Raw genomic sequence first — 144,179 nt, 5'->3', positions numbered from 1 at the left:
AAAAGTTAGCTTAATAATTAAAAAAGAAGCTGTATTTGTGTTGTTATCATCAAATAAAAATGACGTCTGATAATTTAGAATTACCAAAATAAATTAATAACCATTTTTTCTTGTTGCTTTTGTTATTGTTGCAGCATTCCATTTCATATATCCGACAATTTCTGTTATTTGACAAACCCAAAAGAGAATTCTTAATGCAATAATGTGTATATTGAAGGTTTTAGCTCCCAAAATGTCTGCCAAATTTTTTTGTTTACATCTGTGTTTCTCACAGCAGTGACAGGGTAAAATAATCTACTTATTAATTTGTTTTTGACGTTTTCTGTCACTTAATTTATGTCATTTTTCTCTTGCCCTGAGGTCCGATGTTTATTGATATTTTGTAAAGTATAAACATGTCTTCCATTCTTAGCATGTTTTTCCAGCGTGATCGCTGTTCAGGGTTCTGTTAATTCCAATCTGTACAGTTTTATCTAATCATTTGCTTCCAAGTTTCCCCAGACCGGTCAATCTTCCTGCGATTCAAGATATTCATGCTCCTGCAACGGGTTCACATTGCAAATATTAATTCCCCTGACGCTGTTGTCTAGAACAAGTTTTTGGAAACATTCTATATTGAACAATAAAAATTTTAGAAAAAATGAAATCCACTAAAATCATGAGACAAATATTTGCAAAATAAAAATTTAAAAAAAAAATGAAATCCATTAAAATCGAGAAAATAATATTTGCAAAATAAAAATTTAAAAAAAATGAAATCCACTAAAATCATCAAACAATATTTGCAAAATAAAAATTGAAAAAAAATGAAATCCACTAAAATAATGAAACAAATATTTGCAAAATAAAAATCTAAAAAAAAATGAAATCCACTAAAATCATGAGACAAATATTTGCAAAATAAAAATTTAAAAAAAAAATGAAATCCACTAAAATCATGAAACAAATATTTGCAAAATAAAAATTAAAAAAAAATAAAATCCACTAAAATCATGAAACAAATATTTGCAAAATAAAAATTAAAAAAAAATAAAATCCACTAAAATCATCAAACAAATATTTGCAAAATAAAAATTAAAAAAAAATGAAATCCACTAAAATCATGAAACAAATATTTGCAAAATAAAAATTAAAAAAAAATGAAATCCACTAAAATCATGAAACAAATATTTGCAAAAAAAAAATTAAAAAAAAAATGAAATCCACTAAAATCATGAAACAAATATTTGCAAAATAAAAATTTAAAAAAAAAATAAAATCCACTAAAATCATGAAACAAATATTTGCAAAATAAAAGTTAAAAAAAAATAAAATCCACTAAAATCATGAAACAAATATTTGCAAAATAAAAATTAAAAAAAAATGAAATCCACTAAAATCATGAAACAAATATTTGCAAAATAAAATTTAAAAAAAAAATGAAATCCACTAAAATCATGAAACAATATTTACAAAATAAAAATTAAAAAAAAAAATAAAATCCAATAAAATCATGAAACAAATATTTGCAAAATAAAAATTAAAAAAAAAAATATCCACTAAAATCATGAAACAAATATTTGCAAAATAAAAATTAAAAAAAAAATGAAATCCACTAAAATCATGAAACAAATATTTGCAAAATAAAAATTAAAAAAAAATAAAATCCACTAAAATCATGAAACAAATATTTGCAAAATAAAAATTAAAAAAAAATGAAATCCACTAAAATCATGAAACAAATATTTGCAAAATAAAAATAAAAAAAATGAAATCCACTAAAATCATCAAACAAATATTTGCAAAATAAAAATTAAAAAAAAATAAAATCCACTAAAATCATGAAACAAATATTTGCAAAATAAAAATTTAAAAAAAATGAAATCCACTAAAATCATGAAACAAATATTTGCAAAATAAAAATTTAAAAAAAAAATGAAATCCACTAAAATCATGAAACAAATATTTGCAAAATAAAAATAAAAAAAATAAAATCCACTAAAATCATGAAACAAATATTTGCAAAATAAAAATTAAAAAAAAATGAAATCCATTAAAATCATGAAAAAAATATTTGCAAAATAAAAATTAAAAAAAAATAAAATCCACTAAAATAATGAAACAAATATTTGCAAAATAAAAATTTAAAAAAAATAAAATCCACTAAAATCATGAAACAAATATTTGCAAAATAAAAATTAAAAAAAAATAAAATCCACTAAAATCATGAAACAATATTTAGAAAATAAAAATTAAAAAAAAATAAAATCCACTAAAATCATGAAACAATATTTAGAAAATAAAAATTTTAAAAAAATGAAATCCACTAAAATCATGAAACAATATTTGCAAAATAAAAATTAAAAAAAAAATTAAATCCACTAAAATCATGAAACAATATTTACAAAATAAAAATTTAAAAAAAAATCCACTTAAATCATGAAACAAATATTTGCAAAATAAAAATTTAAAAAAAATGAAATCCACTAAAATCAGGAAATAATATTTACAAAATAAAAATTTAAAAAATGAAATCCACTAAAATCATGAAATAAATATTTGCAAAATAAAAATTTAAAAAAAAATGAAATCCACTAAAATCAGGAAACAAATATTTGCAAAATAAAAATTTAAAAAATGAAATCCACTAAAATCATGAAATAAATATTTGCAAAATAAAAATTTAAAAAAAAATGAAATCCACTAAAATCATGAAACAAATATTTGCAAAATAAAAATTTAAAAAAAATGAAATCCACTAAAATCATGAAACAATATTTACAAAATAAAAATTTAAAAAATGAAATCCACTAAAATCATGAAATAAATATTTGCAAAATAAAAATTTTAAAAAAATGAAATCCACTAAAATCATGAAACAATATTTACAAAATAAAAATTTAAAAAATGAAATCCACTAAAATCATGAAATAAATATTTGCAAAATAAAAATTTAAAAAAAAATGAAATCCACTAAAATCAGGAAACAAATATTTGCAAAATAAAAATTTAAAAAAAATGAACTCCACCAAAATCAAAAAGCAAATATCTGCAAAATAAAAATTAAAAAAAAAATGAAATCCACCAAAATCATAAAACAAATATTTACAAAATTAAAATTAAAAAAGAAAAGAAATTCACTAAAATCATAAAAAAAATATTTACAAAATAAAAATTGAAAATAAAATGAAATCCACTAAAATCAAAAAAGCAAATATTTGTAAAATAAAAATTGAAAAAAAAAATGAAAAGAAATTCACTAAAATAAAAAAGGAAATATTTGCAAAATGATTTTTTTTTAAATTGAATCCACTAAAATCAAAAAAGCAAATATTTGCAAAATAAAAATTCAAAAAAAGAAAAGAAATTCACTAAAATAAAAAAGGAAATTATTTGCAAAAAAAATTTAAAAAAAACGAAAGCCATTTACACAAATATTTGCCAAAGAAAATTGAAAAAAATGGAATCCATTAAAATAAAACAAATACTTTCAAAATAAAAAGTAAAAAAAATGAAATCCATTAAAATAAAAACGATTATTTGCAAAATAAAAATTAAAATAAATGAAATCCACTAAAATCAAAAAAGTAAATATTTCCAAAATAAAAATTAAAAAAAAATATTAATCCATTATAATAAAAAACAAATATTTACAAAATAAAAATTGAAAAAAATTAAATCCACTAAAATCAAAAAGGCAAATATTTGCAAAATAAAAAGTTAAAAAAATTAAATCCATTAAAATCAAAAAACAAGTTTTGCAAAATAAAATTTTTTAAGAATATGAAATCTACAAAAATCAGAAAACAAATATTTGCAAAATAATAGTATTGAAAAATGAAAATAAAAAATGAAAATAAAAAATGAAAATAAAAAATGAAAATAAAAATGAAAATAAAAAATGAAAATAAAAAATAAAAATAAAAATGAAAATAAAAAATGAAAATAAAAAATGAAATCTTAAAAAATTTTACCTCAAATTAATATTTACTCTACCAGTGCTCTCTTTAACAGACAAAACTAGTTAATAAATTTGACAACAATTTTGGGAGCTAACTGTTTCTATATGCCTCAATAAATTAAACATAGTTCAGTGTTTCACTATTCATTTGAATAGCACTGTTATCAATATAATCGTTGAAAACAAAAATTCAAAATGTTATTGAAAAAATGTTGACTGATAAATGATGCCTTTGTATTTCATAGTTAAAGTTTGTAATGGGGATGTGGAATCACTGGCTAGCAGGAAGCATCATAGCCGGCAATGCTGTTCACTAATAAATGATGCTTTTGTATTGATCATTTAAATGTTTAATAAATTATTTTACAAACGTCGCTTTTGTTATTCAGAGATTTTTTTATTACTAACAACCATTTACAAGTATTTAAAGTGCAACAGAAGCTGTCTATGCAAACTCTTGTTGGGTTTCAGAGTGATGTATTTAATATGAGTACATCCGGGTTCCTCTTCACAAGAATATGATTGGCTGGTAAATCCATAAATACCAACTGGAAGTGTAGTTTAAGAGAGACTTGAAAGATACGCTGAAAGCTTCACACTTAAGAGTATTACCAGCTCCAAACACAAATACCTGTTCAGTAAGGCGACTTATTAGATTTTTACTTAAATGCTGTAGCTAACACTACTCAGCTACTTCAAACGAATATAGAGTAGAACCCCAGGATACGGGATTAATTCGTTCCAGGGTTGGGATTATAAGGTGAAATCACTGTATGGCAAGGTCTAAGCAGAATTTTATACAGTACATATTAAAAATTAGTAACAAAATACAGTGCAGTATATAATACACATGTATATAATCAAATAACATTATAAATAACACTGGTCCTGGATATGACTTAAACTATATCCAGTGGTGAGGCCCCAGTTTGTGGGCTTTGGGGAGTGTGGAGCCACCTTTTAATTGCCGTTGCTCACAGGTCCTAGGGTCCCAACTATGGGTTAAATAGAAACCGACTTGAAAACAACAAATACATTCTATAAAAAAGTTTTTCTTCAAAATCTTTAGATTCGGTATTAAATAACCTGAACAGGATTGATATGCCGTAAAACAAAAACAACCAACCAACCATAAATAACACCATAAGGCAGGGTAAATATCGTAACCAGAGGCAGAAAAAAAAACATTGTATTCCACGTCATAACCAGAAAAAAATGTACCCTAGGGCCACCGTATCCTGGGGTTCTACTGTGTTCCTTTCATGGGACATATCAGGTAGCTTGAAACCAGGTGTAACAGAGCGCGTATGAGAGCGTGGAAAATATCAGCAGGAGTTGTAAGATAGCTGGATTGCAAAGATATTAGCAGCAGTAGCTGTAAAAAAAAGCAAATATTCAAATTAGGAAATATGCGCAACAAGAAAAAGAAAAAAGGGACACCACGTGGTCGAGAGAAGCAAAGTCCACGCCAGAGAAGATGGACGTGTAAAGTTGAAGACAAGAAATGGCTGGTGTGTAGTGGAATAGAAAGAAAAACATATGCAGGGTGAGATGGACATGTGAGCGTTTGATAGTGGCAAAAGACTTTTAAGCTGGTGTTGACATGGCAGGGTTTTGTTAATCTTATGGGAGATGAAATGAACAGTTAAAAAAACAAGAAGCAGGCATTGTCTGGAAAGTAATCGTAATAAATTCCATTCGTACTTTTAATTGCATTTTTATTTTTTATTTATGTTTTGTCCATTTGTGACAGTAACCACGGCATGTTATGCAGGGACAAGAGAAAGCATCAGAACATTGAAAGAGAGTGACCTTTATCATTATTATTTGCACCTGATTTTTTTTTAAGTTTTAATCTTAATTAAAGATCGTGAAGGCTGTGAGATGAGCTGGAGAATTGTGGTGGAGGTGTGGAAACATTGGTTAGCAGGAAGGATCATTGCCGGAAATGTTGTTCACTAATAAATTATATTTTTTTTATTAATTACTGAAAAGTTTAATAAATTATTTTACAAACTTTGTTTTTCTTATTCCAGAGATTTTTTTTTTATTATTAACAACCATTTAGAAGTATTTAAAATGCAACAGAAATCTACCTGTGCGTACTATTATTTTTTTATCAACAACCATTTAGAAGTATTACCTGTGCATACTATTATTATTTTTATTATTAATTTACTTTCCCATGGCCTTATTACATGATATACAACCATATTAATTAAAACTAATCAATCTGTTTGCATTAATATCAAACTATTAGATTTGTTAAAGCTGTTTTTCTTGATGACCTGATTTAGATAGAGCATCATTATTATATATTTTTGTTTATTAACTGTTCATTCTTAGATAGTTTATGAATTCTTTAAGAAATAGACACGAACAATGGGTTTTTAATAGAAGATGATTAGAATTTTTATCTATTGGTTATTACACTTAGGATTGAGTTATACAAAATTCAATGTTATATCAAAAAAATCAACTACACTATTCTTAGTGTCTATAGATATTTTAAAATTAATTTTCCGAAAAAGTTTGAGACTTGAAGGCCAAGGACGATAGAAAGCGGCAGAATACTAAAAGAGAGGGACGTTCATCATTGTTGATTTAGGATTCAAAAATTCAGAAAGTCTTAATTAAAGCTCAGTGTTCCTTAAATATCGTGAAGGCCATTAGATGCAAGCTGTAGAATTGTGATATTGATGAAGACGCATTGGCTAGTAAGAAGGATTATTGGTTTTGACTGCATCCGTACAAAAAGATTTGTTGAGGAATGGCAACATTCAGACAAGATATTGCTGTCCATCTATATATTAACGCGATAAACTGTCTCTATCTGCCTTTCTCTCTCTCCCCCTCTCTCTCTCTCTCTGTTTGTCTCTCTCCCTCTACCCCCTTTCTTTCTGTCTCTTTCTCTCTATTGCTCACTGGTTGGTGTAATCGGCAAGTTTGTAAGAAAAGAAAATATAGTCTAAGTAAATAAATAAACACATAAATAAATAGAAATATGTAGAAATAACGAAGTGAGTAAGACTAAATGTAGAACATAAGTTTCGTAATGTAATAAATGAATATGTAAAACACATGGTGGCGTGATTATAAGTATTGAGCCGCTCATTTAAAGGTTGAAGAAGCTAATAGCAAAATTAGAGAATGTATGCTACTCAAGAAATCAGCGGGGGTGGATTTTGGGAAGGGAGAAATTATCTATATCTATATATATAAAAGGCAAAATGTGTGTGTGTGTGTGTGTGTGTGTGTGTGTGTGTGTGTGTGTGTGTGTGTGTGTGTGTGTGTGTGTGTGTGTATTTGTATGTCGTGCAAAAACTTTCGCATGGGCCACGGATTTTCGCCGCATAGATTCATTTTAAAACCTTCCCCCGATAAATATCGAAAAATTGGCCAAAACCATTAATTCCTTCGCCCTAAAATCATCAGTTTTTTTACAGGAAGGTTGTAGCAAAAACCGTCCTCTCATGACAAGTTCGCTCCTACGCATGCGCAAATGATGTCGGAACATGATTTAGTTTAAATATTAAAAAAAACAACCCAATTTCGTCAACGTTGTCTTAGCTCACTTGATTAGAGGTCGGCGTCATTATCTAAAGGTTGTAAGTTCGAATCGTGGTTCCTATAACATCTTGGGGGAAAAAAAAAAAAGCGTTCAGCAGTAAATGAAATCCCGCAGTCAAACTTGACCTCATTAACTCATTAAAACGGGCACCTGCTAAATCCAAGTAATTAAATAAATTCAAAGGTGTTTCTGTTAGCATGTCGCAGTGGGGCAATGGTTAACGTCGCACGTTTTTTTTTTTTTTCACACTTTAATTTACAACTTTGCCTCAAGCGTTCGGGTTCGATCCTGATACTTACTTTTTTTTTTTAACCCCCCAACCCCACCCCCGGAGTTTCCACACACACCTCCAAACACCTGGGCAACACCGGGTACCCCTCGCTAGTATATATATAAAAGGCAAAACGGCCGTGAGTGTTTTTTTATGTCTTTTTCCCCCCGGGCTTCTTGACAAGGTTACTATTTTGGAGAAGTTTCTTTACACTTTCTATCTCTTTATTTATTTTGATCAACTTTTAACAAATTCCCTTCGTCCCGTCCTTTCCAGCGTTTGTTTGTCTTTTTCGTGTAAAGCGAAACTGATCAAAGCAAATGCGTTCGCCTAGCCTTCCCAACCGGGACGTTCAGAAAGGCAATTAGCTTTGATCAACATGGGAGAAACCTTTCATATCAGACAATTACACTGCCAGAGCTCCCCCTTCTTTGGGGGAGCTGGTTTTCTCCAACATCGTGGGAAACCAAATACGACAGAAAACTGAAAGCTTAACTGGCCTACAGTCAGACTTAAGTGCGTGATTTCATTTTGCTATCCGCTATAGCGTGATGGTTGACATCGCTAAATTTGAACACTGGTTTTCGTCAACATCGTGGGGAAACAAATAAGGCCAAACGTTCATTTCTGTGCCTGCGTGAACTTATTCACTTCACTATCTATTTCTGCAAGTCAACTTTTTGACATCGCTAAATTTAAACGCTTTTCATTTACTGTTGTGTTATGGCGTAGTGGTAAGATGTCAGGTTTTCTTCCACTTTCTTCTCCGCCTTCTCTGCCTACTAACACTTTTTTTTCACACACCTACAAACACCCAGGCAATGCCAGGCACCCACACTAGTTATCTATAAATAGGAATATGTGAAAGATATGGTAAGTGTATGTAAGCATCTATATATTAATATGATAGCGTGTGCGTTATTTTCTGTGTCACGCTTACATCCAGGTCATTTAATTGTTATGTACTTCCATTTCTTGAAATAAATAATTTCACCAAGAATTCTTCATAAGTTTTGGTTTCGGTTTCGATTATAGCTAACTAGAGGGGGTGCCCGGCGTTTGGAGGTGTGTGTTGAGCAAAAAAAAAAAAAAAGTGGTAGTAGGCAGGCAGGATCGAACCAGTGAATGTGGAGAGAGGTGTTAAAAAAAAAAGTGGATATAAGCAGGCAGGCTCGAACCCATCATGCAAAGGTGGAAAAGAAAGTGAAAGAAAATCTGACGCGTTAGCCGATGTCTCTATGAAGCAACCGGAATTACAATGCGTTGAAATCAACTGAAGTTAATCCAACGGTGGCGATGCCTTGCTAAAATTTCAGCAAAAAAAATCGACCCCCTCCTTGTTCAAAACGGCCGAGTTTAGGGTGAAAGAATTAATGTTTTTAGCCAATTTTTCAAAATTGTCGTCCGAGCCGTTGAGCTTCAAAATGATACCAATCTTGTTAGAATCTGTTGCCGCTTTCGAAAGTTTTTGCAAGACATACAAACATACATACATGCATTTAAACAGACAGATGAGATTTATATTATAGAGTAGCCTTGGTTCCCGACATCGCCCGACTATTTGTAGGTGTGTGTTGAGCAAAAAAAAAAAAAAAGAAAAAAAAAGTTGTAGTAGGCAGGCTCGAACCCGTGACGCAAAGACGGACAAGAAAGTGGAGGTGTGTGTGAGGGTGTTAGTTGAGCAAAGAAAAAGGAAACTTGCAAACGCTAAAAAAAAAAAGTGGCAGTAGACAGGCAGGCTCGAACCCGTACCACGAAGGAGGAAAAGAAAGTGTTGCATTTAATGCCAAACAGGAAGTGATGTTGGTTTAAATTAGGCTAGACATCGAAAACAGGTGATGACTTTCGAAAATATCGGCAAAAAAAGTGACCCCCCCCTACTCTGTAGAAAAGTGCCTGATTGAGGGTGAAGGAATTAATGTTTTTAGCCAATTTTTTGGAAGGTCGAGCTTCAAAATGATACCAATATCGTGAAAATCTGTCACCTATGTCGAAAGTTTTAGACAGACATACATACATACATTTAAACAGACAGATGAGATTTATATTATTGACTAGCAGGGCTACCCGGCGTTGCTCGGGACCGTATAAACAATGAAAAAACAAAAGCAGATATTGAATATATGTTTTATTGTTAGGGGAGAGGAATCTTTCATCTCTATGTATTATTTGTTTTATCTACCCTAGGACTGGTATTGTTCATGTTTTATCCCTAGCGTAGGTAATTTACAGCATGTATATGAAATTGTTTTACCTTAGGGAGAAGAGAACAGGTAATATACAACATAATGTGTCTATATTACATCCCTGGCAACGCCTAGAAACCAGCTAGAACATGTATTTCAGTCAATCTTTATTACATCCTGGGCTATGCCGGGAAACCAGCTAATCTCTATTTAGTGACTTGACCACCAAAATACCTCCCTAAGTGTGTCCTTTCTTTTGAACTTATTAGATATAGGTATCTAGAAATTTGTGTGAAATTTTGTTGAATGCATTGTTCACTATGATTTTCTTATTGTTCTACACAATATCAACTGTAGCGAAATAACACAGTAAACTTAGTGTAATGTTAGAATAAAGAGCAAAGGAAAAAATTAGAATCATATTCTGTAATTGCAAATCTAAATTTGCTAGCGTGTACCAGTATTTGCCAGGTTGTGGAAATTTGGAATTTATAACATACTAGCAGGGCTACCCGGCGTTGCTCGGGACCGTATAAACAATGAAAAAACAAAAGCAGATATTGAATATATGTTTTATTCTTAGGGGAGAGGAATCTTTCATCTCTATGTATTATTTGTTTTATCTACCCTAGGACTGGTATTGTTCATGTTTTATCCCTAGCGTAGGTAATTTACAGCATGTATATGAAATTGTTTTACCTTAGGGAGAAGAGAACAGGTAATATACAACATAATGTGTCTATATTACATCCCTGGCAACGCCTAGAAACCAGCTAGAACATGTATTTCAGTCAATCTTTATTACATCCTGGGCTATGCCGGGAAACCAGCTAATCTCTATTTAGTGACTTGACCACCAAAATACCTCCCTAAGTGTGTCCTTTCTTTTGAACTTATTAGATATAGGTATCTAGAAATGTGTATGAAATTTTGTTGAATGCATTGTTCACTATGATTTTCTTATTGTTCTACACAATATCAACTGTAGCGAAATAAAACAGTAAACTTAGTGTAGTGTTAGAATAAAGAGCAAAGGAAAAAATTAGAATCATATTCTGTAATTGCAAATCTAAATTTGCTAGCGTGTACCAGTATTTGCCAGGTTGTGGAAATTTGGAATTTATAACATATGTAGTGGCCTTTTCCTAGATACCTATTGCTAAAAATTATACTTTCATTTTGTTAGAAACATCTCTCTCCGGATGCCCTGCATCATCCAAAATAAAAACAAATATTTTTATAATTGTTTCAGTACATTGCTACACAATGTGAAATTTGTTGACGTTTGTAAAAAAAAAAATCATGAATGTGCTTATATTCCAAAAAAGAAAATATCAGTGCTCAGTATTGAAAATGTTTGAGATTCAAAAGTCTGTAACATTTCTACTAACTTCATAAGATGTCATGTGAGAAACTGAATTGAATATCAAGACATTATCTGAAGCGTTTTTATTTTGGTGTAACATATGTGTTTACAGTGAACCTTAACTTTTAATAAACAGCTTGGTATGCAATGACATAGGCTAAGAATCTTAGACAAAATATATATAAATTGGAAAAATGTGTGAACAAATGAAAAAAAAAATGATCTGCTCCACTTGATGACATCAAGCACAGTAATATTTTAGCGAAGAAACTATGAAATTGATGTTCAGTGATTAGTTTGGATGAATGAGAAAATGTAATTGTTTGATGCATAAAAAATAACTCATTTGCTGTATTTGATATTAAGCAGCAAAATATAGTGATTTGAATATTTAGGAAAACATCAAACCAGATTATGTAAAAAAAAAAAAAAAAAAGATGAAATTAGAAAATATATATTTTCTGTTTATGAGTTTTGCCAATCAAAATTTTGTGGCAGAAACTGGGTGATTACCATGTAATTTTATTTTTGTTAAAATTCTTAAATTATTTGAATGTTTATTATAATTTCTAATTAGTGACTTGTTATCATCAAAATCCGCCCCAAAGAGTGTCCTTTCTTTTATTAGGTATCAGAATAGGTATTTCTATCTATATTAGCACTTATCAAGGCTAATAGGCAACTCGAGGATGAGAGTTCAAACGCGCACAGTAGTCAAATTTGGGAAAGAGGATAGAACAACTTTCTCTTCTGCCTCTCTCTCACCCTGTTTCTCTTCTCTCTATATTAGCACTTATCAAGTCCATTGAAAACAAATCGTTGGTCAAAGAAATATAATGAAAATTCTCAGAGTGAAAAAAAAAATGGGATTTTTACAAATCTGGTTTCCAAGTAATAGGAAACATGTACAGCTTCATTTTAACGACAAAATGTAAACTGTACTAATTGTAATGAGAATGTTGAAGGAAATTGGCAAAAAATTGTTAGTCAAATGTTGATCAAATATTATAAGTTTGTGTGATATGCATGAAACGTTTAGAATATGATCTGCTCTCATGCTGAAAGCAAGTAGAGAAACATTGTGAAAAAATGATGTAAAGCTAAGCTAAGCAAACGACCAGTGAATGGAAATGTTTATTATAATGTATCAAGATGAACATATTATCATGAAAAAGCAAATCGAAATAGTGATAGTTATTTGGTGCTTATACGAAACAGGTATCAAGTATTGTCACCAGTGATTTTATTGATGTTAACAGTGCATGTCACTAAAAAATAATGATGGTAGCGAAATTAAGTTTTGTTAATTCTACCCAATATAAAATATATACGCAAAACAAAGTAAACAAAGTTACGGGTTAGTTAATGATAAGTTTAGGTTCGAGAAATAAGCAAAGGAAAAGAAAAAAAAAAGGTACATGTGTTTATATTGTGTAAAATGTTAGTCTGTAAATATTTCAAACTATCAACACTGGTATGTGTAAATCCTAGATACCTATTGTCATAAAGTACCACTTCTTGTTTGATATATCACTCTACATGTTCCCTGCAGCATCCCAGAGAGGTAAATGAGTGTCCACAAAATGAAATAAAACATAGTACTGGAAATAAAATAAAATAAGAATATGTCTGAAAAGAAATAAATGCTGTTTACTATATAAAAAGTTGTTTTCAAGTGTCAAATGGAATTGAATCTTATACAATGTTGGTGGATTATGAAATTGCATGAATGAAATAACATTGGAGAAATAAGAAAAAAGTTTATATATACAATATTTACAAATGTAAGATAAAAGGTGAAGAAGGGCCAAATCCGAGATCTATAAATCGTAAATTTTCAAAGTGAAAACAGTTATTTTTTTTTTTTTTTAGATCTGCTTTCCAAGTAATAGTAACCATGTACAGCTTCATTTTAAATGAAAACTGTACTAATGATAATGTTCATGGTGAAAGGAAATTGGAAAAAAATTAAAAATGTCAGAGGTAAAATGTTTGTGTGGTATGCATGAAACACGTGTAGAAAATGATCTCATGCTGAAAGTAAGAGAAACATAGCTAAAAATTATGTAAACGCAATAGTAAAATCCTCATTTTTAGGAACATAGTGTGGGGTATGTTGTTTGTTTCAATTGAGAAAGGAAAGTTTAATTTTTAGAATTGGATGTTATAGATCACAAGTTTTATTACAATAAACATTGTGTTCTCTAATTATCAACCAAGTATATTTATTGATAAAAAAAAGAAAAGTAATGGACATGTTTATTATAATTTATCAATATTAAATTGTTATCATGAAAAACCAATGGAAAGCGTGTTGGTTATTTCGTGTTCATAAGAAAAAACATCATGGGTTGTCACCAGTGATTTTATGTATGCTAACATTTCGCTGCAAATGTGGTAGCTAAATGTCTTTTTGGTTATTCTACACAAAATAAAATATATACACAAAACAAAGTAAAAGAAATGTCAGGGTTAGTTAATGATAAGCTTAGTACCAAGAAATAAGCACAGAATAAGGAAAAGAAAGATACATTTGTTGATATTGTGTCGATTGGTGAATTTGTTGGTTCATTTTGTTTTATGACATATCAACACTATATCAGGTTATTTCATGCCCAATCTAGTGACATTTTTTTTTCCTAGAATATATTTGTTTATTTAATGTTGGTTTCTATTTAACTCATAATTGGGACCCTAACAGGTACTACTACTCCAGATCAGAGTGGACCTGGTAGCAATAGCAATTAAATGGTGGCTTCACACTTCACAAAGCCCCACGTTTGGATACAGTTTATGGTCATATCTAGGACCTGGTGAATTTGTAAATAATTGAAACGATCAACACTGGCGAGTTAGAATTCTACATACCTATTGTTATATAGTACCAATTTATGTTTTACATATCACTCCACAACGTTGCTGCAGAATCCAGACAGGTGAAAGAGTCTCAAGAAACTGAAAAGCTATTTAGTACTCTTAAATAAAATAACATGCATAAAGAAATCCTAATATAAGACAATAGATGAAAAAGCAATAAAAATTTTGTGTGGAATCAAGTGAAAACAGTTTCTTTGTCAAAGAAATTGCATGAAGATTCTCAGAGACTTTTCCTTCCTCGTTCCCTTCCCTTTTGGTGGAAGGAAACTTTCACAGTGGCTCAGAAGGTGGGCTGAGCACACTTCCTACAAAGGTGGGATGGGTAAATTTCTTTTTCATTTGGTTGCCTGGAGGACAGGCTTAGCCCCCCCCCAAAGAAAAGGTTGGAGCCGGGGAACTTCTCCTCCCCGAAGGGGGAGGGGGCCCGGGAAGGCTTCTCTTCCCATATTTTTTGTTTTGTGTAAGGTTGATCTCTTTCCCAAGGGAGTAAGAGGATATCCCTCTCTTAGGAGGAGAGCAAAGGCTCCCTGGGCCTCCCATCCTCCTTCTGAGAGAAGTTCCCCGGCTTCCACATTCATTGCTCAGCCCGCCGTCCAGGCAATCAGAGTCTGATTGTCTGTCGTATATAAAAAGGCGATTTTAGCTTGTCAGGCGGTATGCTCTGCGTTGACTATTTTTCTTCCACCTGTTGACCTTCCCTCCCTGCTACGCAGATTAGGGAAGGGCTGAAGGGGTGATTTGCTTTTATTTTTTACCCCTCGGTATAGGGAGGTGACTGATCATCCAACCAACTAAGGGGATGGGGCAGGAAGTCTACCCTCTCCTGCCTTAGGGAGGGAGTATTTTTTTTTTTTAAGTTTGCCCGGAGGGGAGATGGGCAACCAACTGGGGGGGGGAGTCAGGACCTTATTCGCACGGAGGAAATGCAGGCCTGAAGTGAAATGCAATCTGAAGGAGGTGAGTGGTATACCCTGCGTTGTAAAGTTAATTTTAAGACTCCCTCGCACATGTATGTAACACAAAGGGTTTTTCCGTGGCGCATTTCGCATTGTTTTCCTTCTGGGAAACGTTTTGTAATCCTGTTGTTTATATACTTTTCCTTCTGGGAAAAGTTTATTCTTATAATCTGTGGAACAAAGAATCAATCAGACTGTCTGTGTGTGTCGGTGTATATAAGAAGGTGATTTTAGATCCCCAGGGGCTATACCATGTGTTGACCATGTATTTTTAAATATTTTTTCTTTCTACTTCCCTTCCCTTCTGGTGGAAGGAACCTTTTGTTTTATGGTGGCTCAGAAGGTGGGCTGAGCACTCTCCCCACAAAGGTGGGATGGGTAAATTTTTTATTTATTTGGTTGACTGGAGTGCAGGCTGCGCACTCCCCAAAAGGTGGGAGCCGGGGAACTTCTCCCAGAAGGGGGCTCTGGAAGGCTTCCCTCTACCCATATTTTTTTTTTTTGTTTTTGTGTAAGGTTGATCTCTTTCCGGAGGGAGTAAGCGGTACCAACAGGGGGGGGGGGGAGACCAACCATACAAAAGGATATCCCTCTTTTAGGGGAAAAAGAAGGTTCCCTGGCCTCCTCTCCCGCTTCTGAGAGGAGAAGTTTCCCCGGCTCCCACTTTGGGGGTGAGGGAGTGCTTAGCCCGCCCCCAAGGCAAATAGTCTTACTGTCTGCCGTATATAAAAATACGATTTTAGCTTGTCAGGCGGTATGCCCTGCGTTGACTATTTTTCCTCCACCTGTTGACCTTCCCTCCCTGAAGGAGGGAGCCGTGCTACTCAGATTAGGGAAGGACTGAAGGGGTGATTTGCTTTTTTTTTTTATCCCTCGCTCTAGGGAGGTGACAGTCATCCGACCAACGAAGGAGATGGGGCAGGGAGCCTTCTCTCTCCTGCCTTAGGGAGGGGGTAGTTTTCTTTTTAAGTGTACCCAGAGGGGAGTTGGGCAACTTTCCTGCACTTGGGGGGGAATCAGGACCTTATTCGCATGGAGGAAATGCAGACCTGAAGTGAATTTCGGTGTAGTGTACACCTGTGTTTATGAGACCAGCTGGCTATAGCTATTGATCTCTTTATCTTTTTAAGTTTCGCTGTGTGTTGATGCGTATAAAAAGACTCTTCTAGCTCCCAAGGGTGTATACCCTTCGTTGACAATTTATGTTTAAGAGTTTTCCTTGCTCCTTCCCTGCCCCAGAATGGTAGGGGAGCTCCTGTCTCCTGTAGGGCGGGGGGGGGGGGCTTTCTTTTTTGGTTATGTGGGGGAGCCTTACCTCTACTCCACTTTAGGTGGTAGTTCTTTTTTGTAAGTTTGACATACTTTCAGATATTTCTTGAGTTTTTAACATTAAATTAATCTTGTCCAATGTATTCATTGCCATGGCATGATGGATACTGTACCAGATTTTTAAACTTTAGTTTGTGGGTTCGATTCATTTTTGTCCAATCCAATCTGAAGGAGGATGGTGGTATACCTTGCTTTGTACAGTTAGCTTTAAGACTCCCTCGCACATGTATGTAACGCAAAGGGTTTTTCCATGGCACATTTCGCATTCTTTTCCTTCTGGGCAAAGTTTCGTAATCATCTTTATATATTTTTCCTTCAGGGAAAAGTTTCGTAATCATGTTGTTTATATATTTTTTGCTTCAGGGAAAAGTTTCGTAATCATGTTTATATATTTATGCTTCATCTTAATGCTTCAGAATATACAATATTTTTGGTTTTTTTATCTGGTGCCAGAATGAAGAGTCCATCAGGGTGTCCAACTCTTGATAGGCCAACATATAGCTGTCCATGAGAAAATACTGGTTTTGACAGGTTGAGCCCAACAACTTTTAGTGACTGTCCTTGTGATTTGTTTATTGTCATTGCAAAACTTAGCTTGACAGGAAATTGCAGCCTTTCAAACTCAAATGGCAATTCTTGTGGTCTCATTGGGATTCTGGGAATGAAGCAGTGTACTCCTGCATACTTACCTGACATAATTGTTGCTTCCAGTACATGAGGCATCATATTCTTTATGGTGAGCCTTGTGCCATTGCAGAGTTTTGGTGGATCAAGATTGCGAAGTAACATTATTGGTGCTCCAAGTTTTAGAAACAGACTATGTGGAGGCGTTCCTGGTGGTTCAAGACTATTAAGAAACTCAGTCGGATAATTTGTTACTTCGTCCTGTGAACAGATTGTATCAACTGAATTGTATAATATGATTTCTCCAGGTAATCTATTCAACAACCTGCTATTTATTTCATTTACAGATTCATTCTTTGCTGCTAAAATTGCACGGCTACTTAGCCAATTGATATCCGTATGCAAATTATGAAGATCTGGAAAAACTCTCATTATAAATTCCTCTTCTGTTTGAATTGTTGTAAAAGGCAACTGAATCTGGTTATAGGAGTCCTTGTCCAGAAGTCCATTACCCACTTGCAAAAGTTTAATGGCAAAGTCACCAACAGCATCATCAGCATGTAAATGTACTCGCATGTTTAGTGTTAAACTCATTGTTTTAATATGATGCCATAAATAGGAGTTTTTGAGACATGCATTCATTTGATCAGCTCTGGTTCCTCGAGGAACAATTGGAAGGGTTTGTCTGAAATCACCAGCAAAAACCAAAGTCACTCCACCCATTATTTGTGTGTTATCTTTTAGGTCCTGTAGTGTAGAATCTACTGCTTCCATAGCTTTTTTGTGACTCATTGTTGCTTCATCCCAGATTATTAATTTACAGTTTTGCAGTAGTTTAGCCTTTGCTGAATCTTTTTTAATATTACACAATGGTTTTTCCTGTCTAGTAAGGTCCAATGGGAGAGAAAACATAGAGTGAGCAGTTCTACCACCATCCAAAAGTGTTGCTGCAATTCCACTGGATGCCACTGCAAGGGCAATATTGTTTGTGAGACGAACTTTTGCAAGGAGCAGATTTAACAGGAAAGTTTTGCCAGTTCCACCTGGGGCATCAATAAAGAATGTCGATCCGTGATCATGATGAACTTCTCCTCCCAGAAAGGCTTTCCTCTCCACATATTTTTTTTTTTTTTGTGTAAGCTTGATCTCTTTCCGAAGGGAGTAAGCGGAACCGACAGAGACGGGGGGGAGGAGATCAACCATACAAAAGGATATCCGTCTCTTAGTTGAAAGAGGGAAGGCTCCCTGGCCTCCCCTCCCGCTTCTGAGAGGAGAAGTTTCCCTGGCTCTCAACTTTGGGGGGGGGGGGAAAGAGGGCTTAGCCCGCCCTCAAGGCAAATAGGACCTTAATCGCACGGAGGAAATAGGGGTCTGAATTTGATATTAAGCAGCAAAATATTTAAAAACATAAAAATGTGAAACAACATGAATACTCTCCATTGTCACTTGAAAACATTGGTCTTGGTAGGAAGTTTATTAGATGCTGAAATAGTGGGCTTGGTATTGTGTGCTTAATATTATTTTATGCAAAATGTAAAAACACAAAAGAGCGTACAATCAATATTGAAAAAGTAACATCTGTCACAGAAAATAGTAATTTGTAAAAATCAAAACATAATATTGTTCTGTACTTAAAATGTTAAACTTACTGTTAACAATACTGTAAAATGGTGATCAGGATGAGTCCAACAACTTAGTTCTTGAGCTTTCTTATTGGTCATAGTAAAAAGAAATTGTAATCTTTCAAGTTTGTTGGTCGCATTGGGATTCTTGGAATGAATCAACAGATTTCTGCATATGAATTTTTGTTAATTCCACACAATACAAAATATATATACAAAACAAAGTAAAGCAAATTATAGGGTTAGTTAAGTCCTCTGATTAGCAACCAACTATATGTATTGCTAAAAAGAGAAAAGCACTGGAAATGTTTCTTATAATGTATCAATATTGAATTGTTCTCATGAAACACAAATCGAAATAGTGATAGTTATTTGGCGCTTATAAGAAACAGGTATCAGGGATTTTGGTGTATCAGATGTTTTTACAGTGAACTTAACTTTCAAGAAACAAATTGGTATGCAATGATATAGGCTAAGAATCTTAGGCAAAATATATTCAAATGAAAAAAAAAATGTTGAACACTTATAACATTGTATGGACTCTCAAAAACATTTGTAAAAAATGTGTAAACAAATGAAAAAAAAAAAAGAAAAAAAAAAAAAGAAAGAAAATGATCCGCTCCACTTGATGACATCAAGCACAGTGATATTTTAATGAAGAAAATATGAAAATAATGATTTTCAGTTAGGATGAATATGAGAAAATGTAATTGTTTAATGCATAAAAAAGAACTCATCTGCTGCATTTGATATTAAGCAGCAAAATACAGTGATTTGAATCTTTAGGAAAACATCAAATCAGATTATGTAAAAAGTAAAAAAGATGAAATTAGAAAATATATATTTTATGTTTATGAGTTTTGCCAATCAGAATTTTGTGGCAGAAATTGGGTGATTACCACGTAATTTTATTTTGGTAAAATTCTTAAATTATTTGAATGTTTATTATAATGTCTAATTAGTGACTTGTTATCATCAAAATCCGCCCCAAAGAGTGTCCTTTCTTTTATTAGGTATCAGAATAGGTATCCAGATTTCTACTTCTTTACAAATGTGTTATTGTAGTACAGTAAATGTCAAATTGTTTTTCAAGTATTAGTTTGTAATGTTTCTACTGACTTCATCAGATGTCATGTAAGGAACTGAATTCTATTTAAGACTTTATCTGAAGTGTTTTTATTTTGGTAGATCATGTGTGATTACACTGTAGTAATTGCGCTGAAAGCATGTTAACTACAAATGACAAAAGTTCAATCAATTTCTGATTCAGCTACACAATATAAACTAAAGGAAATCAAATTTGCAAAATAAAAGAAAAATGTAGTTATGGGTTAGTTTGGAGTTATAATAAAAAGGCAACAAAACCGTTAGTTTGTATTGTGTAGATTGTTCATTTCTGATAGTATTGATAGTGGTCAAAGAAAATCTTAATTTATGACAAAATACTGAACGTTTCTTGGATACCCATTCGTAAAAAGTACCTTTTTTGAAAAAAAAAAAAAAAAAAAAAAAAAAAAAAAAACACTCCCCGGATCACCTTCACCACCTTAAAAATAAAAACAAAAAATAACTTTATTCTTCAAAAAATGTGCACATTGTTAGTGTAAAAACAGATCTGCACCACTTGATGAAATCAAGCACAGTATTATTTTAGTAAAGAAAATATGTAATTGATTTTCAGTAATTAGCTTGAATGAATATCAGAAAATGTAATTGTTTGATGCATAAGAAAGAACTCATCTGCTGAATTTGATATTAAGCAGCAAAATATATCAAAACATAAAAATGTGAAACATAACATGAATACTCTCCATTGTCACTTGAAAACATTGATCTTGGTAGGCAGTTTATTAGATGCTGAAACAGTGGGCTTGGTATGGTGTGCTTAATATTATTTGTATTTATAAAAAGAGAAAAGCAACGGAAATGTTTCTTATAATGTATCAATATTGAATTGTTATCATGAAAAACAATTCGAAATTGTGATAGATATTTGGTGCTTATAAGAAACAGCTATCAATGATTGTAACCAGTGATTTTTGTGTATGCTAACATTGTAAATGTGGTAGTGAAATTGATTTTTGTGTATTCTTCAATATAAAATAGATATATAAAACTAAAACAAAGTTTATGGTTAGTTAATGATATGTTTAGGTTAGAGAAATAAGCAAAGGAAAAGAAAAAAAAAGATACATTTCTTTATATTATGAGATTTTAAGTGTATACATGTTTAAAACTATCCACATTGCTATCTGAAAATGCTAGATACCTATTGTTATAAAGTACCAATTCATGTTTGATATATCACTCTACATGTTCCTTGTAGCACCCCAGAGAGGTAAATGAGTGTCAACAAAATGAAATAAAACATAGTATTTGAAATAAAATAAAAAAATACTTGAAAAGTGAAATATGCTGATGTTTACTATATAAAACATTGTGTTCAATGGAATTGAAACTAATACTATATTGGCGGACTATGAATTAAAGAAATAAAATGTAAGAAATGAGAAAAAATTTGATATATAAAATCTTTGGCATGAAGAAAAAAAATATAAGACAAAAGGGGAAGAAGCAATAACAATCATGTGCTGAAGTCAATTGAAAAAAATAGTTTGTCAAAGAAATAAAAAGAAAATTCTCAGAGTGAAAAAAAAAAAAATGAAATTTTTACAAATCTGATTTTAGTCCTCTAATTATCAACCAAGCATATTTATTGATAAAAAGAGAAAATGAATGGACATGTTTATTATAAATTATAAATATTAAATTGTTATTATGAAAAACCAATGGAAAGCGTGAATGTTATTTGGTGTTTTTGGAAAAATATCAGAGGTAAAATGTTGGTCACATATACGTTTGTGTGTTATGCATGAAACACATGTAGAAAATTATATTTTCTCATGCTGAAAGTAAGAGAAACATAGCTAAAAAATTATGTAAACGCAATAGTAAAATCCTCATTTTTAGGAACATAGTGTGGGGTATGTTGTTTGTTTCAATTGAGAAAGGAAAGTTTAATTGTTAGAATTGGATGTTATAGATCACAAGTTTTATTACAATAAACATTGTGTCCTCTAATTATCAACCAAGTATATTTATTGATAAAAAGAGAAAAGTAATGGAAATGTTTATTATAATTTATCAATATTAAATTGTTATGAAAAACCAATGGAAAGCGTGTTGGTTAATTGGTGTTCATTAGAAAAAACATCATGGGTTGTCACCAGTGATTTTATTTATGCTAACATTTCGCTGCAAATGTGGTAGCGAAATGTAATTTTTTTTTTTTTTTTTTTTTAATTCTACACAAAATAAAATATATACACAAAACAAAGTAAAAGAAATGTCAGGGTTTGTTAATGATAAGCTTAGAACCAAGAAATAAGCATAGAAAAAGGAAAAGAAAGATACATTTGTTGATAATGTGTCGATTGGTGAATTTGTTGGTTCATTTTGTTTTATGACATATCAACACTATATCAGGTTATTTCATGCCAAATCCAGTGACATTTTTTTCCTTGAATATATTTGTTTATTTAATGTTGGTTTCTATTTAACTCATAATTGGGACCCTAACAGGTACTACCACTCTAGATCAGAGTGGACCTGGTAGCAATAGCAATTAAATGGTGGCTTCACACTTCACAAAGCCCCACGTTTGGATACAGTTTATGGTCATATCCAGGACCTGGTGAATTTGTAAATAATCGAAGCGATCAACACTGGCGAGTTAGAATTCTACATACCTATTGTTATAAAGTACCAATTTATGTTTTACATATCACTCCACAACGTTGCTGCAGAATCCAGACAGGTGAAAGAGTCTCAAGAAACTGAAAAGCTATTTAGTACTCTTAAATAAAATAACATGCATACAGAAATCCTTAGTACCAAGAAATAAGCAAAGAAAAGAAAGATACATATATATCCGTCTCTTAGTTGAAAGAGGGAAGGCTCCCTGGCCTCCCCTCCAGCTTCTGAGAGGAGAAGTTTCTCCGGCTCTCAAATTTGGGGGAGGGGCTTAGCCCGCCCTCAAGGCAAATAGAGTCTGACTGTCTGCCGTATATAAAAAGGCGATTTTAGCTTCTCAGGCGGTATGCCCTGCGTTGACTATTTTTCCTCCACCTATTGACCTTCCCTCCCTGAAGGAGGGAGCCGTGCTATGCAGGGAAGGGCTGAAGGGGTGATTTGCTTTTTTTTTTTACCCCTCGCTATGGGGAGGTGGCAGTCATCCAACCAAAGAAGGAGATCAAGCAGTGAGCATTCTCTCTCCTGCATTAGGGAGGGGGTAGTTTTCTTGTTAAGTGTGCCCGGAGTGGAGTCGGGCAAACTCCCCGCACTTGGGGAGGGGTCAGGACCTTATTCGCACGGAGGAAATAGAGGCCTCAACTGAACTTGGATGGAGTGTAAACCTGTGTTCATGAGACCGGCTGGCTATAGCTATTGATCTCTTTATCTTTTTAAGTTTTGCCATCAGATGAGCTGTATAAAAAGGCTCTTTTAGCTTCCCAGGGTGTATACCCTTCGTTGACCATTTATGTTTAAGAGTTTTCCTTACTCCTTCCCTACCCTGGAATGGGAGGGGAGCTCTTTCCCCCTGTAGGGGGGGGGCGGCTTTCTTTTATGGTTATGTGGGGGAGCCTTACCTCTACTCCACTTAAGGTGGTAGTTCTTTTTTGTAAGGTTGACATATTTTCGGATATTGCTTGAGTTTTTAACAGTAATAATAATTAATAGCAATTAAATGGTGGCTTCACACTTCACAAAGCCCCATGTTTGGATACAGTTTATGGTCATATCTAGGACCTGGTGAATTTGTAAATAATTGAAACGATCAACACTGGCGAGTTAGAATTCTACATACCTATTGTTATATAGTACCAATTTATGTTTTACATATCACTCCACAACGTTGCTGCAGAATCCAGACAGTTGAAAGAGTCTCAAGAAACTGAAAAGCTATTTAGTACTCTTAAATAAAATAACATGCTTAAAGAAATCCTAATATAAGACAATAGATGAAAAAGCAATAAAAATTTTGTGTGGAATCAAGTGAAAACAGTTTCTTTGTCAAAGAAATTGCATGAAGATTCTCAGAGACTTTTCCTTCCTCGTTCCCTTCCCTTTTGGTGGAAGGAAACTTTCACAGTGGCTCAGAAGGTGGGCTGAGCACACTTCCTACAAAGGTGGGATGGGTAAATTTCTTTTTCATTTGGTTGCCTGGAGGACAGGCTTAGGCCCCCCCCCCAAAAAAAAAGGTTGGAGCCAGGGAACTTCTCCTCCCAGAAGGGGGAGGGGGGGCCCGGGAAGGCTTCTCTTCCCATATTTTTTGTTTTGTGTAAGGTTGATCTCTTTCCAAAGGGAGTAAGAGGATATCCCTCTCTTAGGAGGAGAGCAAAGGCTCCCTGGGCCTCCCATCCTCCTTCAGAGAGAAGTTCCCCGGCTTCCACATTCATTGCTCAGCCCGCCGTCCAGGCAATCAGAGTCTGATTGTCTGCCGTATATAAAAAGGCGATTTTAGCTTGTCAGGCGGTATGCTCTGCCTAGACCATTTTTCTTCCACCTGTTGACCTTCCCTCCCTGTCATACAATACGCTTAAACAGGATATTTTAATTTATGCAGATTCCATATAGACTTTTAGTTTCCCAGGGTGTATACCCTCCGTTGACCATTTATGTTTAAGAGTTTTCCTTGCCCCTTCTCTGCCCCAGAATGGGAAGGGAGCTCTTTCCCACTGTATGGGGGGGCGGCTTTCTTTTATGGTTATGTGGGGAGCCTTACCTTAACCCCCCTTAAGGTGGTAGGTCTTTTTTGTAAAATTGTTAGTCAAATGTTGATCAAATATTATAAGTTTTTGTGATATGCATGAAACATGTGCAGAATATGATCTGCTCTCATGCTGAAAGCAAGTAGAGAAACATTGTGTAAAAATGATGTAAACCTAAGCTAAGCAAACGACCAGTCAATGGAAATGTTTATTATAATGTATCAACAATAACACATTATCATAGTTATTTGGTGCTTATACGAAACAGGTATCAGGGATTGTCACCATTGATTTTATTTATGTTAACAGTGCATGTCACTACAAATAATGATGGTAGCGAAATTAAGTTTTGTTTATTCTACCTAATATAAAGTATATACACAAAACAAAGTAAACATCTGCTGAATTTGATATTAAGCAGCAAAATATTTCAAAACATAAAAATGTGAAACATAACATGAATACTCTCCATTGTCACTTGAAAACATTGGTCTTGGTAGGCAGTTTATTAGATGCTCAAATAGTGGTCTTGGTATGGTGTGCTTAATATTATTGTATGCAAAATTTAAAAACACAAAAGAGGGTACAATCAATATTGAAAAAGTAACATCTGTCACAGAAAATAGTAATTTATAAATATCAAAAGGAATATTATTCTGTACTTAAAATGTTAAACTTACTGTTAACAATAATTTAAAATGGTGATCAGGATGAGTCCAACAACTTAGTCCTTGAGCTTTCTTATTGGTCATAGTAAAAAGAAATTGTAGTCTTTCAAGTTTGTTGGTCGCATTGGGATTCTTGGAATGTATCAACAGATTCCTGCATATGAATCTTTGTTAATTTCACACAATACAAAATATATATACAAAACAAAGTAAAGCATAGTATAGGGTTAGTTGTGTCCTCTAATTATCAACCAACTATTGCTAAAAAGAGAAAAGCACTGGAAATGTTTCTTATAATGTATCAATATTGAATTGTTCTCATGAAACACAAATCGAAATAGTGATAGTTATTTGGCGCTTATAAGAAACAGGTATCAGGGATTTTGGTGTATCAGATGTTTTTACAGTGAACTTAACTTTCAAGAAACAAATTGGTATGCAATGACATAGGCTAAGAATCTTAGACAAAATATATTCAAATGAAAAAAAATGTTGAACACTTATAACTTTGTATGGACTCTCAAAAACATTTGTAAAAAATGTGTAAACAAATGTAAAAAAAAATGATCCGCTCTACTTGATGACATCAAGCATAGTAATATTTTAGTGAAGAAAATATGAAATTGATGTTCAGTGATTAGTTTGGATGAATGAGAAAATGTAATTGTTTGATGCATAAAAATAACTCATTTGCTGTATTTAATATTAAGCAGCAAAATATAGTGATTTGAATATTTAGGAAAACATCAAACCAGATTATGTAAAAAAAAAAAGATGAAATTAGAAAATATATATTTTATGCTTATGAGTTTTGCCAATTAAAATTTTGTGGCAGAAATTGGGTGATTACCAAGTAATTTTATTTTGGTGACAAAAGATAAATCAATTTCTGATTCAGCTACACAATATAAACTAAAGGAAATAAAATTTGCAAAATAAAAGAAAAATGTAGTTATGGGTTAGTTTGGAGTTAGAATAAAAAGCCAACAAAACAGTTAGTTTATATTGTGTAGACTGTTTAATTAACTTTGTTCATTTCTGATAGTATCGAGAGTGGTCAATGTAAACCTTAATTTCTGACAAAATACTGTAATTTTCTTGGATACCCATTCGTAAAAAGTACCTTTTTTGTGAAAAAAAAAACACTCCCCAGATCACCTTCACCACCTAAAACACAAAAACAAAAATATCTTTATTCTTCAAATATTGTTGTTGACTGGAGGGCGGGCTGAGCACTCCCAAAAAGGTAGGAGCCGGGGAACTTCTCCTCCCAGAAAGGGGGCCCGGGAAGGCTTCCCTGTCCCCATATTTTTTTTTTTTTTATGTAAGGTTGATCTCTTTCTGAATGGAGTAAGCGGAACCGACAGGGGGGGGGGTCAATCAACCATACAAAAGGATATCTATCTCTTAGTTGAAAGAGGGAAGGTCTCCCTGTCCTCCCATACCCCTTCTGAGAGAAGTTTCCCCAGCTCTCAGCTTTGGGGGGGGGTAGGAGGGCTTAGCCCGCCCTCAAGGCAAATAGTCTGACTGTCTGCCTTATATAAAAAGGCGATTTTAGCTGGTCAGGTGGTATGACCTGCATTGACTATTTTTCCTCCACCTGTTGACCTTCCTTAATATTTATTTTTAATAATAAACACATTTTATTTTAATATTAATATTTATTTGTAATAATAAACACATTATATTATTTTAAATATTAATATTTATTTTTAATAATAAACACATATTATTTTAAATATTAATATTTATTTATAATAATAAACACATTTTATTCTACTTTAAATATTAATATTTATTTTTAATAATAAAAACAACTTTATTTGAATATTAATATGTATTTTTAATAATAAACTCATTTTTATTTTAATAATTATTTTTAATACTAACTCATTTTATTATTGTAAATGTTAATATTTATTTTTAATAATTATTGTTATTTAATAATAATATCTTCTATTTTTTTACTGTTTATGTCTAACTTTTATCGACTTTTTCTTTTTTAATAGCATATTCTTTAAATGAATAAAAAAATAATTTCCCAAATTTTAGACCCCGGTTATTTGGCTGATAGTCGATAAAAATGATTAAAAGAGAGATTCATGAACATTAACGTTGTCATATAAAAAGAAAATGCTAATAAGAAGTGTTTTTAATCAATGTAACATATTTATTCAACTCTGTCATATATTTGTTTGATGACAACTTTTTCGAATCTGTGTACAGTAAAAACGATATACTTACATAGGATTTTGAAAGCATTTAAACTGTCGAAGAGTTTTATTATAAATAAAAGAGTTTAGTTTGTTGAACTTAATGGACTTTTTTGTTGTATCTATTAACTGTTTATTCTTTTTATCAAACAAAAAGAGAATTTTTATATTGACATGTGATGGACTGTTTTTCTAACATCGAAATTTTAAAATTAGTTTTATTTAAAAAAAAAAAAAACTCGCCATTAGTGGACGGTCAAAAGACAAATATATAACAAATAAATGTTAGGAAAGGCAAGATAAGTTACTTTTCTATCCAACTGGATATATTTTTTGTGTTTTTATTCAATGTAACATATTTATTCAGCTCGAAAAACATACAGTGTTTACCGATGTATTCGAAAAATGCAACCAGTTGTTTACATAGCCATTTGCCGGAAGTGACGGTTTTTTTTTATATAAGTTTTATTCAAACAGGCTTTAAGTTCAAATTAATGGACTTTTTTTTGTATTTAATAACTGTTTTATTCTTTATGGACTCTTTTTCGAACATCGAAATTTTAAAATTAGTTTTATTTAAAAAAAAAAAAAAAGACGGTGTTGTTTTTTTAATTGAATTCTACACTTTTTCAACAAACTGTTACAGACATAATGGACTGTTTGTCAAACATCGAAATTTTAAAAATAAAGTTTTTAGTTTTATTTAAAAAAAAAAAAAAAGACGGTGTTGTTTTTTTAATTGAATTCTACACTTTTTCAACAAACTGTTACACTGGACTACCCCCCAAAAAAAAACTGCGAATAAAATATATAAAACTCGTAATTTCTGTTTTTAAAGTGGGTTGTTTATTTTCCTTATGAAATATACTTCCAAAATAAACTATTACAGTCGTTTAAAACATAATAGAAGTATTATTTTTTATTTTTTAAAAACAATGTTTACAAAATGTCTAAGCGCGTTTCTTCCGGCCGGCTGCGAATAGCATAAATAAATAACTGTTGCCAGAATTTATCGCATTTTTATTTTTTAATAGCATTTTCTTAAAACGAATAGAAAAAAAAAAGAAAATGCTATTAAATATAATAAAAATTACTGAGATAAAAATATAAAAAATACGTACGTAACATCAAAAACACACCGACTGGTTTTAAAGAGAAAGTGGGTGTAGAGAGAGAGAGAGAGAGAGAGAGAGAGAGAGGGAGGGAAGAGAAAGCGGTGTATAATGAATTTTGTTCCTTTTCGAAGCAGCACAAAAATTAAGTGTTTCCATAGTAACCAAACCGGTGCACACTGAACGTTGACGTCACGTCACGTGACATGACTAAGTGTTTTTAAACGAATAGAAAAATAGAAAGAGGGTGATAGAGAGAGAGAGAGAGAGAGAGAGAGAGAGAGAGAGAGAGTAAGTGTGAGAGAGAGAGTCGGTGTTGGTTTTACTCCCCCCCCCTTCCAGCTTAAGAGGTATGAGGTCACGTGGTAATATACAAAATGGCTAATTATTTTACATTACATAAATAATACGATATTTTTATAATCGTCTAATATTTTGAAAGGTGAATTTTTTTATTCCCGTACATTTTTTCCTGACATTTTTCGTTAAAACTCTTGTATAAAAAATATTTTTAACCAGGTAATAACGATGGAAACATTGGCATAAAGTTAAAAAAAAGATATAACTGAGCCGAAGAGAAAAATGCAAAAGTATCGGAGAAAGATTTGTTTATTAACAATTGTTCGCCATTAGTGGACGTTGACGTCACGTCACGTGACATGACTAAGCTTTTTTTTTTTTACGTATTAATTACATTGGATCATTCAAGAATTACGTAATAAAAAGCATTACAATGACAGTTTTTTTGGGGACCCCCTTGGAGATAACTGATACGTTTACCCCTTTCTCCTCGTCCGTTTGACGTGAAATTTCGATATTTGTCATCCGGGACACGGGGCTTCGATATGATACCAAATTTATCAAGTCTGGTTGTGTCTTTCAAAAGTTTTAGCGTTACATACAAACATACAAACTCACAGACATTTGGGATTTATATATATAGATGACAGGTTTTTTGGGGGCCCCCCTCGAAGATAACTGATCAGTTGACCAACTTCTAGTGGTCCGTTTGACGTGAAATTTCGATATTTGTCATCCGGGTGATGGGGCTTCGATATGATACCAAATTTGTCAAGTTTGGTTCCGTCTTTCAAAAGTTTTAGCGTTACAAACAAACATACATACATACACACAGACGTTTGGCTTTTATATATATAGACTAGCAGGGCTACCCGGCGTTGCTCGGGACCGTATAAACAATGAAAAAACAAAAGCAGATATTGAACATATGTTTGATTCTTAGGGGAGAGGAATCTTTCATCTCTATGTATTATTTGTTTTATCTACCCTAGGACTGATATTGTTCATGTTTTATCCCTAGCATAGGTAATTTACAGCATGTATATGAAATTGTTTTACCTTAGGGAGAAGAGAACAGGTAATATACAACATAATGTGTCTATATTACATCCCTGGCAACGCCTAGAAACCAGCTAGAACATGTATTTCAGTCAATCTTTATTATATCCTGGGCTATGCCGGGAAACCAGCTAATCTCTTTTTAGTGACTTGACCACCAAAATACCTCCCTAAGTGTGTCCTTTCTTTTGAACTTATTAGATATAGGTATCTAGAAATGTGTGTGAAATTTTGTTGAATGCATTGTTCACTATGATTTTCTTATTGTTCTACACAATATCAACTGTAGCGAAATAACACAGTAAACTTAGTGTAGTGTTAGAATAAAGAGCAAAGGAAAAAATTAGAATCATATTTTGTAATTGCAAATCTAAATTTGCTAGCATGTACCAGTATTGGCCAGGTTGTGGAAATTTGGAACTTATAACATATGTAGTGGCCTTTTCCTAGATACCTATTGCTAAAAATTATACTTTCATTTTGTTAGAAAAATCTCTCTTCAGATGCCCTGCATCATTCAAAATAAAAACAAATATTTTTATAATTGTTTCAGTATATTGCTACACAATGTGAAAGTTTTTAACGTTTGTAAAAAAAATCATGAATGTGCTTATATTGCAAAAAAGAAAATATCAGTGCACAGTATTGAAAGTGTTTGAGATTCAAAAGTCTGTAACATTTCTACTAACTTCATAAGATGTCATGTGAGAAACTGAATTGAATATCAAGACATTATCTGAAGCGTTTTTATTTTGGTGTAACATATGTGTTTACAGTGAACCTTAACTTTTAATAAACAGATTGGTATGCAATGACATAGGCTAAGAATCTTTAAAATATATATAAATTGGAAAAATGTGTGAACAAATGAAAAAAAAATGATCCGCTCCACTTGATGACATCAAGCACAGTAATATTTTAGTGAAGAAAATATGAAATTGATGTTCAGTGATTAGTTTGGATGAATGAGAAAATGTAATTGTTTGATGCATAAAAATAACTCAGTTGCTGTATTTGATATTAAGCAGCAAAATATAGTGATTTGAATATTTGGGAAAACATCAAACCAGATTATGTAAAAAGAAAAAAAAAAGATGAAATTAGAAAATATATATTTTATGTTTATGAGTTCTGCCAATCAAAATTTTGTGGCAGAAATTGGGTGATTACCATGCAATTTTATTTTGGTAAAATTCTTAAATTATTAGAATGTTTATTATAATTTCTAATTAGTGACTTGTTATAATCAAAATCCGCCCTAAAGAGTGTCCTTTCTTTTATTAGGTATCAGAGTAGGTATCAAGATTTCTACTTCTATACAAATGTGATATTTCAGATCTGTACATAAAAAATTTGTTGAATATATAGGTTGAGAATTGTTCTGTGTCGCTCTCTCTCACACACACACGCATTCTCACTTTTATAGATATAATAGATAGATTACTCTAGATATATTTCCATATGTCTGAATACCCTATATACAAATTTTCAAATCTGTAGATAAAAAAATTTGTTGAGTATATAGGTTGAAAATTGTTCTCTCTCTCTCTCTCTCACACACACATTCTCAATTTTAGAGATATAATAGATAGATTATGCTAGATATATTTCCATATGTCTGAATACCCTATATACAAATTTTCTAATCTGTAAATCAAATATTTGTTGAATATATAGGTTGAAAATTGTTCTTACTCTCTCTCTCTCTCTCTCTCTGGCTACCTCACACACACATTCTAACTTTTATAGATATAATAGATAGATTATGCTAGATATATTTCCATATGTGTGAATACCCTATATACAAATTTTCTAATTTGTAGATAAAAAATTTGTAGAGTGAATAGGTTGAGAATTGTTCTCTCTATCTCTCACACACACACATTCTAACTTTTAAAGATATAATAGATTATGCTAGATATATTTCGATATTTCTGAATACCCTATATATAAAAATTTGTTGAATGTATAGGTTGAGAACTGTTCTCTCTCTCTCTCTCTCTCTCTCTCTCTCTCTCTCGCTCACACACACACACATTCTCACTTTTATAGATATAATAGAAAGATTATCCTAGATATATTTCTATTTGTATGAATACTCTATATACAAATTTTAAAATCTGTAGATAAAGAATTTGTTGAGTATATGGGTTGAGAATTGTTCTCTCTCTCTCTCTCTCTCTCACACACACACACACATTCTCACTTTTATAGATATAATAGATTATGCTAGATATATTTCCATATGTCTGAATACCCTATATACAAATTTTCAAATCTGTAGATAAAAAATTTGTTGAGTATATAGGTTGAGAATTGTTCTCTCTCTCTCTATCACACACATTCTCACTTTTATAGATATAATAGACAGATTATGCCAGATATATTGAAATATGTCTGAATGCCCAATATACAAATTTTGAAATCTGTAGATAAAAAATTTGTTGTATACATAGGTTGACAATTGTCCTCTCTCTCACACACACACACACATTCTCACTTTTATACATATAATAGATAGATTATGCTAGATATATTTCTATATGTCTGAACACCCTATATACAAATGTTCAAATCTGTGGATAAAAAATTTGTTGAATGTATAGGTTGAGAATTTTTATCTCTCTCTTTTTCTCTCTCTCTCTCTCACTATCTCACACACACGCATTCTCACTTTTATAGATAAAATAGATAGATTATGCTAGATATATTTCCATATGTCTGAATACCCTATATACAAAGTTTCAAATCTGTAGATAAAAAATTTGTTGAATATATAGGTTTAGAATTGTTCTCTCTCTCTCTCTCACACACACATTCTAACTTTTGTAGTTATAATAGATAGATTATGCTAGATATATTTCCATATGTCTGAATACCCTATATACAAATTTTCTAAACTGTAGGTAAAAAATTTGTTGAGTATGTAGGTTAAGAATTGTTCTCTCTCTCTCTCACACACACACACACACACACACACACACAAGTTCTCACTTTTATAGATATAATAGATAGATTATGCTAGATATATTTCTATATGTCTGCCTACCCTATATACAAATTTCCAAATCTGTGCCCAAAAATGTGTGGAATATATAGGTTGAGAATTGTTCTCTCTCTCTCTCTCTCTCTCACACATATTCTCACTTTTATAGGTTATATAGGTTGAGAATTTTTTGCTCTTTCCATCACTCACATTCACACTTTTATAGATATAATACATAGATTATGCCAGATATATTTACATATGTCTGAATACCCAATATACACATTTTCAAATCTGTAGATAAAAAATTAGTTGAATATATAGGTTGAGAATTGTTCTCTCTCTCTCTCTTTCTCTCTCTCTCACACACACATTCTCACTTTTATAGATATAATAGATAGATTATGCTAGATATATTTCCATACGTCTGAATACCCTATATCCAAATTTTCTAATATGTAGATAAAAAATTTGTTGAATATATAGGGTGAGAATTTTCCTTCCTCTCTTTCTCTCTCTCTCTTTCTCACACACACACAAGCTGAAAATTGTTCTCTCTCTCTCTCTGACTCTCTCTCTCTCTCTCACACACACACACATGGTCATTTTATAGATATAATAGATAGGTTATGCTAGATATATGTCTATATGTCTGAATACCCTATATACAAATTTTTAAATCTGTAGATAAAAAATTTGTTGAGTATATAGGTTGAGAATTGTTCTTTCTCTCTCTCTCACACACACATTCTCACTTTTATAGATATAATAGATTATGCTAGATATATTTCCAAATGTCTGAATACCCTATATACAAATTTTCAAATCTGTAAAGATAGAATTTGTTGAATATATAGGTTGAGAATTGTTCTCTCTCTCTCTCTTTAACACACATTCTCACTTTTATAGATATAATAGATAGATTATGCTAGATATATTTCCTTATGTCTGAATACCCTATATACAAATTATCTAATCTGTAGATACAAAATTTGTTGAGTATATAGGTTGAGAATTGTTCTCTCTCTCTCTCTCACTCACTCACTCACTCACTCACTCACACACACACACACACATTCTACCTTTTATAGATATAATAGATTATGCTAGATATATTTCCATATGTCTGAATACCCTGTATACAAATTTTCAGATCTGTACATAAAAATTAGTTGAATATATAGGTTGAGAATTGTTCTCTCTCTCTCTCTTCTCTCTCTCTCTTTCACACACATTCTCACTTTTCTAGATATAATAGATAGATTATGCTAGATATATTTCCATATCTCTGAATACCCTATATACAAATTTTCTAATCGGTAGATAAAAAATATGTTGAATATATAGGGTGAGAATTGTACTTACTCTCTCTCTCTCTCTCTCTCTCTCTCACGCACACATTCTCACTTTTATGGATATAATAGATAGATTATGCTGGATATATTTCCATATGTCTGAATACCCTATATACAAATGGTCAAATCTGTAGATAACAAATTTATTGAATAGATAGGTTGAGAATTGTTCTCTCTCTCTCTCTCTCGCAACCTTACACACACAACCACACGCAAACATTCTGACTTTTATAGATATAATAGATCGATTATGCTAGATATATTTCCATATGTCTGAATACCCAATATACAAATTTTCAAATCTGTAGGTAAAAAATTTGTTGAATATATAGGTTGAGAATTGTTCTCTCTCTCTCACACACTCACATTCTCACTTTTATAGATATAATGTATAGATTATGCTAGATATATTTCTATATGTCTGAATGCCCTATATACAAAGTTTAAAATATGTAGATAAAAATACGTTGAGTATATAGGTTGAGAATTGTTCTCTTTCTCTCTTACGCACACACACACACACACACACATTTTCACTTTTATAGATATAATAGATAGATTATGCTAGATATATTTCCATATGTCTGAATACCCTATATACAAATTTTCAAATCTGTAGATAAAAAATGTATTGAATATATAGGTTGAGAATTGTTGTCTCTCTCTCTCTCTCTCTCTCTCTCTCTCTCTCTCTCTCTCTCTCTCTCTCTCTCTGGCTACCTCACACACACACACATTTTCACTTTTATAGATATAATAGATAGATTATGCTAGATATATTTCCATATGTCTGAATACCCTATATACAAACTTTCAAATCTGTAGATAAAAAATTTGTTGAGTATATAGGTTGAGAATTGTTCTCTCTCTCTCACACGAAACTGTGCGCTCGGCTTCTTCCCCCCCTTCCCACCCCAAATGCTTGGGAAACTGTGCACTGTTTTTGTTGGTTTTCAAGCTGCCTCTTCCCCCCCCCACACACACAGTTTAACAGTAGTAGGAGGTCAAGAGAAAGAGGGTGAGAGAGAGAGAAGAGTAAGTTGGTGAGAGAGAGAGAAAAGAGAAAGAGGGTGTTGGTTTTATATTTTTATTATCGTCTAATATTTTGAAAGCTGAATTTCTAATAAAATGTGCATCTATAGGAGATAATGCCTGGGAATGTGTTCCCCCCCCCCCACAGTTTAACAGTGGTGTGACGTCAAGAGAAAGAGGGTGAGAGAGAGGGAAGAGTAAGTGGGTGAGAGAGAGAAAGAGAGAGTAAAAAAAGAAAGACGGTGTTGGTTTTGTGAAAAAAGTTGTTATTTACAATTGTTCGCATTCTTGGCCTTTTGGTCAAGATCAAAGTGTAGTATCTGTTCTTCAGATGCTGCACTTCTAATTCTTGTTCTCTTTCGGTGGAGGAGAAATCCTCCCCGACTGAGACAATTTTTATTTTTGTACCTTTTCTCCACGTTAAAAAACGACCCTGGTGTCTAACTCTGTCCCGTGGGGAGGCATAGTAAATAGGTACAATTGTTCGCCATTAGTGGATGTTGACGTCACGTCACGTGACATGACTAAGCGTTTTTTTTTTTTAGTATGAATAACATTTTTTGTTTTAATTATAAAGTCTACACTTAATTTTATAGAAAATGCTGTATATATAATAGAAAAAAAAAATTACTGGTTTTGTTGGATTCAAGTGGATCCCCCCCCCTCCAGTTTAAGAGATAGCAGGTCACGTGGTAATATACAAAATGGCTAGCGTAAATATAAAGATCGGTTTTTTTATCGACGAATATTTTGAAAGCTGAATTTTTTTTTATTCCTGTACATTTTTTCCTGATATTTTTCGTTAAAACTCTTGTATAAATACTATTTTTAACCAGTTAAATACGTTGGAGACATTGTCATGGAGTTTAATAATCTCTAGAACAAAGCAGAAGAGAAATTACAAAAGTATCGGTAAAACAAAGTGTTTGTTTACATTTGTTCGCCATTACTGGATGTTGACGTCACGTCACGTGACATGACTAAGCGTTTTTGGATTATGTAATATTAACATTAAAATGACAGGTTTTTTGGGGGGGCCCCCCTAGGAGAGAAATGATCAGTTCACCCCCTTTTAATGGTCCGTTTGGTGTGGAATTTCGATATTTGTCATGCGGGTGATCAAGGTTCAATATGATACATAATTTGTCAACTTTTGTCTGTCAAAAGTTTGAGCTGACGTCACGTCACGTGACACGTATTGAATAACGTTAAAATGACAGGTTTTTTGGGGGGCCCCCCTAGGAGAAAAACGATCAGTTGACCCCTTTCTACTGGTCCGTTTGACGTGAAATTTCGATATTTGTCATCCGGGTGATCAAGGTGCAATATGATACCAAATTTGTCAACTCTGGTTCCGTCTTTCAAAAGTTTTAGCGTTACAAACAAACATACATACATACATACATACATACACACCGATTTTTGCCTTTTATATATATAGAAGAAGATAGAAGAAGAAGAAGATGAATAGGAGATGACAATCCAATAATTTATTTTTTAAAAATAATTTTATCAAGAATTCTTCATAAGTCTTGGTTTTGGTTTCGATTTTAGCTGATGGCACCTTAGTAAACTATTTTTTTATAAATAATTTTATCAAGAATTCTTCATAAGTTTTGGTTTCGGTTATAGCTTAAGGAACTAAAGTTATATATATATATATATATATATATATATATATATATATATATATATATATATATATATATATATATATATATATGTACATTTATATAAGTTTGGGATTCAGTTTCGATTCAAGCTAATGAACTCAATGTTCTATCGATTTTTATATATTATAAAGTTGCGATTTCAAAAATAAAAAATATATCGATATGACTTAACTATAATGATATATATGAAATCCGCAAAAATTAAAATATCATATTTAAGCATACTTTGCCGGGCATCCTGCTAGCTTGGATAAATACTTTTGCTGTTTTAACAAAATAGCTACAATAATATCAGACAGTCTCCATTCACGCTGGATATCTACAGAATGCCAACATGAATATATTACATATGAATCAGTCCCCTGTGGAATTTCCACAGGTCCCGCTAGTTAATAAATAATATCTTTGTATTTATGACTTAAAAAAATATATATACCACACAATTATGCTAACATCCCAATTCCCATTAGATCATCAAAGTTAAGCATCATTGAGCCTGATCAGCACAAAAAACGAAACATGATGTGTGAAAAACGGAATTAGCAGTTACATTTGATAGTCACATTTTATTTTGTTAGGTGTTCTTAAATTACATCAGATCGATAGAATAGAATAGGGAAAAATCGAGAAGTAAAAGCGAACAAAAATACCCCCCTCCCCAAATATTAAATGTGATGCAGAAATTTAATTGTGATATGAATTTAAAATGTTAAAAATGTGAAACAATTTTGTAAGTACTTTTAATAAGAAAAATGTAAGAAAATTTTGCATTTTTTTTGTTTTTTGTAATGGTAAAATGTTATTCCTTCCTATATTCTATCGTTCTAAATGTGTATTTAGAGTTTAAATCTAATGTAGAATATAGACAATTATAAGAAAAATATGAAAAAAAAAAAATTCTATTAAGAACAGTTCTCCGGTGATTCTAGGGGTGGTAGGAGTAGATATTAGCATGAGAAGCAAAATGGTTGCAACTTCTTTACCCCCCCCCCCCCCAAGTAAAACCATTTAAAAGAAAATATAACAAATGTGTATATTCTGAAAATGTGCATCAGAAGTTAGCATCAATGACTTACAGAACAGATTAGTATATAAATCCTTTAGTTATAACCAATGAAATATAGGTCTGCACAGCTAGATTGTCTTCTACTAATCGCTCTTCAGTAAATAAAGTCTCTTCATTACTGTTATATTGTGTATATCATATTCCAAAAATCATATGAATTGATCAAGTAGTTTTATTTTTAAATAAGAAACTCAAACTTTATGAATATCAATAGAATGACTCTATGGGATTTTGTTAATCAGTTTTAGGGAGGTGGTCGTTAGTTTTTAGGAATGTGTTTACGCCGGTTTTGGAGGTTTTACTCTAGGTTGTTTTGTAAGGAGAGAAATATTTTTAGAATGAGCTGGATTCAGAGAAATATTTCCAGTGAAAAAGATTTGCAGGTTTTATAATCAAATGTGAGAAAAACGAGACATTTTCATACGGTAAACAAAATAAAATAATGAGTTAAGAAAGAGATAATTTATATATGTGTAAAATGAAAGTTTACAGCAATAGGTAAAACAGAATGTTCGTGAATATTTTTAAAGTTCTTGTAGGATTCATTAGCTGAGACAATGAGAGGAAGTGTGGATCGATTAATTAAGAGCCATGAGTTCAATTTTTTAAAATTATAATTCATTGAAAGTTGTTTTTAAGAGTCAATGTTCTTTTGTTATTATATTAGTAAAATATTTCAGCAAGATGGATTGGATATATTTCAATGAATTAAGTTTATATGGATTGACAGACGATAATGTGATAAGTTGTGTGTGTCTGTGTGTTCATTAATGTTTGTATGCGTGAGTGAGTGGCAAAGACGTGTGCCCATAATGTTGAGCCAGTGACATCAACCCGCAGATTCGGGTCAACTGGGTTCCACTGGTTTATTGAAGAAAAATCTGGTTTTTAAAGGGTTTGGGTAGTTCCCAGAAAGACTATTTCAAATAAATTCAGAAAGTTTTCTTGTTGGTTCAAACTATAATTATTTGTTTTTATTTAGGATAGTGATGGGGGTAGGCAGACGATATGCATATAGACGCATTTATGCATTTGGATTTGTACGTTGATGTTTACACATCAACGATACACCATTTTGAAAAAAATTCAGGAAACAAGGGAGCTAATTTGCGAGATTTATGTAATTCCTAGTTTTATTTTTATGAAGAAAGACATTTTTAAGCGATTAATGGAAATTCGAATGTAATACAGCATAAATTTTGCCTGTTTCGAATTTTTTTTTTTTTTTTTTTTACTCTTTTTCACAATGGCAGGTGAGACAGTCACTTCTCAGATACTTATACAATTGGATTTTCTTATTTAAAAATAAAACTATTTAATCAGTTTACATGATTTTTGGAATATGATATTTTTGGTATATACATCATACAGGTTTTTCTTTATTTTTGTTTTTTAATATAAGGGGAATTCTGAACAAGAGCCGTGATTAGTTTATTGACACATCGATTTTCGTTAGATCACCAAAGTTAAGCAATGTTGAGTTTAGTCAGTATCAGATGAGCATCCATTTGGGAATACCAGGCGCTGTATGTAGGAGGATGCTGACACGTGACACCTCCCTGAAAGAACTGCAAAAACGTCATCTCCCCTGACGAGGATATACATACGACTGAGAACCGCTTGTGAATTTGATATTATTTTGAAACGTGTTCTTTCGAAGGAGGCTGGTACGACCCGCCTCGCAGGTCCATCAGTATTCCCCTATAGGGGTTCCCCAGATATTTTTATAGTCCACGGTTCGTTTCACATAGTCCGCTGGCTAATCTTTTTACTAACCTTCTGCAATGCAAGGGAAGTAAATCAACAAGTAAGCCACAAAGGGGAGTAACTGCCTACCAACTTCCGTCCGATACATGTGATATTTTTGAAAATCTCGTTCGTTGAATATTTTCGTTTACTCTTATTTCAAGTGAGTATTTTTTTAATATTTAATTCTGTTACGAGGATTTATAACGTTAAGCAAGAATACGAGTATATCTTTTTATTTTTGTTCAGGTTTCTTTAATAATTAATTACCTTTTAAAATTTACAGTAGACCTTTCGTTTCTAATATGTTTTTACGAATGACCTCTAAAACTACTTGGCTTTTTTAGTTTCAGCCTCGTTTTTTAAACAATTTAATGTCTTAATTTTGTTTGTTCGTCATATTTTACTGCTGAATCTTTTAAATATTTTGTGTCGAACTAATAATTCAATTTATTATTTCGTCGGTTCTACCGAATACTCGTGTTCTCACATTTTTAGCGATTGATTTGAAGCACACGTGTCCTTTCCGTTTGTTGTTAATATTATTCTTATTTGTTACATTTTATTTGTTACATTTTATTTTGGAATTTCCTCGTTCTTAGCACAGGGAGGAGAGTGTTTTGTAACTATTCTGTACTTTCACCTAACAATTTAAAAAACAAAAAACAAATGGGTACTAATGCAGAGTAGTGATCCGGGCGTAAATAATAACGTTAATATTTAAAAAGCCATTCTTAACATGGGGAGGGTGTTTTGTGCTTATTCTATACTTCAACCTTACAATTGAATAAAAAAACATATCATAAACTTTTATTAAAGAAATGGAAATACGATTTAAAAAAAATAGCGCGAATAATCACTCTCTGCACTAGCACCAACAAATGTAAAATTTGAATTTAACTTGAAAATACTATTTTTAGTACTTGCTAAGATAGCCGACAGATTTATTTTTTTAACATGTCATTTTGGTTATCTTTCAGATGCAAGGTTCATTGTTTACTTGCGGTTTTAACGATGTAAGATTCCGTTGTACGGAAGACCAAATCGGCCAAAATGTCTATCATGTTTTTATTGGCGCTTTTCTTCGTATTTTTTAATAACATTTTTTTGCACCATTTACAAGTTCTTTGTACAAATAATTTTTTTAATACTGTAATAGTAAAATAAAGATACATTTATTAATTATACGGAAAAAGTATCTCGTAATGTTTTCACACGAGATTTTTTTCCTGTTGATTTCTCTTTTTTTTTTTTAATATTAAAATTGATTTAAAGTGATTTTCAAGCCTTTAACATGACGGAGTTTATAATGAAAACCAAATTACCGTTAAAATTAAAATAATCTTTATTAGAAATTTGTAACAAAATAACAATTATAAAACTATTAGATTAAAATTGAGAACTTTTAATTAAACAACGTGAACATTTTATAATGAGTGTTTTCATGAAATGTATTTTTAATAATAAAAAAGTGAACTTTTTTTTACTTAAACTTCATAAAAAAAACGTATCCAATATAGAATTTTACTAAAATAATTTTACTATTACAGTATTAAAAAAATTATTTGTAAAAAAAAACTTGTAAATGGTGCAAAAAAATGTTATTAAAAAATACGAAGAAAAGCGCCAATAAAAACATCGTAGACGTATATTATCATTTAAACAGTATATCAATTTAAATTCAGTAAATAAATTTAAATATTTAAATTATGGCCGATTTGGTCTTCCGTACAACGGAATCTTACATCGTTACAATCGCAAGTAAACAAGGAACCTTGCATCTGAAAGATAACCGTCATTTTAAACAAAAACAACCAGTACTTACTTAATTGTAATGTCGAAAATAGTCATATATCCAAAAATTACGAAAATTCACCGAATAAAAAATTATTTCTAATTGAAAGTAATTTTTACAAAAACTGCATTTTTCCTAGATGTGAACACATTGAAGATTGCGAATACAGAGAACATAATTATCTCCCTTTTCGCTGCTGTTATGGCCGATGTAATGTTTCGGGTTTGTATTACTGTACACATAGATTCGAAAAAGTGGTCAAAAACTAAAATATACAACAAAGAAATATTAACAGTAGCTATAAAAGTTACTTTGCAACCTACCTGAATCATTTATTAGTGTTTTTAAGTAGTTTTAAATGCTCTTTATTTCATACCAAATATTAACTTTTTACGAGTCGTAAGAATTCAAGATGGCCAAAATTACTACCCCCCTTCTTCTTCTAAGAGAGAAGCCTCTTTTTCAAATTATAGTTCGCGCATATTTTTGGGGGAGGAGCCTCAGCTTGCCTCGTTTTCAGCACGTGGCTCTGCGGACATATGTCTCTGCGGACATTTTGCGTTTACATGTCTCTGCGGACATTTTGCGTTTCCATTTTTTTTTGTTTACATTTTTTAGAAGTTCCGTCCTCATAATGAAAGTATTTGTAAACATTACATTTAATTTAGATATTTATTGCGCACAAATACTTTTTAGTTTTTTTTCTTGGGGGGGGAATAACATATAAAGTGGTCAAAACGGTAAATATTTTTTTAAGTTTACATTTTTAAGAAGTTTTGGTACTAGTGCAGGGAGTGACCTGGACGTAAATAATAACGTTATTATTTAAAAAGCCATTCTTAACATGGGGAGGGAGGGTGTTTTGTACATATTCTATGCTTTAACCTTACAATTGAATAAAAAAAACACACCATAAAACTTTAATTAAACTTGGAAATACGATTTGACACGGTAAGTTTGGGAAAAGGAATTATAAATAAAAAACTAGACAAAATACGGTTAAAAACTCGCTCAATATATGTTTCCGTGACATAGGTTGACACGTATTAAGTGGGTTTTTAACAGTATTTTGCATATTTTTTATTTTCAACTCCTTTTCCCAAACTTACCGTGTTAAAGAGAGAGTCGGTCGCCATTCTTAATTTTCCAATACATCGATAAACATTGTATGTTTTTCGAGCTGAATAAACATGTTACATTAAATAAAAACACTAAAAACATATACAGTTAGGTAGAAAAGTAACTTATCTTGGCTTTGATAACATTTATTTAAAAACAATTTGCGCTTGAGCCATTTTTTTTTTTTTTTCAGAAATTTTCAGCACATCAGGGATTTTCGGGTGTGCTGTAAACGAATATCAAATTTTCACGATATTGCAAACATACTTTTCTGCATGTTTCATCCAGTAATATACACTTTTCGGAAACTTAAATTTTAAATCATACACTTTTCGGAAACATCATTTTAATTTATATCCATCGATTCCTGAAACTGTATTTTTCTGAAACCTAACGACTTCCAATTTCTGAGAAAAAAAAAAAAAAAAAATGGCTCAAGCGCAAATTGTTTTTAAATAAATGTTATCAAAGCCAAGATAAGTTACTTTTCTACCTAACTGGATATGTTTTTAGTGTTTTTATTTAATGTAACATGTTTATTCAGCTCGAAAAACATACAATGTTTATCGATATATTGGAAAATTAAGAATGGCGACCGACTCTCTCTTTAACACGGTAAGTTTGGGAAAAGGAGTTGAAAATAAAAAATATACAAAATACTGTTAAAAACCCACTGAATACATGTCACCCTATGTCACGGAAACATATTGAGCGAGTTTTTAACCGTATTTTGTCTAGTTTTTTATTTATAATTCCTTTTCCCAAACTACCGTGTCAAATCGTATTTCCAAGTTTAATTACAGTTTTATGGTGTGTTTTTTTTATTCAATTGTAAGGTTAAAGCATAGAATAGGTACAAAACACCCTCCCTCCCCATGTTAAGAATGGCTTTTTAAATAATGTTATTATTTACGTCCAGGTCACTCTCTGCACTAGTACCAAAACTTCTTAAAAAAATATTTACCGTTTTGACCACTTTATGTTATTCCCCCCCCCCCCCAAGAAAAAAACTAAAAAGTATTTGTGTGCAATAAATATCTAAATTAAATGTAATATTTACAAATACTTTCATTATGAGGACGGAACTTCTAAAAAATGTAAACAAAAAAAAATGGAAACGCAAAATGTCCGCAGAGACATATGTCCCAGAGACATATGTCCCAGAGACATGTGCTGAAAACGAGGCAAGCTCCTCCCCCAAAAATATGCGCGAACTATAATTTGAAAAAGAGGCTTCTCTCTTAGAAGAAGAAGGGGGGTAGTAATTTTGGCCATCTTGAATTCTTACGACTCGTAAAAAGTTAATATTTGGTATGAAATAAAGAGCATTTAAAACTACTTAAAAACACTAATAAATGATTCAAGTAGGTTGCAAAGTAACTTTTATAGCTACTGTTAATATTTCTTTGTTGTATATTTTAGTTTTTGACCACTTTTTCGAATCTATGTGTACAGTAATACAAACCCTTGATATATTTTTGTAATGTTTTTTGGATATATCGCAAGTACTGTTCCTATTTACAATGCCTCCCCACGGGACAGAGTTAGACACCAAGGTCGTTTTTTAACGTGGAGAAAAGGAACAGAAATAAAAATTGTCTCAGTCGTGAAGGATTTCTCCTCCACTGACAGAGAACAAGAAATTGAAGTGCAGCATCTGAAGAACAGATACTACACTTTGAGGTATTTATTTGCTCCCCCACTGAGCAAATTAGGCACAAGGCCGATTTTTAAAGTGAGGAGTAAAGGGGAAATGGGGACCAACTCCCCGGGGAGTAGGGAAGCTGGATAGTGACAATTGGTATGAAGGGTTGCCCCTACATTGACCAAAGTCTTATATGTGGGGTTTCCCCCACATATGGTCTTTGCTTGCAGTATCTGCCGGAACAGATACTACGCTTTGATTTTGTCCCGAAGGCCAAAACCTGTTCCTATCACAAGTACTGTTGTTTTTTGCTTAAAACTACATATCTAAAAAAAAAATCAATCTGTCGACTCTATTTTTACAAGCACCCTATTTTTAAAACTAGGTATTTGTAACTTGGAAGACCAAATGAAGACTTACAATTAAAAAGTTGATTTTTAGGGTTATTTCGAATCACATTGAAAATTGTCGCCAGCAAGTAGTTGTTATGATATTAAAACCTACATTTTTCAATGTATTCCTTAGAAATTCACTGGTGGCCATTTTGAATATTGTTTACAAGTCAATTCATCCTCGACACAGGTGTGGATAGATTGGTGGGTATTAGAACAGGTAGTCAAATGTCGTTGGAGCTGGAGAGTCACTAGAGCTGCACGAGTAAGCTGGAGTTACTGGAATCACTGCTAGAGTTGTTGGAAGTGAGTTGGGCTGAAACAGGTTTAGTAACTGGAGTAACAGGGTGTGAGGGGGAAACCCAGGAGGTAGACAGCGGTAGAGAATGGAGTGTGTCGTATTCCCTGGTTCTTGTCCCCCATGGCGACAATGCTGACTTGACTCTCATCAAGTCGAGATGAGAGTTCTAGCTCCTGAGCTGAATTGAAGATTTTCTGTGAAAGCCACTAGCTTTATGGAGAGTCGTTCATGATACAGGCTTCATGGCCAGTGATGGTGTCACTAAACAATAAATAACTATAATTAATTTCACACCGTATTACTTACAGTTAAAAATGTCTTCTTTGTTTATTAACTGTATTTATTTTAATCTAGGTTCGAAATGATAGTTCTTTGTTTTTTGTTTAGTTTGTGAAAGATGAAGGTTTTGTGTTTTCTCTTTGTTGTTTGAAAACAGTCATTGCTATTTTTAGCATGCATAGTTGAGGCATATTTCCAGGATTGTCGGGTTTGTTTCATTCTGATCGTAAACAAAGGTGTGGTAACATGAGAACGCAACAGGTTTACTTTCATCATCCACCCGCCTTTCCAGTTCAGGGTAGACCACCCACTAGGACAAAAATATAAGCCGAAAACCCTTTAAATGTCATATTTGGTGTATCCTATTACATTTTACCCAGTCGACGATCTGCACAACAGCCCAGAAATGAGGAACAGCAATCTCCTCGTTGGTCCATGGATCATTATCGCAACCAGTGTGTGTTTCATGTAAATTCGAGTTGGCAGTGCATGCAAGACTTCCTCTCCAGTCATCTCACCTCTGACACGGAATAAGTTTAGCATTTCACATGAATTGCAAAACAGCCCTCTTTTTTTTTTTTTTTGGTGGGGGAGGAGATCATGCCTGGCACAACATGAAGAGATTTTATTGATGCCAGTCAAGGATACGTCCTCGACACAGTCTGACACAATCTTGGTCATTTTTGAGTAGGAAATAACTTTGCATCTGTCAGGCGGAGGTGTGGTTCTGGGTAGTTCTTGGAGGCCCACTCTCCCAGGTTTTTACCTCCCATTTTTCGAGTGGAGTAAGTTTATTGCTTACTACCTGAGGCGCCCTACCAGAGAAATGCCAGCAGGGCTGCCCAGGTACTATTTAAAAGGCTAGAGTGTTCCTTCTCTTAGAGACACTGCCTTGACTTTCCCCCACCTTAATCTTGTATCACATCTTCCTGCGGTGAAAAGGAAGTACATACCTATTTCTTTACCTTCTAACATGGTGTAAATCTGCTTAATTCCAAATTATCACGGCCCTATCAGTGGGGCATTAGAATACACCGACTGCGCCCCTGCAGAGGGTAAAAGTCCCTCAATGCGGGTCCTGGATATGACCTTAAACTATATCCAGTGGTGAGGCCCCAGCTTGTAGGCTTTGGGGAGTGTGGAGCCACCCTTTAATTATCTTTGCTCCCAGGTCCACTCTGACCCGGAGTGGTAGTACCTGTTAGGGTTCCAACTATGGGTTAAATAGAAACCGACTTGAAAACAACAAATATATTCTATTAAAAAATTTTTCTTCCGAATCTTTGGATTCGGCATTAAATAACCTGAAAAGGGTTGATATGCCGTAAAACGAAAACAACCAACCAAATTATCACCTCCCAACCTCCGTTTGCAATCATCCTTCCACCATATAATTACTGGAACCCTAACTACTAACCCTAAGTGCATGTGTCAACAGTCCCCCTCCAAAAAAAATGATGGAAAGAATAATAAATACATGATAATAACAAGGAGTACTAATGCAGAGAAAGTACCGTGGTGAAAAAAAAAAAAATGTTATTATTTAGAAACACATTCTTAATATAGGGAGGGTGTTTAACTATTCTCTATTTTCACCTAATAATTTCATAAACAAAAGATAGCGTAGAACTAGAATCTAACTTGAAAATATTAATTTTAAAAAAATGTAGCACAATACCTTTTTTGCATAAGCACCTTCATAACTAAATATTTCTTCATGAAACTCATTATATGATGAATGTTTTTTTTTATATTAATTTTTAAAGTTTCTTAAAATTTTTATATTTCGTTGCATTTTCTTCATAACAAAATTTTTTTGCTGCATTGAAATCATCATAGAATAATTGTTTTCTTTATATTAGAAGGGGATTAAAGAAGTATATATATATATAGTTTTGTTTTAGTCGGGAGTCACCACTTATCAAGGCCTGAAGACCACTCGAGGATAAGGGTTAATGAATCTAGTAATCGTAATGGTGTAAATTGGGTAGGATTTGATTATTTATGGGGACAGCTCAACAAGAACTTGTTTGCATTGGATTTGAAGGCTACCATGCTGTAATCAACTGGGAAGCAGGACAGCAGAACAGTGTTCCACAGGCGGATAGTTCTGGGAAAGAAGCTTTGTTCATGGAACCTGCATTTAAATTTAGTCACAGATAGAGAGAGGGAAATCTTTTATGGTGATTGTAGCTAGTCGAGTGTTTTTGTTGTGAAAGTTTGGCAAGAGGAGACCATAGATTGGAGCTCAGTCGAGCGCTTGCCATGAAAATAATGATAGATCAGAGACATGCTTGCATCATCTCTTTTGTGGGAAAGAAGTTGCAGGGAAGAGAAAAGGGCATCACTTAGTCGGTTTAGAAACCGGTTTTGAACTTTATCAAAGCTGGATTGGGTTTGCCAAGCAGCTCCTACCCAGATATGGCAACATTACTCCATTTTAGGGCATACCTGACTCTTAACAGGTATGGTGAAACTTAAATATAATACCAATTATAGACAAGAAAAAGTCATATGTTGGTATCCATAGATTTATAGACTAGCACCTGCTCCACCCTGTGCTCCAACAGTATTGCCAAGGTAACAAAATTTCTGAACAGTCTCAATAATTTTGTCATCTAGATCTAAGTTCTCATGGCCTACAACCTTCTTAGAGTTGGTGTCTCAAACAAATTATCGAGTTTTGAAACCTAAATTACTTAAGGAGTAGGTAGGCTCTGCCTATCACCCAGCTTTCATACTCCTTTGTCTATTAGCCAGGCATAAAGGAGCTCATCAGAGAAACCCCATGCTTGGCCTTGTTTCTTGACTAGAACAATGAATGATGTCTCCCATTTCTTTCTTTCATTTTTTTCTTTCTCCCATCTCTCTTAAACTGAGCAACCTAGGAATGCTTGCTTGCCACACTTGCTCACACAACTAATCTGAGCTGTTCTTGTCCGAGAGGTTGATAGGCTTGACTGTTTGTTTGGGGTTTTTTTTCCAGTTGACAGTACAGGAGCCCTAAATCTTAGGTAGCGCTCTATCATCACTTGCATAATATGGAAAGTGACCCAGCACTTGTATTCTGAAGCTACAATACTTTAGTTGAAGACTCGGCTAGTCGTCTATTTATGTGTGTGTGCAAATTTGGCATCAAACTGACCCACTTTGTCCAACTTGCTCTTTGTAACTATGCTAACATGTAAAGTTTAAATGTAACACGAACATACATCTCGCTGCTCAACTCCCAAAATAGTCTCCTGTAGATATGATCCTCATTTGTAGGCCCTCGGATTAACATGGCAATAAACCTTGTTTGAAGTGAAAAGAAGTAAAGAAAAAAAATCTTCACTTTTTGCATGCAAACTTATTTTTATGACATCCCCAAGGACCCGTGGCGCAGTGGTTAGAGTACTTGAAAAAATCTATTGTAAAAGTGATATTCTCCTGAAGGTTGAAGGTTCAATCCTCAGTGTGGGCGACTGAAAAATACATTTGCGAATTACTTAGGACTTCTATCCAGTCATAGCTGACAGAACAAGAACACGCTACCCCTGTGAAGTAAATAAAGGGTTCCGCTCAAAATTCCGTCCAAATTCCCGAGTTCGACAGAAACATTCCCGCGTTCGACAAGATACACCTGAAGAAGGTTGGAGGTTATATCGACTGAAACGTTGTGAAAATCACACTCAAGATGAGAACAATAGTTCAATGAATAATAATACAACTTATTTTTATCGCTCAACCTATGCATAATTCCACTGCACTTCTTGTGAAACCAATGTTTATAAGTATTGCAAAAAATTGAATTGCACACAACTTGATTTCTTGCAAACTGAACCGGAGAATTCTCCTCTTTTTTTTGGGGGGGGGGAGTTTTGGGTTTTTTGTCTTTTTTTTTAAATAAATTTCTTTTAATTATGAAGTTTGTAGTTTGCTTTTTATTTACATACCATTTTTTTTTTTTTTTTTTTTTTGATAAATCTATTTGAAAATGTTATTTTCTTTTTATCTCAATAGGAACGTTGTGCGACAAAATGTCTTCGTTTGACTTCCAGGATGCGAAATTGGATAGTGACAAAGAATTGCAGGCGGCTCTCCAGCAGGAACAAGCCAAAGCCCACTTTCAGAGCCAGATTCATAAACTAACCGACACATGTTGGGACACATGCTTTGATAAACCCCGTGATAAAATGGACAGTCGGACGGAGACGTGCATGTCCAACTGTGTAGATCGTTTCATTGACACTTCTCTGCTGGTTGCAACGCGCTTCCAACAGATTTTACAACGAGCTGCATCGCAGTAATAAGAAAATGACATTTTAAAAAAAATACTCTCCCCCCATGATTAATTTTTATTTTTCTTGCCATATTGTTTCGTGATGAGTTTATTTCTTAGAAGTTTTGCTTTGAGAATTTAATTTAGATAAAGAATTTAAAATATTTACTAAATTTCATTTTTTTTTCTTCATTCTAACATTTTTTCATTTGGCCATCAGATCGGCGCAAAATTCTTTTGCCGGTTTATTTGAGGTGGCATTTAAAACCATTGTAATTTATTTGATGCATGTTATTAAGTTCTTGTCCAGAATTTCCCCTGTATTAAAAAAATACGAAAATAAAAAAAAAAAATTGTATGATGTATGAACCCGTGACAACACAAAAATATCTAGGTGCGGGCAAAAATAGGGGACCTAGTCTTGAAAGCCGATTTATCATAATTTTTTGTAGGTTTCCGACTACTTTTTAATTGTATTTGAAAGATTAGAGATTAAAGTTAATTTCCCAAAGAAATAAAATATTTGTACACGTGAAAAAAAGGTTATGAAAATGTTTTCACGGTGAGCTAACCAATTCAGATAAATTTTGAAGTTTAATAAATTCATTGTAAAAATCCTTTAAAAGATTAATATTAGTTTTCTGTGTCTATTTCAAAGATAATTAGTAAAGTCCTAAGATATTGAATTAAATTTAAAAAAAAAAAAAAACACCTTGTTTAGACAAAATACAGCTTAATTAGCCCTCAAAAAGCAAGTAATTATGCCGTTCGGCAAAATGCAACCGATAAGTTGTAAACACGAATATACGAAAGGCCAAAATTTCAGCGAATCAAAACGCTGTTTCAAAATGAAGTCATGATAATAAAAGGAGGTAGGAGTGTCAGATTTTTTTTTTTTTTTTTTCCCAGACGGTCATCCGTATATTCCTATTCTGAACATTTGTATCAATTTTTATCATTTTTTTAATTTAATTATTTTTTTATGTTCCTGTTTTTAAATTCATTTTTTTTTTTTTTAATTATTGTTCGAGATTATATAAAAAATTATGTTACGTCGAAAGTTTCACGTTCTTGCGAGCAACAAAATTATTTAAATCTTGCATATAAAAATTATGCGATATCTGTAATTTAAAAAACAAGTAGAAATATTTTTGCTATTATAATTTTATTTTGTGTGAAAATGTTAAATAAACAATGCTTAATTCAATGATAATATCGGTAGTTCGAGAAATTCATTTTTCTTCGAGTTATATCGAATTCATTAATACGGACTTTAGGGCTTTTTTCATAATGTTCCTGTAAAAATTATTATTTTTTTATTGCTACAAATTACGATACTTTATTTATATAAAAAAAGCAAAAATAAATTCTTGCATATTTTATTTACTACTGAAAACCATAACTTTAGTAAAGATATTTTTTGTTTAAACAAAATATAATACATTTCCACTCAGATTTAAATAAAAAAAATTAGCTCATTATATTCCGCGATCATTATTTGATAAATACTGAAAATTTCATTAAAATTGGTTAATTCCCTGATTTTTGGTGGATTTTTAAGTAAAGGGAGGAGTCAAAATGTTTATTCATTTTGAGCATTGGCATTCATTTTGCCCGTACCTAAAAATATCATATTCCAAAAATCACAAAATCAAATTTTTTAGACGAGCAGTTTCATGCAAATCAAAATGACTTGAAAGTAGAAAAGCAAACCAATTCCCAGGAAAACTAGCAAGCCGATCTGGCATGTTAAGCCAAATTTGACACGAGAGATGAGGTCAAAAGAGATCAAACTCGACAGATATGAGAGAATATGAAATGATGTCACAGATGTCAAACCAACAAAGAACAAACGATTTATAGTGCGAGCGTATATAATATATTGTACGTGTTGTCATCTCTCGTGTTTGTGATCGTCTATGTGATGTTTGTGTACATGTATAACACACATAATAAGCAGCTCTAGATACGTTCAACCAGAGTTCAACAAATGAGATGAATAACATCTTACAACCAGTTTCTCTGTGGAATGAATAAACATCTTTCTGGGAAATTATATTCAGACCAAAAAAGAGAGGCAGGGGAACATATTTCTTCTGTCAGTGGGTCTTGATTGACAGTTTTGCAAAAAGCTGCAATGAGATTTCCTGAGGAACGACAGTCGACACTGGTTATTATTTGCAACTTTTATTTTTGATGTACTACTCCCCCCCACCCCCCAGTACAAGGAGTTGCATGTCTCTGTTGGTCTTGCATCTTGCGCTGCGTCCGCTCTCCACTCTACCAGCCTCTGACTTCTTTACTCTCTGTATTAGTGATGGGACGATTCCAATATTTTCTCCGAGTCCGTGCTAAATTCCCGATTCCAATACAATTACCGATTCCAATTCCAATTCTTTATAAATCTCTAATTATTTAACTATAAGATTGTTATTTTCCCGATTTTCGTAAAAACACGTGTTAAATATGTAGACATTCTATTTCTTATAACTTTTTATATGCTATTGAAATCATAATATGTAACACTTACGAAACGACGTCGGAAAAGTCTTTTATCTTACAAAATTTGTGCTGTGAATTCATTTTCCTCTGCTACTTCTGCTGCTGCGATGGCGTGATATTTGATCTAGAAAACCACCTGGGTTTTTAAATGTTTATTTTCGACTCTTTCCAAGTTCCCTGGCTTTTTAATCTCATGCTTATGTCATCAAGCTATTAACCTCAAGGTTTCGGGTTCGAGCCTATCTCCCTCCCAAGACTTTTTTTGCTGTTTAGTTTTTTTGTTTTTTTTTTTGTTCTTTTTTTTTAATATTTCAACAGTGTTATTACTTTTAGTTTCACCCCCCCCACACCCCACCCAACACGCACACACCTACAGTTTTAATATTGAAACAGGGTTGTTTCTTTTTATTTTTCAGATTTTTTAAAGAAGTTTTAACACCGCTCGTTTTACATCACGTGTTTTTTTTTTTTTTTTTTCCATCACATTCGCGTTTTTTTTTCTAGTTTGTGTCTTTCAGATTTTAAGAAATGTTAAGATTGTTCATTTGCATCATGTTCGTTTATCGTTTATCGTTTTTTTTTTTTTTTTTATAATATTTACCGGTTGCATCATGGAGTATGAGTAAGACATCAGATTTTCTTTCACTTTCTTTTCTGCCTTGGTGTCACAGGTTCGAGCCTGCCTGCCTACTACCACTTTTTTTATTTTTACACCTCCAAACACCCAGGCAACGCCGAGCACCCAGGCTAGTGTTAAAGAAATGAAGGAGCAAACTTTCAACCATGTAAAATTCTTTTCAAGCATCTGAAAATAAAAATTCCTTGTATCCTGGTACTATGAAAGTTACATCGAGGATTCATGTAGAGTACGATTTATGGTTGCATCTCAGAAAATAGGGGTATATTTTGGGCCAGATAGACAGGATTTACAAAATTGAAAATTGGACTGGTCCCAAAATGCATAAGTTCTGGTTGACTATGGGAATTTCCATCTTTTACAGAAATCCAAAATCTATATGAAAAATTTTCTTTGATTTATTTCTGAGATTAATTCATATCTACTCAATTTTTTTTTTTTTTCTTTGAGGGGAGTAGTAAATACCGGCCATGAATGCTCTTTAGGCATTCAATGGCTATACCCAAGATTAAACTCTCCTTTGGTGAGAAGGAAGGAAAATGCCTATTTTCAATAAAGCTATATTTAAATACCACTATAATACTTAGTTTTGTTCATGAATAGACACCCACTGTATGTTACCATACGCCAGTTACATCTGAATTTATAATTCATGGCTTATGGTAAAGAGATACATCAGATTTGACTGCATAATCAGAAAAAGCACAATTTTACATAAGAGTGCCAAGTTTCATGAGAACAGCTTGAAAAATAAATAAATGGTGGCGAAATTATCAAATTTCTTGAAATGTTGAGGTCTGTAATTTAGCCCACTTTTTCTAAAGAAAAATGTCCACGGAAAAGCCTAAATTTTGGCACTTAAAATTCTCATAACTTTTGAACTACTGATGGTATTTGCATAATTCAAACGGTTGTAAGCATCTTTTGCGTAGCTCTTTTCATGCAAGTTGATAAAATAACAATTATCTAAAAAGAAAAAAATCAACTTGTAATGCTAGTTCAATTACTGGAGGGTCGAAGGTCGTCGTTTTCAGATTGTACACCATAATGAAAACAATAGCAGGTGTTATGACTACAATCCGGGATCCAAATGAAGCACGCTGATATAGGAATACATGTTTACATATATACCAGGAATATTTACACGGAAAGGTTACGAACATTTCAGAGTATTTGTGTGTATATGGAGGAGCATTTATTAATACAGAAATGCTTGTGTGTATATTTCATGTATGTAGTTAGTAGTCCGTTATATGTAAGAGTTCATAGTATGTGTATATGAAGTGGAATGTTCATTGTGTATATATTCGTGTCTGGATTTGTTGAACATTCATCGTGTATCTAAGAGTTGAGGGAAACACATGTATTCATTCTTACATAAAGGTAAACGCCCTGCCGAGGCATGTGTATAATTTTTGTGTCTACTCACATGGAATGTTAGAATTGAAAGAGAAAGAAAAATGGAAGTAGAGAACACCACCTGTTGGCCAAACAAATTACAAGGGCAGGTAACTGGTGTGTATTGAAGGTATGTGTGTGTATGATTTGAGTAAACGCATGTGCCCATAAACTATATTTTGTATACAAATGTCTTTGCATAATAATCACATACATGAAGAAGCACCAAAAACCCATCTTGCTCAGTAGAACAATTCCAGCAAACAGACCAAGTAAGCCTTTTCATAGTTTTTAGGCTGTTAGTCATTAATCTTTTTTTATCTCATGAAATCCTCCATTGTCATATAAGCGTCAAAAATACTAAAGATCATGATAATATACAGCAGTTGAAAACATCAAGAGGGTCAGTGAAATAAAAAGGTTCAGAAGGGACAGCGAGGCAGGAGGAAGAGGGAGACATTAATGCAAGTTATAATTTTAAAATTTTTATCTATCAGAATAGCCAATTTGTTTTTTAAAAATACTTTGTGATTCAATAGTTAGTGGAAATTCTTAGATAATCACCTAAATGGAAAAATCAGTTAAAACATGTAATAATTCTTTTTCTTACAAAAGTTTATCCCACTATCTTATTAAATTACGTTATTGTCATTAAACCAACAAATTTTGCTATTGTTAAGTTTTGAGACATTGTGTTGAACAAAGATGGCGGCGTAGTTCAGATCAGTAACCAAGATGGCGGCCAAGAATTAAATGCGGTCCATGACGTAGTAAATGGCGAACTGATTGAATCCAAAATTCGACAATTTTTATAATAATTTTGGGACGTTTTCATTGGTTGTTTAGCACAGCCGTTGGTTATAAAAATGATTGGCGAATCCATTCGTCTCATACCCCCATTAGGAATCAAAAAAATTTTACACACCCCCTTTTTTGATATGATGGAAAAACCTTTCGGATTCAATTTTGGTTTCACTTGAGAAAAGGAAAGAAAAATAAATAAATAAAAAAAATAAATGAACAAAGAAAAATAAACCAATAAAATAATTTTGTTTTTTGTTTTTTTTCTTCTGGTTTTGGGGGAATTTGTCTTTATTCTCATTGGTCAAAAAGAATTATTAATATATTGGTATAATGTGTGCAAAAAGAAGCCTTTTTTTTATTATTATTATTTTATACATAAAAATAAACACTTTTTCAAATATATATAAGCATGCACAAAAATTCACAAATATACATTTTTTGTTTTGTTTTAACAAATGTTTGCCAAAAAAAAGAGATACGAAAGGAATTATTTAACAAATAGGAAGTTTACAAAAGGGTTTTAACAAGTGGCTTTTTTATTTTTATTTATTTTTTTTTTGTAACAAAAACAGGAAACATTATGTTAGGTATTGGTTAATTTTGTTAGTAAGGTAGAAATGGTCGCGGTTTAACATTGTGCCCGGGACAATTTACAAATTTTTTTTTTTTGTGATTTTGACTGTTCATGCTTCTCCTTTTGGGTTTCTGAAAAGAGATTTATTCATAATTAGATTCCAAAACGTTCTGTTATAAAATGTCTTAATTTTATTCTTTTTATAAGTTTAGTGAAAATATCAGCTATATTATTTTCAGACGTCACATAAGTAAGAGTAATAGATTTTTTTCTTATTTCATCCCTTATAAAATGATATCTGATATCAATATGCTTCGACCTTTGATAAATCATAAAATTATTTGCTAATAAGATACTGCTCTGATTATCACAATGAATTACTATAGGTTTTTTACTTAGATCTGGTTTTAAGATAGATTTTAGAAGGGGTTTCAGAAAAATTGCCTCCTGCGCGGAATGAGTAAGAGCCACATATTCTGCTTCACAAGTAGAAAGGGCAACAATTTGTTGCTTTTTAGTTTTCCAAGAGATCATAGGTCCAGTCTTTGACAGTCTAAAACAATAGCCCGCTATACTCTTTCTATCCTCAGAGTTAGCCCAATCTGAATCCGAAAAGCCTTCTAAATTTAGAGGATATGTAGATTTTTTAAAATCTTAAAGATTGTTCCTTGGTTCCTTTTAGGTAACGAAGGATTTGTTTTGCACGATTAAGGTCTTTAATTGTCGGTTTCGATAAGTTTTGAGATAGCTTTGTTACAGTGTAACATATGTCAGACCTTGTTGCGGTCATCAAGTAGATGAGGCTCCCTACCATTTCCCTGTATATTCGGTTATCTATGAATTTTGTTTCGGTCCCTATATTTTTATTTTTGTCCATTTCGACGGGAGTTGAACGTGGCTTACAATCTTGCTTTCCGAACTTGAGCAGAATTTTTTCAATGTATCGTGATTGGTTCATAATTATAGTTTCATTTTCACAGGTAAATTTTATACCAAGGAACCATGACAGTCGTCCAAGATCGGCCATTTTAAATTTTTTATTTAATTAATTTTTAACATCTTTTAAAGTGTTGTCACAGTTTGAGGCAAGTAATATATCGTCAACCCAAAAAAACAAAATCAACAATATTACCTACATTTTTGGTACACATGCACGCATCTACGGGACATAGTTTGAATTTCTCTTCTATTAAATAATTATTGAGTGTTAAATTCCAATTGTGTGCACTTTGTTTCCACACCCAATTTTTATTTTTCATTTTAAATCCCTCTGGAGGGTAAATGTAGATTTCACAGTCAATCGAAGCATTTAAATAAGCATTTTTTACATCCATTTGATGTATTTTTAAATTGTATTGAGTGGCGAGTTGTAATAAAATTCTAATTGTCATTAAATTTGTCATTGGTGAAAATGTTGCAAAATATTCCACTCTAGAAATTTGTGAAAAACCTTTTGCCACAAATCTTGCTTACAAAGTTTCACTGCCAGAAGCTGTGATTTTTTTGGAAAAAAACCCAGCATGAAGAAATTATATTTTTATCTGTTGGTTTGGCCACTATTTCGTATGTGTTATTTTCAGATAAAGCTTTCAATTCGGATACCATAGCTTGTTCCCATTCTTGGTGATTTTCTGAATTAATTGCCTCATTATAACTTTCCGGTGCGCTGTTCAACGAATAACAGTAATCAACAGCATAATGTTGTATCTTTTCAATTTGTAAGAAGTCTGGCCTTTTTCGCTCCCTTATTGGGTATCGACGTGTCTGGTTACTATTTTCGTCAGAAGTACTGTAATTGTCGTCGTTATTAATATTTTCATTGTGATCGATTAAGATGCTAGGTAATATTTCACGTTTTTCATCCACTGGATTGCCATTTTTTTATTAAAAAATACATTTAATCTAGTTTGGTAAAGGAGACCAATTATAGGTCCCCTTTGTTTGGATTTGAAACCGGTGGTACTGATGTTGTCCTAGTCGTCTGTAATACAGATATAAATAAGTAGTGGGGTAGATTGCTGAAACAATTTTTCACTTGGTAATACAAGCATCAAAATTGAAACTTGTCAGGTTTACTTCTGCAGCCATCTTGAAAAGTGGCAGCCATCTTCAATTTTCTGATGGCTAATGTTCTTTTCTTAAAATGCATGTTCTAAACGTCATTTGTGCCAATTTTGGTGCTTGTATTACTAAGTGAAAGATTCTGATGGAATATTGAGATAACCTACCCCACTAATTTAGTGTACAGTATTGTGTTTATCCCCTGCAAAGTGATTTTATAATTGTCAAACAAATATTTCGCTTCGGAATAAATTCTAAAAACTCTCTAAAATTCCTTGTAATTTTCTCGCTGTACGAAATAAGTTTGATTTATGCATCGAATGAGTACCACCAAACATAAGAATCAATGTGGCCGATGAGAAAAAGGAAACGGAGAAATGAAGGAAAAGGATAATAGGTAAAGGTTCGTATGCACATGACAAAACTATGTGTACCCCTGCTTGGCAAAATCACTGACCCCAACACTATTTCTGTAGTCTTTTTTCTGGCCATGTCGATATCATCTCACAGCGGCGGACATCGAAGGGGCATGCGCTAGCTCACAATGTGTAAAAAACGTAAAATAAAACACTCCAACACTTTCTATGAATATCAGTTGCACTCTGGGTGTGCATTTGTGACAGTATCATAAAAAACTACTCTCTGAGTGCTAACGTCCATATCTTAGTTTTGTTATCAAAACCAAGTTTGTCAGCGTTCTCTTGCTCTTGCTGTAATCTGTCTCCAACTGTCACAAAACCCATCACAACTCCTAAAACCATCTCTGAAATATAGCGACTGATCCCTTGTTCAGTCCTTTGTCTTAAAATAACAGCCACACCTTGCTTAACAATATTATTTCAGCTTCCTTTTGTGTGTATAGATGAACAATTTCATACGCCTTTGTTCTACTGATAAATCTATTTCCTCTTCATTTGCTATATTGTTTCCTCCTTTTTTCTCCCATTTCCCAACATTTTAGGGCGGAGGGAACACACTGATCGCATCATACACACTGATAGCATCATACACATACACAATTATGATGGACATTTATCAGTGATAAACAAAAGAGAAGCACAAAAGAATTATATAATTAATTGAAATTCTTATTGAGATGAGTAATTTGTATTATTTATTCATTTATTGTGCAATAAATTTAGTCCACAATAAATAAATGGATAAATAATACAAAAGAATTAATGTCCATGCAAAGAACTAAAAACAGAATTAAGCGAGTAGTACACATATGGAACTTTTTCAATAAAAACATTATTACAAACTGCAAAAAATAAAAAAAAAATAACAACATTATTACAAACTGCAAAAAATAAAAAATAATAACAACATTATTACAAACTGCAAAAAATAAAAAATAATAACAACATTATTACAAACTGCAAAAAATAAAAAATAATAACAACATTATTACAAACTGCAAAAAATAAAAAATAATAACAACATTATTACAAACTGCAAAAAATAAAAAATAATAACAACATTATTACAAACTGCAAAAAATAAAAAATAATAACAACATTATTACAAACTGCAAAAAATAAAAAATAATAACAACATTATTACAAACTGCAAAAAATAAAAAATAATAACATTATTACAAACTGCAAAAAATAAAAAATAATAAAAACATTATTACAAACTGCAAAAAATAAAAAATAATAACAACATTATTACAAACTGCAAAAAATAAAAAATAATAAAAACATTATTACAAACTGCAAAAAATAAAAAATAATAACAACATTATTACAAACTGCAAAAAATAAAAAATAATAACAACATTATTACAAACTGCAAAAAATAAAAAATAATAACAACATTATTACAAACTGCAAAAAATAAAAAATAATAACAACATTATTACAAACTGCAAAAAATAAAAAATAATAACAACATTATTACAAACTGCAAAAAATAAAAAATAATAACAACATTATTACAAACTGCAAAAAATAAAAAATAATAACAACATTATTACAAACTGCAAAAAATAAAAAATAATAAAAACATTATTACAAACTGCAAAAAATAAAAAATAATAACAACATTATTACAAACTGCAAAAAATAAAAAATAATAAAAACATTATTACAAACTGCAAAAAATAAAAAATAATAACAACATTATTACAAACTGCAAAAAATAAAAAATAATAACAACATTATTACAAACTGCAAAAAATAAAAAATAATAACAACATTATTACAAACTGCAAAAAATAAAAAATAATAACAACATTATTACAAACTGCAAAAAATAAAAAATAATAACAACATTATTACAAACTGCAAAAAATAAAAAATAATAACAACATTATTACAAACTGCAAAAAATAAAAAATAACAACATTATTACAAACTGCAAAAAATAAAAAATAATAACAACATTATTACAAACTGCAAAAAAACAAAATCCGTTTTTATAGTACAACTTGCTTTTCAAAGGCAATTCAACCTTGATCTGCCATCTAAGAACAACTGATAATAGTTTAAAAATAGCAATAGGGTGAACCGGGGTAATTCCACCCCCAACTTGCCAAAGACAAAATAATAGTTTTTACTAAAAGAAAAGTTAACAAAACAGTTTAATATGTAATTATGTAAAAAAAAAAAAAATTGAACTTATGTAACATGTTTTAAATCAATTTCAATATTTACGAAAAAAAAAAAGGGGCAATTCCACCCCCCTCTTCCTTCCATTTCCTTTGCTTTCTTTGAGCATCAAAAATATAAGTAACAATATAATTGCCCTACAGTGTCTTTTCAAAGGCACCTAACACAAACAAAGCCAGCTCTACACCCACACAAGGTAGCCTAGCCTATTGTTTGACTGAAAAGTTTTCAAAGAGGTTTCTTGACCGGGTTGACGGAGTTTGTTCATTATTGTCGTAATCATCACCATGAGGTGACTGGTTTGACCAGCTCTCATCGCTGTCCCCGATTTGTGAATCGTCATCAGAGATGGTAGCATGTTCTTTCTTTCCCTTTCTCTTTACTTTCTGCTTTCTTGCTGAGAAATTTTCATCTTCATCATTGTTGCCAACTCAGGCTGACCATTTTGGCTGCCAATCTTCATGACTTTCATCACAATTGAACTCGAGCTCAGCAAATATTTCCACTCTTGATTTCTTCCCCTTTCCTTTTCACTTCCCTCTTTCCTTTCCCTCCCTCTTTTTAGCTGGCCCGAGTTTTGCTCTTTTAGGCTGCCTTTCTTTCTCTTCTTGTGCCATCCTCTGAATAAATTCAGCAGATGTCAGACTCTCCCCATATATCCTGGCTACTGTTTTTGCTAGCATAATCCTTCAGGACTCCACAGAATGACTATTGGGAAATTCCACCTCACTAGGGGGTGGATTTACCCCAAGAAGCATAGATGATAAAACCCATCTGTTGACTATACTCAGCCCGAAATAGAAAGATCGAGTGTTTCAAAGTGAAAAAAAAAAAAGGATAACAAATTAGTATAAAATGTGTCAGATTAAGAAAGCAACATCTTGACACTATCATCATAAAAACGTGCGAAAGGTGTTCTTTCTTGATGGATGGAGTAGCATGATGTTTTCACGCTTGAAGAAGCCAAATTTCCCACCAAAATGCCTTCTGGAAAGGAAATGCTATTCAAGGGAAGCAACTCTATTAAATGGACGACTCAAGTTAGGGATGAAACAGCACTCCTGACAGCAGTTACTTCCCATTATATGTAAAGGAGGTGGAATCCCCCCCCCCCCCCGGTTCATCCTACATATGAAAAAAATTTAATTGGCTTAAAATATCTCAATAATGGCATACATAGAAAAAGCTTGATGATCCAAGAAAGAATTTTTGTTTTTTTAATTTTAAAACTTATTAAAAATAAAGAAGTTATAACTTTTTTGTGCCTCGCACATTTAGATATTTTCCTCTCTTTATGACCATCTACTTTTTCATATAATTGACAACAAAACCGTTCAACTAAGTAAACTTTTATGAGGAATTCAAGGTTAGCATTAATTTTGCATGTCTTGCCAGAATTTTGATTTATTTGACAAATTGAAAATGTATGAAATCACGATTGTTATGCTTCAAGGTTGGAAACTTGTGATCTTATGTCCAATGGCAGCATTTCCTTGCAAACAACACGGTATGTTTCTCCTACAAAATTAACTCCTTCACACAAGTCATCCTCACAAGATGTCTATGCTGGCTGAGTGATGCCATTTGCCCGTAATTGGAGTAATTGCTTCAGCTATCCTAGAGGGTTGAAAAAAATGATGGAGTAGACAAAAAAATAATCTGTTTTACAACAATTAAATCTGATCTGAAACTCCTATGTGAACCTCTGAATCTAAGGTGTTTGTTGTTGGTGCAGTGAGTGACTGGAGATTACCCAATCGTTGGTTTGGTCAGTCTTCATGAGGGATGCAGTGGCACATATGGATGGAGTTGACTCAATCCATTCTGGAAAAATGCTTATTTATTTTTCTTTTTCATGTTTAAAAATTGTTACAAGAATAAAATAGAAATTGTTTTTTTTTTTAGTTTCGTTTTTTTTTTTTTTTTTTTCCGTTTTTTTTCTATTGATTTAAATGTTTTCTCCTGTATTTTCCTTGAGTAGCACTATTACGCTTGGATAATCGGCAACATTCGGCAAAAGCCGATGGTTGACGTCATATTCCAAGGAAAGCCAAGCTGCCAATTATTAGGTTGGTGCAAAAATAATGTTTTTTGACGTTCAACTTCATATGAAAAAAACAGCATTAATTTTGCACCAACCTAATAATTACATCTGGTGCCAATTCTGCACAAGTACCAAAAAAAGTAATGAACCAGCCTTATTTATGAAGATCAAAAATTTAATAATTAGGAGTTTCATATCTCGAAAAACAAAAAGAAAAACATCTAAATGCACTTTTTTTAATTAGAAATTAATTAATTAGTGTCTTTGAACTGACTGCATTATCAAGTCTGGGCGACTTGGTTTTTAAGTTTGAGATCTGTTTTAATACAACATAGAAACCAGTGGCAAGCAAAAATGGAGTCTCTTAGCTACTAAATGCAGCTAATTATATTGTATCGAGAATTCAATAAGGCAATCTTGTATTGTCCGGTTCCTTCTAAACTCTCTCTTTTTGTTACTTCAGGAGAGATTCTCCTCTCTTAATGTATCAAATTATTAAATCATCTCTCTTGCATTGCAATCTCAGGGGTGGAGGTGGAAGGTAAGATTCTCCTCTGGTACTGAAATGAAATATATTTCAGTTTCCCCAAACTCTGGGTAAAATATCAACCATTGCTGTCTGCTCACCTTAGGTGACCTATGCCAGTTATAAGGTCAGCCAAATTGTTTGTTGACTAAATTTTCTATCCACATGAGGAAAAGTAATTCTTTTTTCTTTCGTACTTCATTAATTATGTAACATTTTTTTCTTTCATACTTCATTAATTGTGTTACATTATTTTTTTCTTTCGTACTTCATTAATTGTGTTACATTTTTTTTTTCTTTCATACTTCATTAATTGTGTTACATTTTTTTTCGTACTTCATTAATTGTGTTACATTTTTTTTTCTTTCGTACTTCATTAATTGTGTTACATTTTTTTTTCTTTCGTACTTCATTAATTGTGTTACATTTTTTTTTCTTTCGTACTTCATTAATTGTGTTACTTTTTTTTTTCTTTCGTACTTCATTAATTGTGTTACTTTTTTTTTTCTTTCGTACTTCATTAATTGTGTTACTTTTTTTTTCTTTCGTACTTCATTAATTGTGTTACTTTTTTTTTTTTCGTACTTCATTAATTGTGTTACATTTTTTTTTCTTCCGTACTTCATTAATTGTGTTACATTTTTTTTTTCTTTCGTACTTCATTAATTGTGTTACATTTTTTTTTTTCTTTCATACTTCATTAATTGTGTTACATTTTTTTTTTCTTTCAGAAAACCAACGTTTTACATCAACTTTTTTTTTATCCAATAATATTGTCAGAATTAAGAACTATTAAAGAATGAAGACCAAAAATTGGACGATTTAAAAAAAAATTCTATACCATTTTTTTTCATGGTGGGGTTATTGTAAAGAAACAACAAATATTTTATTTTAAATATTTATTTTACTAATTTTTTTTTTAAAAATTTACATTACACAGGATGTAAACTGCTTTTTTGTTCATAATTTTTATAAAATTCCAATAAAGAATCTGTAATTCGAGGTTGAACAACTTTGAGCGATTTCTGAAAATGTCTTTGTTGAATTTTATCAATGTTAATGTCTTCTTGCATCGCAAACAAAGCAGCTTCGTGGCAAACAGCGGATATCTGAAAAAGAGAAAAACATTTTTATTCCAATTCATCCCCAGCATTCATCTGCCTTCTTTTTTTTTTTGTCTAAATCGAATCAATTAAATTCAATCTTTCAATGTACTTGAAACTCACCAAGACTAAGCTTATTTCGTTTAATAATTACAAGAAACCATTTCATGGTTTATGATGCACAACCTGAAAGTACTTCTCTCAACTTCCTAGACCCACATGAATTGGAACGAATACATTGAGGTAATTGTCAACGCTGCTGTGAGGAGGGTGGGCTCTCTATACCGTGCTAGAAAGTTACTCACACCCAAGATAATCCTGTATCTCTACAAAGCCACTATTCACCCATGCATGGAATATTGTTGCCACATCTGGGCTGGTGCATCTGCCACTAGTTTCTCACTCCTAAACCATGTTCAAAAGAGTCGCCAACCTAATAGGTCCTGCACTGTCGGCTAAACACCAACCTCTGTCTCATCGCCGAAATGTGCCACCCTCATGCCTGTTTTACAAGTATTTTAGTGGAAAGTGCTCGGATGAACATAAAGAACTAGTACCTTCTCAACATAATTACCCCGACAAACAGCAAAATCCCACCCCTACACAGTAGAGATCCCTAAATGCTGTAAAGACTCCTACTCAAATAGCTTCTTTCCTCATACTGCTAGTCTTTGGAATTCCCTTCCAGGGCCCCTGCTTTCCTGATTGTACTGACATGCAAAAGTTCAAGTATAATGTGAATAGACATCTCGCAGCCCAATCCCTACATAGTATCACTGCCAATCTGGTCTCAAATAGTAACCCCTTATGATTTAGTGCCACTGTGCCTTGTTTAGGGTGAGAAAAAAAACAATAAAAAATTAAATATGCAAGAAATTCAATGGAATTCCTGGTAGGTTGAGAAACGATAACCAATTTGTGGAGTGGAGCAGGTGCAAGTTAGATTGCATGATGATGAATGCATTAAGTTCATGGAACTTCTGCCATTACTAACCAGCAGAGCATAACCATTATTAACCAAGAAAAGAGTCTATCAGTCATGTGAATGCAGTATGATGATTAGGGCTATGACAAGAGAACATTCTTATTGTTTTGACTCTCGAGACACAGTTGATCAATCGAGAACCACATTACTCTATCTAAAAACATATAAGATATCAACGGATATATAATTGAGAATCAAAATAATGAAAATAATATTCTCTCGTCATAGCCCTAGTGATGATGTATGGAAGTGAAATCTGGCCAGTGAGGGTTGAGGATATGCGTTGCATGGGGAGAAATAATAAGGATATATTTGAGAGAAAAAGGGGTCAATAAAGATCTGGCTAGAAACAGGTTAGTTTGAAGTCAATTACTTCAAGATGTCAAACTCATGCTAACATGCATAATGAACCCAATATGCGAATGATGAGATTAAACCATGAATATTGGTGCCTTTTTAATGGACCGTTCCAGAGCTACCAAGATGTGTGTGACACTACAGGCTCTACTCTACGAGAAGAAATTGAAAGCAATGCCTCAATGTGTGATCAAGATGATGTGATTCAAGTCTACAACTAAGCTCCAACCCCTGTCCCACTTTGACAACTAAGCTCCAACCCCTGTCCCACTTTGACAACTAAGCTCCAACCCCTGTCCCACTTTGACAACTAAGCTCCAACCCCTGTCCCACTTTGACAACTAAGCTCCAACCCCTGTCCCACTTTGACAACTAAGCTCCAACCCCTGTCCCACTTTGACAACTAAGCTCCAACCCCTGTCCCACTTTGACAACTAAGCTCCAACCCCTGTCCCACTTTGACAACTAAGCTCCAACCCCTGTCCCACTTTGACAACTAAGCTCCAACCCCTGTCCCACTTTGACAACTAAGCTCCAACCCCTGTCCCACTTTGACAACTAAGCTCCAACCCCTGTCCCACTTTGTCAATTAAGCTCCAACCCCTGTCCCGTCATCGTAATGTTGCATCTCTGTGCTTGTTTTACATATATTTTAATGGAATGTGTTCTGATGAACTCGTTGCACTTGTGCCCCTTCGGCATAAATATCCCCACAAACCCGTTTAGCAATAAAATCTCACCCCTTCACTGTTGAGGTCCTTAAATGCCAGAAAGTTTCTTCCCTCGAACAACTGGACTTTGGAATTCCCTTCCTGTTACCTGCTTCCCTGACTATACTGATATGCAAAAATTAAAATGTAACGTCAACCAACATTATTTTTTCTTTCATAGGCATAGTCCCAAATAGTAGTCCCTTACGTTCAAGTGACGATATGCCTCGTTTGGGGTGAATGTGAGTAAAACAAGATCCTGATGCAAGGTGAAGATTACTACCTCTCACCGCAACCAGAACAAGAGGATACAATCTCAAATTTTCCAAAAACTATAAAAGATTGATCACTAAGAAATTTTCATTGAGGCTACAGATGGTCAATAGGTGAAATGAAATGCCGTAATACCTTGCCACAAAAGTAGAGTTAGACTCAATGTTTGTTTGTAAGGGGAGAGAAAAACCCAGCTCCGAAAAAATGGTATTTTGTATTGGGATAAAATTAATGATTGTTACAATCTAGAATGATTTCTCTTTTACTGACTTGGGACAGAAAAAATGAAGTATAGTATGAGAACTGATACTACACTTTACTCCTAGCGAAAAGCAGAGGATTTTAATGAAAGTTAACAAAAGGAATTTTGGTTATAGTCAGCTAACATACTTCCTAACTTCCAGCGTAACGCTACCGGACAAGACAAATCAGTTCCTTCGCTTTTTTCTCTCACATCGATATTTTCCCTGTGCACATACTCTTTTTTATGTTTTTCTGCGCTTTCTTTTTTTTTTTTTATTAATCATTGAAAAGATTTTTTGGTCCTCTAAAGAATTATTGAAATTAGTTTTATTTTTTTAAAGAATTATTGAAATTAGTTTTATTTTTATTTTTTTAAAGAATTATTGAAAACACTTTTTGTACTTTTTTTATAAGAATTATTGAAAACACTATAAAATCTTTTAAAACTATTTTGGGAATATTATGTATTGGATATGATTTTTTTATGATGTTTTAAATTTTATTATGATTTCAATAATTTTATTTTTATACTTTCATTGACATATATTTATTATATAAATTCTAATAATAAACTTATTTTTAGAATTCAAATAAAAAACTTTAATTTTTATAATTTCATAAACTTTATTTCTTATAAAATTTCAAATAAACTAAAAACTTTTTTTATTTTGTTATTAACAGTGTAAATAAAGACTAATTGTGTTATTTTTATCTTTTTTATAATTTTGTTAATTTTTATTGTATACTTTTCAGCAATGGCCTTTTATTTTATTTCAATAAATCGTTTCACAATAGAAATACTGAAGAACAATAAAAGTAAAGAACTGATTTGCCTTGTCTTCATTTCTGATAGTGCTCCACAGAAAATTAGGAAGTATAGGAAGTATGTTAGCTGATTATAACCGAGATTTTATATAAATATTTTAGTAATATATTTAGATAAGTAGCAAGTGAAAAAATACTGGTAAATCATAATATGCACACCATGTTTATATAATTATTTTTTTACTAAGAGCTCACCATTTATCAAGGCCCAAGGGTTACTTGAGGATAATGAGTGTTGTGTAGACTGGGAATACACTGTGATGATCAGTAGTGGTGGAACTTGAGTAGAATTTGATTATTTAAAAGGATGGCTCAACAAGAACTTATTTACATTAGATTTTAAAACAATCATGTTATAGTCAGCTGGGAAGTAGTCCCACAGTTTTGTGTTCCACAGAAAAAAATTTCTAGGAAAGAAACTTTGCTCATGGAATTTTCGTTTAGGCACAGATAGAAAGTAAAGGAAATAAATGGCAGTTGCTGTAGTTAGATTAGTATTTGTTGTGAATGTTTTGCAGGGGATTGAAGCTCAGTCGAGTACTTGCCATGAAAATAATGATAGAGCAAATATCTCTTCTGTGAGAAAGAGGAAGTAGTGAGGCAAAAAGACATGCAACCCACTAGATTTCGAAGACGGTTTTGTATCGTGTCAAAGCAGGAAAGAGTACTCTGAGCAGCTCCTCCTTATATGTTTTCAACAATTGGTGAAAAGTTTAGGTTTTCAACAATTGGTGAAAAGTTCAAGAGAATCCTCACCTCAGCCCCAGAATATCTTTCTGTCGTCTCAGCCAGATTTTGGATGTCAATATCATCAGCAATTGGCATCTTCTTCAATTTTATATGGAAAATTTCTTCACGGGTCATTCGGTCTGGCAGTGGAACATGCATGATACGATCAATACGACCAGGTCGTAGAAGTGCCTGAAAAAAAAAAAAAAAAATGGTGTGAAAACTCTTCACAAAATAAAACAAGTGAATTAATGTTAAAAATCGGTTTTGTAAAATTTGGTAAATTGAACTTTATGCTTTAAAAAGCTGTGACTAACACCTATTTAAAATTAATTTCACATTAATTTTTACAAATAATTAATTGGAATTCATAGGCATTACAACATACATTTCACAAGTTTGAATCATTGTTGAGTTATCTACCCTTTTTTAGATTGTTTTCAAAATGGCAGACAAGGCAGCCATTCTTCAGTTACTCATAATTGTTTTTTTTAATAAAACTATTTTACCAATGTACATCATTTTTCGAATACAATATTTTTGTTTTGTTATGGGTACAAGCATAATAAAGATTTTTCTTTTTTTTAGTTTTTTAATATATGAGGAATTCTGGACAAGTGTTTTGACCAGACAACATATCAATCAATCTGCGAGCAAGAACAATTGAGTGCAAAAAAAAAAAAAAAAAAAAAAGATCATAATTATAAAATTGCTAAATTTTAAGAAAAACAAAAAAATTGGTCAAGTCTTTCACACAATTGTTATTGCAGCTAACTAAAATGAGATTTAAAAAAATTGAACAAAATTATCGATTTAAAATCTGTAATGTGTTCCACTAAAGCTTACTTTGTCAATCATATCTGGTCTGTTAGTGGCAGCTACGACAGTGACGTCCCGTAGTGACTCGACACCATCCAACTCTGTCAAAAGTTGAGCCAATACTCTATCTTCGACATTGCTGCTTCCCGAAGAACTGGATAGAAAAAAATAATGAAATTAAATAAACATCATTTGAAGATTGGATTTACAAGTTTGCACACATTAACAAATTTAGTTTACAAATTGTACACATTAACAAATTTACTTGCTTTTTATTCATAGATAGTTTAGATCCGTGGTTCCCAACCTATTTTGGGCCATGCCCCACCTAGGCATTTCTAAAATCCTGATGCCTCCCCTTTGTGATATTTAATTTTTGTTATTAAAAATCCCTGTTATTCAATGAAGTAAGCTTAAAAGGCCATTAAGATTCACTATGAAACAATTCACTGTTAATATAATAATAATAATAATAATAATAATAATAGTAGTAGTAATAATAATAATAATAATAATAATAATGAAAAAAATAACTCATTCTCAAATAGCCCTATAGTCTTTGGTATAGTAAGCCCAAGGGTGCACGTCCTGCCCATGCCCCACCAAAATATTGCCGCGCCCCACATTGGGAATGACTGGTTTAGATAAAAGAAAAGAAAAATGGTATAAATTTTATTTCAAGGAAGAAAAAAAAAGATCAAATTGTGATCCTTTTGACCTCTAACTCATATTTTAGGTAAAAAAAATGGTAAAAATTTTAAAAGAGTGTACAGAATAAAAATTGAGTAAAGTTTTAAATTTAGATTATTCCAATTGATTGCACAGGCCATGATAGTCTATCCATTATGCTAGTCTAAAATCATTGCTCAATTTTGACATTAGTCGCAGTTTAAATTGTGTGGTCTCTGTCATTGCTGCAACAGAATGGTTCTCCATCCAAATTACAACTCAAGTTTAAAACAAGGGTTATAATCAACTAACGTGCTTCCTAACTTCTGGTGTGTCTGCTACCGGAAGCAGTGACAAGACAAATTAGTTTTTTTCACTTTTATTGTTCTTCAGTATTTCTATTGTGAAGCAATTTATTGAAATAAAATACAAGAAAACGACATTATTGAAAAGTATACAATCAAAATTAACAAAATTAATCTTTATTTGCGTTTTTAATAACCTAATTAAAAAATAAGTTTTCATTTTATTTGAAATTTTATAAGAAACATGTTTATGAAATTATAAAATGTTATTCTTTTATTTATTTTAAAAATGAAAGTTTTTATTTTAATTTATATAATAAATATATGTTTATGTAAGTAAAAAAATAAAATTATTGAAATCAAAATAGCAAGATTTCAAACATCATAAAAAGAAACGTATCCAATATATAATATTCCCAAAATAGTTTTAAAAGATTTTAAAAGTGTTTTCAATAATTCTCTAAAAAAAAAAAAAATAATTTCAATAATTCTTAATTAAAATAAGATTGAAAAATGTTTTCAATGATTATTAAAAAAAAAAAAAAAAAAAAAAAAAAGGAATGATCGGAAAAACGTAATAAAAAAAGAGTACATGCACAGGGGAGATATAGGCGTAGAAAAAAAGCAAAAGAACTAATTTGCCTCGTTACCACTTCTGGTAGCACTACGCCAAAAGTTAGGAAGTACGTTAGCTGACTATGAAACAAGTAACAAAGTTGTAATTTTGAGGGTTCTTACAATGATACTCGCTTTCTTCTACTGAACAACAACCTTGAATATATTATTTAATTGGAATTCATTATTGAGATAAGTATTTATTAATTTATTTATTGCGGACTATTTTCCTCATCTTTTTTACTTGTTGTTTCACAATGTTTTGGCCAACTATTCCTTTGGCCTTCGTCAGGTGGTAACCGCGACAGGATAGGAACTCCAATCTCCTAATTGCATTCTCAGCAATTACTGCCTTCCGTAGTTATTGTCGTCTCACCACGTTTTGGCCAAGTAAGCCTCTGACCGGCTTTGGGTAGGATTGAAACTGCTATCTTCAGACAATTCACACATGGAACCGTAGAGATTCAACGTCTCTATCCACTGCGCCACGGGCCCTGACGGGCAATCAAGGTTGAATTTTTTGGTCTTATAAATCCACGTTTATTTATTATCTGATCTTCCATGGTTGGGTCCATACCGAATGGTATACATATTAATTAATTGTTTAATATTTTACTTATTTGATAGTAAGGCTATTAGTCATGTACCACTGTTTGGTGAATTTGCAACTTGAAGACAAGGCAGACATTGTTGGTCACAGAAAGTTCTTAGAGATTTAATTTTATTCTTCATCCTTCATACCCAATGTATGAAAATATTTTTGAACTTCCTATCGTTCAATTAAGATCATATATTTTTAGGATACAATAAAAATTTCTTTGAGTTTCAACTGTTAAAATTCTAATTATGTAATTATCGTCAAAATCAATGTGGGAAACAGATTCATCAATCCTTGCAGATTATCTGGATAGTTGTGTAAACATGCACTAGACAGTTATATGTTTACATCTGTTGCATGTTTTTACATCTGTTGCATGTTTACATTTGTTGCATGTTTTTTTGTTTGTTTTTTTTTACACAGTGATCACCACTTATCAAGGCCCGGAAGCCACTCAGGGATAAGGGTTATTGCAAGTACATTACGTTAGTGTGGAGATTTGATGAAGTGTTTACTTAAGGGGGCGGTTCATTAGGAATTTGTTAACGTTGGACTTGAACACATCCAAGTTGTAGTCCGGTGGGAAGCAGGCAGATGGAACAGAGTTCCACAGGCGTGCAGTTCTAAGAAAGAAGCTTTGTTCATGGAATCCGCGTTTTGATTTAGGCACAGATATAGAGTTTTACATCTGTTGCATGTTTTTACATCTGTTGCATTTTTACATTTGTTGCATTTTTACATTTGTTGCATTTTTACATCTGTTGCATGTTTATATACATCTGTTGCATGTTTACATTCATTGCATGTTTTTACATCTGTTCCATGTTTATATACATCTGTTGCATGTTTACATTTGTTGCATGTTTTCAATGGATACAAATAATAGGCTTGTTGTAATTGAAAAATATTTAACTAAGAGAATGGGGAACTACCTCTTTTTTCCGTTTCAGGCAGAGTTACATTCTCCCTTTTACTTTTGCTATATGAATTCTTGTGTGGAGATGCGAGAATCAAACAAGACAGATGCTGGCAGGTGGCAATAGAAGGATGACTCTGAATCCTGGTAAATGACAATAGAGATATGTTACTCTAGTCCATGGTAGATATGACAATAGAGATATGTTACTCTAGTCCATGGTAGATATGACACACGAACTCAAGTAATATCAGACTAAGACTGATAAATGCAATTTGTGTTATTTCCTTGTAAATAAAATCTCAACATCAAGTCATTTCCTCATTTCGTCCACTACTTTTTGTCATTCATGTGCTACACACATACATGCAAATATTTGTCTTCAGCATAATATTCTGCAAAGCATTAATAGTTATAATATGTCAACACCTCCATTCAGTACATTAACAATGTTATAGAGGATAACCATAAATTGTGATTGTCAGTTCATTGTTTATTTTAGTTTTAGCAAAGAGGTGTTTTTGTCCTCCCACATACAGCACCTGGTATTCCGAAATGGTCACCCATCTTGTACTAACCATTTTGGATGGTGCCTAACTTAAGTGATCTAATCAAAACCAGTATGCTAGTGTGATTATGCTGTATATAAGATTTACCTCCTAATGAAAAATTTCAACCTCAATTTAATTTTAACATTACGAAGAAATTTCAGACTATACCACCTAATAATACTGTCAATGTTTTTGATATTTAAAGGGAAATAACTCTTGTACACTACAGTTATTTCCCTTGTCAAGAAACATTTGGAAATCTGTCCATGTTTGGTTTGGATAGTTTGGTTTGGTTTGGTTTCACGGTCTATCAACCCTTGTAGAAGTTTTTTTTTATGTCTTCAGATATTTATTCAAAGTGTTTGGGTTGGTTGTTTTGTTTTACGGCATGTGAACCTTTTTTGGGTTATTAATGCCGAATGCGGACATTTTGAAAAAAGTTTCTATGCTTCAAGTTGTTTATATCTTTAAATATTCATTTTTTTTTTTTTTTTTTTTACATTTTCACCCCAAACAAGGAACATTGCCACTTTGTTGTAGGGGGCTACTATCAGAGGCATAAGCATCAGGGGTACTATGTAGGAAGTTGGGCAGCAAGATGTCGGTCCATGTTGCACTTGAACTTCTGCATGTCAGTACAGTCGGGGAAGCAGGGACCCGGAAGGGAATTCCAAAGTCTAGCTGTTCTGGGGAAGAAACTACTAGAGTAAAAGGCTCTCTTGCATCTAGAGATCTCTATTGTGAAGGGGTGGGATTTAGCTGCTTGTTAGATTTGTCGGGGGTATTTACGTCGAGGGGGCACAAGTGCTTGCAGTTCGTCAGAGCGTTCACCGTTAAAGTACTTGTAGAACAGGCAGAGGGATGCAACATTTCGTCGATAGCACAGAGGCTGAAGTTTAGCTGACAGTTCAGGACCTACCATGGTTTTTGGTTTGGTTGGTTTAAGGTATATCAACCTTTTTGGGGTTATTTAATGGCCCATCTGGTAAATTTGGCTTGTTGTTTTTGATTTTGGCTTTGCAAAAACACAATGTCACTAATGTTTGGTGAATTTTAGGTCAAGAAGCCAGTGTCTTCAGAGAGCCTGATCTGGTTGCACCAGAGTGATCTAATGAAAATCAGTGTATCAATGTGATTATAGAAAATGAAACTCTTCATTGAAAATTCCATTTTCTACTGTATGTGGATATTTCAGATTTGAAGTTTATTTTTTACATGCCAATAAATAATACTAATAATACTTTCAACAGTTTTATATTTAAAGGAAAATAACTCTCGTACACTAAAGTTATTTCTCTTGCCAAAATCATTTGGAAGCATGGGTTATCTATCCTTGGATCTGAAAAAGATTAAAACAAAAATACTTAGCAAACGTCTGCATTTTAATAGTAATTCTCTCAGTTGTAAATTGTTTGATAAATCATTCATTATTGTTGATCTGCAGAGAATCATTTTCATCCATTTTATTTCTACATATTTGTATCTCACTACTGCGAAACAACTACACAACATAGCCATATCTAAATATTGCTTCAACTGAAGATAACTTGAAAAAATATTTTATACACGGGTCTCTTTTATTCTCATTCCGCTTTTATTCTCAGTCTTCTTTTTATGTGGCTTCTGTTTCTTTTCATTGTTGTCATTTTATCTAGTGGTTACTTTTCATGCAGGAAAGACACAAGGAGACGTTTGCTGAGTTTTCTTCAAGATTTTATTTTCAAGAGAATTGACTCAGGAGAGAGAGAGAGAAAAAAAAAACGAATGTTCTCTTAACTAATTATTTTGTTCATTAGTTAACTTATAAACTGAAATGAGTGACATGCAAACATCAATATTGAAGTAACATTTCGTGCTTAACAATTATGAAAGTTTCTTACAGCATTACAGGCAATGTGTCTTTTATCTGCATCCACAGAAAGACTGATTTGAAAATCTTTGCTTTCTTTCAACTCAAAAAATGTGACATCATTCGTCGTGTCAACTCATACCTTTCGTTTGTCGATGCTGTTTGTGCTTTGATCTTACATGTCACCCATCTTTGATTTAGCCCTGGGAATGATTCTGTTTTGCAGATTTGAATTATCATGACATGCACTAAATGTGACTCTTGTCAAAATCTGCATTAGTTAACTTAATTGCTATTAGGGTCCCTGATATGTAAGAGTCATTACAATCTATTTGTATCTCACCTGCCTCTCTCCACAGCCAAAGCATCAATTTCATCAAAGAAAACCACAGAGGGCGCAGCTGCCCTTGCCTTTCGGAAAACTTCACGGACAGCCTTCTCGCTTTCACCAACCCATTTGTTGAATAATTCCGGACCCTGAATAAATATAAAGACAAAATTCAACCAATATTAAAAGAAATGTAATTTAGAAAGTTTTTATTTGAATAAATGCTGAGCACTCAAATCAAATACAATCTACTAATTTTTTTTTTTTTTGTCAGATCATTTTTTAATAGAAATTGCTCCAGACAAGACATGAAGTCACATAGCTGTAAGGAGCCAACGAGAATGAAAGATGATTTTTTGCAATGAAAGGAGATGCCTATTGACTTTAGTCTTGAAAAGACTAAGGTCAATAGGTAAGAGAAAAATAAACAGCAGGAAGAGAATTCTACAAGTCTGCAGTTCTTGGAAAGAAGCTACTGGAATTGGAAGTTATATTACGAGGTATAACGAGGTATTGATGTAGTGAATTGATGTAGAACACAAGTCAAATGAGCTGGAACAAAGAAGCAGATAATAGATTAGACAATTCTGAAGAACACATGACATAATAGTATTTATAGAAAAGACTGAGACTAGCAGTGAGCGAGGTTGCAAAGATGAAAAAAGATTGGACCAATCAAATTACAGATACGTTTCTGCACCTCATCACAAACCCTCAAATAAGATGGAAATTCACCAGTCTAAACATCACATCAGTACTCCATACATTACATTACAGCAATATGCCATACATGGTCTGATAGTAGATTTGTAGAGATAGACAATAGACTCAGGTGTGAGAAAGTGTTTGGAGCAACAAAGAAAACCGATTTTACAAGAAGCAGAAAAAGCAATGAATCTAACGTACGAGGGGTGTGCAATAAGTAATGCCCCTGACCCACTTCCCATAGCAGTAGAGCAACGAAACTTGGCACAGTTATTAGTCTTAGGAACCACCCAGAGTTATGCATTTCTCGCATCATTTGATGCAGCTCTGGAGACCGTTTTTGTAGAACACCCCAGGTTGGTCCTCCAACCATGACGTGACTTCAGAAATCAAGGCTGCATCATCTGGGAAACGCTTTCCTTTCAAAAACAACTTCATGGCTGGGAAGAGGTGAAAGTCAGAGGGTGCAAGGTCATGGACTCCAAGAAAGATTTGATGAGAAAGAAAGACCAAGAAGTTTTAAATTGATTAAAATTTTGTAAAATTGTGAAAAAAAATGATGTATGGCCTTGATTATGTATCAATCTTTTATATTGATTCATTCATCATGTTTTTTTTTGTTTTTTTTGGCAGGCTGGTGACACAATTTTGATACATGCCGTCAAGGGTGGCCATTCGGATGTCATCAAAATCTTACTTTCCAAACATGCTGATGTCGATGTAGCAGGAGCAGTAAGTTTGGAATGTTTTTTCATAAAATAAAAAGTTTTACCATTATAAAAAAAAATTCTTTGATAATTTTATCATTTTAATAAAGTAAAAAAAAAATATTTTAGTGTTTGTTTAAAAATATGTCAATGTTTTACGATTCTTTTTTATTTTTATTTTGCCGTTTTAGCGTTTATTGTTTCAAATCTCTGTTAAATAAAATTTTAAACGATGACACAATCCATAACTACGCTCTCCCTGAAAAATCAAAAATGCAAAAAACAAAACAATACGCCATACATGGTCTGATAGTAAATTTGTAGAGATAGAGAATATGCTCAGGTGTGAGTAAATGTTTAGAGCAACAAAGAAAACCACTTTTTACAAGAAGCAGAAAAAGCAATGAATCTAACGTATAGACTCCAAGAATGATTTGATGAGAAGGAAAGACCAAGAAGTTTTAGATTGATTAAAATTTTGTAAAATTGTGAAAAAAAATGATGTATGGCCTTGATTATGTATCAATCTTTTATATTGATTCATTCATCATGTGTTTTTTTTTGTTTTTTTTGGCAGGCTGGTGACAGAATACACCATACAATAGATTTGTAGAGATAGAAAACAGCCTCATGTGTTAGTAATTGTTTAGAGCGATAAAAAGAACCGACTTTACAAGAATCAGAAAGAGCAAAGGATCAAATGTAGAAAAGATTTGATGAGAACAAAAGACCAAGAAGTTTCCGAGTCAATTTTTCAAGAACAGAGCCATCCATTAGAATCTCAGAACGAAAAGGGACACACCTACAATTGAAAAACATGGGCTGAATCTCAACTGGATTAAACGAAAGAATTTGCAATGTGATGCATCGTATGATGTCACATTTTTGAGAAATGTTTGTGGCCATCATTGATCACCCCAAACTCAGTGTATTTACCAAATATATTTGATGATAGGTTTCTGTTTTGGTTTGGGGTCTATTTAATACTGAAACAACACTCTTTAAAAATGAATTACAGTAAACAATTAGTTGAATACAAGTTGCTATTTTAGAATGGGTAAGTACAATATTTTTAAAAGAGTTAAATTATAATAAATTATTTCCTAAGAAAGTGAATTAAGAAAATGGCTGCTTTTATTTTCATCACTGATGGGACAATTCCAATATTTTACTCCAACTCCAATATTTTACCCCCAACACTAATTCTTTTATAACCTCTAAATATTTAGTTATGGAGTTTATTTTTTTTTTTTTGGCAGATCTGAAGAATCGCCCCCCACTCTATTTTTTTTATTTTTATCTTTCCAATTTTTTTCTGCAGATTTTTGTCAAATAGACACTAGTCGACCAGACTATCCAAAAGAATGAAAAAAAAGTCAATATTTAAATATTTGTACGGGTGCTCAGTTTCTAATGCAACGTTTTTGTAAATCAATCATCCATTTTAGAACCACTTGACGGTTTTAGGCCAAATTTCTAAACATACCTGATTATAACCCAAACAAAGAAAAAAGTTCAATAATTTTTAGCATCACATACTAGGCACAAATTTTTTTGATTCCATGAGATTTTCCAAAAAGTTCTGATTTTCTGCTTCCTGATTTCAATTAATCGTACCAATACTACTTTATATATTAGATTTAGACTGAAAATTTTAAAAAGGCAGATATGTAAAACCACACATTCCCCCACTTGATAACATCACTAACTCCAATGATGTTTCTATCATCTTCTCTTCTTGCCGTGTCGTCATCTTTCATCTTGGCAGGTTCACGAGTATATAAAAAAAAATACACATTCTGGAAATATCAGTTGTGTGCGTATGACACCATCAACCCTCTACATGCTAACGTCCACATCTACGTTCTGCCAAGGCTGTGTTCGTTAGTTGATGTCACCTCTCTCTATCTGGTCCAAGCCACAGCCTGTGTTCGACTGTACCCAACTTGCAACTGTCTTCAACCGTCACAAACCCAAAACTGTCCATAAACTGTCCATAATGGTTGTAAAAACTTTTACAAAATTCATGGCCACACCTAAAACTAAATATATAATGCATCTAAAACATTTACAATACATTGAATACATTTAAAATACAACACATTGAATACATTTAAAATACAACACATTGAATACATTTAAAATATAACACATTGAATACATTTAAAATACAACACATTGAATACATTTAAAATATAACACATTGAATACATTTAAAATATAAATACATTGAATACATTTAAAATATAACACATTGAATACATTTAAAATACAACACATTGAATACATTTAAAATACAACACATTGAATACATTTAAAATATAAATACACCTAAAACTAAATATATAATGCATACAACACATTGAATACATTTAAAATATAACACATTGAATACATTTAAAATACAACACATTGAATACATTTAAAATATAATACATTTAATACATTTAAAATACAACACATTGAATACATTTAAAATATAAATACACCTAAAACTGCTCGTAAACTAAATATATCTACGTTTATGTCCAGTGTTTTGATCGCCACACTTTGACAATTCCATGTCAGCTTTCTTTTGTGTACCTTGGTGAACAACTTTCTCTCCATAAAACTTGTTTCCTATTTTTAGTTATTCCCTAAAACTCAAGGGGGGGGGGCATGTCAATAGTATCCTAGACGAACGATGAACAACTTGAAATCAAAACCTGTTTTTCTTTTTTCATCGTTTACCACAAAGCTACTTTGTTAGCAAATGGTCATCCTGTCTCAATGTGTAATTCCACTATGCTTCAAAAAAAAAATTGAAGCCATAAAACTCACCTTAATTGCAATGAAGTTGAGTCCACTTTCAGTTGCCAACGCCTTAGCAATCATCGTCTTTGAACATCCAGGAGGTCCATAAAGTAAAATCCCTTTCGGAGGTTGGACACCCATTCGGATAAAAACCTCCGGGTGTTTTAACGGCCATTCTATTGCTTGTTTCAGCTTTTGTTTTACTTCCACTTGACCTCCGATATCACACCAGTGGACCTGAAAACATAAAACACGCTTACAAAATCGTATTCATCAGCTTTTCTTCCTAACTAGCATAATTTTATACACTTCTTGAGTTGGGCCTCAAAGTGCATCCAGTATTGACAACTCAAACTTGAAATTTTGGGATTAGGGTTAGAGTAACACCTTAGTTACCATTATAGTGCTTGTACATTATATTAGGTTGGCGCAAAAATAATGTTGTTTTTTGACGTTCAACTTCAAAAGATCATAACTTCTTTTGATGTCTTAGGCAAACCTAAGACAACGTCTGTAGCTTTCTATTTCTCTGGCACATATCCTATCAATTTCTTGTTAGCTATGTCATTTCTTTACCTTAAATATGTTGGTGTCACACACCCTTTGACATATTGTAATAGCCACTGAATTCATTTGAAAAAAATTGTCATGAAAATTATTTTTACACCTAAGGGTATAATCTATCCTTCAACAACTCATGATCGTGTTTTAAATGACCCTTGACATGGCATTTTTAATGACTCTGCAACAATGCAATTATTTCCAAGTGAGATTTAAAAAAAAAAAATTGAAAACATTTTAAAGAAATGTTCACAGCTTAGGAAGCATCACGCATGCGTATGAATATTTTTAAAAGAAATTGAAATTAAACGATGATGAAATTTTAAAAAGAAAAATATTTTATTTTTTTCTTTACTCATTAGGAATCATACAGGCGATCGTCAGAGATTACTTGCTGTTGGATCTAAAGTGGAGTTGGAAGCATGCTGCCAGGTTAGAGGTTAGCCTTTTTCATTGCTGTGCAAACAATCTCATGGTTGTTGGATAGAGAGGGTTGTAAATTGACCATTATTTACTAAACTGTTATAAATTTTTCAGAAATCATGAGTTCCTAGTTTCTTTTGGCTGTGATTATTATATAAAGAATATATTTATAAAGAAATGTTTATGAAGAAATGTTTATGAAGAAATGTTTATGAAGAAATGTTTATGAAGAAATGTTTATGAAGAAATGTTTATAAAGAAACGTTTATAAAGAAACGTTTGTAAAGAAACGTTTGTAAAGAAACGTTTGTAAAGAAACGTTTATAAAGAAACGTTTATAAAGAAATGTTTATAAAGAAATGTTTTTAAAGAAATGTTTATAAAGAAATGTTTATAAAGAAATGTTTATCTTATGAAGTATCATACATGTATGAATATTTAGAAAAGAAATTGAAACCAAAAATGATGCAATTTTAAAATGAATAAAATCATTACTTTATTTTATTTTTATATGCTGAAACAGTACTTGTTCAGAATTTGAACTGTCCGCTTGGCTTTGCTTGGAACATGATGTCATACGCTCAGGTTTGACTGTAATCTGACTTAAGACACCAATCAGCCAATCAATGCATGGCAAAGGATCAAACGATCTTTGGGGAAAATATTGGAAGAAAAAGAAATGAATAAATTAAGTAAACAAAACATCCTCAAGCGGCTGTGCCTTACAACTTTATACAAGATGAATATCTCCACCTTTGATCAATAGTTGCAGGCCCCGGAAGATGTCATTTCATATTGCCAAGCAACCATATTTTTTTGAAATCATTACTATATATTTTTTTAAATCATTACTATATATATATTTTTTAAATCATTACTATATATATATTTTTTAAATCATTACTATATATATATTTTTTTAAATCATTACTATATATATTTTTTTTAAATCATTACTATATATATTTTTTGAAATCATTACTATATATTTTTTTTGAAATCATTACTATATATATTTTTTGAAATCATTACTATATATATTTTTTGAAATCATTACTATATATATTTTTTGAAATCATTACTATATATATTTTTTGAAATCATTACTATATATATTTTTTGAAATCATTACTATATATATTTTTTGAAATCATTACTATATATATTTTTTGAAATCATTACTATATATATTTTTTGAAATCATTACTATATATTTTTTTAAATCATTACTATTTATTTTTTTAAATCATTTCTATATATATATATATATATTTTTTAAATCATTACTATATACATATTTTTAAATCATTACTATATACATATTTTTAAATCATTACTATATATATTTTGAAATCATTACTATATATATTTTGAAATCATTACTATATATTTTTTGAAATCATTACTATATATTTTTTGAAATCATTACTATATATTTTTTGAAATCATTACTATATATTTTTTGAAATCCTTACTATATATTTTTTGAAATCCTTACTATATATATTTTGAAATCCTTACTATATATCTTTTTAAATCATTACTATATATCTTTTTAAATCATTACTATATATTTTTTTAAATCATTACTATATATTTTTTTAAATCATTACTATATATTTTTTTAAATCATTACTATATATTTTTTTAAATCATTACTATATATTTTTTTAAATCATTACTATATATATATTTTGAAATCATTATTATATATATATATTTTGAAATCATTATTATATATATTTTGAAACCATTACTATATATATTTTTTGAAACCATTACTATATATATTTTTTGAAATCATTACTATATATTTTTTGAAATCATTACTATATATTTTTTGAAATCATTACTATATATTTTTAGAAATCATTACTATATATTTTTAGAAATCATTACTATATATTTTTAGAAATCATTACTATATATTTTTAGAAATCATTACTATATATTTTTAGAAATCATTACTATATATTTTTAGAAATCATTACTATATATTTTTAGAAATCATTACTATATATTTTTAGAAATCATTACTATATAATAGATACAATATAATATTTAATAGAGGATTGGCTTTATAATAATTAATATGAAATCTGCATCAATTCAAATATATTTAAGCATATTTTATGATCAGGAAAGACCAGGTGCCTCACGCTAGTAAAAATCAAAATTAAAATGTTAAATGATTTTATTCATGTTAAAATTGTAATATTGCTTGGTTTCAATTTCTATAAAAAATATTGAAAATATTTGGGATTAAAACGGGGATTATGTGAAGTTTACTGAAAATTTTAACTTAAAAAAAGAACGCAGTTGTTGATTTTGATGATATTTGAACTTTGAATTTTACATAAATTTCAATTGGAAAAAATTTTTTTAGTAACAAAACTATATTTTTATGAAATTTTTTATGAAATTATTATGTAAATATGATAATTTATGCTGAAATTATAAAAAAATAACTTAAAAAATATTAAAAATAAAATATGAGTCCTGTATATGATCTTAGAAAAGACACGTAATTGTCAGAGCCTATGTGTGGAATGTTGAGTTGCCCTTTAGTTATCATTGCTCTCAGGTTCACTTGGTTCAAGAGTGGTAATACTTGTTAAAGCATATGCTGCTACCAGATCAGGCTGTCTGAAGATACTAGCTTCCTAACCAAAAATGCATCAAACATTGAGGTTATTGTTTTTTCCTTTCTCTTTGAAAAACTCAATCATTTTCTGCAAAAACAAAAGCTATAATTTTCTGCTTTAAAATTTTTATGAAATCAATACATATATAACAAACTAAAAAAGAATATCATTTGCAATATGATGATCGATGCTCACAGTATTAATGCTGGAGTCCCTCAGGGGTCCATCCTGGGCCCAACTCTCTTCCTGATCTACATTAATGATCCTCCACATCACATCCTTACATCATTTGTAGACATTTATGCTGATGACATTACCATCTATGGTAACACATCTAAGACAGTAAACGACCAAGTTCTCTCCGATTCTCTCTCCTCTGATCTTGAGCACGTGGTACAATGGGGAAAGGAGTGGCTGGTTACTTTTAATGCATCTAAAACCAAGCTTCTCTCTTTACATCATCAACATTCTAATCCACATTTGGCATCAATTGAAATGAATGGCTCTCGTCTTCAGGAGGCCTCAAGTTTTGACAAGCTTCTGGGCTTGACCTTTACTCCTGATCTTAAATGGAACACGTACATCAAATCTGTTGCCAAGGCCGCTGGAAAAATGGTGGGATCTTTCTATCGATCCGGTAAATATCTCACTGCTGATGCTATTCTCTATCTATATAAGAGCCAGGTACGTCCAAGGATGGAATACTGTTGCCACATCTGGGCAGGAGCTGCTAGAAAGGACTTGTCCTGCCTTGATAGAGTTCAAAATAGACTTCGTAGCCTCGTAGGAGATGTCCTTTTCTCTTCCTGCAACCTCTGTCTCACAGAAGAGATGTTACAAGTTTGTCTCTGCTGTATCATTATTTTCATGGAAAGTGTTCAACAGCTTCAGTCTATGGTCCCCCCTCGCCAAACTTTCACAAGAAACACTCCTCTAGCTGAAAACACTATCAATAATTCTCCCCACTCTTTATTTGTGCCTAAACCTAAACGTAGATTCCATGAACAAAACTTCTTTCTTAGAACTGCATGCCTGTGAAACTGTCTACCATTTTCCTGCTTTCCAGCTGTCTACAATATGGTTGTCTTCAAGTCTAACGTAAACAAGTTCTTAATGAGCCATTCCACTTGTTAACAAATTTAACGAATTTCCATTACTAATGATTACTATATTGTTCAACTTCTACTGTACACACTTTAACCCTTATCCTCGAGTGGCCTTTTGGCCTTGATAAGTGGTGATGACCATGTAAAAAAAAAAAAAAAATTAGAAAAAAAATCTTTTTAAAAAAATCTAAAATAAAATAATTTTAAAAATGTGTTCATTAAATTACATTTTTTTATGTTTCTGAATTTTGGAGATGAAAATTGATAATTTATATTATTTGGAATTTTGAACAAAATCCCTGTAGATTAAATAAAGGGTTCTTTTCTTCACAATTTATATCTATTGCCTTTCTAGTCATTGTACACGGTTCCTTCAATAAGTTTCCAGACTTTTTTGTACATTAAAATTCTCGTAGACTTCTGAAAATTCAGTATGTTTTTGCTATACGTTATGAGATAACTGACCAATTTTTATGATTCCTATTCAAATGGACAGCTACAGCAGGAATTGGAATACATCCAACTAAAGCCTGATGGTCACAGCTGGTGAATTTCAAAAATGCAATCTATACGTGAGAGTATTTTGAAAAGGACTAGAGTTTCCTGTGTGAACTTTAGAAGAACACTATGCAATAAAATTCTGTTTTAAACTTGAAAAAAAAATGCTGCAGAAATGTAAAAAAAAATGCTTCAGATTATTTTTGGACCATCTTGCATGAATCAAGTATCAGGTTTTGAGTGGTATAAGAGATTCAAGGAAGGCAGGGAGTCTATGAGGGATGAGAGATGTGGGAGGAGTAAGGAAATCAGAATACCGGAGTTGATTGGTCAAATAAAGAATTTCATGGATAAGGACTGTGGTGTGTCTATAGAGACAATAAATGCACAGTTTGATGTCAGTTTGGGAACTGTACACACAATTATTCCTAAGGAACTGAAGATGCAGAAGATTTATGTGAAGTTGCTCAGAGAACTCCATCCTTGTCACAGACTATTTGACCAAGATGGACATCAAGACAGTTCCTCACTCTCCCTATAGTCCAGACCTTGCTCCTTTGTAACTTTTGGTTATTCCCTAAGCTTAAGGAAAACCTTAGAGGCTGTGACAAGGGTCATTGACACGCTCACGAAAGAGGACTTCCATGGGGCCTTCCAACAAGTGCATTGCAGCTGCAAGACATTACTTCCCATGCAAAAAAAGTCTGCAAACTTACTGAAGGCACCACATATTTATTACTGTCACTTTTTTTCAAACATTTTGCATCTAAGAAACGTACAAATCAGATGTAAATACGATTTCTTACCTTAGGTACTTCAAGCTGAACTTGTCGCATTGCACTCGGTTGAACCATATTTAGGCCGTAAGTTAAATGGCTTGCAGATAATGTAATTTGCGATTTGTCTTTGGTTTTAATTGCTTGCAGATTTGCTGCAGAAAAATAGAATTTTCAGAAAGGAAAACAATAAGTAAAAACACATGCAGGAAATTTTTTGGGCAAGAAGAATGTCCAAAAGTAAATCAATGGCACAACTGAGGACACTGACAAAGCTGCTGCAGAGAAGGTGAACTCTCTTTATCGTGCTAGAAATTACTCACCCCACAGAATATCCTGTATCTCTATAAAGCAACTATTTGCACATGGATATTGTTACAACATCTTGGCTGGTGCATCTGCTCCTAGTCTCTCACTCTTAGATAGGGTCCAAAAAAATCTTAAACCTAATAGATTCTGCACTATCGGTCAACCTCGAACATCTGTCCCATCAACACAGTGTTGCATTCCTGTACCTGTTTTGCAAGTACTTTAATGGAATGTACTCTGAAGAACTCATAGCACTTGCGCCTCCTTGATGTACACACTGCCGACTAATCTAACAACTAGCAAAATCCCACCCCTTTATTGTTAAGGACCCTAGATTCCTGAAAACCTTCTACTCTGAGGTTTCTTCCCTCAGATCGCTAGACTAAACCGAAAACCATTTTTGGAGAGAGGCTTTAAAAAATGTTGCACTCTCTTTTTTATCCATGTTACAAATGTGACGCAGGATGACAACTAAGCTATAATGCGAGGGAGTAGGAGAACCCTTTTCTCATTTTGTTTTTACTTATTTCTTTTTTGATCACTGGACAAGCCTTCTTCAGAACGTCCACGGTTTTAAAAACCTAAACCTGAAACAGTCCAGACAGGATCAACCCCACAACGCCTCCTAACCCGATATGACTCCATTCCTTCCCCTCTCTTTTTTTTTACACCCTTTTTCCTCCTGAAGGTAATGAGAGAGAAAAAGAAAGTAATTCAAGGAATATTTTAGCACAAAAACCAAGTACGTGGTTAAAAGAATATAGGAATAATTCACAGCCTACAGTGAAGATGCAAAGAGGCTGGCATCCCCCACGCCATTGTGCTGTGATCAAACTATGATAAAAACTGCTCATGTACCATGTGTCCAAACCAATCCATAGGACTGGAATAGACAAAGTCAGGTGAATTAAATGCAGACTTGACCACCTTGCACAGTGGTGCAAAGAACTGATAATGTATGACACAAGAATATCAAAAGAGGTGTCACCATGTTGTGTTAAGGATGCAAAAAGAAGGATTATCTTGTACAAGATAAAGGAAGCAATCTCCTGATATTCCATGGATAACTACTTATTGAAGAAGAGTTTGCGGAAATATTTGCTGGAAAAGTAAACAAGTTTAATAAAGAGATGTGAAGTGGGGTTACTGATCTCCCGATCTGCCATGGAGTTACTTGTCGACAAAAGAGAGAGACAATGCTGATATCGCTGAAGAAGACACTGGCAAGACATGTGGATTTATATCCAGACTACATGGTGCCTACTGACTTTTCAAAATCCTTTGAAATTGGATTATTATTTCCTTTGGATGAACTTTCTCTTTAGATATCGCACATATTATTCAACTAAGTATTTTAAAATTTATATCCCCCCTCTCCAAGCCCTCTCTCCATTGGACAGTTCAGATGATTCATATAACCTTCTTGTTATTAATCTTCATGTTCTTTTTAAACTGGATAATCCTTTCTTATAGAGAAGAACAAAAAAAAAAAAAAAGAAAGATATTTCTTTTATTTTATTTACAAATTCTTTTTGGTCGCCACACTCTCTGCTTATTAAGGACTGCATGATGATTTTGTAATGGGGAGATTAAATGTTATTGTGTAATAAAATTATTTTATATCAGTTGTTGTTTTCTTTCATTTTGCCGTCCATATGCTTCACTTGGTTATTTCATGACAATGCTGATCTGAACTAAGACAATGTGTCATATGGTTGACATATATTTCTTTGCTATTTATTGTTTTTTTTTATTAATATGTTACAAGAATGTAGGGAGATACTGTTAGGCTTGTAGAGTCATAAGATTCTGCACAAGGGAACATTTCCGCAGAACAAAAATACCTCACCTTCATATTGTAACACAAAGCAATGCTAAATAATGATAGTGTATCTTCTATTATACAAAGTGTGTGTATGTCCAGCTAAAAGTAAAAAAAAACAACTACAAAACAAATACCCACAAAGCTGAGATATATATATATGAGAGAGAGAGAGAGAGATAGAATTGACAGAAATATGTTACACTTTTGCCCCAGGCCCTGCTAGTTAAGAATAAAGGAAACAATTTCATTTCAAAATAGGTTTAAAAAATAAATTTAGGAATCTTGGATGTCAGAATTCCATCCAATTGAAGTAAACTTTCTCTGAAAAGTGGCAAACGTGTTTATTGCAATGATTTCTTTTTGGACTGATAAAAATTATAACTTACAAAGACATTGTTTATAGTTTGATGATGATGATGACAACGCTTTTAACGCAGATACATTTAAGAAATTTACAATTCTTACCTTCTTTACAGACAGCCAATAAATCAGCGCCAACAAACCCATGAGCAGCATCAGAAATTTCTTTCAATTCTTCAGGCAAAATTGTATTTGGAATTTTCTGCAACATTTTCTGAAGTATCTAAACAGAAAATTAAAAATGATTTCTTTTAATTTCATTGAAATTAAAACATTTTAAAATTTGAGTGTCATTAAATAAAATGTTTTAATTTCATTGAAAATGTTTTTGTTTCTACCATAGCATGTTTGAGGTGATACTAAATCTTTGTAAATGTAAGCCAAAAATATGTGCACACTTGCACGTACAATAATAGCCACCACTTTTAACATAAGGAATTACATTGTTTAATATCTGTAAAACTACTAATTTGCGGGAAATTTAAATGCGATATTCGTTTTTAGCATACTCAATAACCTGCACAAGTTGTCATTTTTAAGGAAAATGTTCAGGTGGAAACCAAGTAAAAATTTACCTTTATTTCTAATTACAAAATGTTTCATTTTAATTATTTTTCATATTAAAAAAATTATATCCGAAAATTTTTATTATTTCTAATTTTCTTTAATATATACAGCAGGGACCAAGAAAATGCAACACTTTTTTGTTTCTTTCGCAAAAAGAGAAAATAAGTAAATAAATTGTAATTTTTTTCTAATGACAAAATATTTTATTTTAATTAAGTATTTTTCTTATTAAAAAAATAAAATTTAGGAATTTTGTTTATTCTTAATTTTCTTTATTAAATACGGAAAAACACGTTCAGCATAAATGAAGTTTTTTGCTTTTTTAAAAAAAAAAAAAATTTTCTTTGGCTAATCGAAAAACAACTCTGCATAATTAGTGGTTTGAAAGATGAATTTTATAATTTATTTTAAAATCTTCCTTTTCAGTGTCCTGACAAAATGAATTTGTCAGTATATATTAGATTTCTATAAAATAATGAAGTTTCTTTGTATCAAATAAAAAAAAAATTGTTCCATTGTTCTGCTGATCATTTCAGCGTCCTAAAGCGGCTCTAAATTATCCGCAACAAAATAACATATAGTAAATGTTAGTTATCTCCCTTAGATAAAGACCTAATCCCAAATAAATGTCGAAATGTTTTTTAAATAATCAAATAAAATATTTTTATAATTGAAATGTTTTTTTTTAAATAATAAAATAAAACATGTATAATTGAAATGTTTGGACGAAGTAACATTATGAAAAGATTGTAGGCTTTTATATTTCAAATTAAAAATCTTAGTTTTTAGTGAATACATAAAAATCATCTAGAGACATTTTTTTTTATTATCTGAAACGAAACAAATTTTATGTAGATTTTTTTTTTATATTAAAGCTATTCACTACTTCACATTTATAACATTAGAATTCATTCCTTTTACGCCTCCATATTTCCAATTAGTTTTTAGTGAATCCATTATAAAATAAAAAAGAAGATTCAAAATTCGGATGTTTTATTGTTTTATTTAGAAATTGCTCCAGTTTGATAACTTTAATTAAATTCTTTGTAAGATAAATCCCTTGAGAAAATTTGAGATTCAATCTTTAAAATGCAATTTTTTAGTTAAATTTTGAAAATATGGTTTGAAATTCAAGACATTTTTGAATAAAAGATTTGAACAAAATAAAATCATAAGTTTTCACAATTTGTTCAAAGAAAACAACTTACATCATATCTGTCTTCAGCGGTTGGTATACCAATTTCTACTTCTCTGTCAAATCGCCCAGGTCGTCGTAGTGCCGAATCAACCATGTCTGGTTTATTGGTTGCTGCCAAAACCAAAGTCATTTTCTCAAACGTTTCCTGTAAAATTAAATTATTATAAACACATATTACACACACAAACTCATGCTTATGATTATAGACTGATTCTTTCTTTGGTCATTGCAATATATATATATATATATATATATATATATATAATTAGTGCTGGGATGCTTAATTGGAATGGAAAAAAAAATCGAAAATTTTCAGAATATCAAAATGAGAAAAAGTTATGCCTATTTCTCGATGCTCAAAACGATTCTTATAATTGTCTTTTTATTTTGATTTTGTTTAAATACAAAGTCTTCTACTGCTAGTGGTAATAATAAAATAATAAATATTTATTGCTTTTAAACTATCAGTAAAACTAAAATCTATAGTGTATTTCTAACTGGATAAAATATCTGCACATTTAACGTGTTTTTACAGTAATCGGAAAAAAATAACTACTCTATAGTTAAATGTTTAGATTGGAATCAGTAATTGTATCAGAGTCAGAAAAATATTGGAATCGTTGACTAATATATAGTCTAATATAATAATTCTCTAAATTCAAAAGATCAATTTTTCTCAATTGGTCATTTATTACTTTTCAAAAGGTAGCCATTACAATACGTCTGCAAATATGTCTTTGCTGTCACATACTTATTAGATATTTAGCTTAAAAAAATTAGAAAAAACACCATTTTGAACAATGTTAATTGCATGAACACGGTTCATGAAAATTGCCATTTTTTCTTGTTTATATATATTATTATTATTATTATTATATATATATATAATTATCAATATGTAAATGTTTATCAATTTACTAGCTGGACACCCAGTGTTGCCCAGTCATGCAATATGATTAAACATGTTTTAATTTATGCAGATTGCATATGTATTATTATTGTAAATTGAACTCATCAATAAGAATAAAATAAAATAAAATGGTGAGGTAGACTCTGCCTTGAACATGGGATCATTCAATCTGCAGTTGAATGCGCTACAACTGAGGTATATCTCCAGATGTAAATAAGAAATCATTAAGATTTTCTCATTTCCCTTGTCGGTCTAACATATAAAAATTCCCCTATAAAAATTATTTGTTATCTATAAGAAAAAAAACTATTTTTAGGATTGGATTTTTTTGATTTTCACTACTTATCAGATGAATTTCTGTATAAAACATATCTAGGAACACTGCCAGACATAAATTACCTGTGTGTGAAATTTGCAAAAGATAAGCTCAGCCGTTTCGGAACGTATAAGGAAGGAATTCACACACCTACAAGGTGGCATACATATATAATAGCAGAAATATGAATAAATGCAAAAGTTTTTCTCACATGTTTTTGTTTTTGAATGAAATGTTTATAATTAAAATATTTTTCAAATGATGAACTTTGCCGAACGATAGTGGAACTGCAAAGTCAACTAGTACAAATGATCATGAAAATGTGTGAGCGTTCAATATCATCTCAACAATAAACATGATTTTTCTTCTAAGCATTACAATTCAAAATCCAATACAAAATTGAAATCAGGGTGCTTGTACACCCTCCCCCCTCCCACCGCTATGAACAAACAAAAATATTGTACACCAAAACTCGTGTAAACATATCAAATAGTTTTATTTTTTAAATAAGAAAATCAAATTCTATGGTTAAACCACAAACAAAACAGTCCAAAGGGATAAGGGAGATAACTCTACATAATTCAAATTTTTGCGAGATTTTAAGAAAGTCAGTCTAAACATATGGAGTGGGGACATATTGGAAAAAAACTCAAATTTGCTTAAAACAAAATAAAATTAATCTCAAGTCCAATTCAATTACCATGAAACTGTTCACGTTTACAATAGCCCCCTCCCCCGTATGCACGTTTGAAACAAAGTCGAACACATATCTGAGGAAGGGAAATGCCTAAAACACCATATAATACAGAACTTTGATCAGGCCATACTAATGTACACGATACAATGTTGAAAGTACAAAAACAAAATGCATCAATAAAAGGTGAATCTGCTCGTTCTATCATCGTACGTCTTAATTTGATTCAGTTTGATAGAATCCATTACACCTCTGCATTCTATCGATCGAGATCGATTTACTAATTGAGCACAACTTATAAATCTTTTAATATTGATTTTTTTATATAATCTGCTGGATTGCTGTCCAAACGATGATACTCTGCTGAAAAATGAAAAAAGAAAAGTTTAAAAAATGGCCAAGCAGCTTAAAATGCCCAAATTCGTGAAATTTGCTCTTCAAATCTTGACTGGTTCCAAAATGGGGGATCGGGTCACTGACAAATCTTTTTATATTGATTTTTTTTTCCTATCTTTTTATATACTGGTAAAGTGGAATCTATTCGACATAAACCGCTCAATAATTTCCCCACTGTGCCTAAACCTAAGCGGAGATTATCTGTGTTTGAACCTAAACGTAGATTCCATAAAGGAAGCTTCTTTTTTTAGAACTGCACACTTGTGGAACTCTCTTCAGTTTGCCTGCTTTCCAGCTGACTACAATTTGGTTGGCTTCAAGTCCAACATAACAAAATTCTTGTTGAACTATCCCGTTAAGTAATCCAATTTACCAAATTTCCATTGCTAACGATTACTACTTTTAACTACTGTACACTCATTAACCCTTATCCTTGAGTGGCCTCCGGGCCTTGATAAGTGGTAACTTCTATGTAAAAAAAAACAAAAAAACTATAAATTAACTTTTTTATACACACCAAATAATGCTTCAAGCCATTCTCAACTTTTTCTTCATCATTGACCTCTTGACTTTATGTATTTCTCCATTTACCCCTACCCCCATACAAAAAATATTCATTGTCATCATAAAGTGACAAAAAAAAAAAAAAAAAAAAAACAAGGTCAAAAAGAACCTTTTTTATTGTTTAGAACTTTAGGTTTTGTATAAAAAATAGTTTTATAGATTTGTATCACAAAAATAAAGAAAATCAAACGTTTTTTCTAAATAGAAAATTACAAAGTTAATTTGTTTCTTAAACATGACACAATCTGAAAAGAAATGCTTATTTTTAAATTGTCAGGTTCTTCAATTATTTACCTCCGACTATATAATTTTTTGCACCCTAAATTTACCTCTGGTTGAGAACATCTGTTTTAAGCAATCTACATTAACCTCTTACAAATGTGTTTGTTTATTTCATGTGAGGGCGGAGGAAGAGGGGGAGTTCTGGACAAACACTGAAATAAGCCTTACATTGTTAAGTCCATCCATGAGAGCCAGCAGTGTTGAAACAACACGTTTCTCCAATTCACTGTTACTGCCCTGCCGTTTAGGGCAGAGCGTGTCGACTTCATCCATAATTATGAGACTGGGAGATCTTAAAAAGAACAGCAAACAACAATTAGCAAATATGACTATTAAGCAAGAAAAGATCAAATCACGTTGAGGCACCCCAAAATGAGCAACAACGGAAGGGAAATATTTTGTCTTAACACTAATTTCGTACTTGTGGTTTTATCATTTATGATAAAGATTTTTATTGAAAAAAATCTTGTTCGTCTTCATTATTGTAGCAAAATTCGAAAATTGAAAAATTAAATTTCAAGTGAAACTAACCATATCTACTGAATTGTCAGGTCACAGTAATGAACATATCCAAAAATTCTTAAAAACGATAAGGTAGAAAATTAATTATTAATGAAAATAGTTTTCAAAAATTATTAGTGAAAATAAATTTTGCAAAAAGAAACCGAAGAGTTTGAATCATAAGAAAAGGGAGGTAATTTTTTTTCGGAAAACTGAAAATTTTGGGCCAATTTAGCAAAATTAAATTCAATATTAAAAAAATATTTTCTTAATACAATTTAATTATTTTTCTCAAATTATGTGAAAAAATCTTGGCACAACATATTTTTATTTTAATGTTTTTTAAATATTTGTCTGCTTTATTTGTTTAAATATTTTGCTTAAAAACAAATTTTGTAAATAAATTATGTATTTTTTTAATTCTTTTATAAATTTTCAAAATTTAAAAATGTTTTGTAAATAAAATTTTGTTTTTGTCCAGAACTCCTCCATATTAAAAATCAAAAAAGAAAATGTACACTGTGAAGAAATGAAAATATCATATTCCAAAAATCACGTAAATTGATCATGTAGTTTTCATTTTTGATCAAATAGTTTTATTTTTATGGAAAATCATTTTTAAGTGATTAATAGGAATTCGTAGGCATTACAACATAAATCTAAGAAGTATAAATTATTGTTGAATTATTTCCCTTTATTTCTTGACATTTATTATAAATAGTGAGATAACCACTTCTTAGATACTTATAAAATTTAATTTTCTTATATAAAAATAAACCTACTTGATAATTTACGTAACTTTTGGAATATGATATCTTTGTTTTGTAATACAGATTTTTCTTTATTTTTGTTTTTTAATATTATGGAGAATTCTGGATGGACAAGAACAGGGATTTTTTTTATAAAGATTAAACTTTTGTAGATCCACTGGATTCAAACTATGCCAATATACATTCACAGGGTTACCTCATGAAGGGTTCGATCTTTGTTTACGCATGGACAGTCGTGCTTGGAGATATGGTGCTGAACATCTATATTATACGAAAGCATTCCAAAAATTAATGCCTCCTATCTTTATTCAGTCTGAATGGATTGTAAATTGCATTGTTATGATGACTGAACTTATGCATTCATGATTTGAAAGCTTCATCTCTCTGCTCCTAATACTGACTGCGTGAGACGCTAAGAAAACAACCCCCGTCATCAAATTCCTGGTTAAAGTGCATAGAAAATGGTAGTGACTATGTAGAAAAAAAATTCAGGAGCACAAAACGTTGCTCATTTTAATGGTATTACTTCCATCTTTGTAACTCTTCACTTTTTGAGTTAAAAAAATAGGAGATTTTACTCTTCGATCAATCCTTGTATTTCTTTGTTCATTCCACTTTTTCTCAGAAACTATTGAAGTGATCTCGCTAAAATTTTGCATGGACCTTTGTTATGATAAGGTGCATCAAACTAAGTATTATGTTATCCATTCTTCAATTATGGATTAATGGGGATTAGTCATCATAATACCACATTTACTCTAGAAGTTTGGCATAAAGCACTTATTCTAAGTCAATGGGTGATAACTTTTGCATATTTCTAACAGGTCAAATATTTAGTGTACAAATATTTCTGTTGTAAACTAAAAAAAATTTTTTAAATATATACCTTTCTTGAGCAGTTTTGAAAATATCCCTGAGACGAGATTCTGTCTCACCATAATATCTAGAATGAAAAAAAATAAATGTTAATTAAAACTTTAGTAAAAAAAAAAAGTCAATTAATGATTCAACAGTTTTGTAGAAGAAAATTGTTGCTTTTATTTTTGATTTTGCAGAACACGATTGAGTTTTGCAAAGGGATAAAAAAAAAAATAACCTCAATGTTTGGTGCAATTTTGGTCAGCAAGCCAGTATTTTCAGACAGCCTTATCTGGAAGTACCAATTGAAGAAGACAGGTGGGAAATAGCTTATAGATACTAGAGTTTGACATAACTGTCGAATTTATCCTCTCTGATATCCTGTCTAGCCAAAGTGAATTTGTGGTGCCACTAACAAGGCAGCCAGAATTCTTGGGCTTACTAATCCGACAATAGCTATGATTTGTATAACCATACCTTTGTGCTGCACATATATCGATAAAAGTTGAAGTTAATGGAAAGGATGAGGGGGACTATGGATCTTGTCCTCCTCTCTTTCATGTGATCGATACTGATCTCTAGATCTTTACTTTTAGGTAGTCTAGTAGATGAAGAACAGCAATCATTTTTACTTGAAAAATATTTTTTACTATGTACGTTATCACCTTCCACCCTTGTTAAAAAAAATGATCATCCAATCATTAAAGATGAAATATGCAAATAAATGACAAGAACAAGTGTTGCTAAGGTTAAAAAATTCTGACTAGTGCTTGTTAAGATAAAGTCAACAAATCGATTTTTTTAAATATGTCATTTTAAGCAAAAACAATATTACGTACTTGTCATGTTGAAAATATTAATATATCCAAAAATTACGAAAATTTGAGTAGAATAACTACTATTGCGTTTTTAGTAAAATAAGTTTATCGCTCTAGGCTACAAATGTCAGAAGTCATTACGGTGTAATCTAAATTTTGGGTTCTAAGTTATGTCCCTTGAGTGTGAACTCATCACCCTCTATAGCATCTAAGAAAAATGCAATTTTACCAAATTTTCTGTAAAAATTACTTTTAACTGTAAATAACTTTCTACTCAATGAATTTTTATAATTTTTGGATATATTACTGCTTTCAATATGACGATTAAGTATGGAAATATTGTTTTTGCTTAAAACGATATTTAAAAAAAAAATCAATCTTTTTACTCCATCTTAACAATTACCTTCCGACTTCAATTTTAAACTGAATTCTTTCAAACCTGAATTCTATCATCTGTTATTTTAAAAACTTATTTTTATTTTAATGTAATTTTAATTCACATCTAATTGCTTTAATTTTAACAGATAATTTGCAAGAGTAACATTAGTTTTATGTACAGTAGAATCCCAGGATACGGCATTAAAAATTAGTAATAAAATACAGTACGGTATATAATACACATGTATATAATCAAATAACATTATAAATAACACCGTAGGGAAGGACAAATACCGTAACAAGAGGCCAGAAAAACATTGTATTATACATCATAATCAGAAAAACCATATCCTAGGGCCACTGTATCCCGGGTTTCTACTGTATTTAAAAAATATTTAGTTGACAATTATTTTTACCTAGAAAAGAAAGACTATTTTAAAAATGATTTAAATTGTTATAATGAATAAATTTAAAGTTGTTGCTTGATTTTGACACTGATTGCAGTGTCAATAGTGTGGTATCAGTTGGTACAGTTTTGGGGAAAAAAAGAGAACAAATGTACAGTCAACCTCTTTTCTCTCTCACCAGCAGATAGGTCAGACAATGAATACACAAACGAAAATAAACCTTACAGATGACATAAAATACACAAAGTTTATTTTAGTAACTCGGAATTCCAAGAAGTCTATCGCTCAACATGATACGTTAGTACCAAACTATTCACTTAAAAAGTCATATTTACGGCATATCAACCTTTTTCGGACTACTGTTTTCATCTTGAATTTTATTTTTATAATATTTCGGTCAATGTACTCTCTGACCTTCAAGTGTTCATTGTTAAACTCTCGAAATCTTTCTGTCAAACTCCAGAGTTTAACAAGATACATTCAAAGAAGGTTGAAAATTACATCAAGCAAAATGCTATAAAAATAACACTGAAGATGAGAACAGTAATCCAAATAATACTAACTAGCAGGACCTGTGAAAATTCCATTCCATTCATATGTAATATATTGATGTTGCCATTCTGTAGATGTTCAGTGTAAATGGAGACGCTCTGATATTATTGTAGCATTTTTTGTTAAAACTGCAAAAGTATTTATCTAAGCTAGCACGAACACCTGACAAAGCCTGGTCCTAAAGTATGCTTAAATATGATATTTTAATTCTTGCAGATTTCGTATATATTATTATAGAGTTAATGTTCTATCGATTTTTATATGTTATAAAGTTCCAATTTCAAAAATAAAAAAATTTATCCGTATGACTTGGGTGCATTAGCTTGAATCGAAACCGAAATAAAAACTTATGAAAAAAATGTATATATATATATATAACTTGAGTTCCTTCAGCCATAATCGAAACCGAAACCAAAACTTATGAAGAATTCTTGTAAAAATTATTTATATAGGTCAGAAATCTATAAGTCAGCTATAGTCGAAACTGAAACCAAAACTTATGAAGAATTCTTGGTAAAATTATTTATAACAAGAAATGGAAGTACATAACAATTAAACGACCCGGATGTAAACATGACACACAAAATAACACATCATATTAATATATAGATAACCAATCCTCATCTAAAAAATTCAGAAACATAACTTACCATCTATCGTACGACTTTTAGCATCAGAAGATTTTACGGTATATCAACTTTTTTAGTGTTATTTAATGCCAAATTTGATCATTTTGGAAATAAATTTTCCTGCATCAAATTCTTTATATCTTCAATTATTTATTCATGATGTTTGGTTTGGCTGTTTTTTCTTTTACGGTTTAATCATTATGGCAAAATTTTCATGTTTCAAATTCTTTACATCTTTAAATATTTATTCATGGTGGTTAGTTTGTTTTGTAGAGGAAAATTGTTTTTTTTTTTTGTTTTTGGCTTTGCAGAATTTGATTGAGTTTTACAAAGAGAATGGAAAAAATAATTACGTTTTTAAATGTTTGAAATAAGGATTGGTTATTCATATTATTTAGATTCTTCAGACTTATATCATCCGAAACGTTTTTTTGTTTCATGGCAGACCAACAGTTCTTAGGTTATTTAATGGCAATAATTTTTGTAAAAATTTTATGCTTTGAATTCTTTAAATCTATATATTAATACGATAGCGTGTGTGTTATTTATTTTGTGTGTCACGCTTACATTCGAGTGACTGTTGTTTAATTGTTATGGACTTCCATTTTTTGTAATAAATATTTCTACCAAGAATTCTTCATAAGTTTTGGTTATAGTTTCAATTATAGCTGATGTCATCTATTTTTTTTATAAGCAATTTTACCAAAAATTCTTTATAAGTTTTGGTTTTGGTTATAGCTGATGGCATGCCAGTAATCTATTTGTTTTATAATCTTATCAAGAATTCTTCAAAGGTTTTGATTATTATTTCATAAGTTTTGGTTTCAATTATTATTTCATAAGTTTTGGTTTCAATTATAGCTGAAGGAACTCAAGTTATATATATTTTTTTCATAAGTTTTGATTTTGGTTTCAATTCAAGCTAATGCACCCAAGTCATATGGATATATTTTTTATTTTTGAAATCACAACTTTATAATATATAAAAATCGATAGAACATTAACTCTATAATATATACAAAATCTGCAAGAATTAAAATATATTTAAGCGTACTTTATGACCAGGCTACACCGGGCATCCCTGCTAGCTTAAATAAATACTTTTGCAGTTTTATCAAAAAAGCTACAATAATATCAGAGCATCTCCGTTTACAATGAACATCTACAGAATGCCAACATCAATATATTACATATGAATGAGTCTCCTGTGGAATTTTCACAGGTCCAGCTAATCTTCAATTATTTATTCATGGTGTTTGCTTTGTTTTTTTTAGGGTTTTTTTTTTTTTTACGGTTCAATCATTATGACAAAAGTTTTCATGCTTCAAATTATTTATATCTTGAAACATTTATTCATGGTGGTTAGTTTGTTTTGTAGAGGGAAATTGTTTTTGTTTTTTGCTTTGCAGAACATTATTGAGTTTTACAAAGTGAAAGGAAAAAAAAACAGTAACATTAATGTTTGGTGTATTGAAGTCAGGAAGCCAATATCTTCACACAGCCTGATTTGTTAGCACCAGAGAAAAAGTTCTAAAATGCATTTTTTTTTTAATGCTAAAAAAAAGTGTAAAAAAAAAAACAAAAAAACTTACTTGCTCCAAATGCTTGGACCCGTAATTTTTGTAACATAGCAACCCATTTGATTGGCGATGGCCTTCATAAGAAAGGTTTTCCCACATCCAGAAGGGCCGTACAATAAGATGCCTTTCGGAAATGTCAGTCCTGTAAAGAATTTGAAGAAAGTTAGCAAAAAAAAAACAGATTCATTCAAACTGTGTATTTAACATAAAAATCTAATCAGTATAATAAAAGTAAACAGATGAGATGGTGGTTCGCTTTGCAGTGTGAATAATCGTGAAGGCTCGTTGGAAAGGTAATGACCTGAATTGTGTAGTGGACTATGTGACATTTGCCCTTAAGGTCACACATTAAGGAGATCATTCATCATCCAAAGCCTATTTTTGGCACTTACAGCCATAAATAATCATGTACGTAAATTTGATTTTATGAGCAAAGATAGGAAGGCTTAATCTAAAAAATAACTGATAATAAAAAAAAACAGGAAATAATAATCAAATTTTTATGAGCAAAGATTACTTGTGTCTTAGAGATTTGTTTGGATTTTTTTAGTTGAATAATTTTATTTCAATGATTTGGAGTTACGGAATAAAAAGTAAATTGCAAAGCAATGGCAAATGGGCGAAGTTTTAAATTAAAATTTTGATGGATTAAAGAAAATTTTACAACTGAAATAATAGAAATTAAAGCAAGTATTATTACTGGTTTTATATTAATGTAAAAAGGGGAAAGAGAGAAAAGGGAAGAAAGAGAGAGAGAGAGAGAAAATATACATATATGTGTGTATGTATATATATATCTATAATATAAAGCTGAACATCTGTGTGTGTGTCTGGTCACAAATAGGCTCCTATATGGTTGACTATTATAGAAAACTGATCACATATAATGATAGAAGATGTATCGAGACACAGGAATGGGTATGTTTGATCCGGCATAATGATGATTCATTAAAATTGTGGGGTCTGCGTATGCACCTGGTCCACAAAGTATGGAAATAAAAAATTTAAAAATTTAAAAAAAAAACGTTTACAAGTGTTTTTGATATAGATGTACATAATAATACTTTGATAAGTATGTTTTAACTAAAATAGGGATGGTATAATAAAATTGTGGGGTCTGTGTTTGCGCCTGGCCTCCATAGAATGGAAATAGGCACAAACTTTAATAAAGACTTTTCATATCTATCTGCGTAAGTATATTTTGATAATTATGTTTCAGTTTGAAGAAATATGGTATAATAAAATTATGGGGTGTTCGTTCGCGCCTGACCTCCATAGAATGGAAATTTAAGGAAGGTTTTTTAATATAGATCCACAGAATATGTTTCAGTGTGAACAGGTATGGTATAATAAATTATGAGGTTTATCCATTTTATTTTTACTTTCATAATATTTTGCTTTGGTTTTGATACCCTCAAATTCGAAGCTATCTCTTTACAACCCTTCCTTTTCATAACCTATCATACTTTCATAAATCAGAGTCCATTTTCTGTAGGCGTCAACGACGGGTACTTTTGCTAGTATATATATATGTGTGTGTGCATATTTAAGGCCAAAGGGGAGACAATCAAGCAAAAAAAACCCAAAGCAAAATTCATCCCAAAGCAGCTGCCCAAAGATGTTGGCCAGCCAGGACACTATATATACAAATGTAAGCAAAATTGGTTTGAAAATATAGATTCTTTTTTACCAATTGTCATAAAATTCTAACCATAGAACCTATAAATTGTGTGTGTGTGTGTGTGTGTGTATTGATATTCATATTAAAAACCCTTTTTTCTATTTATTTAAAAAGAGAATACAACTTTGTTATATATCGGTTGGGGAATTGCATTCATCTGCAAAAGATCTAGCTAAGTTTGCATATTCTTTTAAAAATTCATTTTTAATTAATTCCCTATTATTTTTTTGGTTTTCTTATGGGATGATCATCTTTAGTTAACTATTACGTGTAATTATATTCATGCAGATATTCTACATGATTTATACTTGCATAATATTTGCATGAAAAAGGTTATAGTAAACACAAACCTCTTTCTATATATATTTATGTATGCATATATATATATTTCTTTAAAAAACTATCAGTTTTTGGTCTACAAGCATGAAACTTAATATATAGGATATTCAAACCCATGCGAAATTTTATATTTGAGTTTTAGCCGGGGAAAATTGGTGCAAAAGTGCCAAAATTAAAAAAATCGAATTTACCAGGTGAACGTCGAACGACAGCATTATGAATATGCATGCGTATTGTAATAGCTGTTGGTTCATGTTTTAATTTTCAGCCATGCAGCAAACGTGTCTTCATAGCTCAGGCATTAACATTAAAGGAAAAAGTAAATCGTAAGCTAAACATTTTGGTTTTGATTCTCGGTGGTGGCCCATGAGTCATTTTTTTTTTTTTTTTTAACTTTTTAAATCATTTCTATATATTAGATCAAATATAATCTCCTCTATAATAAAATGGCAGCCGAAATTCCCCTCTGGACCAAAGTATTGTAGGTTTGCAACAGCAGATGCCACATAAAAATTTAATACATCTACCCTGACAGCCACTATCTAATGTAGCTTACAACCACCATTTCTTACAAATTCAGTCGTAATAGAATAATTTTTTGTCTGACACTGTTTGCTGCAGTTTTTCTGAGTCACCAAATTATTTTTTAAATTAAAAATGAAAAATGTCAACTTACCGTAAGAGCTCAAAATTTGAGGAGACATCAAAGGTAACTCGATCATTTCTTTCAGCGTTTCAATCTGTTCTTTCAAGCCACCCACCGATTCCAAGGTCACTGATAAAGAATCCTCACGATTTTTCTTTTCTTTCTTTTCTTTTTCAGAAGAATTCACATCGATTTTTGTATGGGAAGTAATTTTATAAAAATTCCTTCCCGAAAAGGGTACTTGGGATTTGACATCACCTATAGTAGGGGTTTGGAATCCCGGAATGTTTGTTGCTGGCACTTTCACCGGGGTGGACGAATCTAAAGGCAAGTCTTTACTGAAAGAATTATTTGATAAAAAATGTCTGTTTACACGTGTATTTGAATTTGGCGTTGCTGGTAAACAATCTTCCGTCGTTCTTTTAGTGGAAGCGATATCTGAATTTGTTGTTTCTGAAAACGACGTCGTGTTTAAGGATAAAGAAGAATCAGGTTCATCCTTGGCTTTGGGGAGCGATTCAGAAAGAGCGTGTCGCTGGTTTGCTGCTGTGGGTGTTCCGGTGATCTTTATTTTTCCAAACTTTTCTGCTAAGGAATCTTCGGAATTGGAGACATTTGCAATGGACAATTCTATGTGATCAGAAAAACCTTCTATTTTGGTCACATCAAACGAACAAAGTTGACCAAAATAATAAAAAGAAAAAGAATTGTCTTTAGCAAAATAATTTCCATCTGAAATTGAAAAAAAAAAAAAAAAAAATCAATACAAAGATAAAAAAATCTTTTCTTTATGAGGAGGAGTACCACTTATCAAGGCCTAAAGGCTACTAGAGGATAAGGGTTAATGATTGTCAGGTGACTGGTGAGACAACACAATGATGATCAGTAATAGTGGAACTTTGGTAGTGTTTATTTATTTAAGAGGATGGCTCAACAGGAACTTGTTCTCATTAGACTTTAAAATGGCTATGTTATAGTCAGCAGGGAAGCAACCCCGTATATTGTATTCCACAGACAGGCAGTTCTAGGAAAGAAACTGCTTATGGAATTTACATTTAGGCATAAATAGACATGGAAAATTGTTGGTATTTGTTCTAGCTAGAGGAGTGTCTGCTGCAAATGTTCTACCGGATGAGAAGGATCCTAAAGAAAAGCTCATTTGAGCACCTGCCATGAAAATATAGATAGAACAGAGATAGACTCACTATGTCTTCTGTGAGAAAGAGCAAATACTATGGAAAATGAGGCTTCACCCACTAGATTTCAAAACTGGTTTTGTACCCTGCCAAAGCAGAAAACATAATTAGAACTGAAATAAATACATTGAGGACATTGCAAAGGCTGCTGCAAGGAAGGTGGGTTCCCTCTATTGTGCTAGAGAACTGCTCACACCTGAGAGTATCCTGTACCTCTAGAAGGCCACCAATCGCTCATGCATGGAGTATTGTTGCCACATCTGGGCTGATGCATCCAACCCGATGGTCTCTCCCTCTTGGATGGGGTCTAAAAAAGGGTCTTCAATCTAACAGGTCCCACTTTGTCAACTAAGCTCCAACTCCCATCTCATCACTGCAATGTTTCATTCCTGTACCTGTTTTACAAGTGTTTTAATAGAATGTGCTCTGATGAACTCATTGCACGTGTGCCCCCTCGACGTACATATCCCCCGTAAATCTGCTTGGCAACAAAATCACACCCCTTCACTGTTGAGGTCCCTAAATGTTAGAAAGTTTTCTACTAAGTAGCTTCTTCCTTAAAACAGCTTTACTTTGGAATTCTCTTCCTGCTGCTTGTTTCCCAAACTGTACTGATGTGCAGAAGTTCAAATGCAATGTAAACCAGCACTTACTCTTTCTTAGGCAGCGTCTCGATTAGTAGCACCTCCAACGTCCAAGGGGTAATGTGTCTTGTTTGGGGTGAAGTTGAGTTTAAAAAAAAAAAAAAAAGTAAAAAGGAGAAAACTAAATACAGAAGATTTTTGGATGACAATGGTCTCAACCTATATTTTTTGGTGATGATTCAGTCCCCAGGTTTTGACTTCTTTTGTATCAGTATTAATATCAGTATTAATATCAGGTTATTATTATTAAGAACAGTCACTAGTCAAGATCGTCTCACTTGTGCCAGTCAAACGTTTTTTGTTTGATTCAGTGAGTGCAACACCAAAGAATTCTCACCTCAAATGCAATAACGGTATGCAGAGACATAACAATAAGCAACCACGGTTTGCATGTGCCTGTTGTAGGGAAGCAGTGTTGAATGGACCTGGAACCCTTCAGACACAAGAATAATACAAATTGTGCAAATTTAGGCGCTGTTGGGAGTTCAAGGTGGCAGCATAAAAAGTCAGATTTTTTGCTTGACAGAATCTAAACAGTTAGATAATGAGCATGGTTTTTTCTTAGGTTTTGGTTTTAGATATGTGTTGTCTTGATGTTGTACTGGTGTGTGTGAGTTGCATGTCTTGATGTTGTACTGGTGTGTGTGAGTTGCATGTCTTGATGTTGTACTGGTGTGTGTGAGTTGCATGTCTTGATGTTGTACTGGTGTGTGTGAGTTGCATGTCTTGATGTTGTACTGGTGTGTGTGAGTTGCATGTCTTGATGTTGTACTGGTGTGTGTGAGTTGCATGTCTTGATGTTGTACTGGTGTGTGTGAGTTGCATGTCTTGATGATGTACTGGTGTATGTGAGTTGCATGTCTTGATGTTGTACTGGTGTGTGTGAGTTGCATGTCTTGATGTTGTACTGGTGTGTGTGAGTTGCATGTCTTGATGTTGTACTGGTGTGTGTGAGTTGCATGTCTTGATGTTGTACTGGTGTGTGTGAGTTGCATGTCTTGATGTTGTACTGGTGTGTGTGAGTTGCATGTCTTGATGTTGTACTGGTGTGTGTGAGTTGCATGTCTTGATGTTGTACTGGTGTGTGTGAGTTGCATGTCTAGTTGCTTATTATTGAATTATTATTATTATTTATTTGCTTGAAATGACTGTATAATTCCTGCATTGAAAAAGTCTTCAAAAACACCTTTAATCTGTTAAACAATGCTTCAAACAAAAAACGACATACTTCTTATATGAGGCATTACTGTTGGAATGTGCCTCGTAATATATTATTAACTGATTAATATTAACCAATATTAACAATTCCATATAAAACAATAAGACATAATCTTCATGTGATATTTTTAATAAGCTATTAGTTTTACCATTATTTGCTTTTTATTTTTCCTTATTTGTCAACCTGTGAATTTATTGATATCTACCACAAAAGTCAGAGATTCATTCAAAGACACTTACCAAGTTCGTTTTGCAAAAATTCAGAAAATTCTTCATTTGAATAAAAATCTTTCTTATTGCTGAAAAAAAAAAAAATGATTATTTGATAATAAAATCATATGAACATAAATATGGATAGAAAGAAAATATTTTATTAATTTTCCATAAATATTTTATCAATTTTCCATAAATATTTTATTTGAAACTAGCCTGGATGCCCGGCGTTGTCCAGGTGTTTGGAGGTGTGTTGAGCAAAAAAAAAAAAAAAAAAAAAAAAAGTGGTAGTAGGTAGGCAGGCTCGAACCTGCGAGTGAAAGAAGAAAAGAATGTGAAAAAAAAAACCCTGACATCTTTGCTGTTGTCCCCATCGCCAAGCCAGAAGTGACATAGGTTTGAATTAAGGCTACGCAATCGAAAAGAGGGGATGACTTTCAAAAATATTGGCAAAACAAGCGACCTCTACTTGTAGAAAAGTGCTTAGTTTAGGGTGAAGGAATTAATGTGTTTGGCCAATTTTTTAATATTTGTCGTCCGAAGGGTTGAGTTTCAAAATGATATCGATCTCATGAAAATCCATTGCCTCTGTTGAAAGTTTTAGGCAGACATACATACATACATTTAAACAGACAGGTGAGATTTATATTATACATTTTATAGAAATTAATAAATCAAAAGAAAGAATTGAACAGAAATTTCAAAAATATATGCACATATTCCAGTTAAAAGTCAAAAACTACAAAACAAACATCCATATATTCTTGATCAGTTTTGCCCTGGATGAATAATATCTAAAATTAAAAATAATCATTCATTCTTTGGGGTCAATTGGGACATGTTTTGTTAGAGGGGTGGAGTCGGTTTTTCAGCTATAGCCAATGTTATCTTTACTTAAACAAACTTTGTCTATGTGTCTGTGAGTTCGTTCTCTATGGACTCCAAAATGGCTTGGCCAATTTTTATGAAATTTTTCATGAAAGTACTTTATGTGCCTGGCAGTGTTCTTAAATAGGTTTTGTGTCAGAATGCCTTCAATAAGTATCGATAGTCGATAATCAAAATAATCCAATGAAAGAAGGAACAGGTGATTTTGACCAAGGTTAACATCTTACACAGCCTAACATTACAAGTGCATTTAAGTAGTTTTATTACCACAAAAGCCCAAAGCCCATCATTTTAAATCAACAGTAGGTTCTTTGATATGACAGAGGCACATTCAAAATGAATGTTTCTGTTTAAAGCACCATTGAACTACAATACTTAACTTTTTAATTTTAAACTTCAATTCAAGTCATTATCACTGCACAAGCAATAAGGCCAGGCATATAAAAATCAACAGTAGGTTCTTTGATATGACAGAAGTGCATTCGAAATGAATGTTTCTGTTTAGAGTACAATTGAAGCATGTTATTTAACTTTTGCATTTCAAACTTCAAAATTCAAGCCATTATAAAAAATATTTTTATAAAATCAACAGAAGATTCTCGCCAGTGCACAATGTATTGTGAACTAAGCCACAGCAAGAGGTATGTGAGCTTCCTCCTGGTGCACCACGATGGGTCCCCAATTAAAGCGAGCAATCAATCGATTAAAATTGGTCGATTTCACGGATATTGATGACAATAAAAATATGAGAGTGTGAAACATTCGTTGATCATCATTCAATCTCGGGCAACGTCAGGTCACTTTGCTAGTCTATTATATAAAAGAAAGGTGAATGATTTATATTATTATTTTCACTACATTAAAACAATATTTTCACTACATTAAAACAATATTTTCACTACATTAAAACATTATTTTCACTACATTAAAACATTATTTTCACTACATTAAAACAATATTTTCACTACATTAAAACATTATTTTCACTACATTAAAACAATATTTTCACTACATTAAAACAGGAGGAATGCGCAGAGGTGAGAGAGGTAGTGGAAAAACAATGAAGTTGGAAAGAAAGAAAGATGTATGAATTGAAAGAGATACTGAAGTTTCAATATAAAGACTTTTTAACCTCTTCTATTTTTTTATGATCCCCAGGCAATACCGTGTAGTCCTGCTAGTTTATGATATAAAGGAAAGTTGTGTGTGAGTGTGTATGTGCGTGTGTGTGTGTGTGTGCGTGTGTGCCTAGCAAAAAGTAAAAAGTTTACCCAAGATACATCCATAAAAATTATATTTTTTCAGGATTGCCTTAGACAGAATACAGACTTTTTGACATTCCCGCATATTTCTCGAAACATTTCATTGTTGCCTTACTTCCCCTGTTTTCTAGACGGTGATAGATGATTTGGTGTCCCCAACGAAACATCTTACAACAGATATTATGTATTATATAATACATAATATGTAATATTATTTATTATTAGCATTTTATATGAAAATAAGTGGAAAAATGTGAACAATTCTTACTTTTATTTAAAAAATATGTAATATTTCTTTCTTGTAATTAAGTTAACTTTCTTTTTATGTGAAACATTCTTAAAAGTAAAACATTTTTTTCTTACAGAAAAGTATCATTCTTATGCCAAACTACTTCTAATAATACAAATACCACTACTAATAATAACAACAATAACAATAATAATAAGACTAATAATTTGTCTAAGAATGTTATAGATTTCTTCAGTTAAAATATCTGTCGGAAGATGTTTCGTCGGGGACACCAAATCATCTATCACCGTTTAGAAAACAGGGGAAGTAATGAAAAAATGAAAGGTCTTGAAAAACATGCCAGAATGACGACTTTTTTTTGTAATATTCATTCTTTCAGGGTAAACCGTCAACAACAAGAAGAACAGAATTAGTTGCGTGAGGGAGTGGTTGACATTTATTTATCTGTTTTTTATTCTGTTAACCTTTTGATGCGAAATCAAAATATACTTAATTGGCTTTCAAAGTTAGTGCAAAGAATCTCGTTGTGAACCATTAAATATGATTCAAGTGTACAGCAATATCTTTTTGTAGATAAGGATGTGTTAATTGGATGGCATGCTCAAGAATGGGTCATACCAAAGTTACATCTCGGGGGTGGAAAGCATCTCTCTTCAGTAAGGAGAACCCTTTCTAAAAAGAAATTATTTTGGGATCTGAATCCAGCATTATTAGGGAAAACTGCATTTTACCTACATTTAAAAAAAAAACCTATATCTAACTTTGCTCTCGTTGGGAGCTAAATAAAAAGGAACACAGACAACACATTCTTAAGAATATTTACTGAAATCTGGAAAAAGAAGACGTCATACCGAGATTGGATCTGAATAGCAGCCGCTTGACGTTGAGGTTGATCTAAAGGACTGATGCAGACCGGATCCTTTGATTTTTTGCGAAGCTTCTCTTGGATTTCAGCTGAGAGTCCCACCATACTTGGATTGGCTAAGGGGCATGGCCAAACGGTCTGGACATACTCTCTATCTACAACACATGGCTGACCTATGCTTAAATTGCACAGCGCCAAGCAGGAAGGGTGGATGTATACAAGATTTCTTTGTGTGGCGGCTGATAACTTGGAAACAACCTGGTCAACTGGAAAAAGAAAAACAAATAAATGCAATAAAAATGAACAAAAATTTAAAAAAAAAGGTTAAAAGTTGGATGTGTAGCAGTTCAAACTTCCATAGATTTGACAAAATGGAGCTAAAGAAGGTCGGAGAGTACATCTACCAAAACACTGTGCCTAAATCTAAATGCAGATTCCATGAACAAAGTTTCTTTCCTAGAACTTCCCACCTGTGGAACACTATTCCACTGATTTGCTTCTCGGTTGAATACAACATGGTAGCCTTCAAATCCAATGTAAACAAGTTCCTGTTTAGCCATCCCCATAAATAATCAAATTCTACCCAATTTACATAATTAACGATTACTACGCTATGGCCTTACATTCATTAATCTTTATTCTTGAGTCTTTGGCCTAAGTGGTAAAAAAAACCCATCCAAAATGGGAGCAATAATTGAAAAAATACAGACATATTATTTTTAGCAGTAAATTATAGATTGATGTGGAAAGCAATGTGGAATTTGCATGGGATTCCACTAAATGTAAACAGCCAATGGTAAAATCTAAAATCATGATGAACTTTAGGCACTTGTGTATTATTGTTAGTTTGGACAATATTTTTGTTTGCCTTTTGGAAGAATTCCTTACAGGGGGAGATAATTCAAGAAGATCCTATCCAAAAATATTAAAGTTTCATGTAACTTTTAGTTAAAAACAAAAAAACATTAAAGTAATACAATAACACAAAATAAAACATGTATGACTTAAAATTTATAAATAGTTTTGAACAGTCATTATTGAAATGCATGTGATTTTTTTTTATTTTTGTTTTACAAAATTTAAAATATTCCGATAATCAATGTTTTATTTTGTGTTATTTTATTGCCTTGGTGTATTTGTTTTGTTTTTAACTAAAAGTTACGTGAAACTTTGATTTTTTTTCACATAGTCTTCTCGATTTGGATTTGTTTCCCTTTTTAAGGAGTTCTAAATAAAATGAAAACAAAAAAATTTGTCCAAAATAACAGTAACAAGCAAGTGCCAAACTTCTCAATTTAGGGGCTACAGCTCCTACCAATTTTCTAACCTGGAGAGCCAGGGTGTTTACTCATAATTGCTTATTAAAAAAATGTAGAATCTCTGTTTGGGAGAGGGGTGATTTAGCAGAGGGTCTTAATCTCTAATACCTTTTTGCCATACTGAAAATGTCAATTGATATGCTTTAAGGGAGACAAAAATTATTCATTGATAAAACAAAAGTCTTCTCCCTTCTTTGTGGCCATCTTATTGAAGTATGACTAAATTAACATTTTCAGACGGGGAAGAGAAAAAGAAGAAAAGAGAAAAAAAAACAATAAAAGAGACAGAAATAAAATCAAGCCAAATTGGGAAAAATAAGGATATAAAGACATAGCGATTTGACCTTTCCTTAAAGAAAAAAAGCAAGATTCTACTATAAATAAATATTAACATTTTTTTCTTGTTTAAATTTGGTGCTTCAATATTAGAATGAAAGCTGAAAAAATTGAATTTTTATTAAAAACAACTTTTTATGTCAATTTCAACTAAAAGCAATGTTGTCTACTTAATTGTCACAATTAATTAAATACTAGCAGTTCAACCCAGCTTTGCTCGGGCCCTATGTACTGTTCATAACTTGCCCTACATGTGAATACACTTTTTGTAAGATTTCAAATGTTTAGACCAAAATTTGTCTGAGTAATTTCGTAGAGACCACAGAGGTCAATTTTTTTAACTTTGACCCCAATTTTGACTCCTTAACATTTACTATTTTGATCTAAAATCAAAATACAAAGTTTTACCCATGTCCAAGTTACCTACATCTATAATTTCAAGTCTTTAGACCCAAAATTGAAGGAGGAATTTGGTAGAATCTGCAAAGGTCAACTCTTTCAACTTTGACCTTTTGGCAGCCAAATTTTCGCCCAAAACTGATGAAAATGCTTGCCGCATGTCTGAATACTCGTTATGTATAAATTTTGAATGTTTAGACCCAAAATTGGCTGAGTAGTTTGCTAGACACTGCAAAGGTAAAATCTTTTGAACTTTAACCTCTTGGCAGCTCAAATTTTTTATCCAAACTGATTAAAAAGTTTGCCCTATCTTTGAATACCCTTTATGTAAAATTTCAAATGTTTAGACCAAAAATTGGCTGAGTAATTTGGTAGAGCCCACAGAGGTCAATTTTCTTTTTCTTTAACCCCAATTTTGACCCCTTAACATTTATCTTTTTGGGCTTAAATCAAATTATAAAGCTTGATCTATGTCCAAATAACCTACATTAAAAATTTCAAGTGTTTAGATCCAAAATTGGTGGAGTAGTTTGATAAAGTTTTCAAAGGTCAAATCATTTAACTTTGAGCCCTTGACAGCCAAATTTCTGGCCAAAAACCGATTAAAAAGATTTTCCTAAATCTCAATACTCCATATGTCAAATCTTGAGTCTCTAGACCGAAAATTGACAGTTATTTGGTATGGAAATGTACACACACAGACATTTTTACTTTTATAGATATATAGATATATAGATTACTGTAATATTGCATAAACCATGTATTTTCATGATTTCACTATACAAAGTACAGCGATATTTGTTTCCGGCATGCAAGCTAAATGCAAGGGAAATAACACGTCATTTGTATTTCCCGCTCACAGGAACACAATTGAAACATTGAATTTCAATTAAAACCAATGGCATCTACTAAATTGGCATGTCGAAATTAGTAAAATATTAAAAAATTACGAAAAATGATAAGGTAGAAAATTAATAAAACAAGTTTTCAAAGAGTTTTCAGGAATTGAATGTGATTTTTGGATTCAGCGCATCGCATCGTCCTAATATATGCTTTAAAAAAAAAGAAGAAAAAAAAAGAACGCAAACAATAAATTTAGGTACTAGTGCAGAGTGTGATCCGTGCTGAAATAATAACGTTATTATTTAAAAACATGGGGAGGGGAGGGTGTTTTGTATCTATTCTATACTTCAACCTTACAATTGAATAAAAGAAAACATATCATAAAACTTTAATTAAACTTGAAAATACGATTTAAAAAAATAGCGCGGATCACTCTCTGCACTAGCATCCAAATTTGTTGTTGACCAGTGTAATCGCTCCAAATTCGAAAATTAACATCACATTTTCGATATTTGAACTTCACATTTTCGAAATTTGAATATCACATTTTCGCACGATTGGTGACATTTTCCTCCAATATTTTGTTTAATTTTCAATTTTTTCATTTTGATTATCAAAGGTTCTCGTACAAGGGTAGCCATGTTTGTTTGTTTGTTTTTTTTTTGTTTTTTTTTTTCTAATTTTTATTTATTTATTTGCTTCTTTTTTTTTTCTAACTGGACACTAGGTTTGTTTTGAACAAAAAAATTTAAAACACAAATAAACTTATCCAGGTAGGTAGAAGAGTAATTTATCGGGTTTGTATTACTGTACACATAGATTCGAAAACGTTGTCAAAAAACAAATATATAACAAATAAATGTTATCAAAGGCAAGATAAGTTACTTTTCTACCAAACTGGATATAATTTTCGTGTTTTTATTCAATTTAACATGTTTATTCAGCTCGAAAAGCATACAGTGTTTAGCGATATGTATTGGATGGCGGCCGATTCTCTCTTTAACACGGTACGTTTGGAAAAAGGTGTAATAAATAATAAACTAGACAAAACACTGTTAGAAATTCGCTCAATATATGTTACCGTGACATAACTTGACATATGTTCGGTGGTTTTTAATAGTATTTTGTATAGTTTATTATTTATAACACCTTTTCCCGAACTTACCGTGTTAAAGAGCGAATCGGCCGCCATCTTGAATTTTCGAATACATCGGTAAACACTGTATGCTTTTCGAGCTGAATAAACATGTTAAATTGAATAAAAACACGAAAATTATATCCAGTTTGGTAGAAAAGTAACTTATCTTGCCTTTGATAACATCTATTTGTTATATATTTGTTTTTTGACAACTTTTTCGAATGTGTACAGTAATACAAACCCCAATTATTTATTTTCAAAATCTTTATAATGTACGTACTCATCCCCGAACGAAGATGTCATATTCCAAAAATTACGTAAATTGATCAAATAGTTTTATTTAAGAAAATCAAAATTTATGATTTTTAGCGATTTTAATACTAATTTGTATCCATTATATATTATATTTTTGATCTCGGGAGTTCGAAATGAGTTATCTCCCTTTTATTTATTAAACTTTACACTTCACTTCGTCATAAATTAGATTTCCTTAATAATAATAATAATAATAATAATAATAATAATAATACTCGATCAAGTTACGCCATTTTTGGAATACGACATCTTCGTTCCACGCCGAGTACGTACATCATAAAGATTTTTCTGTATCTGAATAAGCAGCTGAGCTGACAATATAAACGAAGAACTGAAATTGTGACAATTATTGAAAACAGCCTTGCAAACCAAAACAATCATTATTAAATGGGGCTGCTGAATTTTAACAAAATCAACACAGACAACAAAGAATTATTTACCTTGAAGTTCTCCATCCGATACACTCGCCACGAATCCGTGCAGGATTCCTCCGTAAATGTAGCCATGTGACAAAACATCGTCTTCAGCTGACAGGGACGCACATTCGGCCTCATGTTTACCCACGTGTCGGGAATTAACAATTTTCTTACAGCGGATACATTCACACCAATCTGACAATGACGACTTTGACTTCATCGACATATTTTATCTTTAGTTTTTATTTACGTAAAGCAAAAAAATAAAAATAAAAATCTCACCATATTTGAATGATTGGGGAGAGGGAGTCTTTCTTGATTGACGACAATAATTCAGATTTACAAATACAAAAAAAATCGAGTTTGAAGTTATTAATTGTTTTTTAAAACTAAATAAAAGACAGAGTTTTTTTTTTTTTTTTTTTAATGAATCGAGAAAAGAATGATGCTAGATGCTTCAGGAATTAAGAAGTTGGTTGTTGTTATTGTTGTTGGTGGTGAGAAAATCAGGAATATAGTTTAAGTTATAAACACGTGCTGGACGCCATGTTGTATCTGCAAAGAGTGTAGTCACGCGAGATTTTTTCAAATCTCGCAAAAATTTAATTTGTAAACAAACAGGCGGCTCCGGGCTCCGCAGCAAACGGTGTGATAAAAAAAAAAATCGCATTTATTCAAAAATGTTCGGCCTACTAAACCGGATTTCCCGTTTTAGTCAAAAAATAAGTAATCAAATTGGCGTAAAAGAAAAATGTAAAAGTTTCGAATTTTTTTTTTTTATATATTTTTTACAAAAATTAAGCTTAGCGAACGTTTAAATTCTACAATTTACACATTTTTTTTTTTCACGTTAATCTCATCGATTACAAACTTACGTTTCAGATTTTTAAAAATATCGTAAAACTTGCGGGGAACGTTCTGTTTTACGGTTGTTTTAAAAAAAAATGGAACAGAAATTTAAATTTCGTTTCAATTTTTTTTTTAATTGCGCATGCACCCCAAAATCGAAAGTAATTGATAAAATAATAAAAATTAAGTTAAAAATTCAAAGCACGGCCATCGATATGTGCACAAGTTGCAAATATAAGAATATCTATGCAATAGTAAAATTTTGGGAACAAGAAGATTTAAGTAGGAAGTTTCTCATTGAACACCTGGAGTATTGCTCAAAACGATCATATATCCGAAGTGCCAAATTCCAAAAGCCGTTATTAACATAGGGAGATTCTAAAGGCGTTCTTAACATGAGGAGGTTATGGTGTTTAATCGTTGTAAGCATGCCCAAAAACCTTTAAGAGCGACATTTCCAATGTAAACGGTGAGTTGGAGTTGGACACTTATGTAAAAAAATTAAAAAAAAAAAAGACTTTTTTCGTTTCAAAATTAAATTATTTCGTTTTTGTTAATAAAAATTTATTTTACAAAAGAACATTTTTTTTTTTTTTTCTGTTTATATATAAAACTATTTTTGGGGTGCATGCGCAATTTAAAAAAAATTAAAGCGGACGAAATTTAAGTTTTCGTTCCATTTTTTAAAACAACTGTAGGCGCTTACGTCAACGCCTCATCAAATCTAAGGGAGATAACTAGCATAGACATAGCAAAAATAAGCATATTTTGCAAGTTATAATTTGTGACGCTGAAATAATCAGTAGAACAATGTAAGAATATTTAATGAAAAAAAAAAAAAAAGAGAAGCAAAATAAGGTTACACGAATACTATACCTGCAAGCGCCGGGTGAAGTTGAACAAAAAGAAAACAAGTTAATCAACGAACTTAAAATATAACAATGTTAAGTAACAAAAGAAACTTATTAATTAATATACACAAAGCATGAATGTTAATTAATCAACAACAAAAATTAAATAAACTTGTTAATTAATGGAAATGAAAATTATATCACATATTGCTCCCTGATGGCAATACGAATGACGAAGTTAGTATCATGGATTATTGTGGCATGTTCATAGATGCCGTTTTCATACTCGCCTAAAGTATCATACGCAGCCCAACTATCAGATATGATACGCATTTTCGGCAAAATCCATGATCGAATTATTGGGAACAATGTTTCTCTATCTTTCCTTTCTACAGTTACATTACATTTATTGTTTTTTCTTTCTACTGCTTCAAAGACCCAGACTCTGTCTCTAAATCTACCTCTGTTGTATTTTCGTTTAAAGAAGGATTCATCAATTTCTACTTCTTTTGGGGTGTTATTCTAAAGTTAACCCTCCCAGCAATATTGGTTTGCTTAAAATATCCTGCTCACAAACTTCTCTAATAAATTGTTTCCAATCTACAATGACATGGGATGCAATGCCGACTTCTTTCTCAATTGCAGTTTGCTTCATATCTATACTCCAACAAAAAATAAGCATAATTATTCGCAGACGGCTTTTTTCAAAAAACGACCCCTTTCGCATGCTAACAACTGACCTACAGCTCCGGCATACCCAATACCATCCGTCTGATAGTTTACTTCTTTTAGTAAACATTCTAGGGATTTCACATGCTAAACAAGGGCTAGAATTCTCTATCAATTCAATGGAAGCTGCAAACTGAATATCATCCTCCTCTGTTATTTTGGGTAAAATTGAACTAAATGTCCAATTTAACTCACTTATTTCTCGTGTAGTGAATGGTCCACTATACGTTCTTTATAAACGCGGGAGCGTCCTAAATTAGACATGCTATCTATTCTAAGAAATCTTTGTAATGATTCTGTAGCCGAAAGCAATTAAAAAAATTAAATTCCTATAGCCAATTAAAAAGTTTTTTTTATTTTTTGTATAGCCAACAATCAAGAAGTTTGGAAAATGCTTCCCTTATTAAAAAAAAAAAAAAAAAAAAAAAACTGAACACTTTACCTTGTGCAGAATTTTTTAACGTTATTTTTTATTTTTTAAATAATGTAAAAAAAAAAAATAAAAAAATAAAAATAAAAAAAAACGGCTGTAATCATAGGCAGAAATGACTGGTTACCTAAGATAAAGAAAAACAAATTTCTTATTTTTTTATTTTCGTTTTAAAAATATTACATTGCCGGTTTAAATACTTCAAACAAACTCCTTCGAAAATGTTTTCTATTTTCGTTGTTTTGTGTACGTTAATTATTATGCGCCCCAAATTATACCTTGCAAAATGAAACTACAAAATAGTAATAAATAAATAAATGAAACTTGAATCATAGCCAGAAATTGAGGGTTTAAATACTTCAAAATCTCCTTCCAAAAATTTTAATCATCCTGACGCTAATTATCTAAAATAAAGAAAAACAAATTCCTTATCTTTATTATTTTTTTATTTTCGTTTTAAAAAAAATTAAAATGACGGTTTTTGTTTTGTGTATGTTAAGTAATAAGTTTCTTTTGTTACTTAACACTGTTATATGTTAAGTACGTTGATTAACTTCGCTAACTTGTTTCCTTTTCGTAAACTGTTTCAGCAATTTCCGGAACTCGGCTACAGTAATCGTGTAATAATTTTTTTTTTGATTTAACATTCTTTCATTGTCCTGCTTTTTCAGCGTCCCAAATTATATCTTGCAAAATATGCTTATTTTTGCTATGTCTATGCTAGTTATCTCCCTTAGATTTGATGAGGCGTTGACATAAGCGCTCAACCATAAAACAGAGCGTTCTCCGCAAGTTTTACCGAACAACTACTTTTTGGCTATCTCTCTCACGTGACCGGTGAATATTCCTGTTAAAAAAAAAAGGGTTAAGGTAAATTTTTATTTTCTCTACCACTCGAATCAATTCAAACAAAAACTTGGTACCCCTTGATGGTGGGTTGTTTTTGTTTTACGGCATATCAACTCTTTTTAGGTCATTTAATACCGAATCCAAAGATTTTGAAGGAAAATCTTTTAATAGAATATTTTTTGTTTTCAAGTCGGTTTCTATTTAACCCATAGTTGGGACTCTAACAGGTACTACCACTCCGGGTCAGAGTGGACCTGGGAGCAATAGCATTTAAAGGGTGGCTCCACACTTCCCAAAGCCTGCAAGCTGGGACCTCATCACTGGATATAGTTTAAGGTCATATCCAGGACCCCTTGGGTGTTGAGTTCCATGGCGGCCAACATATTTATTTAATAGCCGCTCCCTTACAAAGGCTAGCGCATGTGCGGAATAACATTTTTAATTTATTTATTTACTTACATTTTTAATTTAGATGCACGGATAATTTTTTGGTAAATTTTTACAGTAGGTCCACCTCTACAATTATCTTTAAAATGACTACTAATTAGAGGCTTTCAACTATGCTGAATAAGAAAATCTCAGTTAAATTTGGGGCATATATTCCTCTCCGCCTCTGCAAAAAAAAAAAAATGGGGTGCTTATTGCTGTTCTTAACATGGAGAGGTTGAGGTGTCTATTCTGGAAGGGGTCCTTAACATGAGGAGGTTGGGAGGAGGGTGTCTATTTCAAAAGCCGTTCTTCCAGCAGTCTTAGCAACAGATTTGATGTATGTATTCCATTTCAGATCAGGAGTGAAGGTCAATCCCAGAAGCTTATCAAAACATGGTGCTTCCGCAAGGTGAGAGCCATTCATTTCAGTTAATGCCAGACGGGGTCGAAGCAATAATGATGAAAATAGAGAAGCTTGGTTTTAGATATATTAAAATTAATCAGCCACCTTTTTCCCCATTGCACCACATGCTCAAGATCAGAAGAGAGAAAATCAGAAAAATCTTGGTGATTTAAAAAAGTATTGCCAAAGATTGTGGTGTTGTCTACATAAATGTTTACGAATGATCTAAGAATGTTATTTGTGAGATCATTAATAAAGATCAAGAAGAGAGTTGGGCCAAGGATGGAATCTTGAGGGACACCAGCATTAATACTATGAGCTTCTGATTTCTGTTCAAGTTTTTATTTTTTAGATGATGGGGGGAGTCATTTTTATTTCTTGCTTTATTAAGGGGGGGGGGATTTAAATCTCCCTCTTTTTTTTTTCTTTTGGTCTCGTTTATAATCTAATTTGGGGGCAGGAACATGAGGATGGGAAGGGGTAGTGAAATTTTAAAACAAGGCCGGCTAGACTATAAAAAGAAAAAAAGAATGGGAAAACTGCAGCCATCTTGATTGGGCATTTAAAAGCTGTAAAAAGAGTTAATATTTGAGATGAAATAAAAGGCACTTAAAACTACTGTCAAAACACCAAAAAATGACTAAAGTGGATTGCAAAGTAACTTTTATTGGCTATGGTAACATTTAGTTGTTTTTATATTTGATTTGTAGCAGTCAAAACTTGCAACAACAACAGGCAGAGGTGAAATCTCACGGCTTGAGATTTAAATCAATCGTCTCCCTGGCTTATCCAACCAAAGGCCAGCTCTCAATCACGTGACTGAGTACATAAAACGCGATTCAGCAACTCTTCCTCCTCTATCTCCCTGGTTACTGCTGGCAGCAGACATTCGCCTGGACCTTTGGCCCTAGGCTAACGTGAGTATAACAAGCCAACATGGCGACCTTCAAATACCCACTTATTTCCACGTGCAGTACTCACACAAACTTTCTTCATCATGCTGCAGAATTGGTCTTGTCGATACACCGACACACACTCCTAGTACCCATTACAACATCCAAACACATTGAAGACTTTGCTCTTTCTTTCTCCTTTAACCGGCCTTTTTCGTCCTAACGATGGCTATAAACACATGTAAACTGAACTATTCTCTTCTTCAACAAGCCGGCATAATATTAAATCTATCTTTACACATAAGAACATTTCCAGTTACTAACCTGTTTCTCTCTTGTACATGCTATTAACGAGGATGGCAAATAAAGTTGCTTTTGAATATAGAATGAAACTCCATTTCGTTGTAGATTTTTAACCACTTTTTCGAATCGCTGTAGATTGTAAAACATACCGAAAAGTACTTGTTCAATTGGAAAAATTGATTGCTATGTCATTTGATTTGTTTCTTGCAGTTTCATTCACACATATATGCATGCTCATCAAAAATGTATGTGCGCATGCGCGTACAAACATGGCTACTAGTGAAAAACATAAGGGATTACATAGTATAATAAAGATTTTAATATCCGGAAAACTACTTTAAATGTGATATTCGTTCCATTTCAAATCAGGAGTGAAGGTCAATAAATCTATAAAAGTCGTCACTTTAAAGATGGGTGTTAAAGTGGGAAAAAAGTAAAAAATTTACCCACAGAATTTACGAAAACTGATAAAGTGAAAATCAAAAGCAACTATTGTGTATCGTTTTTTTTTTTTTTTTTTTTTTTTTTTTGCAATTAATTTGTTGCGCTCTCGTTCTCATAAATATTTTTTTAAATGACGCGGAAATCATAAGTAGTTTGTTTGTTTGTTTGTTTATTTGTTTGTTTGTTTTTTTACAAGGGAGATAATACGTAGAAAAGTATAGAAAGATTTATCTCCCCTGATTTTTAATTTATTTAATTTTTATTTTTATTCATATCTTTTTTTTTTTTTTTTTTACGATATAAAATGGCCGGTACGAGTACGAGTTTTTTTTTATTTTATTTTTTTATATATATATAAAAATGAAAATTGTGTGAACCTGAAATGAAATACACACTAAAAAAAATGAATGAAACTGAAATGACAAAATGTTTTGTAATTATTAAAAAAAAAAAAAAAAAAAAACTATTTTACTCAAGATTTTTTAAAATTTATTTGATTAAGAAATATTTTTGTAATCATTATTCGAAATTAAAGTCTCAAATTGAAGTATAAAAGTTTTTCGAAAAAGTATGTCAGAAAGTGTTTATGCTAATGTATTAAAGTGGTACCAAGTTGGAAAACGAATTTGGGACTACACAATCAAAAATGGTCTCAAATCCATCATCTGCCTTTGCTTTTTTCGTACTCATTATATATTATTTATTAATTATGAATGCTTCCTATCTTCCAATTGGCCAAGCAATCAAAGACCATATGTGGGGCAACACCACAAATAAGACCATTGCTCTTGTAGCACTCAGTTATTGGTCAATGTAGGGGAAAACCTTACCAATTGTCACTATCCAGCTCCCCTACTCCCCGGGGAGCTGGTGCCCATTTCTCCAATTTCTCCATTTTAAAAAACGGCTTTGTGCCTAATTTTCTCAGTGGGGAAGCAAATAAATACAATCTTCCAATTGTATTCTTAAAAAATAAAAAGCTATTTTGTTTTAGTTTCACTCAGTTTTCATTTTTACATAAAACTTGTTCTCAACCGGCCATTTTATTTCTAGGCCAGGATATGTGAACTTTACCGGTTGGATCAAAGTTAGGATTTCTGGTCAGTCTCTGAAGGCTATCATCCTATAGCGACCGCTATATACGGCTGGAACAAATCTTCGGCAGATGAAGTACGTGCAAGCTTACGTCGTAATTTGCTCATCCACACACATGTGATAAAGGATTTATGTTACGTTTTGCACGCAGTGATACAACAAATAGTTTGGAATGTTCTAAAACACAGGTATATAAGCTTTTAACCGCAAAAATCAAACCAGTTCTTTTCAGATTTCTCCAGCTCGGCTTGCATCTAAGAGACTCCGTCCATGTGGATGTCCAGTTAATTTATAATATGACACTTAAAGCTCAATCCCACCCAAAATAAATCCCTTTTAAAGAAGGTGATAATATATGGGATTGTAGGATATTGGGGTGTGAGTCAGTGTTCATCAATTTGTAGTCGGAATCTGTCGATATTAGAGATCATGGTTGCAAGTTGAAAGTGGTGGAGTATCACTGGGACGTTTAAAGATAAATTTCACGATATCTCCGACATAGAAGGGTCCTATCGATTCACATCTACATCCATATAAATTAAAAAGGTGTGAATAACTTAAGAAAAATAACGACATTTGATAAAGAACTCAAGATCACTGTACTGGGATAAAGTAACAACATTTATTGACATTTTTAAGAAAGAGTAATTACAAATCATTCCAACATTAAGGGTTTTGCAACGACTGTTCATTAGACAGTCTTTGTTAATGTGTCTTGTAGAAAAGGCAAAAGGTTCATGAGTACAGATTTTCATGTCGAAGGAGTACCCACCTGGTTATTTTCTGAGGGGGGAAAGCTTAAGTGACATGCATGTGTGTGTGTGTGTGTGTGTGTGTGTGTGTGTGTGTATTCCATATATATGAAAACAGCATTGCAAATTAACTTGCTGAAAAGAATTAATTCTCGTTTGATATGATACTTTCCATGTTGATAATTTAGGTGTATGACGCATGTAAAGTCATGTTGGTGATTTTACGTGCCACAAGACAGAATTGGCAGCGATTTTGTTACTCCTAAAACTGCATCCCAGACTGTTTTGATTTATGTGTACAAAAGCTTATATAGGCGTGTTCTAGAACATTTCAGACTATTTGTGGTATTACTGCGCACGAAGTGTAACATAGTCTTTTTATCGCATGTGCGCAAATAGGTAAATTACGACGTGTCTTTATGCATTCTTCATACGCGTGCATGTTGAAAATGGTGACTGCTATGAAAATATCTCTGCCGCAGATTTGTTCCAGTCATATATAGCTGTAAAAAGTTTTATAAAAATCTTTCATTATTGACAGTCTGACTTTTCGACAGATCTTGCTTGCTAGGACTTCAGACATGACATGATTTTTCAGTACAAGGACTTGGATCTATATTTACGTAGGTTATGGTTGAACTGGACTCTTCTGAAGAAGGAAGTGACAAGAAAATATTAAGTTCACATGATCCCCAGTTTCACGTATATCCCAGTCAGGGGAGATAACGGTGTTAGGTTTTTGCAGTTATTGCAGGAAGGTGACAACATCCTTCTACATATGGCGCATGATATTTCCAAATGGTCAGTTTTTTAAATAAATAAATTTTAAATTATGTAAACATGTTTAGACAGAGTAGTTTCCCTTGAACTAAGAGAAACTAACTCACATCCGGGTTTTTCTACACATGCAGTGTGAGGACACCATTATTATTAGTAGCATATAGGTGACGACTGAAATGAGGCAAGTTTATAAATTACCTTCCTCTTGTTGGTTCATTACAAATTGGCGATGACGATTCAAATAAAAAACAAATTATGGCTACCTTCAGTCGGTTGCAATCGTTTGATAGTTCAACAGAGCAACATTGAGCGTCTAGAATACTTTTTTGAAGCAAATGATATTCTCTGGGGCACGGCTCACGTAAAGAAGAGGAGGGCTATTTTTTTATAGTTTTACTAGCCTGGGTGCCTGGCGTTGCCCGGGTGTTTGGAGGTGTGTGTTGAGCAAAAAAAAAAAAAAAGTGGTAGTAGGCAGGCTCGAATGCATACCACAAAGGAGGAAAAGAATATGAAAAAAGAACGTGACGTCTTTGCTGTTGCGCCCATCGCCAAACCGTAAGTGACAAATGTTTAAATTAACGCTAGTCAATCAAAAAGAGGGGATGGCTTTCGAAAATATCGGCGAAACAAGCGACTCCTCCCTGTAGATAAGTGCCCAGTTGAGGGTAAAGAAATTAATGTTTTTAGCCAATTTTTCGATATTTGTTGTGCAAACGGTCGAGCTTGAACACAATACCAATCTCATGAAAATCCATTGCCTTTGTCGAAAGTTTTAGGCAGACATACATACATACATACATACATAAATTTAAACAGACAGATGGAAGCAAGGTGTACAAACAAATGTCAAGTTTATTGGCTGCAGAGAAACTGAAAGATAAAGAATTAGATGAACTCGTCAGACCAATGAAAAACTACTTCAGCCCAAAGCTATTATAGGGATGCTTGTTGAATTATTATATTCAGCCTTGCTCACACACAGCACACACACGGACACAATGCACAACACTCTCAAGTTTGAGATTTATACAGTTATCACCCCTTATTTCCAGAGTTGCATGTTTAAACCAATAGGTGGCAATGTCAACTTCCTTTCTCTTTCTTTGTATCACATTCTCTTTTCACCTGGATTGTCATGTGGTATGGGTGTGTGAAGAATTCTCTCCTTCTGATTTTCTTATAAACATATCTTGTATCAGTCGCCCATAATAAATTCACACCGTTTGTAAGTTACAGATTTTGGTGAGCATTGTTTCTTTATTTCTTGTTTATCCATTGATTTTTCCTTTCTCAACGTGGTAGAGAGCATTTAACCAAATCCACTACACCATCTCTAATTGTTCAGAGAACAAAATTTCATACAAAAAAAAACACTAATCAGGTGAGTCAATCACAGACTATGTGGCAAAATTAAGAAACATATGTGAAGAGTGTTGTTTTGGAAGATCTTTAGATAAAATGCTCTAGGATAACACAGTGATAGTCACATGTGATGCTTCTCCATATGGGATGGGAGCTGTACTATCTTACATCATGGAAGATGGATCCGAAAGACCAATAGCTTTTCTTTTTGGCACCAGCAGAAAAGAACTATGCCCAAATTGACAGAGGCATTAGCAGTAATTTTGGGAGTGAAAAAGTTTCATCAATATCTGTATGGAAGGCCATTCACATTATATATTAACTGTAAACCACTCTTGGGATATTTTAAGGAAAATAAGAAAATCCCAAAGATCAGTTCAGCGAGAATTTAATGTTACGTGGTAATCCTATCTGTATATGCATACCAGCTAGAATATTGGGAAGAAAGAAGAACTAGAAATGCAGATAAGTTAAGTAGATTGCCAACGCCTACAAAACTGGAACAGGTTCCCATACCAAAGGAGCACATCATGCTGCTAGAATACCTAGATCAAAATCCTGTTACATACCAAGAAATCACCTAATGGACATAAAAAGGACAAACTCCTAAAACAGGTGCTGAACTACGTAAAAGATGGATGGCCAAACAAGTGTCCTACTACGGAAGATTGGCACCCTTATTTCAATAGAAAACATAAATTGGGAATTGTGGAATATACTCTGGGTATGGTGGGTAGTAGCACTTATACAAAGGTGGAAAGAACTCCTAGAGGCACTAAAGAACATCTAGAAATTGTAAAAATGAACAGGATGAGCAGAATCTATTTTTGGTGGCCAAAATTAGACCAGCAAATATAATTTAAGGTGAAGAATTGCTATAAATATCAATAAAGCAATCAAATGCCACCAACTGCACTTTTACATCCTTGGGAAATTCCTGAAGAGGAGTGGTCCAGACTCCACATAGATTATGCATGGCCTATTTAAAGGTAACGTCTTTTTAGTAATAGTGGATGCTTTCAGCAAATGGCTAATCTATAAACTCAGCCACCATAAACACCACTCTGGAAAACCTAGAAAGATGTTTTGCAACTTGTAGGTTACAAAAAAAATCGTAACCAACAATGCAGCTGTTTTTTTAGGTGAAGAATTCCAAGCATTAATCCAACATATCACAACATTACCAAAACACCCCTCTTGGATTGTTCAAAAGATATGCACACATTTTTAAGGGAGGGATGAATAAAATGAGTCATGAGAAATGCTCCTTAAGTTCAAAACTACGAGGGGGCGTGCTATAAGTAATGCCCCTGACCCACTTCCCATAGCAGTAGAGCAACGAAACTTGGCACAGTTATTAGTCTTTCTCTGCATAGGAACCACCCAGAGTTATGCATTTCTCCCATCGTTTGATACAGCTCTGGAAACCGTTTTTGTAGAACACCCCAGGTTGGTCCTCCAACCACGCCGTGACTTCAGAAATCAAGGCTGCATCATCTGGGAAACACTTTCCTTTCAAAAACAACTTCATGGCTGGGAAGAGGTGAAAGTCAGAGGGTGCAAAGTCAGGAGTGTAGGGAGGATGGGGGAGGATTTCATAACCACATGCCCATGCTTCTGATCTGACGACATGCGAGTTGTGGACCGGAGCGTTGTCTTGCAGGAGGAGAGTACCTTTGGTGATCTTGACCCGCCTCTTGATTTTGATAGCTTCCCTTAATTTCCTCAAAAGTGAAGCATAATAGGCTCCTGTAATTGTGGTAACCTTTGCCAGGAAATCTGTCATCACTATTGCATCCTGGTCCCAGAAGACTGTGAGCATGACCTTGCCAGTGGAGGGCTGCACCCTTGCTTTCTTTGGAGGTGGTGAGTCCAAGTGCTTCCACTGCATTGACTGGGCTTTGATCTCTGGATCATAGTGATGGACTCAGGTTTTATCCTGTGTAATCAGTCTTTTGAAAAACTTTGACTCATCTTTTTGGCACATCCCCAAATTCATCCTCGAGCACTCGACGCGTTCTCGCTTCTGGAATGGTGTGAGCAATCTGGGAATCCATCTGGCAGACACCTTATACATATGCAAATGGTCATGAATGATACTTTCCACAGACCCTGTACTAATCTTGACATCTTGGGCTATTTGACGAATAGTAATGCGCCGATCTTCCAAAATGGCAACCTCAACTTGACAGACAGATGCCTCGTCAGTGGCAGAAGGGGGGGGGGGGGGCGACCAGGTCTGGGAGCTGTTTCCACAGATTTCCGGCCATATTTGAATTCACAATGTCAGCGTTTTACAAGGTCATATGATGGGGCATTATCATCATAAGTTTCTTTCATTTCATCAAAAGTCTCCTGTGGTGTGCGTCCTTTCAAATACAAAAACCGGATCACTGCTCGACATTCAACAGGCTCCATTTCACACCTGACTCAGTTCAAACACCTGTAAAACAGAAACCGCAATTAGTTCAGAGCTGTAATTTGCCACATAACCCGTAGAGATATAAATCATTGCACATGCAAAATTTCAGCTAGATCAGACAACTGGAAGTGGGTCAGGGACATTACTTATTACACGCCCCTCATAAGCCGTTTCTTGTTGTCTTATAATTCCACACCATAAATGGTCATTGGCATATCACCAGCAGAATTATTAATGAACCGGAAAATAAAGACGGTTTTGGATTGGCTCATTCCACAGGAAACTACAGTGAGGGAGAGCATGAGAAAACGCAAAGAAATCCAAAAAGAATATCATGATAACAAAATGACTATACGAAAATTTAGAGAAGGTTAATTGTAACAGAGCCGCTGATGCTGATAGCAGCAGCAGCTTACATATGCAAATGATCAAGCTGGCTGTGTGAAATGACGTCACAGCAGAGATAAAAGTATGCACTTCGATAGAGAAATGTGTTCAGAGTAACATGTGCTCGAGATATGTTCAAAGAAGCAGAAGTATTCGAGACATGTGAGAGGAGGAGAGGTGTTTGAGATGAGTTCGAAAAAGCATGTGTTTGAGACAACCAAGGCAAGAAGTCACACGTTATCAGAGAAAGAATAAAGATCTTTTGTAAAAAAAAAAACTGAAAACAGCGAGTTGAATTGCTTTCCTTTTCCTGTTCTTTGTTTCTTTGATAAAAAAAAAAACAAACATGTGCAAAAGGATGAGTTGGTGCCGTAATGACAAATAGTTCAAAATGAAGAAAAAAAATTTTAAATAAAGGGTCACCATGTAAAGAAAGGAGGAAGCAGTGGGCCAAGCTGAAATGGTAATCTTGGAGAACAAAATGAATTGCACCAGGTTGTTTGTTTATTTTTTGTTTGTTTATTTTTTGTTTGTTTTGTGTTTGTTTATTTTTTGTTTGTTTATTTTTTGTTTGTTTGTTTTTTGTTTGTTTGTTTTTTTTTTCTATTTTTAGCTTCACTTTCAAATTCTTTTTTCAGTCAATTAGTCAAGGATGTTTTGTGGGGACCTTCGGTCACTGTCAATATTATCTTTAATGTTAAAGACGGAAGTTCTAGTATTATGAACTAGTTATATAATATTAAAGAGAAAATATGTTTATGCTCATTTAATGTAGCAAATAGTAAGCAAATAGTAAGCTAGGTTTTAAATAAAAAATTTAGAATCAAATTTAGAATCAAACATTTAGAAACGAACACATTTATATTCTTGTAAATTGATATTAGAGCTGTTCAAGTGATCTTCAAATCTCGACTGAGAATACTAAATATCCCCATTTTCTTTATGGATTATTAAAGTTTAAAAAAAAAAAACTCAAAAAACATATCCAGTTCTTAGCACAGGTTATAATATAAATAGTTTTTTTTTTTTTTTGTATGTTTAAACCGTGTCTAGTGCTTTGATTTTTTGGTATTTTGTCACTTGGATTCATATTAATCTAATAATGAACTCAGAAATATTAATATTTAAAGTTATCTTTAATTTTAAAACAAATGGCAAGCAGAATTGCTTGGTGATTATGTAAGATAGTTGATGTTAATGGAACTTTATTCTTTAGTCCTAAGACCAGATGAGAAAAGGACGCAGTGGTTGCATTGCCACTGTGGTAGAAAGATAAGTATCCACAAAGCATTTAAGGTACTTACAATCTTTGGATACAGAAATTGAGGATTACAATGAATTTGTTTGTAGACAGAACTTTGCCAAAAGAATTCAGACAAACGAATCAGATTTCCTGGGTATGGAACGTAACTTAGCCATCAGAAGTTAGTAACTGGGCTTCTAATGGTTCGGCCTATGAACAAAGTAAGATAGCAGAAATTAGAGAAGTAGTAAGTAAATACACAGATTGTTCGTATTGGATAGGAACACTTGAAGATAAATAATAAAGGTTAACCCCAGTACCACGGAGTTACACTAGAATGTAACAAAAAGGAGAAAAATGCAATAATTGTTGCATTATATAATGATATCTGATTAAATCGGGGGCACAGATCACCAAAGTTAAGCAACGTTGAGCTTGATCATTACTAAAATGGGGGACCAATTTAGGAATTCCAGGGGCTATATGTAGGAGAATGTCAACACCTCCCTGCAAGAGTTGCAAAAACCTAACATCGTCATCTCTCCTAACAGGGATATACATACGACTGGGTACCACTTGGGAATTTCATACCCCCATGGAACTTCCTCCTTTGGAGGAAGCCGGTTAAACCCAAATAGGGTTAGTGCTGTTTCATACACACACATTCACACAGATAATGCTGATGGCCTTTTTAGTTAGGTGTCAACTGTAATTGTCTTGAGTAATCTCGTCGCTGAGCAGTTAAAAGCTAAAAAGGGGCCATACACTAAACAAAAGGTTAGATTAACTAGTATTGTCTCTAATAATCTAATATATAAAAGACTATATGTCTGTCTGTTTGTCTGTCTGTCCTCATATTTACAAACTCTATCTCTTCCGAAACTAAAAGTCACCGAGCACTGCTAGAGGCCTCAAATGATTGGCTTTTTTACGGACCGTCTTTTTATGGGTATTCAGCCGGTTAAAATAATTTTTAAGGGATCAAAAATGGGTCAAAATTGAAAAAATTGTTTTACATTTATTTTTAATTTTTAATTGTTAATCAATTCATATGCATGTCACGTTCGTACAGTGGTAACATCATCAGCTTTGAATGCTACAGTTTCACTTTCTGTTTCAATTATAGCCGATGGCACCCAAATACATTTTCTTTTACTTTTGAAATCACAAGCCTATAATAATATATACGAAATCTAGACAAATTGAAATATCATATTTAAGCATATTTTATGACCGGGTAAAGCCCCCCCCCCCCGCTAGCCTCTTTGTATGGAGCTGAGCAGTTGAGATAAATAAGTCATAGGACTATGCAAGGGGTTATGCTAACTAGTTTGGTCAAGAATTTTGGAGATGAAGTTTAACAAAAAGAAAACTATTTGGGTAGTCGGCATGGAAATCTATCAAGTATGAGGAGAGAAACATTAATGATATATGATAGGTAGAGGAAGAATCAAGAGTTGTGTACGAAAATGAGAAAAGAATGTATTAAAAAATTCACATGATGGAAAACGAATTAAGGAGTACAATTAATAGTATAACATATCGAATCAAGGAGTACAATTAATAGTATTACATATCTGTTATTAAGATTTTCTATAAGCAATAAACTGACTTTATTACTAAAATAAAAAATATCCCGTTTCAGTTTGGGGAATTTACAGATGTAGTACCAGCAAACATCAAAGATTATTCAATGACACTTCGATTTACCTGGTTTGTGACATATTGTTAACATTTAAAACTTTAATTTTGAACGACAAAGCTGAAACATTTGGGCACTCAGTCAGTGAAATTTCTGAAAAAACAAATTAAAAAAAAACAGTAAACAGTTTTTTCCCCATTTCAATGTATTAAAATGTTGTCTTTAAATATTTAGAGAAATACATTGGAATTCCTTTTTTTTTTCCAAATGAAAAAAAAAATAAAGGAATGGATTTGTGACGAGGGAAATAAAAGGTAAAATGAAAAGTTTGAACAAAATATACACTAAAACATTTTATTTGGATTTATGCATTCATGCTTTTGTGTGAACTTTTGAGTTTTCTTTTCCTGTTTTCTTTTATTATCTTGGCACAGGTTTTAATAAAATTCTTGCAATAATTTTTTTTAGCATTTGGAGGAATGTAACAGAGTCACTGAAGCTAATAGCACTAATAGCTAACTTATGCAAATGATCAAGCCGACTGTGCGATGTAACGTCACAGCAGAGACAAAGGACTCACTTGGACAAAGAAGAGGTGTTAAGAGAGGCACATGTTTTAGATGTGTTTGGAGAAGCAGAGGTATTTGAGATGTGTTCAGAGAAAGAGAGATGTTCAAGATAGGTTCAGATAAGCATGTGTTCAAGACATGTGAGTAACGTCACAACTGAAATGAAAAATCACACATGGCTGGAGAAGGAGGAATCAAGGTGTTTTGTGAAAACCTGAAACAGCAAGTTGAATTTCTTTCCTCTTCCTTTGTTCTGTTTCCTTGTGACGACGTCTACATGTTAACATGCAACCTTACAAAATTAGTCTTTGCCAAAGATTTCTTTATAGAACCAAGTGGTCAAGAGATGGACAGATCCAGTATCATATGAAATGTAACTAGAGTCGGGACAGTGATAAAGGCGACATGTGGACTATGTAAGAAAACGGATGGAACCAGGCTAAGATAGAGCTTCTGACATTGAAAGAACAAGCCCACATAAAATAAATGAAAATCTAGACACTGACTGGGTGATCCCACTGACCTCGGATGCAAATAGTCCAGGTAGCTTGATTTCTGATAATTAAAAAAAAAAAAAAAACGACAAATAGAATAGAGGATAGCCAGCATGAAGCCCCAGTAAGAGAAATCATTAGATGCATGGAAAACTAAAAACAAACCAAAACATTTAAAAGACTATGTCACATAAACAAGCAAGAAATTCGGAACTGTAGGTGTAAAGGATGTAAACATGTTTAGACAGAGTAGTTTCCCTTGAACTAAGACAAACTAATTCACATCCGGGTTTTTCTACACATGCAGTGTGCGGATGCCACTATTATTGTAGTAGTAGTAGTAGTATTAGTAGTAGTAAACTGAAATAAAGTAAGTTTACAAATTACCTTCCTCTTGTTTGTTCATTACATAAATGTTTATTTTTCTTTAAAAAAAAATCTGCATTGTATTGCATTCTTAAACTTACAAAAATTCCAATTCAAATTTACACAATGCTTACATTAAGTCACAGGAATCTACTTAAGTCACAGGAATTTAAAAATATTTTTGCAAGTAAATAATTCAAAGTGTAGTATTTGTTCTGTCCTCGGCCAGTAGATGAGAAATCTTTCGAGACTGAAGAATATTTTTATTCACAAACCAAAATGCTCCTTTTTGGGAGCCCCCATTATAGGAAAGATAATAATCAAAGAGCAAAATATGAATGTAGATCCTGGCTAGCTATTCTATATATCCATAACCATTTCTCTCGACCTTGCATGGAAATTTGCCCTTGTGGGAAGACAAGTAAATCGGGACTTCTTCATAGTTGGTAATCAAATGATATTTTTTTAATGATATAGAAGTTTGCGCAGGGTGGGGCGGAGACTACTTTTAGACGATATATCTTTTATTCAAATAATATATAGTAACTTATATTTTTTTTTATGGAAATCGCTCCAGACAAAACATAAAGCCACTTAGCATAAGGAAATAAAAAAACTTCTAGGTCAGAAACTAGCCAACAATGAGTGGTAGATGGATAGATTCCAAGCCAGAAACAGTAATTCTTTCCTCTTTGTCAGAAACATCGTTCATGGAACGTTAGGATTAAGAACAAAAAAGAGAGAGAGAGAGAAACGAGAGTTACAAGATTGCCGAAAGTAAAACCAAGGTCCACTTTCTACTCTCCTTAAAAAGAGGATAGTTAATTGGACTTTTCCCTTGGAGCAAACTGTAAGATATGTTCTCAGGCTACACTTCATCTTTTTTGACTTGCGTCAGTGAAAAAGAAATCCTTCTAGAGTTAAGCAATTTTTATTTTTGTACCAGGGTTTTTCTTTTGGGTGAGCTGAATGTTCACTACAGTAAAAACTGACCTTGTGTCTACCTTTGCCCTCATGGGTACTGGATTTGGACCAAAGTTGAAAGAGTTTTAGGCACAAATCCATCAACTGAATCTCTCTCTCTCTCTCTCTCTCTCTCTCTCTCTCTCTATATATATATATATATATATATATATATATATATATATATATATATATATCTTTGAAGAAATTGTCATTACTGACCAGCCATGGCACTCTTCACAAAGCATTGCCATTGACTCTGGTTCTGCACCATTCAGAGCAACTCAGCCATGCTAGTGTCCGTGGTGTCCTTCACAAAATTTTCAAGACTACATATATATATATAGAGAGAGAGAGCGTATCAATAAAATAAGAAAACGACAATATAAAAATACTTTTAATGCATCTAAAACCAAGCTTCTCTCTTTACATCATCAACATTCTAATCCACATCTGGCATCAATTGAAATGAATGTCTCTCGTCTTCAGGAGGCCTCAAGTTTTGACAAGCTTCTGGACTTGACCATTACTCCTGATCTTAAATCGAACACGTATATCAAATCTGTTGCCAAGGCCGCTGGAAAAATGGTGGGATCTTTCTATCGATCCGGTAGATATCTCACTGCTGATGCTATTCTCTATCTATATAAGAGCCAGGTACGTCCAAGGATGGAATACTGTTGCCACATATGGGCAGGAGCTGCTAGAAAGGACTTGTCCTGCCTTGATAGAGTTCAAAATAGACTTCGTAGCCTCGTAGGAGATGTCCTTTTCTCCTCCTTGCAACCTCTATCTCACAGAAGAGATGTTGCGAGTTTGTCTCTGATGTATCGTTATTTTCATGGAAAGTGTTCGACTGAGCTTCAATCTATGGTCCCCCCTCGCCAAACTTTCACAAGAAACACTCGTCTAGCTGTAAACACTATCAATAATTCCCCCCACTCTTTATCTGTGCCTAAACCTAAACGTAGATTCCATGAACAAAGCTTCTTTCTTAGAACTGCACGCCTGTGGAATTGTCTTCCGTTTTCCTGCTTTCCGGCTGACTACAATAGGGTTGTCTTTAAGTCTAAAGTAAATAAGTTCTTGATGAGCCGTTCCATATAAGTTATCAAATTTACCAAATTTTCATTACTAATGATTACTATATTGTCCAATTTCTACTGTACACTCTTTAACCCTTATCCTTGAGTGGCCTCTGGGCCTTGATAATGTGGTGATGCCTATGTAAAAAAAACAACAAAAAAAACGTACTAATGCATATAGATTTATTTGTTTATTCTATAAGGATGATACATCAATTATCCTACACTCCTAATTGATGTATCATCCTTATTGAATAAGCGAATAAATCTATATACATGAGTATATGTTTTTATATTGTCGTTTTCTTATTTTATTGATACTGTATATAAGCTCCAAACAATTTGTTGAACTTTGCATTATCTCAATAAGTCTCCCCTTAAAGAATCGATCTGATTCTTTTCTTTTAACTCTCTCTCTCTCTCTCTCTCTATCTTTATATATATATATATATATATATATATATATATATATATATATATATATATATATATATATATATATATATATTTACATAGGCATCACCACTAGCGAGATTCAAAATAGATACAGCCACTCTGACGAGTCGTAGACGACGAAATACGTGTCAGTGGATAATTACATTTTAAAAATAATATATATACCGCTCCCCATGTGGGGGTACCAAATTGATTAAAAGGGAAAATTATTCCCAACTCGCATTTAGGTAAAAATGCACTTTCGTAAATAATTGAATTCATTCAAAACATATCGCTAAAACCAAAACAAAAACAACATATATATATATATATATATATATATATATATATATATATATATATATATATATATAGAGAGAGAGAGAGAGAGAGAGAGAGAGAGAGAGAGAGAGAGAAAGAGAGAGAGAGAGAGAGAGTATCAATAAAATAAGAAAACAACAATATAAAAATATATACTAATGTACAGTAGCGTCCAAAAGTTAAGGAACGATCGATCATTTTTTTTTAATGGCTTCTAACTTTATCTATGAAAAAGAAAAAAAAAAAATTCTTTGTGAATTTTCCAATGTTTAATAATGGTAGTTAAAGAAAAAATTTTTTTTTTAATTTTTGATTTTAATACATATTAGTTTTTTTTGCATATAAATAAATTTAATTAAATTACAGGCGTCCAAAAGTTAAGGAACGAGGGAAATTCATTATGAAAAAATAAAGAATCCTTTCAGTATTTAGTGAAAAGCCCCTTGTTTTCAATCACACTATGGCATCTTTTGCTGCAAGACATGTTCACATGTTATAGGTGAGATATTATTCCAGGATGTTTTTATACATTCCCATAAATCATCAAGATTTTTTCGGTTTTTTTCTGTGATCTTATCACCAATAATTTTCCAAACATTTTCAATTGGATTCAGGTCTGGGCTCTGAGCTGGCCAATCCATAACGCAAATATTGGATCTATTTAGCTACAGCCGAGATAATCGAAGTAGCAAAACTGAAGCTGCTTGCCAGGACACTATATACATACAAATGTAGGCAAATTTAGGCATATTTTATTGGTTTGAAAATATAGGGTCTTTTTTACCAATTGTCATAAAATGTTAACCATAGAATAATATTATAATCTTCAAAAAGCCTGCAAAATTTCATGTAGTTTCGTCTTATAGAACCAAAGATATAAGCATTTCAATATTCAATTTTGCTACCAGTATAAAGATAGATAGATAGATAGATAGATAGATAGATAGATAGATATACCACCTTTTTTGACAATTTTATAAGTTTGAAATCTCAGCCACGATTGATCATAATTCAACAAATAAAGGCTCGTTGAAAAGCTAATGACCTGAATTGTGTAGTGTGCTATATGACATCAGCTCTTAAGGTCGCATATTAAGGGTATCATCCATCACGCAAAGCCTATTTTTGGCACTTTTTTCTAGCCATAAAATGTTTCAATCATAGTCATTTGTTTTCCTTGTTTTGCATATGAATTACAAAATATTTGATATTCACCCAAAACCTCCGACCTCGATGGAGGGAAGATTAAAACTTGCTGCTATGGTTTCAAATGATCTGAAATAACAGCAAGAGGAGATTTGATTTTTCATATGTTATATCCTCCCTCATTGGTTTTCATACGAAAAGTAAATTTCACAGTGTATAAGGATTATTTGATACTGGAGATATTCATAATCGTACCCTATTTTCAAAAGAGGGGAGGTATAACATATGAGAAATATTTAGAATCAAGTCTCCTCTTGCTGTTATTTCAGATCATTTGAAACCATAGCAGCAAGTTTTAGTCTCCCCTTCATCAAGGCAAGAGGTTTAGGTGTGTGGGGGGGGGATTTTCTTATTCAATTATATTTCACCTTTAATTTATGAAGCTCGGTGTAAATACTGAGCATATACAAATGATAAAAAGTCTATACTTCATATTTCAAGATGTTGTCCGTCTTACCTTTTTGAATTGAATTAAACATTTAAAGTACTGAAAGATATGATGGACAACATCCTGAAACTTGGAATAGATTTTTTGTCCTTATATATATATATATATATATATATATATATATATATATATACATATTTCTCTTACTAGATTTACATAATGTTTAATTAAGAGCCTGAGTCGTACACTAATCGGAATCACAACATAAACCATTATGTTAATGTAAAAAATCATGTAATATATATATATATATATATATATGTATATATATATATATATATATATATATATATATATATATATATATATATATATATATATATATAGTGTGTGTGTGTGTGTGTGTGTTAGTGTACGACTCAGGCTCTTAATTAAACATTATGTAAATCTAGTCTAGTAAGAGAAAAATTCCATATTTCTTTCAACAACATTTTTTTTACTATTATTTACCAAAACAAGGCAAAATGCCACTTAGACATAAGGGACTAGTTATATCTATGGAAAAGGGAGTTGAGGAATGAGATGTCTGTTCATATTACATTTAAATTTCTGCATGTTAGTGAATTCCAAAGTTTAGTAGTTTGAGGAAAGGAGTTATTAAAGTAGAAAGCCTTACCGATATATATATATATATATATATATATATATATATATATATATATATATATATATATATATATATATATATATATAACTACTTCATTTACTCACATAAACCTAATATACGAAAGTATAGATTTATGCGTAAACTTTAAGTATTTACTTCAAAAGTGCTCAATACGTAGGTAGAGCTAGTTAGTAATTTATAAAAGCTTAATCGCCATATATATTTTATAAATTACTATATATATATACTAGCGGGGGTACCCGGTGTTGCCCGAGTGTTTGTTTCCGGGACGGGGGGGGGGAGTTTTAAAAAATGTTATGGTAGGTAAGTAGGAAGGATCAAACCCGGAGTCATGAGTAAAAGTAGGAAAATAAAGTGCGAAAAAAAAAAAAAAATCTGCAACGTTAACAGTTCGACCACCAAGAAAAGTCCATTCCAGTTGTTTAGGAAAAAAAAACAAAAAAAACGACTACGGTAGGTCGGCGCGAACGTGAAAATATAATGTGAATTGTCCAGCACGCTAACCACTACGCCACAGAGCACTGCAGCTTAGTTTAGTGATTTTAAATAACTTCACATGAAAGAACTACGAAGCCAAACCGGTGTTCTTTTCTCAACTGTTCCTTGTGAACGATCCCCAAACGGTGTTAAGTGGTGGCAGGGGGAGGAGGAATTTATTAGAGAGAAAATATTTTACCACTTCCATTGATCTTAACCGATTTTGGCCGTGACTTCTCAGCAGAAAAAGTATAGAAATCTAAGATTATCGAGGAATTTGAGAAATAATAAGCCTATAACACACCTCAGATATTGTTCTGCCGTTTGTGCATATTATATTTGCATGAAATATCTTGATTTTTAATCCTATTAATGTCAAAATCAGACGGGAAAAAATGAGTTCATTTTATTTATATAGAAGAATAGAAGATAGAAGAAAAGAAAAGATAGATAGAATAGAAGAGAAGAGATAAGATTGTTGAAATTTTATTTATTTTTTATTAGCGATTAATTTCTTTCTTTTTACTTCGCTCCCTGAGCGTTTTATTATAAGAAAGGAGTTATTTGCCCTTTGTTTACATTTTTTCTTCGCCCACATTTTCCGGACGTATTTACTTTTTTATTTTATTTAAATATTAATTATTAATTAATAATTATTATTACATGCATAAAAGTAAGTCATCTATATACATGCATATTTCAGAGTTTATTCATCATCAGTATAGCTAGACTTTTATTGACAAGGATCGATCCTATCACGGCTCGATAAGTAGTGTGGCGTTTTACCGCGGGACCACCGGGTCCTTAACAATTTTATGCACGCTTTTTATCGCTTATAAATGTAAGTTTGTTGAATTTTTATTTATTTTTTATTAGCGATTAATTTCTTTCTTATTACTTCGCTCCCTGAACGTTTATATATATATATATATATATATATATATATATATATATATATATATATATATATATATATATATATATATATATATATATAAACAAACCCTTTCTTTGGGGGGGGGGGGGCAAGGACGAATGACACAAATAAAGCAGACATTTTTTAATAACATTAGTAAGCCTAATTAATCTGAAGCAAAAAATCATGATCCTTGAAATAACATTGTGAATTCATGAAAGCAAATTTATTCAGCAATTACAGGAAATTCATTGGCTTACTGTAAAAATAATTTTCCAACATACAGTGTGGGGTGGAATTTTGCTGCATGGTTTAGTAAAGGTATTTACGTTGAGGGATGCAATATTACAACGATGGGACAGGGGTTGGTGTTTGCTTGACAGTGTGATGTTTATTTTATTGACAGACAATTGTTTCTGCCCATTTCAAGGAAAACTATTTTTCTGGTACAAAGCTATCACTAATATACAGTAAAACGTTTCATCGACGTATAAACACTGGACAGTTAGGTTAGAAACTTAAAATGCATCTAACCTTCGTTTCATTTATACATATTTCTTTTCTATTCAAGAAGACAAAAGACAACCTTAATTAACTTTGTTTTTGTATGTAAACGTCCATGACTTCATTGCAGAAAAGCAGTAAACATGGACAGTGTATTTATTATTTGTCCTGCTATTACGCAGTTTATCGTTCGTTTATAACGTTATCACACCTCATCGTCCTGTCGACCATCAGTGACCAATCTCTGGTCGTGACGTGAGCATATCTCTAAGTCTGATTACAGATGTGTGTGCAATGAGGGGTGAGGGGGGGTAGGCGTTGATTATTTAGTAGTCATGGTTAAGCAAGAGAAACCAGGTTAATGAATTCTGTTGCTTTTTATGATGACGTGTAGCAGGATGGTTTCTGGCAGCATTAAATTTCTACTGGAGGAAACTTGAATGCCTTCTGAAGAAAACTTAATGCCTACTGGAAAAAACTTGAATGTCTACTGGGAAGAACTTGGCTTCCTACTCAAAAAAACTTGGATGCCTACTGGAGAAAACTTGAATGCCTACTGGAGAAAACTTGAATGCCTACTAGAGATGGGCTGTGGGTGGGGCATTAGATATGCCGACTGCCCCCCTGCAGATGGTAAAAGTCCCTCAATGGGGGTCCTGGATATGACCTTAAACTATATCCGATGGTGAGGCCCCAGCTTGCGGGTTGTGGGGAATGTGGAGCTACCCTTTAATTGCCATTGCTCCCAGGTCCACTCTGACCCGGAGTGGTAGTACCTGTTAGGGTCCCAACTATGGGTTAAATAGAAACTGACTTGCAAAAAACAAATATATTCTATTAAAAAAGTTTTCTTCAAAATCACCGGATTCGGCATTAAATAACCTGAAAAGGGTTGATATGCCGTAAAAAAAAAACAACCAACCACTAGAGAAAACTTGAAAATCTACTAGACACTATCCCTGAGTGCCTGAGGTCTTTCTGTACAGGGATTTGCCAGGATAACCTGGCATGAGGATACTTTCCACTACAAGTAAACTTTGACTAAATATTCAAAATTACATGAAGTAATCACAGACTAAATAAGATCTTTGCGGTATGACTACTCTTCACTGGCTTTTACGAGGATTGGTGACCCTTCTCTATGTGAGGTTGCTTATAGTAACAACACTAAGCTGGATACTCTACCAGACTAGACGAATTCTTGTCCTGAAATCCAGTAAGACCAAAAGAAAGATTTACTATAGCGTAGGTCATTAAATGAAAGAAAAATTAATATTACTAATTTTTTTTATTAACTCAACGTTTGAGAGATAAACACAGAACTGTAATAGAATATTCAAATATCTATGCGTCTCATATACATATCAAGTGTTAGCACTAAGAAACGGCCTCCTGATTTTTGAGACTTTCAACTGAAGTAAAATTTAACAAGCCAGAGAATAATACTAAATATATAATATATATATATATATATATATATATATATATATATATATATATATATATATATATATATATATAACTACTAAATGTAAAATACTGAATAAATGCCAGAATGATTACAACCTGAGCCAGGGCCACCAACAAGACACGAACAAAAGAGTCAACCAACTGCTCTTCATGGATGACCTCAAGCTGTATGCCAGCTCAGACACTGATTTAAATCAACTCTTACAAGCCATACATACTTTCGCTAAAGATATTGGAATGAAGTTTAGTCTGGACAAATATTTGAAATGTGCCGTCAAAGTTTGTAAGAAAATCAAAATGGAAAACATACAGCTTGATGAAGATACTGACGTCAAAGACATAGAAGAGCAGGAACAATATAAATATCTTGATATAGAACAGAACGATTCAATTCAGAATGCTAATACGAAAGGAAAAAAATGGTAAAGAATATGTACATTGAGTAAGGAAAATTTGTAAAACAACTTACAAACAAAAACAAGGTAGCTGCCATTAACCAACTAGCCATGTCTGTGATAACATACAGTTTTTGAAATTGTTGAGTGGCCACAAAGGGGCATAAACAGGCTAGACACTAAAACGAGAAAAATATTGACAGTGTACCTAAAAACATACAGAAATTAGTGCCTGGCTAGGCTGTATCAATCCAGAGCAGCAGGAGGTATGGGTCTCTAAGAAATTGGCTATCAACATTGTGCCACTATTGTGAGCACCAGGCAAAATCTGTAATTCAAGTATAATGCTCAACTCCTTACTTAGTATCCCTGCGACTTATGTCCTTGATAGTAGCCCTCTACATCAAAATGGCAACTGTGCCTTGTTTGGAGTGAAAATGTAACAAAAATAAATAAATAAAAAACAGAATCACAAAACAAACATGCCACTGAAATAATACAAAAGAGTCACCAAAAATACACTAAGACCTTTCACTGCAAAAAAGTGGAAGAATGAGCCAACCAACAGCATGCCAAGTATTTTCTGGATGAATTCACCCAGAACCATATAAATAAAGAAGGCTCAATAATTGGCTAAAAAGAGGATAACTCTATTATCATTAGGAGAGGATTATAATGGCTGCCTAAAATGAAGACTTGATGACCGATGATGATGAGTGGTTTCAACAATAACAACAAGTGCAAGTTCTGCCACAGAAGTAGAGAGCGTTAACTGACATCCAACTGTAAAGTTCTGCTGGGAGACGGCTACTATACAATGCGACACAATGTAGTATGTAAATATCTCCACTGGGCCATCTGTAAAATGTTGAATATTGAATGCAGCAGCAAATCCTGGGAACATGTTTACCAGAAAGAACAGTTGGAAATAAGTCATACACCATCCACGATGCCCATATAATCTATGCAGTTATGTACCTAGAAAATGAAACTAATAAACCTGACATATTGATATGAGACAAGAAGGAGAAAGAAGCAACCTTAGTAGAAGTCAGTGTTCCCAATGATGCTGGGTTAAACAGAACTGAGAATGAAAAGGTAACGAAATACCAAGGTTTTATGTATGCCATGAAAGGAAACTGGAATTTTAGGAAGATCGCCATCATTTCAGTAATTATAGGAGCAACTGGACTCAGGAAAAAAGAATTTCGGAAACTACCGGGCAAATATACCTGGTGAACCAAGTGCAAGAGATTCAAACAATTGCACTTGAAGGGACGGTTAGGATCTTTAAAAGATCCCTCGGTTGGAATGTATGAGCATGTAAATGTCTGACATCTGGTAGGATGTCCCCTCTCCAGCTAGAACAAAATAAGAATTTTTTTTTTAAATGACCATGGTAAGTTGAAGGATATATGTTCTCGATTAAAATTAAAAACTATAATAGAAAGTCTAGATGACTTCATAGAAATATTACTAGACGATTGATGTTGAAGGTCAACAGAAATACCTTTTATTTTTGGCTGTGTTGAAAAGGAATGAAAAACAGCTAAGAATCACTCATGGAACAGATGCCACGTGCTTTGGTAGATTTATTATATCGTTGCCGAGTTTTATATTTGTTTTTTGTTTGTGTTTTGTTTTTTTTTGTTTTTTATTTTAGCGGAACGGAATGGTTTAGTACTTTAATAAAATATGTTATAATTACAATATATTTTTTCATTCTTTACTTTGAAATATTTTTAAAAATTTAAACTTCAAAGTAAACACTATTTTTATGTAAATTTTAAAAATATAGTTTTTATTACATAAAACGATTCTAACAAAAGATTTTTCAAAGTAAATACTAAAACGATATTTTTTATTATAACATATCTTATCTAAATTAAAATAATTTCGAAAATAATTATTTTAAAGTAAAGATTAGTGTTTCATGTAGAGTCTTAAAATTAAACTGGAATTGCATAAGATTTAAAACTTCTTTCTTGTGGAACTCTCTTCCATTTGCTTTCTTTCCAGCTGACTACAATTTGGTCAAGATCAAAGTGTAGTATCTGTTCCGGCAGATACTGCAAGCTATGACTAGCTATGACTAGCAAAGAAAAGATGTGGGGGCAACCCCACATGCCTGACCTTTAACCAGCTCCCATTTCCCACCTCTCGGGAGCTGGTCCCCTTTTTCCCTTCCCCCTCCCTTCACTCCTCACATTAAAAATCGGCCTTGTGCCTAATTTGCTCGGTGGGGGAGCAAATAAATACCATCTGTTCCGGCAGATACTGCAAGCAAAGACCATAAGTGGGGGCGACCCCACATATAAGATATTGGTCAATGTAGGAGCAACCCTTCATACCAATTGTCACTATCCAGCTCCCCTACTCCCCGGGGAGTTGGTCCCCATTTCCCCTTCACTCCTCACATTAAAAATCGGCCTTGTGCCTAATTTGCTCGGTGGGGGAGCAAATAAATACCATTTGTTCTTCAGATGCTGCACTTCCATTTCTTGTTCTCTATCGGTGGAGTAGCAGTCCTTCACGACTGAAACAATTTTTTATCTTTGTACCCTTTCTCCACGTTAAAAAACGACCCTGGTGTCTAACTCTGTCCCGTGGGGAGGCATTGTAAATAGGTACAATATGGTCGTCTTCAAGTTCAACGTAAACAAGTTCTTGCTGAGCCGTTCCCCTTAAGTAATCCAATTTACCAAATGATTACTACGCTATTGTACTGTTGACTACTGTACACTCTTTAATCCTTATCCTCGAATGGCCTCTGGGCCTTGATGTGGTGACTTCTATGTAAAAATAAAAACAAAAAAAACGGCTTCAAAACCTGATAGGTCATCCCCTTTTTTCCTCACTGCAATCTTTTTCCCACGGAAGAACTGTTACGAGCCTGTTTCTACTTTATCTTTATTTTCATAACAAGGGCTTGTCTGAGCTTCAATCTATTGTCTCCCTTTGCCAAACTTTCACAAGTAGTACTCGTCTAACTACAAACACTATCTGCAATTTCCGCCACTGTCTATTTGTGCCTAAACCTAAACACAAATTCCATAAACAAAGCTTCTTTTCTTAGAACTGCCCTCCCTGTGAACCTTTGTACTGTTGACCTGCTTTCCAACTGACTACAATATGTTTGTTTTCAAGTCCAATGCAAACAAGTTTTTGTTGAGTCGTCAATTTCCACCACTAACGATCACTATACTGTTGTCTCATTAATCCTTATCCTCGAGTGGCCTTTAGGCTTTGATAAGTGGTGACTCTATTGTAAAAACGAAACTATATATAACAAATTAAATGTTCGAAGTGTAGTATCTGTTCTGATTTATCCTTGATCAGTGGAGAAGAAAACCTTCTAAACTAAAGCAAATTATATTTTTGTTCCAATCTCTTTGGGGTGCCTGATTTTTCTACATTAAAAACAGACCTTGGATATATCTAACTCTGCCCTTGTGGGGAGGTAAGTAATTAGGGATCTAGTCCTTGCTAATGAAAAAAGCAAAAAATATCTTAATTTCCCAAAAGTCTGCAACTCCTAGTCACTAACCTGTTGCTACTTGACTTTTATAGGAGACTAGCAGGGTTATCCGGTGTTGTCCAGGGCAATAAAAAAAATAAATAGATATTAAATAGCGTGAAATTTTTTACCACTTTCCTAGAAGAGAGATTCTTTATTTTAAGTGAGGTGTAAAAAGTAAAACTCAAGATGCCTCCAGAGCACTACTAAAACTAAGTTTCTACCACACTCTCTTTATTTTGTAGAGAAATGACAATAGTTAATAAACGATAAATTAAATTTGGAGTTAGCATCTTTCAAATTTTAAAAAATGCTGACTCATTTCCGGTCGCGGATAAGGGGGGGGTAATGAATGAAATATAAAGGTCTTACTTTGAAACGAAGAAGAGATTTTATTCACAATAAAATTAGTTGCAAATTTTTCCCTTTGCAGGCATTAAATTTAAAAAACGCCAAGGTAACATATAATGAAAAAAATAACACTGGTTCTTATAATGAAGATGTTGTATCCATGAACGAATGCAATATTCAAAATAGTAGTTTCTAATCACACTTTCATATGTAGTAAATCTTAGGAGCGTACTCACAAATTGAAAGCCACGTGCCTTTTTTTTTATTTCGTTTAAAATCCTTTTAGAATTTTCTCTCCCTCCATGCTTGCGTGCAAACCGTAGACACAGATCGATTTCAGAAGCATGCCGCATCGCATGTTTGGGGTATCCTTGTCGGGTTTTCTTCTTTGTAGGAGGTTCCAAAATTCTTTGTCACATAAAATAAGGTCTTTTCTTTTTAAATAATTACACTCCTTCAAATTACATGCAAAGCGTAGCAACGTAGATAGTTTTCAGAAGCATGCCTCATCGCATGCCCGGGGTATTCTTACCGGGTTTTCTTCTTTGAAGGAGGTTCCAAAATTCCTTGTCATGTAAAATAAGGTCTTTTTAAAATAATTATACTCCTTCAATATACATGCAAAGCGTAGCAACGTAGATAGTTTTCTGAAGCATGCCTCGTCGCATGCCCGGGGTATTCTTGCCGGGTTTTTTTCTTTGAAGGAAGCTCCAAAATTCCTTGTCAGCGGCGGGCAATGAACACATCCAATATCCACGTCATGGGAACCAAAAAAGAGGACGAATCTTGCGCTGGGCTCGTGACGTCATCACGGAGCTAGCATTTCCCTTTTCTCCAAATTAAAGGGAGTTTCATACAAACCCAAAATGTACGAAACTAAGAATCAAAAAAGATACAAAATACAAAAAATCGAATACAAGAACCAGATAAAAAATGATAAATGTAAACGGGGGGGGGGGATGCACCATTATTGGTACAAAAAAAATTCCAACACCGGGTCTGTAATAGTACATGATGACATTAAAAATCGTGTTTAATTCTTGATAACATTAAACGATGCAAATGACTTTTTGACCGCTAAAGAATGAATCTTTTTTTTTTTTCAGATATTATTTTTCTATGGTTACGTTGATGTAAAAAATATTTACTTTGCAGAGGTTTGTTATGTATTTTTGAAGTTTTAGCTAAATATACAAAACTACAAACACAACTGCCCTTTATATAATAGACTTTAGGCATTACCCGGATCAAAGGTATAACATATTTCTATTAAAACTTCTATCTCTCGACCTCTCTCTCTTTTTTCCTTCCTCTTTCCCCTACCTCTACTCAAACACCCTCTTTCTCCTCTGCCCAACCTATTCCTCTCCATCTGGACACAAACGCGCACGCGTGCGCGTCATTCCCCTTTATATAATATACTAGCAGATGTACCTGACTTTGCCCGGTATTAAACATAACGTTAAATTCCTTTTTAAAAAAATGAAGAAAAAGAAAAAAGCGGAAACTGAGAGATGTGCATGTGAG

The 144,179-nt window shown here is 32.5% G+C and overlaps 2 protein-coding genes and 1 pseudogene across 2 annotated transcripts; 2 read left to right on the top strand and 1 right to left on the bottom strand.

Moving 5' to 3' along the window:
- Positions 1-35,517: 35,517 nt before the first annotated feature.
- On the top strand, positions 35,518-35,651 carry LOC145259375 (U2 spliceosomal RNA; annotated as a pseudogene).
- A 4,097-nt stretch (positions 35,652-39,748) lies between these two features.
- Positions 39,749-49,688, top strand: LOC145259132 (mitochondrial import inner membrane translocase subunit Tim8 B-like). The gene is made up of 2 exons (XM_080116812.1): positions 39,749-39,886; positions 49,257-49,688. Exon 2 carries the CDS (start codon positions 49,274-49,276, stop codon positions 49,541-49,543), a length of 270 nt encoding a protein of 89 aa, XP_079972938.1. The 5' UTR covers positions 39,749-39,886; positions 49,257-49,273; the 3' UTR covers positions 49,544-49,688.
- Positions 49,689-63,557: 13,869 nt separating this feature from the next.
- Positions 63,558-113,212, bottom strand: LOC145259131 (ATPase family gene 2 protein homolog A-like). The gene is made up of 15 exons (XM_080116811.1): positions 112,669-113,212; positions 107,865-108,144; positions 104,641-104,699; positions 101,373-102,074; positions 98,689-98,818; positions 94,341-94,397; positions 92,352-92,475; positions 89,032-89,166; positions 87,362-87,479; positions 84,793-84,917; positions 78,781-78,990; positions 74,564-74,697; positions 68,745-68,871; positions 67,926-68,090; positions 63,558-63,782 (listed from the first exon to the last, which is right to left on the bottom strand). The coding sequence occupies exons 1-15, from the start codon at positions 112,868-112,870 to the stop codon at positions 63,606-63,608; spliced, it is 2,745 nt and encodes a 914-aa protein (XP_079972937.1). The 5' UTR covers positions 112,871-113,212; the 3' UTR covers positions 63,558-63,605.
- Between the last annotated feature and the right edge of the window lie 30,967 nt (positions 113,213-144,179).

This window comes from Euprymna scolopes, chromosome 34, assembly GCF_053919585.1.
Source record: "Euprymna scolopes isolate OS-2025 chromosome 34, ASM5391958v1, whole genome shotgun sequence".
Lineage (NCBI taxonomy): Eukaryota > Metazoa > Mollusca > Cephalopoda > Sepiida > Sepiolidae > Euprymna > Euprymna scolopes.
The sequence above is the reverse complement of the archived record's forward strand: the minus strand, read 5'-3'. Positions and strand labels throughout refer to the sequence as shown.

Excerpts from the sequence above, each read along its gene's own strand:
- LOC145259132 (XM_080116812.1), top strand. The coding sequence starts at position 49,274 with ATGTCTTCGTTTGACTTCCAGGATGCGAAATTGGATAGTGACAAAGAA.
- LOC145259131 (XM_080116811.1), bottom strand. The coding sequence starts at position 112,870 with ATGTCGATGAAGTCAAAGTCGTCATTGTCAGATTGGTGTGAATGTATC. Across the intron at positions 104,700-107,864 it reads GCTATTCAGATCCAATCTCG|CAATAAGAAAGATTTTTATT; the intron begins GTATGACGTCTT and ends TTTTTTTTTCAG. Across the intron at positions 87,480-89,031 it reads CCGCTGAAGACAGATATGAT|ATACTTCAGAAAATGTTGCA; the intron begins GTAAGTTGTTTT and ends TTTTCTGTTTAG.